General features: G+C 41.8%; 3 protein-coding genes across 6 annotated transcripts; 1 reads left to right on the top strand and 2 right to left on the bottom strand.

The window, feature by feature from the left end:
- The first annotated feature begins 5,007 nt into the window (after positions 1 to 5,007).
- On the top strand, positions 5,008 to 58,224 carry mob2a (MOB kinase activator 2a). 4 transcript variants are annotated; one of them, XM_072385525.1, is made up of 5 exons: positions 5,008 to 5,536; positions 51,359 to 51,519; positions 53,034 to 53,127; positions 55,602 to 55,726; positions 56,402 to 58,224. In XM_072385525.1, exons 1-5 carry the CDS (start codon positions 5,520 to 5,522, stop codon positions 56,713 to 56,715), a joined length of 711 nt encoding a protein of 236 aa, XP_072241626.1. In that variant the 5' UTR covers positions 5,008 to 5,519; the 3' UTR covers positions 56,716 to 58,224. The 4 variants fall into 4 exon arrangements, with proteins under 4 accessions (XP_072241626.1, XP_072241627.1, XP_072241625.1 ...); XM_072385526.1 differs by lacking the exon at positions 5,008 to 5,536 and adding an exon at positions 25,034 to 25,319; XM_072385524.1 differs by lacking the exon at positions 5,008 to 5,536 and adding an exon at positions 28,868 to 29,187.
- Positions 58,225 to 59,222: 998 nt separating this feature from the next.
- kcnj11 (potassium inwardly rectifying channel subfamily J member 11) lies at positions 59,223 to 61,249 on the bottom strand. The gene has a single exon (XM_072385520.1). The coding sequence runs from the start codon at positions 60,692 to 60,694 to the stop codon at positions 59,534 to 59,536; it is 1,161 nt and encodes a 386-aa protein (XP_072241621.1). The 5' UTR covers positions 60,695 to 61,249; the 3' UTR covers positions 59,223 to 59,533.
- A 657-nt stretch (positions 61,250 to 61,906) lies between these two features.
- Positions 61,907 to 117,944, bottom strand: abcc8 (ATP-binding cassette, sub-family C (CFTR/MRP), member 8). Its single transcript, XM_072385497.1, has 39 exons — positions 117,587 to 117,944; positions 114,957 to 115,119; positions 111,830 to 111,971; positions 109,311 to 109,432; positions 106,751 to 106,917; positions 104,587 to 104,829; positions 100,884 to 101,072; positions 99,926 to 100,090; positions 99,095 to 99,250; positions 94,782 to 94,916; positions 94,310 to 94,472; positions 92,638 to 92,678; positions 92,060 to 92,205; positions 90,515 to 90,629; positions 90,142 to 90,261; positions 88,642 to 88,714; positions 88,438 to 88,543; positions 84,364 to 84,396; positions 81,035 to 81,073; positions 80,569 to 80,667; positions 78,148 to 78,232; positions 77,730 to 77,810; positions 75,984 to 76,121; positions 75,681 to 75,806; positions 75,361 to 75,457; positions 73,823 to 74,070; positions 71,459 to 71,625; positions 70,613 to 70,840; positions 70,199 to 70,291; positions 69,163 to 69,265; positions 68,745 to 68,858; positions 66,910 to 67,030; positions 66,275 to 66,405; positions 66,112 to 66,190; positions 65,806 to 65,914; positions 65,009 to 65,112; positions 63,568 to 63,701; positions 62,720 to 62,782; positions 61,907 to 62,193 (listed from the first exon to the last, which is right to left on the bottom strand). The coding sequence occupies exons 1-39, from the start codon at positions 117,605 to 117,607 to the stop codon at positions 62,056 to 62,058; spliced, it is 4,797 nt and encodes a 1,598-aa protein (XP_072241598.1). The 5' UTR covers positions 117,608 to 117,944; the 3' UTR covers positions 61,907 to 62,055.
- Positions 117,945 to 118,196: the final 252 nt, after the last annotated feature.

Here is a 118,196-nt window from a genome sequence, read left to right as displayed (position 1 = left end):
CATATACTATGTGATCACTATTGAGAAATTGAAAATGAATCCAACAGTGGTGAGATCAGACAGCTAACAGTAAACGCGCCTTCTACACACACCTATTTGCCTAAAGGAATGTTGATGGCTTTGTATCCTATATTTGAATATTCTACAGTATTGCTGCTGTATAGACTAATTATTTAGCATCTGCTTAATTTACACATCAGTTTTCAATCATAACATACTTTCTTCTTCTTGTAGAAAAAAACAAAAACAACATCCTATCCAAACAAATGTCTCATCTACTGTGTAATTTATGTAAACACTCAAATGTGCACACGCCCCCCATTGCATCTATTAAACATTTATTATTCATGCAAGAGTAATGTGAGGTGTCTCAGTTTTAATGCCTCCTAATGGCTTTTTGAGTTACCGCTGCCTATTATGAATAAATCATATCAGTCATGGTGCAGCCAAAGCATCTCTCTACCAGCAGCACTCTGAAGGTATTTGGTGTGTGTCTGAGTAAGCTTGCTTGACTTTAACAATAAGTATCATCTTTTTTAGATGGAAGAAAAAGCCACAAAAGGTTTAGAGACACATGCAGGATCTCAGCTGCTTTAACTAAGAAACTAAGACATTCCTAAGTCATTCCCTGAAAACTACATCACCTGGATGGCAGAATATTGCTGTATACATCATTAAAAACTGATATTGCCCTCACAGATTGGTGCGTTACCCATATATGAGCTTTAATGCAACACCCATACTGCGAGGAGAGGAGTCAAAAAGAGAAGCTCTGGATGTGCCAATTAGGAAATGAGATAAAGAGTTTTTCTCCTCCTTTGTTAATCCATCTGTTCTCTTTCTCTGTGTTGTCCTGCAGTGCCACCAGATGTGTTTCTTCTGTTAGTTTTAGTTTGAACTTGAGACTGAGTTTTTTCCCTCTATTTGTAATGTAATGTCTTTATAATGTTGGATTTAGTTGTGGACTGTGGCTTTTTTATCTATTCATCTATTTTGTGCATTCTGGAATTTGATTAAAGCTCACTTTTGTTTGCTTTGCCTGCCTTTTCTTTTAGGTTCTCATCACATGTAACATTTTCATTTAGCATTACACAGCTTTTCATTTTTTTCAGCTTTTTTTTTTTTTAAAGTGTTTACTGATCTCAAATTCTTAATGAGCGCACGTTCTTGAAGAAACAAAGTTTGATGTGTCGTCTTTGAGCTATTTGAATATAATTTGTGAATAATTACAATAACTTCTCATTTATCTCATGAACAGAGTCCCAACCTTTTTGGTGAAATGCGGCCTGTCTCAGTAAAGATACAGCAATGGCACCTTTGTGAGTGACTAAGTGACTAAGTTTTGTTCAAAGACGTTTTTCACTGAGGTATTTTGGTGTCTCAGCAGGAAAACAGCAGTTGTGTATGACTGTATATGATGAACAAATCCAGGTCTGTGGTTCCTTGATTTGGCCATAATCAAAATGAATCCCTACAGTGTATAAAGATAAAGATTCCCTTATTGTTGCTAGACCCAGGCATTGTGCAGTGAAATTGATGTATGTTATGTTAGAAAAAGATTTGCTATTTGTTCCAGATGAATTACAGATTGTATTGTCTTCTCCGTTTCTTGTGCGGTAATAGATGCACAAAACAACAAGGTCAAGGAAAGACTACAGTTTATATGGGTCTGGTCTAAAATTGAACATGACAAGCTTAAAAACAGAAGTATTGAATGAAAGACATTTGGACTGCATTACAGTGTGTGTCTTCCTGATGCACTCACTGTTCGTGTCTCTCAGATTTGGCACGATGCAGGGGAAATTGATGCAGATTTTTCTCATTTACTGTGCTGGCTGGGGTGGCGTGGAATGGGAACATATCGACCCCTGGGTGGCTAAGTATCGACGAGTGGATGGATTTCAGGAAGTGACCTTGACCAACTCAGACGAGCACCTGACCAATGCTCAGCTCATTTTCCCACAGAGCTCCTCTCTGGCACCAGCCACCTCTCTGAAGTCACGCTGCAGGTTATATGCTCGTGAGAGGTAAACACTGGTTCACTGGAGTTCATCTGGAGTCACAGTAGTCATGTTTAACCATCATGAATTTGGTGTAATATAAGTAGATTTAGGATTTTGAAATTCTTCACTGTCAATTAAAAGTTGTTATTTTCCTACCCAAGACACATTGACCCTAATATTCTGAAGAATCCACATATTAAAGTTGGAGAATGTTTCTCTCTGATCATTTATTCAGCAGAGGGATGAAAACTAGCGGAACTATAACTTTCTTTTTAGATATTTTACTGCTATTTGTACTGTGTAATTTTTAAAATGCGTTGCCATCACGAGCAAAACTCATGAAAATGTCTGAGAAGAAAAGAACAGAATAGGAAATACATTTTATCCTGAAATAAAAGACTACTTCTGCCGCTCATCGTAGACCAGCTGATTGTTATGGTGATGAAGCTAACTCTCATCCCACACCGCCCTCGTGTGGTCATTGGCAAGAATACAATGACGCTGCAGGCTCCCTTTGACGTTCTGTCAATCATCATGGTAGCCCCGCCCTCTGCTAATTTGATTGGTGACCCGCAGAACGTTTCAGCCTCAACGAGCCAATCACGCGGCTCTGCCTCCTGTTAACAGGGCTCCTGTTCTCAATGGACTCCCTTCAGACTCCTGTGTGATTCTGTTATTTATAGATTCGCGACGATGTATAGTGGAGCGCGTGAAAGGAGAGGAGGGAGGAGGAAGAGCAGAAGGAGACAGAGAAGAAGGAAAAGTTTCACGGTTGATGATGCAATCTGTCTTGCTCTAAAGATCGTTCAGATACGGAGAGACAGGGTAAAAGACGTATTGATCCCATCTTTTCAAACTGTATTTGTCTGATTGGTGCATTTCCCGAAAAGAGGAAAATGGGGCTGAAGGAGAAAAGTCAATTGAAGAAGAAGACGCTACTGAAAGCTATAAATCCTGGCAAGGGTTGAATGTAATACTTAAATTATGTAATGAATAAATACCTCACTTTGAATCCAAATGGGATCCACAAAAAAATATCATCGAAAAACGTGTAAATAGGACATGGAAATCACATTTAGCATTTTGTAACATGCAGGTATAATGCGAAAACCAATAAATGTCTTTTCTTTTCATTCCTTTGACTAATCTCTTATGTGAAAATGGAAACTAAATGTTAGAAAACAGCATTAAAATATTGTTCAATTGCATCTTATTGCATCTTTAAATATCTTTTTCCGTTTAACAAACTGTTCAGAAAAGCTGAAACTTTGACAGTCGATTCTGAAAATTCACTTTCCAATAAGATTTGTTTCAGCACAACTTTTGATGACTGACTGATGAGCAACAATTATGAGACAAAAAATAAGCTAAGATAGATCTGATACATGACGATCTTTCTTTTTCATTTTCTGTCCTTCAGGAGCTCACCTCTTCTCATTAAAAGTAATGTGGATATATGGATAAATATCAGACCTTTTGACCAGATTTGAAGATTTTTAGAGTCCTGGAGAGGTGAAGGTAACCAAAAACTCTTTATCCCTTGAACGTGCCATCAGATTTACCCCAATCACCAAGTCCAGACTGACAAGTAATTCTCTCTTTTCATGGAATTAGAAAGTATTTTAACTCTGTTATGTTGTGGTGCTTGAAACTTTCTGAACCCTTCAGAATTTTCTGTATTTCAGCACATATATTTGACCTTAAACATTGATGGATTTTCAAATACTATAAGAAGAACCAAATTAGATCCAATATTGTTCTTTATTATCCATTCATGAAGAAAAATTAGGACATATTACATACCTGTGAGTGGCAAAATCATATGACGGTGGATCAATCCTGCACATCAGCTTGGACTAATTCCATTTAATTCAAGTCAATTCAATTTTATTTCTGTAGCGCCAAATTACTAGAAATGCCATCTCAAGGCACTTCAAAGATATAATCCAATTCATTGTATTACAATCACAATCCAATCAAATCCAGTTAATTAAATTCCAAATTAGTCCAGTTCATACAAAACCAATATAAAAAAAAGTAGCCCAGCTAAGGAAACCAACAGATTTCACTGAAACTTCTCTTTGATCCAATCGTACACCTCGTACAGGACAGGACAGGGGGTCCTGAGCATGTACGAGGTGTACGATGGAAGAATTCATTGTCCCATCAGATGTGGAAGAGTCACGAGCATTAAGATGCAAGACAGGATTTTATTTGCTCAGAAGTTACACCGTGTTTCTTTATAATGTTGTACATTGCTCTTTGACATTCCTTGGTTGACCCCCACGGAGAGGGTTACAGTGGCTTTAAATTCCTCCCATTGGCACACAATCTGTCTGTGAATAAGTGCAGTCATAACAAACTATTTTATAACCTTTCCCACCCCAGTGAGCATCAATCAGAGACTTCTCTGAAGTCTTTAGAAGTCTCCTTTGTTCTGAGCCATAATACACTTCCACATGTGTGTCATTATGATAAGACTTTGACAGATATCTGTTCTTTAAATATACCAGAGCGCTCACTCACACCTGCTTGACTCACACGTTTTATTGATTTTAAACACCTGACTGTGTTCTCACTTTCCAACTAATTGCTAATCCTGGGAGGGGGAGGGGGTCACAAACATATGGCATTCCCAGACCTGTAATACTGATCATTCTCCTCAATAAATTAAAGAGCAGTCATCATTGTTTCAGCCCATTTCTTCAATGTTGCTCCCTTTATTTGCCTTTGGGATCTGTGTAGGAATAAAAAACACATAAACAATAGTTTTAAGCTGATTTACCAACAGCAGAAGTAATGGTTTTCTCATTTGAACGTTAAAATGTTTGTGGATGTCTAACATGGTTCTGGCAGCCAAAACGAACTGACTCTATCTTGTCTTTCCTTCTTTTTTTAAAAAACGTGTTAACTACAAATCCCATTGCAGCTATGACCAAACGCATTTTACGCACAGGAGAGGCGGTGGGTCGGGTCTGTGTTTACTTCCGGACTCCGGTTTAGACTTCGCTCAGAAAGCAGCAGCTCCAGTGGAGGTTCAGGCTGGCAGCTAGTACGGTAGCCATACAAAGCTTCATGACAGAGGTTACCGGATTGACCAGCGGCATCCCAGCACTCAAGCCTCCCTCGGCGCCACATCACACTGGACATCGCGACTCCAGGCGGACCCACACCGCTGCCCTGCTCGTCTCCACCCGCCTTCCTATTCAAAGTCACTCAATGCTGCACTCCCGCTACCAGCTAACGGACTGATCTGACTGCCACTCTATGATCCGAGCTAGTTGGGGATCAAAACAAGGACAATCGCTCAAAGTTTAAGCGACGTTTGTGTTTGACCACCCAGAAGATCCAGCAGCCAGAAGAGACACAGGCACCGGGAAGAGAGCGACAAGACTCGGGAGCCAGACAGCCAGGCTAGCGAGGGTGGTGGCTGGTTAAACTAGGGGGTTGCCTCCAGCTCCTGGTGGATTTATCCCCTGCCAGCTAACGTTAGCTAAGCTAGCTCCAAGCAGCACCATGGATTGGTTAATGGGGTAAGTACACACAGCTAACTTGCTGAGCTAACTGCGCAGTCCCCCCGATGCTGGCTCCAAACTCTTGTCTTGGTTGCTGTCACCACAAGAGTCGGTGTTGGACAGGTGCACTGTTGTGTTGAGTACTGTTAAATTTCCGTTGTAACGCATAAACCTGACTGGAGGCAGGTAGCATGTTTCTTAGCTTAGCCTCGCTCTGAGGGCTAGCTTGGTAGCTAAGCTGGTAACCGTGTCATCCCGCAACGGTTAACCAGCCTCATGACAACGTTACCAAGGGCCAGGCGGTGTTTTTTGGCGTCTCCGAGGCCTGTAGATAACTCGTCAATGATGGCAGCACTCCGACTAGGTCGTGACAGTACCGCCGTGGCGGCTAGTTTACTGTACGTGGTGCTCATGATAGGAATGATAAACACGGGAATGGGCTAGCGTTAGCTTGACAGTCCTGTTAACGTGACTATGACCGGTTTTTTTTTTTTTAGTTTATTTCAAATGCAAGGTGCGCTGGCCGCTTGTTAGCAATCAGGGTAGCTTATCAACTGTGCAACCCATGGGGTACAGAACAGAAGTTCTGGTCTCTGATGGAGACCAGATAAAAATCCCACACTTACAGGATAAACAAACATTTAAACGGTGAATAATTGAACTGATGCGCACCAGATTGTTTTCCACTAACGCGAGGTTCAGCGGTGGTTTCAGCTCTTTAATAAGCTTCGTGTCATTTTTGGGGTTATGTAGCAAGTGACACCTGACAGAAGTTGATGCTGATATGTCATTTTATTTTTAGCTCGGGGCTGTCCAAGTCATGAGTTCGAGTTGGAGCTCGTGATCAGTCCTGGGTGCATCTGTCTCCATGTGGCACCTGCAGCCAATGTTCAAAGTCATGATCAGTGCATTCAGGATTAACCTCTGACATGAGTGCAAGTAACACAGTAACTTTTCAAAGACGTCAAGCCCAGAGTCAGTGAGCTCAGATGTGTTGTCTTGCATTTACGTGTGCATTTGTTATGCCAACTCTAAAGCCCTGGTCTGCCTGTCTCATCATGTATGCCTGCAAGTGAAGGAGGCTTCCTGTGAGCTCAAGGTGTGTTGGAGCTTCCTTTTGTAAGCTTTAATTTCTCTCTTCTTGAAGTCCCATCACACTGTTTCGGACTGACACGATAAGGTGTGTGGCCACGTCCTGCTTTCAGCTGACAGGTTATCAGGTTGGCTGGCTGCTGCAATTTTTAAGCAGATCGTGGGTTGAGGAAGGGCGGAGGCCTGCTGTCAGGGGTGTTTCTGCGTGTTGTGACAGTTTGGCTGTGAGATAACAACGCTGTCTGCCGATACCTTGACTAGAACGTCATGGTTGTGAGAAGCGTTTGTTCAGAATGTGTCCAGAATGAGTTATTTTTGCCTTTTTGAGCTATTATGAGTGATAAACCGGTTTCCTTTCAGATATCTCAAGTCATGATAAGTTCACATTGGAATGATGCTGAGAAGGGTTAGCGTATGTTCCCTGCCTCTTTTTGTGCACGCCATCGGTGGCAAACTCAGAGGATTGTGCTGCTTTGGTAGAAGTGTTGCTGTCGTTATGATTTACTTGACTTTGCTAAGACTCCAGTTCTCCTGGTTTACCTATTCTGTGTCAATCTAATAGAAAACTTTCTGCCTTAAACTCTTTTCCCCTTTGTGTCCTGGGTCAGTGGCAGGAAACAGACATTTCATGCTCAGCTGGTGCTGAACTGGTTTGATTATTGGTGTATTGGATGTGTCGGAGACGCACAGATGCAGACTGATCTAAGAGGAGGTGAGGATGCTTCAGAACTAATTACGAGTAAACGAGGTGGCCTGTTGTCTCAGGATTCTCATAGGAGTGATTGAGCTTAATTACTATTAATTTACATTCTCCATCCTTGGTTTTCTTTGCAGTGTTACTCCCTTTGAATAAGTCAGTGTCATTTCCTGAATATTCTCAGAGAAAAATGAGTCATGCTTGTTTGACAAGTGTAGCAGGGAGCCCACTGTGAGACCTTTCAAACCGTCATGCCGCACCCCCCCGATCGCTGAGATACCTCCATGTTAAAGCAGCACTTTGTCTACGGTGTGTGTGCAGGGCTGAGGTGTGCACATGAGCTGCCTGCATTAGAGATGAGCAGTAATGCACCCAGAGTGCGTCGAACAGAACAAGTGGAGGCCATGAATGAGTTAACCAAGCATGTAATCGCCCCGAATGCAGACCCGTGCTGAAGGACACCTCGACGAATGGAGGCAGGAAGTGAGGACACAGTGAGCTCAAGGATGGTGGAAGAAAGAGTGACGTGAGAGTGGCTGGCTTGCTGATAAAAGTGCAGATTAGGAGAGAGGATGATAAGTGACGGGGAAAGGATGGATGAGGGAAAAGCTCGGTTTATCTACAGGGATAAAAGGAAGGGGAGAGGTGCAATTATTTTTTCTTTTTGACCGATGGATGGGAAAGGAAGCAAGGCGAGAGGAAGGAGATATTAGTGCTTCTGATTGAGTGGTTGATTAAGGGAGAACAATGGATGAGATTACCAGGGGGGGGGTTGTAGTCTGTAGGAAAGATGAAGCTCCTTGGGGAATCCAATGGAAGCCTACAAACGGTGAATAGGCAGCGAGAAGCAGAGCTACAGATAACAGAAGTCAAAAAGCAGGTGTTTTTTTTCCTTCCCTTCAGCTGGAGCCTACAAATAACACCTCCTTTATTTCTCTCTGCACACGCATTCTTGTTTATCGCCTGCGTTTTGGCCTCGGCGTGTTTATGAACGCGGTGTGCCATATTATTTTGGAGAGAGAGCCATATTTAACAGCTAAATGACCTCATCTGTCTGGATTCGGAGTCAGATGGGACGTTAAATCAGCAGCGGAGATGCGCGGCGTCTAAATGTGTCTTTTCCTGCTGGGTGAAGTGGGCAGGCTTTGACAGATGTTTAATCCCCTTGCTTTTGAGTGATGGGTCTGTAATGCTGAATGAAGAGCGAGAGACTGCAGGCGAAAGCGGCTAAGTAGAGCGCTGCTTTAGGCTGTCTGATCTGAACACGAGTCAAATTTAATGTGCACTTAGCTCAAACTGCATCACCTGTGACTTAATGGTGTATTAAGCACGATGCTGTACGTCTTACTCTGTAGGGAGTAAATGATGTTAGGGATTCCAGTCATAAAGGCCTTGATTGCTGTATTCTTTGTATGTGCTGGATGTCGAACTTGAGGCTTGATGCTCTCAAAGCATTTTGGAAGGAGATTTTCATCACAGCTTCACGCTTTATTTTGGAAGGTGTACTGTAAGATGATGTTGAACTCTTAACATATTGAGCTGCATTCTTTGGTGACATTGGATTTGTATTTCAGCAGAAATATGGAGTGTCTTCTGGAAAATGTGTCTTTTCAGTCACAGTCTGTGAAAATTGTTAAACAATTAAAACATTTAAAAAAAAAAAAAACTGCTGTCTGGTGATGATGGAGAAGGGGATTTCACACAAACCTCTTAAAGGCTGATTCAGCTTCCTCCGCTGTGGGGAAACGTCTGCTTGTGATGTTCTGTCGTACCACCAAACGTAGACATTTACTGATAATCACAACATTTTTCCTTATTATTTCTTGTTCCTTCAGCTGTATAGTCAGTAATAAGATAAAATGTTTAAAGTAACCACTGGTCAGCTCCTAAGCCGGTGTACCATTAGATTATACAATAGGGCACTGTACTGCAACACTGTGTTTGCACAGAGCTGCGAGGAAGATACCCTGCAAATATAATCTGAATAAATGTATTTATCACTATGCATATTTCTTTATATTGTTTGAAAATGTAATACAACATCTTTTAGAGCTCCCTCATTACCACGTTTGGGTCCAAAACTCTTAACGTGTCGTAATGAACCCAGGCTTGATTGTGGTACCGCATTGTGAGATGATCCCTTTCACGCTTCTCACTCCCTGTGTTTATATATGCACAAAGCTTACTCCTGATGGGGATTTTGCACACTGCTCTCCCTGTTTCCTCATGTAACCTCGCTGCCTTATTTCCATCTCCACCACTCAGACTGGAACCCATGCACGCAGTCTCAGCCAAGCTGGCTGTTTCCGCTGCTCGCACCTCAGAAGCAGCGCTGATAAAAAGCTGCGGCAGATGAGCAGAGGTGGTCTTAAAGCACAGTCACCTGCTCAAGAATAGAAACTCTGCAGCGCTCTCAGCGTGCAGCTTGGTCTAGAGTAGTCTGACGCTGCTGTTTATTTTTAGCTTTAAGATCATCCGCAGCGGTTCTCTCGCACCCTGTTTTGTTCATAGGTCTGATACCAGAGCTGTTTTACGGTCTCGAACTTTGGATCCTCCTGGGAAAGAGCTGTTCGCCGTCGTGTTACTCTCTCAGCAAGGAGGGCCTGGCTCTCTATATGTCAGAGCAGAGAATACTGCTCTCTATCAAGATTCAATTTACTGTGCCTGGCAGTAAAGTAGCTTGAAAAGCTACAGGAATTTTAAGACTACAATCTGCAATAACGACCAGGCAGCGCTGTTTTATAAACTCAGTTCCTGGCCAGACGACGGCTTCTCCCAGCACTGAACTAAATGACACCACGGTTCACATCAGTTGCTTTGCAGCATCACTTGTTTTCCTTTGACTGACAGTGTTAGGAGCATGACTTATTCATGAACTGTTTTAAGTTTCCAGTCGTTCAGCCCTTTCAGTGAAGGACCTGTCTGCCCGGGAAGCCACTCGGGTGTGGAGGCCTGAGCTCTTTCGTTTTCATTAGTTTTTTGAAAATTGGTTTCCCATTAAAAACAATTATTGGCAACAAATGAATAATCTTTAGCTGTCATGCAATGGACTGTTTCCTTTTTTTTCAGCATGTGCCCCAGAATGACATGCCAAAAGTTTCTCTTTTCACAGCGTTTGATAAGAGTTAGGCCAGCTATACTTAGATTCTGTTGACTTGCACAGTGAAACGAGATATTTTCTTCCCACTTTCATTTATCTGCATGTGTAGAAAATGTGAGAAATGGCTCCTAACGTCTCAAGCTTCCTGTGTAGTCAGCCGAGACCTTCCTTCTCTCAGAATCAAAAGCAAACAGGTTTCAGACTGTATGCATTGCACAGCATTTCCACTGAATTAAACTGAATTAAACTCTACATTAATTATTTTTTTGAAATCATTGTGCCTTCAGTTTTTAACTGAAGCGTAGTTAAAAACTTGGCCCTTGTTTGGGGTTCAGCATCAGGTCTCTGAAGTTTGTTTACTCCCCAGAAAGGACATTTTAGTCGGTGCCAACCCTTCGACACGCTCTCCCTTGCTGCCTGTCTTCCTCTCCCTTTAATTCTAACCCTCTCTCGGGACACTGATGTGCAGAGACGTTTGCGTGCATTGCTGCAGCCGAAGAGAGCGAAAGAACGTTGAACAGGCCCAGGGCAGCCACAGCCCTCTATGAGAAATCTTGAAAAACAAAAGCTGGCACATAGGAAGAAAAGCTTTATGCTGAGCAATACCGTACAAGCTCCATCATGCTGGTTTTTGTGCGTTTGCATCTTGAATCTCTGGGGAGTGACGGAGGAAAGCAAAGCAAAGCTGGAGGGTAGAGCCTAAACAAACGAGTCCTCATGTCTCTGACATCAGCCTCCTTGTTTGACCCTTGGTGTTGTTCTCTGCTTGTCAAGGCTGCGTCATTATTTTGGGACAACAGTAGCAGCTTTTTTTCCCTTTTCTTTTTGCAGCGGAGTGCAAATGGAGCCACACCATAAAAAGCTTTGCTGTCATAGTTCAGAGGTGTCGATGACTTCAGGCTTCACAGGAAGGTGACGCACAGAGCGAGTTACCTGACCTGGTAACAGCGACGACTAGCAGTCCCTGCACAGCTGTGAGCATTTGCAGCCAATACAAAGAACTATTTTATTAAGATACGGAGCAGTCATGTTGCGGTGCTGCCTTAAACCAGCTGGTGTCTCAAGAAAAGTCTGAGGGACTCTTAAGTGAGCTTTTCTCAGGCTTGAGGACACAATAGTGTATTATAGTTTATAATTTTGGTAGCTATAAAGGCTCCTTTGAGCGTTTTGAGGAGGTAAGCAGCGGGTAAGTACCGCTGCACTCTCTGGCTTGTCTCATACGACGCCACTCTTCTCGTCCTCTGAGGCAGGGACAGGGAGAGGCTCGGGAGTGAATGTGATACCAGAATGACTCTGCAGTTTGCCTTTCACTGAATATGCATAAGTGGATAAGTGAAGAATCCAAATGCACGCACGTCCGCATTAAGCACTTTGGCTCCCACTTTAGATAGAATCTTTTGCAAGGTGGGGTGTCGTCGTCTTCCCCCCCCCCCCCCCCCCCTCTTTGCTGATTTGTTCAGAACAGTGCGTGCTGTGTGAATACGGTGCAACTAAATACAGCGATGGCTCAAGATGCTGCAAATGAAACCAAACACAATGCCTGGAGCAGGCCGTTCTCAAATGAGTCCTGACCTGCTCCAGAGCTCTAACAGGCTATGTTTCACCATGTCAGCTGCGCTGATTTGACAGTGAAGCAGCAGCCTCTGATACGTGGGGTGTGGTAACCACTCGCACATATTAGACCTTTGTATATGGAGTAACCGTATCTTAGAGGGAGAGCATTTTGTTGCTGCTTTATTCTGAAGATGATCTGCTCAGATCACATTGTTCTGATGAGCTCCTGGCATGGTCTGGTGCTTTTGTGTGTGTGTCATTATTTCACTTGGCAGGAGAGTGGCACCACGCTGTGACTGTGTTTACTCTTTCGTAACGCCCCGGGCGCCCTTGCCCAGCCCGCACAACCTGCCCCTGCCAACAAACTGAAACAAAAGAAATGGCCGACGGAGAGCAAGGACAGCCATGACGGGACATCTTCCCCCAAACCCACATTAGTTTGATTTCAGGCCAACTTTACCACACAGGCTTCACTGGCTCTTCGAGTGGCATGACAGGCTGATCCAGGCCCGGGAGCCGTCACTGTTCTGTCAGAGAGTCGCAGCCAGGGTCCCCTGTCGGCTGAAGCTGTCTTTAGATGAGCTGAAATAAATTGACCCCCTCGTCTGAAGCAGGATTTGTGTTGTTTCCTGGAGATGGTTTTAAATAAAGTGGCACATTTGTAAAAGCGACACACATTTCTGTGTCTAGTAAAGGCATTAATTGCACCGCAGTGGGCTGTCCAACATATTGATCGACCTCAGATTGTGGTTGATGAAGGGAGTATGAGCAACTAAATCACTTCAACTAAATCATTAAGCTCACTGGCTAACTAGTTTTCCTTGAAATCCCCAAAGCTGAACTTGAATTTTCACTGGAAATTAAACCTTGTAGTGTCGTCTGCATTCACGTCACACGTCTGCTTTCCAAGATGTAGAAAAGAAAATGAGGAGAGGCGATAAAAGAGCATCGAGAATTGAATATGTGAGAGGAAAACAGGAGCTGATGAGGAGAGCAGCGAGAGAAAGGGTGGAGGAAGAAGAGAAATGATATTGGAGCAGATGCAGTAGGTGAGATATTGAGATAAATGGGAAGCAGCAGCATGGGTCAGGCAGTTAGATTAGAAACAGAAGAGGTCTGCAGAGAAGGAGAGATTTAACAGCAGGGGCCCAGACTGCTGGTGACACGTAGAGAAATGCAGTTTGGAGGTTTGTGCAGGTCAGAGATGGAGGCAGATTCAGCAAAGGGATTCAGAAATAAATGCACTGGAAACCATCTGCAGAACTTAAAACCAAGGGTTTCTCCAGCAGAACAGGCCCTTATTCAGCCAGTGAGACTGAAAGAGAAAGCCTGTAATTGTAAGTCATAGCGTTCCTTTTTCTTTTCTTCACCAAGATGTGGTGGGCACCCTGTGGCGAGGTTTGAGCTGAGCGATGAGCTGCTAAATCTGAGCAGAGCCGGTGGGCTGCTGCTGCTGTTGGTGTAAGCTAGCTGCGTTTGTCCTTGGTGGCTGAGGCTAGGCTGCTAGGCTCGTCTGAACTATAATTGGATTAGAGATCTCTATGTTGCATGAGGCAAGGCGAGCTGAGTGCACACACACACACAGACTGTTTAAAAGCGCACATGCCCCAGGGAGCCAAGTTCGTCTAAGTACTCCAGGCTGCACTTCTCCACCGCCTCAGATTTTATCTCGCTTTCTTCTTTCTTCAGCATCCTGTTGTTTTCTTTATCCTCCTCTAATCAGTGATTCACCCCTTCCCATTGGCTGTTAGCACATATGTAGGTGTCTAAATGAGCTTTTTCTGTGCGTATCGGTGTGTATTAGCAGGTTAATGTTTGTGTGGATCATCTCGGTGCCGTCTCTCAATGTGATTACAGGCCTAAACTGAACCTAAACTGACAGTGGGGGGAAATTATTGAGACACTGATGTGAGTCTTCATACTGAACATGATAGATGTGACTGTGAAGCTGTCCTGTCTGGAGAAAGACGTGAGAGAGCTGCTCTTGACCCTTTTCAATTGTGGTCTTCCTGTTGGGGAGCTTTGGACAGGAAGTAGAAGCTGATGTAATGTGTGTTGTGCATCCTGATTGCCTACATAACCCATTTTAACTCATTTATTCTTAGAAGAATGTGTTCTGCTACTAATGCAACTCATAGAAGTGTACTGTAAATGCATAGAGGAAGATTTAATTCCAAGGCCATCTACATGATGAATAAACATCACATCGCTGGCAAAGATCTCGCCTGGCAGTGTTGTAACAGGAAGCAAATTAAGAAAAATGCCCTGACAATAAAGAAATACCTCCATGCAAAATGTTTCAGGTGTTATTTGCATATGTAATATGTGAGCAGACTGTGTGAAGTATGTTGCTTTTATGAGGTTAGTTGTTTAAGAGAGAGCACAAAGCAAGGCAATAGACCAAAGCAGTTAGAAGAGGGAGGATTTCCCCTCAACCGAGCGGCTCTGCCTTTTATCTGTATCTGTACATGTGTTTTTCATGTGCGTTGACACTCATGCCGGCACATGCGTATGGGGTTGTGGTGAGAAATTAAACAACGGCAAGGCAGTCGAGGAGACTGTGATGGAACAGGCTTAATGGTTGACAGGCCAGCACCGGCAGCCATATGTTTCATATGCGTTTGCTGACGACCCTGCCGCACGGCTCTGATCTGCCCAGATGGCGTGGACATCTCCTCAGCTTGTGAAGGGAGGGATGGGACAGCATGTGGGCAGAGATAGAGGGAGGGAAGAAGGGCGTTGGCTGATGTAGGGTGATCTTAAAACAAGCACACAGTGTAATTGATGCAAAACAGCCAAATCCGCACCTGGCTTATCCAGTCACGTTAAGCCTGAATCATCTACGATCAAAGAAAATGCAGTTGGCATTGGTTAATCAAAATCTCAGTCTCACAGCTATTGCTTTTTAGCTTATGGGTTTTAACATCTGCTAATTCTGTCATGGCTAAGTTGTGGAGAGACGGCTAAATATGAGGCTGTGAGTGTGTTGGAAGCCAGCTCCATGAAGTGCTTCACATCTAAAAAAGGATGTGGAGGAGGGGAAAGTTTGATTTGGAATGAAGGCAAAGGGAGAGAACCGAGAGGGAGCTGGTGTTCGGGGTCGTCAGATTTCCGCTGCCGGGTCGGGGTCACTGCAGGGGAGCTGCTGACCGGGCCTCCCAGGGGCGGCGCGGCCCGGCCCGGCCCGGCCCAACCCTGCACACAAAACATGACACAACAAGACACTCAGCAGAGCATTTGACCCCTATCGGGCCCCCGATGTCCCGTTGAGGAAGTGTGCATGTGTAAACACAGATAAGTCTGATCAAGTGAGAGCTTACTGTGGGCCACGCTTGGGAACGCGTTCTCATGCACGCACATTAGAACAAATCGTGGTGGCACTGCATGCACACAGCTGTCTGACACAGTGCCACAATGCTGGCCTTTTCTCCTCCGTTGTTATGCGGTCTCAGATTTGTTGAACAGGACTGTGCTAAAAGCCTCCTTAATCACCAGTGGCCTCTGAGCTGGGTGGCACGTGATAAATGGTCACACTAAGCCATCGTTAGGTTAGCAAAGAGAGGTTACAAGCTCGCCAGGCTAACGGCTGCCTGTGAGCACAGCATTATGGGAAGTTTGGCTGTGTGGGGGGGGGTTGCCAGCCGTTCACTTTGCTACTGTTTAATTGAGGAAGCGGGGCAAAGGAAGGATAGACCATTACAAGTTCTGTTGTGGTCGACTTTGATTTCTTTGTTTTTGCCGCCCATACAAGGTTATTTATAACTGATTACTTTGGTTATAGATGGAAAACTAGCTTAATCGCTCAGTTATGTGGTGTTTTGGGTCTTTTTAATGTTTGGTTTTCTATGTCCGGTCTTAAGTCTGTTTGCGAGGCTGAAATACCACAAAATAAAATAAAAAAAAAGAGTTGATTTAGAGCCAGTGTTTGGTTTCTGCTGTGGGAAACATGGTGGACTGCAAGGTGTTGACTGTGGACAAAACTCGACTCGTATGTTTCTGTTTCTATAAATCTATAATCTCAAGAATATTAAACATTTCTAACTGAATGAAAAAGGATTAATTTCAGTTTATCTGACTTCTATCCCCATTTTTATCAATACTTTCCTGTTTTCCTCATGCTGTGGAACGCATTCTTCCAGCTGTAGTTTTCCACCTACTGTAACAGCCTCGCACTGGAAGACCGAGTGGACTGAGTCATACATCAGGGGGAGTGCACACAGCACGACAGGCTACCAGAGATTAGAGGTGAGAGGAGTTTGTTTCTGATTTATTACCAGTCGTTAGATGGTTAAATGAAGCTAAGTGAGCCAGCCAGTTCAGGGAGGTGAGATGGAAGAGATTAGCCTACATAAAGAGCAATGAAGAGGGACGATCTTTGAAGCGCGCCGGTGACTCCTGACCTTCGATCTTTTGCACGCCATTTCTCTTTATCTTCACTCTTGTTCCTCCTCTGCTACTTTTCATCGTACTCGTTCTGGCATCCTCCTGTCTTGCACTGTTTTCTATGTCCAACGATGTTCTGTGCTGTCAACTTATTATGCAACACGTTGGCTCGTCATTGTCTGCAGCACGGCAGCTCTGAGCCTGGCTTGATGACACCGACTAACCACAAGCTAACGCGTCTATTTTTTAAATAGTAAACTTACTTTTTACCTGCTGCTGAGATCATTTACACCAGCAGTTTGATGTGGTAAATATAAAATAAATTGCACTTTTTTTGAGACAATATTTGTTCATTTTGCTGTATATGCTAGTAAACTTAACATTTCTGGCCCTTGGACTGTTGCTTGAACACATTGGGGGAGCCTAGTATTACCTGGCAGCATGGGACATTTTATGCTTAATTTTATTGAGAGCTGCATCAACATTTTCACTCAGAGCTCCAGAAACTCTTTCTTTAACCATTAGTGTTGTCGTTCTAGTTATTTTAATAGACTGTGTGTGTTTAATGATGATGTTTATATGAAAATAAAGCTTTAAAGCACACATTCTGAAGTTTAGTTCAGAAAATATGGACGGTGTGTTCATCTCGCTGTGTGGATTTAGTCCTTTTATAAGATGAAGTGAGATGAATACATAACATTGCTGGCTAACAGTGACTTCATTCAAACATACACAGCAGTAACAGAGAGAGTCATGCTACAGGCTCAATATTTGCTATTTGTGTGAGAGTGGATATTGGATCAAGTGACTCGCATCTCTCCTCACCGATCACTGAGTTCATGAGAATGAACTCTTCTTTTAAGTGGCGACATTTGTGGGTAAAAAATTCAGAAAATGCTGCCGGACGTTATTGGATTACAGTGATGAAATGTGCAGCCTTCATTAACCTAACAAAGGCGGCAGTGATAGCTGAAGCACAAAGCTCATTTTTGAAGTGTAGCGGGGCGCTCTGGAAAATATTACTCCTCTGCTAATTTAAGCTTGTTTAACCGTTGGTGCGATTTTTAAATATTCTAACTGGCTCCTGTGGGCGAAGGCTTTGCCTTAAAGTAACTCTTACAGTAACAAGAGTAGATGTTTTCAGTTGCTGCTTCTTTGCTTTCCACACCAGGTGTTTGACAGAGATTTGAGGCTGCAGTGACACCAGGAATAACACGATAATGTGCTAGATAACATTCATTGTAGCATTTTTCCCCATTAATTTTACCTGGGTGCTGTGGGGGGGGGCCTTCAGTTGCTGCCTCCGTAATAATTGTGAAGAAAAGCACGGAGAAGGAGGAATGGGGACGTGTTATTTATTTGATGCAATCTGTAAGATTCCCCTGAAAGGCTGATCGTATGTCAAACTGAGACACACCCTTACCTGTTAATGTGACTGTTCAGACTTGCATGTCAGACGTGTTTTTATGGCGCTTCCTCACACCATGGCCACTTATGAGTGGTATTACACAAGAGGAGAAAGGGGGTCTGAATCTAAGCATTTTGATTGAACTTATTTGCAACTTTGTGCAAAACCTCAAAACCTAAATCAAGGCAGATCTAAAGCCACGATATCACTCCAGATGCAGTCAGTGCAGTGCTATTGAACCTGCTGACTCGACTTCAAAAGGTAGGATGTGACTGGAGCTACAGATGGAGACGGAGAAGCCTGGCTCTGTAAAAGGCTGTATGTGTAGGAAGTCTTCTGAGCTGGATATCCGCTCTGTAAGCCGTTTCTGTATGTGTCAGTTTGCACGTTTTGTTTTATGCGTGCATGAGAGAAATAAAGAGTGAGAGACATTCCCCACATCCGTTTCCTCCCACAGAGGAACAGTAGGTCAGGGGTTTGGTCCGCTCTGCTGAGTTCATGTGTCGCTCAGGGCTGAAGGAATGGGAGGGAGGGCAGAAACACGGGGGGAGCAGATGAGGCATTTCTCACCAACACTGGGGACTTGAAGTAACCTTGATGAGGTGGTGGTTGCTCCTCTCACTGATAAGATGTTTTTTAAGGAAATGTGTCTAACTGTATGCTGCAGTTCTATTCATTTACAACATTTAACATATTTTTTCTTGGTCTAAGGTTTCCCTGCATCTCTTTCTGTTTTTGGCGTCTTTGCTTCTCCTATTTCATGTTTTACTTGGCGTCATTGCTGTTATCTGTGCTCTGCCTGCTTGTTTAACCAGGGTGTGTGTGTGTGTGTGTGTGTGTGTGTGTGTGTATCCCCATGTACACCTGTATCCGTGCCTGTGTTTGCATATGGCCTCATGCCGGGCTGAGTGTGAGATACTGCTTTATCTCCTCCGCCTTCCCCCTCAGGTACTGTAACATGTTCTCCTTTCCTCCTCATTGTTCAGCCTGGACAGGGAGTCTGAAGAAGAAGAAGCTCGCAGGAAACGTTGTTTGTTGTGTTGAAGTAAAAGGAGACAGTGAGACGCACAAACACAGGAAGTGCTACTTCCCTCATGCGGTCTCCAGTTAATCGTCTGTTGCTCTGAAATCCTAAAGCAGCATTGTGAGCGTGTTTTTCACTGCACATGTCTGTGGTAGTCGAGCTGTGCAGCTGAACTCCAAGCTTAAGTGCAAACGCTGAGGAAGGGTGAGCAAATTTAGAAAGAGTCTCTGAAAGCTCTTAAGAGTGATGATTGGTTGGAATAATGTTTAAAGTTGTGTGAAATAATCATTTCATCGGCCTGGTTGCAAGGAGCAGCTGAACTCGCCATGTTCCTTTATCTCTTACCTTATTTTCACATTCCAGATATCATTTATAAAGGCTCAAAAGTGAGCAGTTGCTGTCAAAGATGGTAGCTGGTCAGTAATCTCCTCCCAGGACCACAGAAGATGCAAACAGACATGCAAATGTGTGGGGAGCTGCTCTCATAACTCAGCAGTGGGAGCCCTGGCACCGAAGCCTGGGGCCTGTGCATGATCACAGTCATTATTAGGAAAGGCCAGCTGATGGAGATGTCATTGATTTATCAATACTTAACAATCTAAGCCAATAGGTTTGTCAAAAGCACAGACTGGTACTCTGAAAATGTAAATGTTTGCCCAGAAAGCGGGAGAAGGCTGTGAGAACATAGCAAAGCATTTAGCCGTTTCCTTGGCTTGTAATGTGGTTTCAGAAACGTTTGAGTTCAAGCTGGAGGACCTCACATGTGTGTAAGAAGCCTCAAAATGACTGCAAAAGACTTTCAGGCAGATTTAGTACAGTGTTCTCTGCAGCCACACCTGCATAAACACGACCTTTATGGAACAACCACCATAAGAAAACCTTTCCTGTGTCTTCACCACAAAATTCAGCATCAGAAGTTTGCATAATAACAACTTAAAAAAAAAAATTTAAAAAAAGCCTGCTGCGTTTCTGAGGCAAAGACCAGTTGGTTGATGAAGTTGAAATAGGACTTTCTGGCAGAAGTTGTTTGGAGAGAAAAAAGGATGCTTAATTTAATGAAAAGCATGAGGTTGGTTTGATCATACTTTGGTTCTGAGCTGTGGTCCTGCAGCACAAGAAACATTTCAGTCGTAGTGGTGGGGTGTGGATTAACTTAAATGAAAGCAAATTCAAGAAGCATCACACCACAAACAAACAGGTGGATGAGTGGCTGTTTGTCTAAAAAATGCAACCCCCAAAAGCCACACTTAATTACCTCAAACGGCACAAGCTGACTTTTGCATGCCGCTGTACATATCTGCAGCTGTTGCATAACAACCGGCAGGTTTTCAGAGTATGGGTGTTTCTATGGCAATGAGAAGCCGTTTTCTGTGTTTGGATTAGATACCTGGGCTCAAAGCTGGCCAAGGCCGAGCTAGAGATGCTCCAGCCGAGAGCCTGGAGCTTTGAAGAGGTTTATTTTGTAATTAGATCTGAGATATGGGAACCCAAGATGTCCAGCATTTATTGGATCACAATTTAAACATCGGGTTCAGCAGGCATAGTTTTTTTTTTTTAACCTTTCTTCTGCTCAACACCGCTGTGACAGCTCGGTCACAGGAAGTAGTCTGAAGCCACCACCACGAGATGATTGGTGACAGAACACGGGTCTAATGTCTCTTTCTGCCACAAGAGGGCAGCACATCTCCAGCAGACGTTGTTGTTGAGCTCCAAGAACGTGCTCCTGGGTAAGATTAACCACCACCAACTGGGAAGCTTTGTTTGCTCCATTTTTACACTTCAGATGAGTCTAATAATTTCAAAGGGAGAGTGACGTATATTCTGCTGTTTTCCCTGAATCTCTGTGGTTGAGTGACGAGACAGAGGAAGCAACAGAAAGAAGAAAAGCATGTTGAAGACACTGTTGGCAGGTGAAATGCAGACAAAAGTAGAAAGAGAAGAGAGGGCAAAAACAGAAGGGAGAGGTCCAGTGGGCATGAAATCAGATCTTGTTGCATAATCATGGCTTGCGGGCGTTCCCAGCATGCACTGGGCTCTGTCAGCCCTTGTATCACATGACCGTATCAAGCAGCTACAGTATTAAACCAGCAGTACCAGTTTACCACCAGTCAGAGGCAGACTGACCAATAGCTCTGTTCTTTTTGCGCTGAGGCTTGCCCTTTTTTGTTTTCTTCTAAGAATATAGATCATTTAAACTGGAATTGAAGGAATATGTCCTTAAGGTTGCCCCATTCAAGTGAAACACTTGTCTCTACGGTGGAGAAAGTTGCACAGAAGCTTCCAGATGCATTCTTAGCATTCTCCATTTTTACCACAAAACATGCTGTGGGCACTCAGAGAGCTAATTTTAAACAGGCATTTGCTCTCCTTTTATTTATGTTTACAATGTGTCACAGAGCTATTAGTTCTGCCTCGCATCTCCTTCCTGCCTCATCATTTTCATCACGTTAATTATTTATTTCCTTCTGTCTGGGCCTTATTCTCTCATCACCGGTGCAAAGTCTTTGTTCGCATGCCAGCAGCAGCAGACTGCATACCAGCCAACAGGGTGTCAGGGTGGCACACACCTCTGCCTGCAGGGTTTCTGCCCACCTCTTTCATCCTCTCATCAGTCCTTCTCACCACCAACACGAATTCTTCTGGAGCCTTGCATTATTCCTGAATAACAGTAGGTGGCATCATAACCTCATCAGTCCTTGAACAAAGCTGTGGTTAATCATTAATAATCAGGCTTCTAAATTCTCTTAATCAGCCTGTGTTCAGTTTTAAATGTAGATCCTTGAATGAAACTTGCATCAAACTGTGTATCATTTCTTTTTATTGTTGTTAGGGAGTTGAATAATGAATTGTTTCAGAAATGTGTCTTAATTACTTTTAGGAATACTGATTTAACTGTCAGTTTAATGAAGGTGCTTCATTTTACTTGATTAAATGAGTTGTTGAGAGTCAGATTGAGAGAAGGTAAATGTATTCTTAGGGTTGCAGCCCCCCCCACACACATCAGGTTTAATTTTAATTGAAACCAAACCGGTCTTGATATTCAGAAATAAGCGTAAACGGGTGCAGAGTCTGTCCGTTTTCAGACATAACATTTACCTTTCGAGGTGCAGGGGACATCTGAGAAGAAGTCCACATCGCTGTCATTTTGCATATTCTTTCACACTCGTGCACTCGTGCACCTGCACACTGACGGACCGGTATCGGACCATTTCATTGGCCTCCCCATCCGTGCCATTAAGCCTTTAAGACCTGACGGGCTGTAAAAGCTGCATTGTAGTGGTGTCCTCGGTTTACTGTACATGTTTGGCTGTATGTGACGGATGCTTCCTGGCGTCTCCCAGCCTGGTCGTATATATCTGTGGGCCTTTTTATACTGCACCTCCTGGCTTGGCCCCAGCTCACATATACCTCTCACTGTACTCTATTTGCGTGTGCTGAAACATATTTAGAGTGTACCCACTTCTGTAAGAGAGAGAAACAGTATGCGCTTGGTTGTTGGCAGCGGCACCAAATGTACATTAAGTTGTATAATATACTCCTGTCAGTCGTTTTCATAAGATGTGTGTGTTCTGTCAATATCACCTCTGTCTATGCAGGAGAACTTGGCTCATGCTGCGGCCTGGCTCTCTTTAGCTGGCCTCTCTGCTCACACATGCACGCAGGTTGTGTGTGTTTGTGCACTGCGGTCCTGCATTTGCCTTGCAATGTATTCCTGGAAAGCCTGAGTAGGAGCGGAGGGGCCAGGGCTATTTCACAGCCGCTCTGCAGCCAGTGATGACTGTTTTCTGGAAGCTTCCCGGCCTTTTGGAACGAGGAATAGAAACGAGCGAAAACAGTTTATGGGCGTTTTATTGTATCCCCCGTATTAAGAGTCTGGCCGCCTCTACTTTGGAACAACAAAAGGGGCAGACTTCGCACACTGACTGACATCTTTAATGTCATTACTATGCACAGACACTCGTGAGCTTCACAACTTTCTTGCACAAGACACCGTAGGAATAGAAGTGTAGGGAGAAATAGGCGAGATGGACAAAATGTGAGGTATGTGAGAAATAGGAGGCTTGGACAGAAGTACGAATTGTGAAAGCAGTAATAAAAAAAGAGACTGGATAGAAAGGGAGGAAGTGATTGAGAATGAATTAGAGGGGGATGAAGTGCACCAATAGAATTAATTATACCTCCTGTAGTCCAGTTTTCTGCCTCCTTCCCCTCCACTGGCAGCTGGGACTGGCGGTTGTCCACCAGGCGGCTGGTTGGAGGTTCAAACTTTGGCTTTTTCCCAATCCATATGTCAAAGTGTCAAGTACTATAAAAATTTAACTAAGTACTACTGTTCCAAAGCTATCTGCACCATATTTCTGCGTCTCGCTTCAACCCTCATTCCTCCTCTTATCTGTGCCTCCCCTCTTCTTCTTCCTCCTCCTCCCAGCTGTTGTGTAACTCTGCAGTGACTGACGACCAGCAGCAGCAGCAGTGCAGCCGATCAGCACTTTTGGTGCCAGGCTGCTTTTATTGTAACGAGCTTGGAGCCATGAAACCGACGCTGAATATTTTGTGGGAGTCGAGGAGTCACTCACGCAAACAGATGCTGCACCGCACTCCCATGATGTAATGCTGTACAACTCCCAGACTTCACCGCTTGTCTGGATTCATCATTTTGTGTCGCTTATTGCTTTAAGCCCTCCTGACCTTAGCACACAAAAGTTAATGAGACGTTTCATTTTCCCGTTAATAAACTGTCCATCACGCATAGCGCTCAGGAGTCTGAGCTGGAGGTTCGCTCTCGGGGTCGGGGCTTGCCCACTAATTTATCTGTCATCAGCTTCAAAGAGAAGAATGTGTTCGGTTGCAGCCAGTTTCCTGGCACACGTCTTCATTAAGATTCTAAAAACTAAATGCCGTCGAGTGCAGGTTACCAAAATACTTTCCTCACTTGTGGACGCACATGATCCAGGTTTGTTGTCTGTTGTTTCCCTCCCGAGCCTCGGATGGCTGCGTAAAAAGAGCACATCTGATCTCTCATAACTCAGTCTTTGTGGTCTGGCCCTCTGTTAAATATACTTTCACCCACCACCCTCCCCCCTTTTTTTCTTCTCTCCATCCAGTCTCTACACAACCAGAGCTTTGACTCACCTTTCGGCTGCAGTTGGTGTAAATATCTAGCAGGGAGCAGCAGGCTTTCCTCCCAGAGGACACATGCATGACGAACCCGAGGCCTTAGGGAGGCAGATTGTCATGGTGACAAAGTTCCCATGTTAGAGATTTAAAGTCATTTCTGTGTCTTTGCATATTCACCCCATCGATTCTCCACTCTTTCACATTCCTGCGGCTCTTTTCAGTGTTACTTCTGGCGTTTTTGTCAGAGAAAATGCAGAAAGTGCTCCATAGTGTAAATATTTTAGTATGTTAGTGATGATGGTTTTTTGTTAATAGTGAGCAGCAGTCCCTGATGTGGGGTCAAAGACTTCTTTGGTGCAGTAGCTATGCCTCCAGTTTTACCACCAAGTTTGTTATATTAATATACATCCTCTTAAAATGACTCCTAATCATTTAGTCTATCTGTGCCAGTACTTTTTCAATAAAAGCTGCTGTGCTTAATTGAAATTGAGAGCTTATTGTGTCCAAGGTAAAGTTGTTGGCTGCTTTACAAAGAGGCTCAAAGAACGGGAAGCGCTACTTCGGATTTAAATGGCATTAATGAGTCCTCAGCCCTATTCTTAGCCTCAAATCTGTCTCAACCTACAGGCGTTGATAAGACCTGTGCTGGGGTGGTGGCGTCTGGTTTGTGTTCAGTCTGTGGAGGGATAGAAAAGTGTATATATAGCCCCTCAGATAGGAAACGCGGCTGCAACATGAGAGCCTCCGCGGGACCATGAATGGAGAGTAGGAAGCCGGCGCGCATCGACATAAAGCGGCCTGCTGCCTTTTTCCTTTGACGTGTTTTTTGTGTTGAGTCGTGACTTTTTTTACGGATTTAATGTCGCGAGATGGAGCCGGGGGAGGGGGTGCAGACTGAGGCACACTGACAGAAAGATCAAGTTTACTTGGGGTGTTTTTCATCTGGAGTTAGTGTGCCGTGTTTTGCGTCAGCGAGATAGCAGACAGAAAAGCTGAGCAGCCGCAACCAGACTCCGTTCATTTCTCTCGATTTTCCCCAACTTGCCGGGCTCCGGTCGGCGCACATGTCCCCCGGTGCGGTCTCTCTCTCTCCCTGCTTTAATCGGATCGCCCGCAAGATGTGCGCTCAGTAACCCTGCCCCACGGAAACCAAACCGAGGGGGGAACCATAGGAGGAGGAGGAGAGGGTGGAGGTCTGGGGAGCGACGACAGAATCGGAGAAAGGAGTGAGAGAGATCTGCGAAGAAAGCAACTCCGTATTGTTCCCCGATCGTCCTGCAGCCGTCCACAGAAAGACGCGGCGGGGCTCGTTTCTTCCGAGGCGCGACGAAAAAACCCCGAAACACCGTCAATTCTGGATTTCTTTATCCGCTTCCTGTCGTCCAGGATGAGGTTCAAAAGGAACGGGTCGTATACATTAAATAGGTAAGCGTGTGATGTAATGTGCGCAGCGGTAAGTTGTTCATGGAAATGTGTGTGGAGAGGAGGAGGAAGAGAGGCGCGTTTTGTCATGTCCTAAGCTCGTAAATCAGTTCACTTTCTTTGTGCTGTTTCCATAATGCTTCTCATAACGACACGGTGGTCTCTTCATGGCACGTTAGTGGCACACCTTTTAATATAAAAAGAGACTTTTTATTGCAACATTTACTTTATTATTTCTACATTTCAGTGTTGCTCCTCTTCAAGCCTCCTGATGTCAAATCAATGAAAACTGAGCTTCTTCATAATGCAGATATGAATGCACGTTTGTCTTTTTCTACTTTTTGCCAGGCTTGAATACCCTTAAAAGTTGCTTACATCTGATCAGTGATGGAAACTCTGATGTGAATCCCTTTCATGGGCTTCTCACCAATGCGTTACCCTTTTGTAATTCAATCTGTGGCTGCCTGGGAGAAACCTGTCTGTCTTGCTTTAAGGGGTTGGGCTCATTCTTTTGTTTTCCCTCTTCCATTTTGGGGGGAAAAAGAGCTAAATTGCTCCTACCCTTCTCCTTTTTCTCGTCTCCCCCCCTTCTTATAACTTCTCGACGGGATATGCTCCTCATCTGTATTCCTCATCAAAATCAGTGTTCATGAATCAGAACATTGGACTTGTGTGGTCCTTGCACAAGAATTTGGAGCTGAGTTGATGTATTTTGGGTTTTCTGAAAGTACTTTGCCAAAGTCTAAAGCCACCAGTAATTCTTTTCACGTTTTAACTGGAAAGTGCAAATGGGGTGCGACGGTAAAGTAAATGAGTGAAAAAGCAACCAAAGTGCAATATATGGCTGTATAGTCATATTTTGTTGGGCTTTACTTGGCGAGGAGCCAGAGGCCTTCAGTGGTCGTTGTCCTTGTCCCAGTATACATGCAGGGGATCGGAATCAAGTTACTAACCAAAGTATGTCTGACGCCACAGCGCTGTGGACTGTGTGAAAAAGGACTCGTGGCATTCTCCCGCTTTCTTTCTCTGTGGGAGATCATCGTGCATTTAAGTGTGGCCTGATTCCCAGCACAGCTGTTAAGACGAATGTTGTTAGATGCAGTAATAAAAGCAGGATATTTTTTCTTGTTTCGGAGCACAGCGACAGTCTGGAAATGCTTTAAGTGGCCCCGACTTGACATTTAATGCGCTGATAGCTGTCTTGGGAATGAGCGGCTTAAATGGGAGTTTGGCTTTATGGTTGTAGTCTTTAATGCTCTGTTTCTACAAAAACTTGCTAAAAGATTCGGGATTCAGAGCCTGCGCCCATTTGAGTCCAGCTGAGCGTATACATGCAGGATTCAAGCCCCAGCCATCATCTGGGTGTGTTAGTCCAGTTTTGAAAAGCTCGTTTTTTTCATTTTTTTATTGTCTTCTTTCTCAGATGTGCACGAGTTCTGTGGTCCTGTCCCATTTGCCAAAAACACTTTTTTTTTTTTAAATCTTTTTTTTATTTTTATATTCGCACATTAAGCAAATGCCGACATTTTGAAACTTTTCTTAACGGGAGCCCGTGATGAGTGTGTGTAGCGTCTGTGTTTTTGTGCATGTGCAGCACGATGAAGGCTGTGCTCGGCATCCTCTGCCTCACTTTCTGGTGAAATGATGGCTTTGGCCTCCATTCATGTCACAGTGTTTCTAAATGCTGCCACGAGTTGGGTCTTTCCCCAGCTCAGTGCTTCAGTCTCTGTCTCTTCCCTCACTGCGTCAGCCGTCCAGGTCACAAGTTTAAAAGAAAAATACCTTCTTTGTCTTTCTGCTTTCCACCAACCGAGTCACTTTGCGCTTTTTGTTTTTCTGCTTTGTACTGTTCACCTCATGTAAACTGTATCTCCGGATGTCTTGCTTTTGTTAATTGTCTGGATTTCACGATAAGGCCGACAGGTTTGAGGAAGCGCAGACAAAAAACACGCTGACGTCGACCCTCAACGACTTGGGCATATTGTTGAAAGTGACAGTTGATTTAATGGCGGTTTAATTTCTTGCACTTCTCCCTCGGCCCTCCTCTTCCCTTTCGCCTTGTTGCTGGGCACATTGCTTTCCGCCGCACTTGACACACACAACACCCACATCCTGATTCTCAGGTGCTGAAACACAAAGGGAGCTAACGAGTGCCAAGCTCGGAGGCTGACTTCTCCACACAGCTCAAAGTGTGAGAGTGATGTTGTCGCTGTAAACCACCTCACCCCCTTTCTGTTTTCAGTTGGGAAAGTGCGTGCAGTAAATGTGTTTTCGCCCCCACCCCCGACATCACTGTGTGGAAGTGACGGAGTCGTGTGTGTTTGCTTTCACGTCTGTGTATGGGCAGGTGGGAGAGACGAGGTAATTAAACAGTAAAAGAAGAGGATTGTTAGCTGGAGCTTGATTGGGCTCCTGGGAGCAGGGGGAGGAAGAGGAGGCGATGGCGTGGGAGGGGGCGGGATGACATCATTAGATGAAGAAGAGCCTCTCTGGGCTGCTGCAGTTCTTTGCTCCTGATGACCAAGTAAATTAGCATAGAGCTCAGTTCTGCCTTGTGGTGCTATCTAAAGCGTAGAGCAGCAGTGTTGGGGGGGCTCTGGTTGCTTTAAAATCCATCTCATGGTTCAGAGCGTCTTTGATAACTCAGTGACGGAGCAGAACCACCCCCCTGCAGTTGTTGCGTAACTGCCACCGTCACCATCTGAAGGTGACTCCTGCCTCTGTGTTTTTGTCTTTTTTTCGAGGCAAGCTGCATTTGGCATTGAGCTTTAGCATTCAGCTCCATCGTTCCCCTTTGTCATGGTCAGTTAACCCAGTGTTTGTGTCAGGTCCAGCATTGTCTGCCGTCTTCTATTACAGCAGCACACACTGATCCGTGCACTGCAGTCTCTTAAAGGGTTTGTGTGTGTCTTTGTTCTGGAAGGAGAGGGGAAGTAAACGGCATAAAGCAAAAGCAGGTGATTGCCTTTACCCTAACGATGCAGGGATGTCGCAAGGCCCATAATTCACTCTGTGTCCTTCAGCTTATTTGAGTTCTCTGCAGTGATTGGCTTGCTTCTCGGGAGGCTTGTCTCCACACCAGCTCCTCCCATTCTGCACCTCTGCATCAGCTGTGTGAATGAAGAGTCATGGTTATTGTATACATGCAAGAATGAGCGTACTTTCTGTGCCGCATGGTCATTTAATCCCTCCTCAATTATATGTCACTGTCAGTTTGCACTGATTTTGCAAGTCTCTGCAGTGGTTTGACCGGATTTGACTCAGACTTTAATTTAGCGAGTAGTGTGTGTGTGTGTGTGTGTGTGTGTGTGTGCGAGCGATGGGTGGAGATGGGATGTTTAGCGCTTGTTTGGGATGTATACAGATGGTAGATATCGCTGCCCTCCCCTGCAGTCCACCCTGTGCTGCCGAACAGTCAGCAGTTTGTTTATGGGACTCTGTTTGCCAAGCTAATCTTCCCGCCTTTCAAGTGGGAGCCGACATATGAAAGAGAGGCAGCGAGGGAGGGAGGGAGCGAGAGAAAGAGCAAGAGTGTGAAAGTGAGGCAGGCAGTTGCAGTAGTTGGAGGGAGGGAGAAACACACTCAGAAGTGCGTCTGCTTTTGTGAATGATAGTTCCAAAGTGTTTTTCTGCCGGTGTGCGACGCTCCATCCGCCTACGTGACCTGTGTTTACATCCAAGGCTGTTTCAGCAGCCGTGTGATTACAGTGCTGCGCTGACGGCTGTGATCCTGGTGCACCTGTAGCCAAGTTTTTAACAGAGGAGCAGAGACAGGGAGCCGAAAAGGAGGAAAGGGTGCAGCGTTACCTCGGCTCTGCTTTATCACCTGCTGGATGGGGGTTCTTGTATGCTGCGACTGCTTCTTCTATAGGTATTTCTCCCGTCTCACCTCCTGACCTTTCCTTCCTTTTTAATGTTGTTGTTACACTGCGCTCGACTTTATGGCAATCGCCACCTTCCAATTTTCATACTTTATTTACTTCTCCATCCTCCCCCTCCTCCCTTTTCCTGTGCTGCTCTCTCTGTTATTGGGCTGCGGTTTGGAGGAGACATTTAAGGACAGTGCTGCTGTAGCAGTCGAGATTCTGCTGTAGTCAGACTCGGGAGGTATCTTGAACTGTGGGAGGAGAGGAGGAGAAAAGGTGGTAGGGAGGGAGGCAGGGAGGGCGGGCGTGAGTTGCGGACGCAGGGGCAGCGATGGCACACAGCCAGCTTTCTATAGCTGACCAAGGAGGAGTGTTAGACGCTGCTGGTTACAGGGTTTGTTTATGGGGAAGGTTTTGGGCTAATTGGAATGAAACAGATTGCAGCCCAAAGGCAGATAGTCGGTTAAGCTCGCCCAACTTTTCCTCTTGTCCTCCTCTGTGCCCCTTTTGGCAGTGCAGTGCTGTTTGTTTGGGACACAGTGTTCCCTTATAAGGGGATGGGAAAGTGTTTTTCCCTTCACCCCTGTTTTTTTTTTTTGTTTTGTTTGCAGAGCATTGGATTTTACCGATTTTGCACTTTTTCTTTTTTTTTAACCATTACTTTCCATTTGGTCAACTACACGTAGACCTGACTCAGCCGTGATTTTTTTTTTTTTTTTTTTGCAGAGCTTATGCGTTCAATTTAAACTTTAACTGAGTTACTGGCATCCATATAGCCATTTCTTGTGCTTAAGAAAAGGCTGAAATGATTTAGGTTGGACTCTCTGGCAGTCGGAGCAGAAAGGATCTGGTTCTCCTCTTTTGTGGTCGTGGGGTTAGCCAGCCTGATCGTGCCTTAACTGCTGTATAAAGTCTAAATATAACTTTCCAGCTCTAAAGGAGGGTTTTGATGGTGAGGGTAAAATTGTAGCTTTAACACACACGGCACAGCTGGATTACATTATCCCTAGATGTGATTCAAACTTTGTTTACACTTCATTGCAACTCTTAACGTGAATAACAGAGTACCCATATGTGTGTGTGTCGTGTAAATCTGAGGCTCCATAAGTGTTAAACACTGTAGGCTTCACTGAAATGCACACAGGAGCCTTGTGAAGGCAGGGCATGAGCCAGATGTAATAATATTCCTCAATCCCCCAGTCAGAATCAAGGCAAGGGTGGGACACGGACAACACACTGATGTCACAGGAACTTATTAAGCCAAAATGGACTGTCAAGCCTATTTTTAGCGTTTCCCGTCCCCTGCCATGTAGCCATTCACAGTGCTTGGAAGTGATGCTATATGTTTTGATTGATGTGTCTTTTTGGAGGCACACCCATCTGAGTAGGTCCTTGATGACCCCGGCTCCAGCCAACCCTCCGTCCCCTGGGCCCCTGGTGTTTCAGCTTTCAACAGTAGCATTGTATGGAAATGAAACTGTCTGCCAGCGCCCCTTCAAACTCTGTCAGTTCTGATTTCGATCATTCTTTTAAGAGTAGTGCTATTGAACAGCCTGTCATCGTTGGACTTTAAGTCAATTGAAATGGAACTGGCCTCTTTTTTTGCGCTCTCTCCTATTGTATTAACTTTTCGCTGAGCCAGGAGCAGTGGTTTCTTTTTAATATGGTAAACATTGGAAGAAGCTGGACCACTTTGCCAAGTACAGAGTGAACAAATGGATTAGTTGACGATAGCCTTCTACCACTTAAAGCCACAGAGATACTCAAACCACATGCATGGAATACAGCAGGGCTTTCAGAATTGGTCGGACATGGTTTAAACCAATAGAATAAGTAACATCACCACTTCCAGGAGTGTTTTTTTTGTTTCTACATTTATCAAATAGACATGCTCTCAGGTTGTTTGCAGAGGAATGCTAAGCTAACTGTGTGCACACTACTCTCTTTGTTGCCTTGTTGGGTTATGAATCCTGTTCTCACCCATAGGCACCGGAGAATGAGTGGAAAATTAGGTCCCGGCTGTCTCCACATTTGCTGTTTATAGGCACACCTCACAGCTGGAGCTTCTCATCAGCTGGAGAGTCATACTCACAGCTGGAAATACTATGCAGAGTTTTCAAGGTAGAACACAAATGACGCTGCATGTGATGGTCAAAGTATGCTGAAGATGAGTCCACACATAACGCATAAAAAACTGTATTACAGCGAGTGGAAAGCAACAAACGTGTCAACAGAACTCCTAACAACACGCGCTTTCTGAATAAAATAAACTATCTGGATCATTTTGGGTTGTGTTCACACATGAGAATGCTTTCTGATACTCTGGACTTCCTACTGTGTAACTTGGGCTGGTAAACCTCGCAAGAAGTCAGAAGCAAACGTTTCAGGCATTGGTTTCTCTCTGCTACGTGTCTGGAAATGTTCTGCAGTAGTTGAGTGAGAACAGTTTCTGTCACCACTACCACACGGTTGGTGTTGAGCTTTTGCATGCTTCACCCTGAGCTACATTTCATGTTCAGTCTGAGAAAGGGACACTGTGTCACATGCAGTTTCCTCACTTCAGCTACCCAGGCCAGCATGAGAAGATGCTGCAGCAGGAAAGCTCCTCCCATCCCTAAATTAGAAAAATTATTCCCATAACTGAATGCCCCCCCCCCCCCCCCCCAGCATTTTCATCTTTAAAATAGAATCTATGTGACTCCCTTCACAGACAGTCTTATCACTTACATTTTTTCTGCTTTATCTTAAACTAATGTTTGGTCATTTTAGAAATGAGCTCTTTAGCATTCTTGAAGATGAAGAAGTCAACAGGAGGGTGTTTTAGAAGGCAGATGGAAGAGGAAACCGAAAATAGACAATGCTCTCTTCTGGGGGGCTGTTTGGATCACTTTGTATCGATAAATAATAGAAGCAGCAAAGTAGTTCAACTTTATAATTTGACTCATTTAGAATGACCTTATTGTCTCCTTACTTTAATCTCCTCATAGGGGTTTCTGGTCCAACACAACAGTCCTGATGCAGCTGTGACAAGTTAAGTTAAGTCATGGGTCAGATTTTCATCCAGCTAAAATCTGAAATGATATCAAAGCTTTAACATGAGGTCATCGCTTCTTCATACACAGATGTTGCATGAAACGACTCAGAGTTTAGTAGTTTAACGTTTCTGTACCTCAAATACGAATCATTCAGTCCCTACTGGAGAGCACATTTAGGCCTCGAGGCTCCAGCACATGATATCAGCTTGTGTGTGTGTGTGTGTGTGTGCCTGTGGCGGATCAGTTGGTAAATTTTATAATATGTGGTGTGGAACAATAGCTGTGAGTGTATCATCACACTGTGTTGTATTAACGGAGCAGACTCTACTGGCTGCCATGTGTCTCTCATTAGGCTCTTTGGCAGACCCGGCTGCTTCCACGGAGCTGAGACGTGCAGCTCAACAAGAGCGCCATTCTCCACCAACAAACCCTGCACTCCTTCCCCTCAGCCCAGAAGACTCCCCTCGTCCTGTGGGCCTGAATGCGGTGAAATGCTCGATTGGTTTAGTAAAGGAAAAGTAGCCAGGATCACTGGATAGAAGTCTCATGAAATCATTGTCTATTAAAAAAAGCTTTGCCTGGAGGAGTCGGATGACATTATTTCCTGTAGCCTTTGCACTTTACAAAAAAAGCTGATTTGTTATTGTGGCTGCAAATAAATTCTCAGGCATTTGGCTAAACAGCAAGATCAGCCTTTATGCTTTAAAAAAGTTTGATGGTCTGTTGAGGATGCAATTTTATGGAAAAATGGAATATTTACTGATATTAATTTGAGTCTCTGCTGACTCTGTGACCCAACTAGTGTTTATCAGACGCTACTCCGCCCAAACAATCAACCAGTCGTATTAAGTAAAGGTTTTTTTCTTACATGTAGACGTCATCATTAAACTAATGGTTGCACATTAAGCCTGATAAACTTGTACCATGTTTCTTTACCACCGTTTTCTCTCTCTTCAGATTTAACCAACTGTTTTTCCAAAGATAACCGTGAGATTACAGATCTGAAAACGCTGCCTTGTGCTGGTCACAGGAAAAACTTAGTTATACAGTCAGTGTTCTATTGTTTCTTAAACTGAACGGGTGGGAATTGGCAAAAGTTTTTTGACTCCATGATCTTTCATGACAAAACCATAACTCAAGACTTCCTCCCGGTGAAATTGCTATAATTTGCTTGTGATTAACAATGCATTGAAAAAGTATGCAGAAACATCCATTTTGGCATTATAATTTGAAGTTATTTTCCCAAATTAGCTGAAGTTCCAGCTGTGGACCTGGCTTTTTGTAGATAGTCTTTAATTGGATCTTTTCCTTTGGATTTCCTCCCCCAGTTTTCCCAAATAATTATTTCTTCTTCGGCTGTGGAGATGCCCTGAAAGAAGTTCTTGATTTTCTTAACTTCTACTTTTGTGACTCTGTACTCTGATCTGATAAACCTTTCCTGATGTGTTGTGAGTAAACGCAACTGTTTGGTGAACATTTAGGAGGATAGACGGCCTCGACCTGCACGACTGTCCCTCTCGACTTTCATCTGCCCTACAGTCTCTGCAGAGGGCAGGCCTCACACGAACAACACCAATTGCATAACAAGGAAACTGTGTGTGTGTGTTTTCAGACGAAGCCTTGTTCTGCTGGCTCAGGAGGAGGTGAAAGAGATGGCCTTGCACGAACCTCACCTCCACATTTAGATCCTCACAGTCAGCACACACAGTTGTGGGACCTCTTCTGTTACTGCAACACCTAAATCCCACTTTTCATGCGCTGAGATCATTAAAAGGTTAACGAACTCGGCAAGGAACCCTGTAACCCTCGGCATGCTGAACATGCCTAATTTGTAGCAGGCACATATTGCATGAAAAGTTGTCTGTGTGTGGCAGCAGGTGCCTTGTAGGCATGGAAAACTTTGTAACAGCTGCAAGGTGGCCCGTTTGGCAAGTCGATAATGGTTTCGTTGTGTTTGGCTCAGTTTGTTGGTTGGTCAGATGACAGGAAAAGGATAAGACCGAATTCACTACCAAAACAGCGTGCCAGCAGACTTTGTATAGCCTCGAAAGGTGGTGTGGAAATTGGTCATAGCAGTTATTGTAGCAGCTTGTGGCTTGTCCATTTAGCCTCTGGAAACAAGAGGCCCATTTGAAGGGAGACGGGAAGGGCCTGGGCGCCTCACTTCCTGTTTATTGGGTTTGTCCCCGGCAAGGGTAAGGGGTGGGGGGGGTCGTCTGGTGGAGCCTAATTGAATGGAGAAGATGGTGTTGAGTAGGTAAGACTTCCTTATTCTTGTTGTGCTCCAAACTAAAACACACTGTACGCTCTCTCACTCTCATTCTCTTGGCTGTGTAATTGCTCTGTGCCTCTGGAAGCTGTGACCTCTGATTTGCTTCAGTTCCCTTCCACCTGACATGAGGGTGTTACAGATAACAGACCCAAAAGGAAACCACGACATTTTAGCCATATTGTTATAATCCACATCAGAGCTGGATCACACATCGCAGGTTTGTGATACCGACACATGCATTGAATGCCTTCCTTGTAAGAGTTTAATTAACCAGAGAATAGCTTTGTTAAAGGGATGCTGCGCAGTGCTGACTCGACCTTTTTCTGAGCTGGCATTCATAAAAGTCCCTATGTTCACTTCAGGAACTTTAAAAGCTGTAGATACTGACTTTAATACCAGCGGAGTTCCTCTGCCGGCCTGTTGTGAGCTCACTGGTGCCGAAGCCTTTTGTGTTGCAGACAGATGTGCACACTGCACTGGCAGCTCTCCCATCCCCCCACTTGTAGAGATGATGTCACTGCATAAGCCCATCTTCCCAGGTGGGATTCAGGTACTTTTCAGCCAATCAGAGGATTGTTTACACCTGAATCTGATGGCGTAGCCACACCAGCACGCACAACTTAATAGCAGCTGATCTCATTGTCTCATAAGGATCAGATTATATTGGTCTCACAACGGCTCATCCTTTCACGTAATGAAGGGCGGTGGAAAATGTGAACAGAAGTGCTTGTCAGAGAAGTGGGGAGCGCGCTCGTCCCTGCTGTCGGCTGCTGGGGACATGTATTGATTTGACCTCTCGCTGTCTTTTTCTGGAGCTTTCTTAAAGGGCAGCAGCTGCCTCCGCCCTCTTTCTTCCCTTTTTGCTCACTCAGCACCATCTGAGAGCATCAGGCTTGCTTTTTGTTTGGCACCAATGTGTGTTGGGGAGAATATTCTTTTTATTTTCTTTAAATATGAGTTGCCCCAACCTGTGTGTACAGTTAGTTTGTGTTGTACAGTAGGATTTTGATAGCAATTTTGCCGGCAGAGGAGGGCTTCGCTGTAGTTTCACTCTCATGCCATCTATCCCCCCCAAGGAGCAAAACACGTGTGTCTTTGTCTTGGAATTTTCTTTGTCTGCAAACACACTCAGCTCCACGTGACTCAGTCCCTGTGTTACACCTAACAACAACTTCCTGACAAGCATGTGCTCACTGTTTGTTTTCACCTGATTAACCTCCAGAGACTCGCGGACATCCCTAATTACATGAAGTTTAAACCTTGGAGTAGAACAGATCTTCTGCCTGACAAAAAGTTCATTCAAGTCTTTGTTTTGCTCTGTGATTTGGGGCTTGCTGTAGACTAACCGTCACGGCCTCTCTCTTTTTAATCCGTTGTGGATGTCCATGAGTGATGCTGCAGGCGGGTTGGAACAAGCCTGCCTCTCCATCCAGGGATCTTCCTCAGATAGACCAGACTTCCTTTCTGGGCAGGGGAGCTGTTGCACAAACATTGACTTGAATTAACTTCTCTAAGCCGATTAGAGGTTAAAATGCACTCGCTTGACTAGAAGTTCCTACAAGGCGCACGGACTCGCTCGGGTTTTCCACCAGCTTGGTTTTGGTTTGGTCAGCTGTTGGCCTCCCTCAGTCGCATGTTTCTCCTCACCTCTTTGGAAGCTCTTTGGGTGTGACCGCTTCCTAAGCTTTCATCACTGTTAGTGTTAATCAAACCCACACAATGGGCCGCAGTTTCCTCTGCTATCAGATTGTGGAGAGATCTTGTCGAGTCATCAGGGAGGTGGATTTTGTTTTCTTTGTCCGTTTTTTCTTCTTCTTCTTCTATTTTTGCTCGCCTTGCAGGATTTTTGGGTAAACAATAAACTCTTGGGAATGTTTTTATTTGAGGTATTCTTTGTTTTTGCTGGCTGTGCTTCCATCTTTGGGTTTTTGTACAGACCAGCTGCGGACGTGTGTTTTTACATCGGGTTACGGATAATATTGTGTGTATTTGATGAAGGTTTTTAATCTGGCATCTTGTGAACTCAGTTCACAGCGCTGATGAATAGCTTTTTGGTATTTTGTTTTATTTTTTGCACAAATCAGAGGGGTTGTGTGTGTTTGTGTGGACAGAGCAGCACCGGCTGTACTGTTATCTGGAAATTGTCCTTGTCCTCCCCGTTTGACCGGGCGGTTGTTGTGATAAGCGGAGCAGCAGATGTGAGTCGGCTGTTTTTCTTAAAGCAAAGCACTCTGAGGCTGCGGCGACAACTCGAGAGATGCTCTTCACAGATAGCTACTGCACAGGGCACGCTCGAGCTGATGGACGCATTATGTTCTTACAGTTCTTACATGTTCTTTCTCACGTTAGAAGCATGGTGTGAGAAACGGCATCCATCAGTACTGAAATGGAACGAACCACAGCAAACTTTTAGGGGAAATATTCGAACAGAGCTAGCTGTTAAATTTCCCTTAAAAGTTATACTTTAACTAATCCAGCTATCATTTTTGACTAATTGAGAAAACTATTGAGACGCCCCTGAACAGTTAATGAACCTCACAAGAAGCTTGTGTGACTTTTTAACAACTTCGTCAGCAGCCCCAGTCGAGCAGGTTTAGCTCGGGTCAGTTAGCCTCATGCTCTTTGGGTTACAGAGCAGCAGGCCATTGGCTGGGGTGAAATAACAAATCAAACGCCAACATGCCAGACAGTCTGATTGGGTTGAACTCTCTGTCCTGTCTGTGCAGGAAATGGAGCCTTTTCCTCTGGGAAAAGGGTCCCCTGAACCACCACATTCATCTCTCATGTCTGCTTGTTGCTTATCTCGCAGGCAAAGAGAACGCAGAGTTATGTCATATACCTAGAAACCAGCTGGTGTAAGATAAGAAGCAGACTAATGCAATTTCGCGTCTGCTCTTAAGGCAACCTGTGTACATAATAAATCATGATCTTTTGGTTTGGCTCCGGGTGACACTGAGTCATACCCGTCTTTATGTAGTTCAGATTCTACACATTTTTCACATGGATGTCGATTTTTACACGCTGTACCGGATGTGTGTTCAGGGCAGTTACTTCAGTGGTGATGAATAGACTGCTCAGCATCATCCCCGGCCCATGTATAGTTTGGCTCAGTTTCCACGTTAAAGGAACATTCTGTGCCTTTTACAGTGCGTGTTTTCTTGGAAATGCCACAGGTTAAATGCATCCACATTCCCCTCTATAGGAGATCTGTGACTAAACGCCCTCACTTTGGAGTTAATGAGCTGGATCAGGGCAAGGCAACCCTGGAGCTGAACACAGAGCACCACCCAAACTGCAAGAACCCCCACACCCTTCTCTTTACCTCTTCCCCAAGTTGCTTTTAAGTTTACCCAACAGTCCATTCAGTGCTTTGTGGGCTTAATTTCTGTTTCACCTTTCCCAAACACATCAGGAGTCCCAGCTTGACTGCACTGTCATCTTTTCTGCAGCCCCGTCATTTTTGGGCTCTCTTTATTCTAACTTAGTTTTTTCCGTGTCAGATAAAGCTGAAGGAGACCCCTCTAGTTTTGTCATGATCTGTGAAAAGAGAGCTCTGTTCACCCTGAAGCTACGAGCTCAAACCTATCCTGCTCCATCCCCATGTAAAAAATATGGGTGCAAACCTAATCCTTTATCCACCATCTCGTCTTTCCATGGCACTCCTTCTTCTCCGTCCTCCATCTTTTTCTATACTGCTTTCACACTCGCACATACCCAAATCTGCATACACACACACACACAGACTGCCTCTTGTGCTTCTGAGCAGAAATTAGACCCTGTCTGACCACAGCTGCCCACATTTTCTCTCGATGCACCTCTTTCTTACGTCAGACAACCCCCCCCCCCCCCTCCCAACTCCTTCCTTCTAACCTCACCTTTCATTACTCAGTGGTTTTATTGAGGATTCATTACACCATTGCTCCCTGTGTCTTTTTGATTATGCTCATCTTACTCACCCACAACACCAGTAGTGGAAAGTATTACAATCTTCAAAGGATGTTGGCGTCTTTACAGTCTGCACAGTCCTGGTTCTGTTCCAAATGTCACAAAAAGCCCACAAAATACACGCAGAAGCTCACATCTGAGCATCCACACCCTTATTATAAAACCTTGAATGGAAAATTTAGTCTAGCTGTGCGAGGCTAGGTACGTTTCAGAGAATGTCTGCACTGAGAGGCCTCTTCCATCGGTGGGAGGACTCCTCTCTCACTTTTCCTCTTATTCGGATGCAAAAGTTAAACCTTTATTTCCTCTCCAGTCAAGTTGCTGCTGTGCAAGTCACCAAAAGGTTTGACTTACCTGATATGAAATCCTCTACACACCTGCAGTTTATGCCAGAAGATGGCAGTGTTGAGCCAACATCAGAGTCATAGCTCTGCGTATGAGACGTGGAATGTTCCTCTCCCACAATCTGGACTCTCGTGCCAAACCACCCTGCACTGTTGTTTCATTGGAGCTGTAATCTGCAGGTAATGTTTTGGTTTGGTTCAGAAATGTACTGAATTTTATCTGCAGTTGGGAAAACGGCAAGTTTGTGTGTCCAAGCCTCTTGGCCAAGGTTATGATACACGTCCCAGGAAGCGAGGCATTCTTTACTCTTTTTATTACAGTTTTGGGAAGGCTTTGAGCTTTGAAGGAAGCTTATCAGTTTCCTCCACCAGTGCATAGTTGAAGCATACTGCGCATAACCAGACTATCAGTACTCACATCTTGGGAACTGTACGTTACAGACAGTAGGGTACGAGCTGTATTCATTTTCATTCGAGTTCTTTGGCTCACTCCTGCATTACGAAGAAGAGCAGCCCACCTGTCTTTATGCATGAGTTCCTGCTGTCATGTGATCAATCTCATGACACAGAAAGAGTGACCTTTACCACAGAGCTGTAGCCATTCACAGGACTAAGCCTCATTACTCTTCCCCTTATGGCTTCAGGCCTGAGTACAGTCACATTCTCACCGTGCTATGAACACCTTTGATTCAGCAGCTTTTCACAGGTTATCCTACCTGTTTATCACCAAACTAATCTCTCCTGTGCCTTCCTGGCTTTTCTCTTGTTGAGCATTTATCATAGCTGACCTTGCACTTGAGTCGCAGTACTCGGAGTAGGTAAATACCTACGCTGTTTGTGCACAGACTTTTGCAATTGACAGACAGGTGTTTGGCTGCCCAAATGGCAAAGTATTAGATGGATAGAGACTCTTCTGCAAAGGAATGTGGGGAGGAGGAGTGCAGCAGGCGCCCAGGGCATGCTGTGACAGCCTCCCACCCTGATACAAACTCTTATAATCCAAAGTTCTCTTTTTTTTCTCTTTTTTTTTCAGTTTCCTGAACCTCAGTTGCTCTCTTCACCCCCCCTTCACTTAACTAATCTCAACTCCGTCGTTCTCACCTCCTGCCTCGTTGTTCTTTTCCCTCTCCTATTTCATCCAGTTCATATTCCATTCCGGTTCATTCCTGCTGACTTGAATGTATGAAGTATCCATGGTGCTGGTGATTTATAAACGTCTGGACACGTCTGGTATTTCTCATCTCCTTCCTTTTTTACTGAAGCCCTCCTTTCCCTCACTCAGCCATGAACCGATGAAACGATGGCCTCCCGTTTTATACCAGCTCAAGGGTCCACAAACAGTTGGATTTTTTTAACTTTTAATTGGAAGAAGTATGCAGCCATTCTGCAGTACAGTTGCAGAAACATTTGGGCAGACAGGTACTTGTTCTTTGTCATTACAGATGCTAAATTGAGCATGAATTTAAACTCTCTGGCCATTGCTCATAAAAAAGCGCAGATCCACACCCCTTCGAACTAGAGAAAAGCCAAGTTCAACCAAAGTGATAGTTTTTTTAGCTCTCTTGCTCTTGACCTCCTTGAGTTTACTCTTCATGTCGCCTTTGCTTCTCTTCACTCCTTTGTTCAGCCAGCTTGTGTGTGCAGAGGGCGATGACATGTCTTCGCATGCAGCCCATCCCTTTCAGGAATGCAGAGCAACAAAGTGATGAAGCCAAGGAGAAGGAGTCAAAAAGAAAAAGCTGGAAGAGGGAGAATAGGTAAACAGACATGATGCGCTGATATCTCTGGAATTCCAACAAATACTCCATTACAAACATTGCAACGCAGTAAAGTAAAAGCATGAGATGTGCTGCATAAATTCCTGCATTGGCCTGAAGAAAAGTGCAAAAAGTGCAAGGGTTCATTAAGTTTAAGTAGGCAGCTGTTACTTTGGCAAGTTGGAAGCTGCCTTCTCTGGCTCTGGTTTTGTTTGCATGTCTACAAACACTCCACAGGTGCTTGATACAGGCCACACATGCTCAGGGTTTTTCACAGCATACAGACCATTTACCTGCAGACTTTTGCACAAGTAAAACATGAAGAGGTGAATTGTTTCTGGGTTCCAAATAAACTGAGTTGGCTTTTCTTGAATCAGTTCTTGTTTGCCTTTTAGAGGTGGAGGGTAGCAGCATCTGATGCATTTATTATATTTTACAAGCTGTGACAAGCAAACAAGTGTTTCAATCGTTTGAAAGTTGGGAATTGCAGTGCAGGTCAGTGGGTTCAGTGTCTCTTGGCCCTGTTGACCCGTATCTGGGTCTATAGACCTTCAGTCTTCAGTGTTTTCACTGGCTAAGACCTTACCTAAACACACTCCCACATCCCCAGAACGTAACATCAACAGGTCTTAAAGAGCAGTGCGGACCTGGACTCCGTTTTATTCATTCATTTTGGTTTTTAGTGTTGTTGGGCTCGTGTCCCATCTATCTTCTTTTTTTTATCGCAGCAATCATTTGCTGGAGGTTTGCTTCTGCTAGGCTGTTTTCAGCTAACAAGTCACATCTGCCATGGCTGTGACTCATCTGCTGCTTGCCTCGAGTCACTGTTTTTCTTTGTCTCTGATAGGTGGAATTTGTCGGCTGACTTTCAAACCCAACCTGTTTGGCCAGCCATCCTTTTCTAGTCAGTGCCGATCCATACCCTTTATCTAAAGTGCTCCCCTCGATTGAACAATTCTTCTAATGATTTCTAATGATCAGTTTTGTGGCGGTTTGACTGTTAACGGGCACACTTTTATTTCTATTTGTTTAAAAACTAAAGTGCTCACTCTGACAAACTAACGCCTCCAAACATTTCCTGGTGCGTTCTGACGTAAATCCTGTGATTACTTGAATTTCTTAAATTTTTCCTCCACCACAACCTTTACTTTCCTGGTCTTATCTTTTGGTATGATCAGCATGTGTTTTTTTTTCTTGTTTAAACTGTCAGATAAAGGTTTTACACATCATGAAACACATTGGCCAGTGACGTCTGTGTTTCCATCACCTGACTTTATTTCTTCTTCCCTCCTCCTTTTCTTGTAAGTGGCCTGATTTCTTAGTTAATCCAAAACTTTATCTATACTATCTCTTTTTTTATACATTTTCCTTTATTTAATGGCCATGTAAACCCGCCGCATGACCTGTGTACTTCATAAAGTTAGAATTTAGATGTACAAATATGATTATTTTTTTGCAGATAAGCCTTTTACAGTCAACGAGCTAAATGCCAGCTGTTACATATGCTGGACTAATATAATATGTGCATCGTAAGCATGTTTCACGCCTCAACAACAAACAAATCAGTGTGCAATCAAAGGAACGCACTTTCAACATGCATCTGCATGTCGCACTCGCAGTTAAAGGCTCTGTTCGCATAACTAAGTCTACCCTTTGAAATGCAGTCGCTTGTTTATCGTAAGTTTGGTGCTTTAAGATATTGGGTCGCGCCGACCTTTAAGTGCCAGTTAACCATAGTAGTATAAACAGTGTTTTAGCGAGTAGAGACGATTATGAATGAAATGATTTGTCTCAGATAGTTGTGATCAGGCAGATTACATAAATCTGCCACTAATCAGTTCTTTGCAGCAATGTCTGGTTTAGTAAGAGCTGGTAGCAGACGAGTGATGCCATGTTGAGTCTGTGTAGCTGGAGGGAAGGTGGCAGTCAGACAATGGTTTACTCTTTCTCTTCTGCTTCAGCGTCACAGACGATGGAATGTGACCGTTGGTTTCCATCCACGTCAGACATTGTGTAAGGAAGGTCCAGCATGTGCAGCTTACTGGCATCTCTGTCTCCACCTGCTTATATAGCAGCACATACAGCTTTGCAGGTGGGACTTCATACTGCCTGGTTAATAAAAGAAAGGGCCGCTCCAGGTTTAATCGCCCCTGCTCTTTAATTTTCATGCCAGATCCTCTGAAGCTGCGATTGTGGAGGCCCAGGCCAAGCCCCAGTGATCTTGAATGGATGTCTCCTATTTTAAGTAACCTCACAGATCCAATAGTTAGGGGTAAATTAATGGAAAGTTCCCTTCCAGCATGGGATTTCCATTAGAGCAACACGCCGTTTTCTCATGATTCCTTGTGACAACATAAAGAGGAAAATTACACTGTAAGAATTCTTACAAAAAAACCCTCTTCAGATGCACTATATTTACTTTACACTGGAAATGAATGTCCTGCTCACCTTTCTCCTCTCTGCAAAACTCATTTTTAAATCTCAAACTGAGCATTGAATTGTTCAATGTTCTGCTTCCACGAGTGAAAATTCTGATCAAAAAAGATAAATAAGCACAGGTACAAAGTAAGTTTATGTACGTTTGCGATGCTGCTTCCCATATCTGTTGCTGTGGGCTCATTTTTATTGGCAGTAAAAAGAATATTGACTTTTGATAATTGGCCGTAATTGACGTAACAACCCCTCCGTAAACCCCCCACATCTGGTTATGGGTCCTTACATCCCCTCGACAGCTCAGTCTCTTGTCTGCTTACACAGTCACTGCTTTGATTAAGCTGCTTTGTGCATACCCAGGCGCACACATGGCATGCCCCCCCCCACACCACCACCTTCTATGTGCGCAGTTTTCTGTATTCTTTATGGGCCTGGCCAAGTAGACTGGTGCTATAATTAGCACCAGGGAAAGAGTCGGCGCCCTGTTCTGGCCTCTGTCCCGTTGCTCATACTTCTCACAACTTCTACCACAGCAGAAGTCACTTTTTGGGCCTTTGGATCACCCATCTCCTGCCTCTAAAGTCGGTGTGTAGCCCTTGTGCAGCATAAAGGAAGACAGTCAGTCATGCAGAATGAGGCGCTCATCAGACCATCATTCCCTTGAATTCTTTCAGATTGTCTCTTTGGGTCACATGGGGCAGGGGGGTGCTTTTAAACATAAAGAAGTGATGTCTCAGATGGTCCAGCATTCCACCGTAAACATGCTTCTTTGGCATGGCACTTCATACATCTTTACATTCACTAATTAAACCCTGTCATGTGCACACAAAACCCTCACAGTCTCTTATCTGCACCTCGTGTGTCTGCTGGCTTTAGCCCACATACTCTGTTCACATGGCTCCACAAATTTCACAGATTGCTGTGTTTTTATGTGCATCTATGCTGCTGTAAACTGTCGCGCCAGTTCCTGCCACATCTGCAGCAGCAACATCAACCCAAATAGTTTTGTCTTAGCAAAAATCCGACTTGTTGTAGACCACGGGAGACAATTATATAGAGAGGGGCGACAAAAACAAAACGAATAAGGGTGGAGAAATGTGTGAACAGAGCAACAGAGGAGACAATAAGAGGGGATGTCTGTTGTGAGGCAGTAATTAGAGGGATGAACTGTGAGGGAATGATAGTTTGGCAACACTACTTATAATCTTCCCATGAGTGGAACGTCTTCCGAAAGTCGGTGTTCGTATATTCTTGTTCATTATGCGCTTTGTGCTCGTTCATTATGTGATGTTGTCGTCTCTTGGTGACAATTTGATGAGAATTTATCGTGCTCAAATCATATCCATGTTTCAAACCATGTCCCTAACATGAAACATCTGAACGATTCCTAGCTTTAGCTTTGTTTGATTCCTCACTGGTTCATCAGCTCATGTCTGAACACGCCTAACCGCTGTCATAACTGGACTCCAGGTGAAGAGCAGAATCAAAAGGAGGAATGTTGCCCTGCATGCACGCTGCACTGGTACTGCTTCTCAATTTGACACTGGCAGTTTCCTCTGTTAAATTTAGCCGTAAACACAGCTGTAATTTTAATGTTTAGCAGCTTTTTTGTACGTATATTAATGCACAAAAGAGTGAAGAGGAAATTTAAGGAGTGACCACTGCTCTTCCATGAAAGCAGCTCGCTTTAGGTCACATTTTAATTGATTCACAGGTTTATCACGTGTGTGTGTGTGAATCATTAGCAGAGGTAGTTTATTTACTTTTTATTGTCTTTACTGGAAAGGTCGTGCTCGTGTAAACGTGTTTACACTATAGCAGGCATGTAAAACGCAGCTACACCTTTTACCTCGTTGTAGTCGACAGTTACTAGCTGACCACCTGTTGCTGCATTTAACTGCACTTCAGGGAAAAGGACGAACCACGTCCACATGGGCAGACGTTGACGTCACCACGGCCCGCCCACTCGTTCCGTTCCTCTGCTCTGATTGGACCACATCGGCAGGGAGGAGGGCTTTCTGTAAAGTCTCCTCAGTAAAGTTTTTCTTGCTCGTGCACATTGACTTATATGTCTCACTTAGATCAAACCGTGGTGTAGGCTAGGCCGCATCTTTAGGGGAGACTTTCTGCAATATTTTCTTCATGTTTTAAGCTATGGTCGGAGATTATTCCTCCTACTCCAGAGATAAGACGGATATGCACCCTCAAAAAAACTCTAAAAACGGACTAAGTTGCAAAATGGTGCTTCAGGCAGTCGGGAAAGTCCTGAGGTAAAACTTTTCTTTTCTTTTTTTGATTATATAAATTATATATCGTAATAACACGTAGTTACCTGTAGACACCCAAACCGTAATCTACTGATAATTTATGTTTGAACGGATGTGATATCATTCTCTCCGACATCCTGTTAAATGATCTCGGCTTTTATTACGCTCACGCCTTGTCCCTTCATCTAAACATGAACGCATCCGTGGTCTCGGTAGCTCGAGACGATGGACAAAGTAGCCGTCTCTTCTCTCTTGTAATTACACAAGAATTAAGACCCTCTGATTCCGGGGTCACTGCAAATTACCAGCCGGCGATGAAGGGAGACTGTAGCCTGAGAGGCTCTTTAAGCTGTTGCAGACAAGCCTCAACAAGAGCTTGCGTAATGTGACACCATCTCCTCATGTCGTCTAATGAATTGTTTAAGACTCCTCCAAAAATATTCTTTTAGAATGAATTATTTTCATTAACATGTATATAATTGGATCAAACGTAAATAGTCATAAAGTTCTTACAGCATGACATCTGCACTCTAAGCTTAATTACAACTCAGGACTGGATGAAAGTACATGAATCCATCTTGTCCTGTTTACGCCTCTTTCTTTCAGTCACAGAGTTGGTGTTGTGTCCTCAAACTGTAAACACACTGACCCATATTTGATGTGTAAATGCGTTATTTCCACTCCCATCTAAAGGTCATAATATGCTAGATTAATGCTCAAAAGAATGCATGACCCAAATAGACGGGTTAACTGTGTTTGCGTGTCATGCAAAGTGAGCCAAACAACTACCCCGGTCAGTATTTTAATCCCTGTGGAAAAGTGCAGTAAGTGAGTAAAAGTACAAGCTGCTTGCATGGCACTTCCTAGTAAGGGAAAACCGGTTTACATTCATCCATCCTCTGTGTTATCATCGATGTGAGTGAGTTCCTCCAGGCGACAGACCATCCTGCTAATGCTTAGATTGGGTTTCTTTTTACCTTTCAGCTCCAGGAACTGGTGTCTTTTTCCTAAAGGCTCGAGCTTTAAAACTCATTGTATTTCATGACAGTGGCGACTGAGACGGTGGGGAGAATATCCACCATCTTAAGCTCTCTCAACGGTGTGTTCGGATGTAATGGGCAGAGCAGAAACTGTTCGTGTCTGTTGCAAAACCTTCGACGGGTAGAGACAAGTCTTGCTGCACCTTTTTTATCGAGAAGTTAGACGATCACCACAGAAGTGCTCTGTGGATGCCCGGGAGGGACAAAAGGGGATTTTGGCTAATTTGCCACCTTAAGGAAAAAACACTTCATCTAAGTTAACAACGATGCATATTTTTGGGATTTTATGAGGAGGTGGGAAGGGCTGTTGAACTGTTTATGGCCCCACTTTTCGACTTGGAGGCAGGTATAAATAGTTACCTTTAAGCGGTTTGGAGTGAACATGCAGCGTTGTATAATCTCAATTTTGAAAGCTTGAAAAAAATCAGTATTCCTTTCCTTCATATACCCTCTTTATTAAACTATTTGATGAAGAAACCATTCAAATTGATCGGCTCTAGTTCAGATTTTCAGTGATACCATCTCTGCCAAATGTTCGTTATCCTGTCCAATCAATATCAGAGTTTACATTCTTCCAGAAAGGTTCCTTGTGCAGAGTGCTTAAGCAGCAGCATTGTGTTACCTTTTCCCAGACCCCCCCTCCTGTCTCACATGTGTGTTGTGATGTTGATGAGGTTCCATCATGGTGCTGGTAGGGGGTCCTTATAGTTCTGAAAGCCCTTACAGCCACTCAATGGGATTTAGCACAGGATGACTAGGGGAAGATGGGTTGGTCAGTATCCACTTATTCGTTTTTTTTTTTCTTCACACGGGCTAAAATCTTCATTTACTGCGTTGCTTTCAACCCAAAGGTGCTCACGATTAGGTGGTGGCAGCTCCACCTCCTTTGTTTTTGTTCCTTATCTCTTTACTCCAGAATGAAAAGTATTTGTGTCAGCACTCTTTTGAAATGACAGATAAACTTGGTAGAGTTGAGCAACACAGGGCTGAAGGTTTATTCGGTCCTTCGCTGCGTCTCCTTTTAGCTCCGTAATGGCTGCTGCGGTTTAGCTTTGGTGTGCTTAGACTGCCTGCATTTCCTCTGTTTGTGGCTTTTTTTTTTTTTTTTTTTAAGAGAAAAGAGCCATTGAGTTTGGATCCCGAAATAGATCCGCAGGCTTGGAGACAACTTATCCTCCTAAAACTGCTCTTTTTGGAAAATGGTAGACTTCATTCACTCAGTTCTTGCCTTATAATCGAACACCAGAGCAATGCTACTTGTTCTATCTCCTTCCCTTTTTTAATAGACCACAGTTTACAGCTTCCAGACATCTCCTGGGTTGGAGGTTCTGTGATTGTATCGTAAACTCTGAGACTGGTGCTGATATATTCTGTACTTCAGAGATTTTATCCTCTGAGTCTTGAAAGTTATTGTTTTCTGCCTCCAGTCTTACTGTATTTCCGTTGGACTCACTTTGCCTAACTGGTTCATTTTTAATAGTTTAAATACTTAACAGTTGCCGCAAAATCCTTTCAATCTCTGCACGTACCAGCAGTCTGAGAGAAGACGATAGTTGTGTTTGTCAGTGTTGCTCTTGTTATTCACCCTTGCAGATTGCATTGATTGCATCCATGTGTCAATAGTTATACTTCCCTGCAATCCAGAGGTTCTATCCGGGCAAACAGTTGCGCAATATCTACGTTGGCAGGAGCCTCTGGCTTCAGGGGAAAAGTCATTACGTGGGGTTTTTAAAAGTCAGAATTTAGTTGCATTCACACCACAGCAAGAACCAGTAAGATTAAAAATATCATTATTTTATGTTGAGCAGTGAAGGATCGGTCGATATGTATGGGGGTGGTGAAAGGAGAGCTATTTAGAAGCAAATTGTGCTGCTCTCAAGAAAGCACTTAAGCTAATTCTTCAGCATAACTCTGTAATGTGGTCCCATGTGATTCCAGGATTAATTGGATCCAGGTTCTGGTAATGAGACTGGATTGTGGTGTACCTGCCAGAGGGCTTCTCGTCTTTAGTCGAAGCTTATTTTAGAACCAAGTGTAGTCGGTACTCATTTGGCACACAGTCAGCTAGCATACAGCAGCTAATATTTGCACCAGTCCGAGGGCAAGCACATGTATGTTTGAACAGGCTTGGTGCACGCACACGTGCTTGGACAAACAGTGTCTGAGACCAGACAGCACTTGCTTCTTGTGGATTTTCTCGGGATCTCTGGTGGGATCAGGCTTGTGATGCAGCTGTTGGGGCCAGCTGGGTCAGCCATGAAAAGGGAAAGGAGGCTACAGCCAGAACTGCCTTTGTGTATGAGACACAGGTGTGTGTGTGTGTGTGTGTCACAAAGTGGGTTTGCTGTGTGTACTTGTGGCGTTGTACGAGAGAAAAGGTAGTGTGCGTGAGGATGGCTGGATGGTGGGGGATGTGGTATTTCTGGTAAAAGTGAAAGGCTAAGAGTGGCAAATGGACAGAGTTGAACAGCTGTCGAGTCAGTCACTCCACAGCTATGCTGCACTGACCTCCCTGTCACCCGACTATACAACCCTATTTCATTGTATTTACTACAGATAAATGCCTTCTTACTTCCCACCTCTACTTAAAATCTAAATAAGACAAGTTTACCCGTTTGACAATCGAAAAGCTGATCAGCCGTGAGAAAATGAAGGATCTGTTCCTGCTGGTGCCAGGCAGGCTGGACTTCTCCCCCAAGTCAGGAGACATGTGCCTGGCCTCAGTTCCCCTTCACTCCTTCCTTCTGGACTGCCCTGATCTGGTGAGGAGAAAGAGGCATCTGCTGCCTTTTATGGCAAAGGCTTTGCTTGGAGAACTTTACCAAGAAAAGACCAACCTTTGTGTGTATTTGTGGCAGGAAAGTCAGACTACGTATGCATGTATGTCTGTGGGGAGGAGTGCTGGCACGGAGGAAGTTTTCTTTATCCTAAAATAAAGCCTGACTTTCACCTCCACTTACGACACAAATGTGCACTAGAAGTGGAGGAGGCGTTTTGTGTGGAAAATGACGGAATTACACAGAGAGAGGGGCAGGAAATGGCTCAGTCAAACAGAATGTTTTCAAAAGGATCCTTTCACAGGAGTCGGCCAGTTTTTTCCGAGAGGTTTAACTTAGCCTTTGAAATGTTGTTAGAGCTGACGGTATCAGTAGCTGAAGCTCTTTCCTTGGGAAAAGCCCCTTCACATGATGGAACATGTAGCTCAGCGCAAAACCACAGAGGCCACATGAATCTGTCTGTGTCCTCATGAGCAGGAAGACTTTTTTCAATTAATTTTTTATTTTTTGGAAAGAGAGGAAGCAGATAGAGATAAGGAGAAATGAAAGACATTATAAAGTAAGCATTTACAGGAGCTTTAAAGGAGCATGACAGTTTGGGGGATGGTTAGTTGATAGGGAAAGAAAGATGAAGAGAAAGGCCACAAAGAGATGAAAAGAAAAGGTGAAGATGGGACTCTGAGGCTTTTGACCCTGAACAAAAGAGTGTTTGGACAGGTGAGCCTCCAGCCAGTCTCATAAAGAAAGGCAGAGCAGCAGGGAAAATGAGGTGAAACAGAAAGTGGTCAGTCATTAATAATTAGCCAGCAGTGTTATCGCAGATGTCCTTGGATTTTAGATGAGGCCACAGCGAGCTCAGGTTTTACAGGATTGAAGGAGCAGAATAGCTTCCTGTGCTTCCTGGGGAAGGGACTTGAACTGCTGTGTTTTTGAACACTCTGCTCTGGCCAAAGAGGCCTCGTGCCTCTCAGTCCTGTCATGTTTGGAAAGTGTTTATTAGTTCCCATGGATATCAGCTGGGCCTGCGTCAATCTAACTCCCCTCTCCGTTCGCCTCCCCCTCTGATCTTCCCTTACCTCCGTTTCTGCTTGCTGAACTGATTTCTAATAATCTCAAGCCACACGTGGACCATGAATGTAACACCATTTTTCATGCAGAAAACCAACTCTCCGGTAAACTTGTGTTTTATTGCAGTCGAGCTTGAGTGAAAATGAGAAGGGATTTTACTGCTGCTTGAACATGGTGGATACAATCCTTTGTCATTTGTGCCGTAAGAACAGCCCACCATGATTCAGGAGCCAGAAAAGCTATTTTTCTGTCATGGTGATGGACCTGAGAGAGCAAATCGGAAAGAAAGAAAAGAAGCGAGAGCCAAGAGCACATAGCTGGATCGCTGTGTTAAGACAGAGGGTGTGGATGGAGGAGGATGAGAACTAGAGATGGAGTGGGTGAGTGCACTAAGGCTGGAAATGAGGGTCAACAAGAGCACAATAAATCCAGGGAGGAAAATCAAATTCCCCTGTCCTCAAGCAAACCCAAGCAACCAAACAGTGGCTGGTTCAGTTTGCAACAAAATACAGATGGAGGGCCAATTCGAAGCTGGAATACAGTCGTTAATCAGTCGAGATGGATCCCAACTCCTAAAGTTACAAAAAAAGGTGTGGTCGCCGATTGCGTTAGTCTGTTTTTGTGTCAAGCTCCTCAACCTTTGACCCCAGACTGCTCTGCCTCCACTAATACAGACCCAGGAGCTGGGGGAGGAGAGGTTACAGCCCTGGAAGTGAAGAAAGGGTGTGACATGACATCCTCATGCTAAAACTAGCAGTGGAAGCACAACGCTGGGGACAAGTGTCTGTGTTGAGAGCCTGGCGTAAGGTCGGAGGTCAGAGATCAGACGCAGCAACAGAGGGTCTGTGAGTGATCTGTGAAGGCTGCCGTGAATCTAGTTTTTTACTGTTCAGTCCAACGTTTTTCTTTCAAAGTTCTGTGTGTTTTAGTTCAGGTCGACAAGCAATTTGTTTTGATTTCCTCTTTCATCTGTGGAATGTTTCTGCAGAACTCTAACATGTCCCGGTTCCTCCTCCTCTTCACTGCCCCACACTACTTGAAAATCTGGTTGGATGCTTCTTTTTTTTTTTTAAAAAACAAAACAACATGTCGTAGAGCCGTTTGGAAAATTCCCGCTCTGGTTGTCCAGCAAGTTGCCTCTCGCTCTTTGCACTTTGCACAGTTTTAAAAATCAAACCGCGCCGCTCACTTCCTCATCAGCAGATCCTTAACCTGTCCTCGTTTTCTCTGTGTTGCAGGAAGTCGAAGACGAAGCCAAATGGAAAGAAACCACCGGCAGAAGAGAAGAAGCAGTACTTGGAGCCAGAGTTCACAAAAATCCGTGTGGTGGATTTTGACCTTAAGGAGCTGGTGGTGCTGCCCAGAGAGATAGACCTCAATGAATGGCTAGCGAGCAACAGTGAGTGACTTTCACTGTGAAGTTAATGATAGACCTGAACACTAGATGTTGCAGCCCAAAGAGTTTAACACGACTGCGGAGGAGGAGGAGGAGTTCTTGTACAGTAAATAGAGCTTTTTATATGTTATGTAACTCAGCACCATCGTTGTTCAGATGAGAAGTGTGCATATGATCTCATTTGAGATGTAATTCCCCCCTAAAGCTCTGCGCTGGCTCCAACTTGTAACATTTTCCTCGGGGGTATGGAGTCGTTTTTCCAGATCCGTAGGCACTTGTCATGCGGAGATAACAAGAAGTTCTTGCAGTGCAAGCGATCCAAGCCCTTAATACGATCCAGGCCTGGCGCTGCATTGAGACTATTTCCAGTAACACCACACACTATCTTCTAAAAAAAACAATTATTTACAGCCACTCCCTGCACTTTTACTGACGGTTTCCATTAAGAGCATAATTTGTTGACTTTCGTCAGCTCATCAGCGCCTGGCTGCTGGATCGGGCTGCTGAGGCTCTTTATTTTGTCTTTGTCCTTGACTTTGTTTAGGTTGCATATCCAATCCTGCCACTTCCTTGCAGGGGTAAAAGGGAAATGTTCTTTTTGTTTTAGGCTGATAAGAATAAAAAACAGATGGGGGGGGTGGGATGAGTTCATGAAGTTGGATGTTGTGTAAGCTGCCTTGTATGAATGTGTATCCACCACTAATTGGATTTTAGCTGAAAGGCAAACAATGGGGATGAGTGACGTTTTGATTATGTTGTTTTTTACCGAATCTTTAATGAGATGAGTAATTAAATTCTGCAGCACTTTAGCTCAAAATGTTTTGGCCACTACTTTGTCAAGCAAAATAAATTAGTTGTCGGCCATTGTTTTGGTTTTTTTAAAGCAGAACTTTGGATGAAACTAAATGAGACAGATTTCAGAGGTCATAACCTTTTTCTGCCTTTAGAAGAAGTGGAAATGGGATGAAAAGTGTCACAGAATCATAACCTACAGGTTAAACATTTGTCTTGTTGTTCCCACTGTGCTTTTTTTAATGAATGAACCTGTGAAAGATCACATGGAATAGCTCCCCGGTAGCTGATATCACAGACGACCCATTTATCTTTCATTTATTTTCACTATTTGGAGATTATTGTATTTTGAAACGTTTCTCAGGGTAGTTTCCATTCTAGTTGCAAGCTTTGAATAAATGGGTCAGTTAAAGAAGGAATGTCACCTGACCAGAAAAATACAAGTTTGCATACATCGAACATGCAAATGTTTTGGACCATTGCAACACCCTGAATAGCCCCCATGTTTGCTTTGCTGTGCAGCAGATTGTGAAACCTGTTTAAATTGCTTGTGACTACCTTCCACTGTGACTTGATGAGGTGACAACAGATTGCTTTTTCATGCTCAGGGGCAGTGTTTAAGACGCTCATTGTTATCTCTGTGACATAGAAATGATTAGCTCCTCTGTGGCAGGCGACACATGATATATAACATTTGGGATTTCTGTCTCTTGTGTCTTTCGCAGCAACGACATTCTTTAATCTTATCAACCTGCAGTACAGCACCATTTCAGAGTTCTGCACTGGGGACACCTGTCAGGCCATGACAGCCTGCAACACGTAAGTCATCTCCCACGCTTATGGTTCATTTATAGCTCACCTGCAGAGCCACATTGGTTTATTCATCAGAAATCTAGTGTCCCGTTGGTTAATTCATTAAGGGTTCACTCACAACCCCGATGGAGCACTCAAGCTACATTTGGTCTTTTAACATCCCCCACAGTCCAACTGTGCACAACTTGTGGTCCTCACTATGTTTTAACTTAATGTTTATCCCACAGTCTTCAGCAGTTTCATGATCAATGATGATTTGCAACATTTTTCGTATCACTTCAGCTCGATTTTCTTAAATATTCCAGCCCAGTGCATCTATTATAATCCTATATATGCAAAAGTGGAGTCCGTGTGCTAATAATTAACCCGGGATAACGGGTTAAATAAAAGTCCCCTGGAGTCCAGTCTGTGTGCTTGCTTCTTCTGTCTAAAGTCTGCTGATGTCATTATGTTTAAATCTCACACACTTTCTTGATGCCTTGATCAAACTGTTGCCTTCTGGACTTTGGCCACTTGCTCCAGAGATTAAAGTTAACTTTGGGGCTAAAACTACTGAATCACTCTGAAGTCAACTCACAGATTCTTTTAAAAGGAAGTGAACCGTTGGGGGTGGAGGTGATTTAGTCAGGTAGATGTAGTTTTCTCTGTAGGTAGTTGGTAGCCACTGTATGCAGCAAAGCAAACATATCTTTGCTTTAGGGTGTTTAACGAAACTTTGAATTGTATTCATGACCTGTTAACACAGGGGAGTTGACCAACTGTAGGTATTTATCCAACAGGTTTGCTCTGTCAGGGTGTGGTGCCGTCTTTATTTATGAGTCTTTGACTCGAAAGAGAGCCCTTCATTTCCTCTGTGTGTACTGAATGGTGGTAAAACCTGATTAGCCACACTTAACAGTACTCTTTAAACAGCTCCTAACACATTTCATGTAGACTGCCAGCACACACGCCCACCCACGCGCTCACATGGGAGAAATACTATGACGATGACAAACAACACGGCCGTTGACGAATGACGACTTTATCAAAGATTTGCTGTGAGAAAGAAGCTTGACAAGTTAACCTCTCTGTCAGGGGTGGATTTTTCCGCTGCCGTCACCTTAAGCTGCTCTTACGAACCCGCGCCCAGAGACATGAAACGGGCTTCGCCTGCAGTCTGCATGCAGAGGAGGCAGCAGAGCAGATTAGCATGTTTTTGTTGCCTGCATAGTGTTGAGTTGAATCTGTTTTGAATACAGTTAATCTCCTCTCTGGATTGAGAGGTCCATATTGGAACGTAGCGCTCTACCTTCCTCCACCGCCTGCCGTGCAGCACCCCGCCCTTTCCTGTCTGAGCAGAACCTGGCACCCGCACCCCTCTGTGGTGAAAACTGAGCGAGCTACAGTCGCAGCAGCGTCATTGCCCCTGCCCACGGGCACAGCTCAGCGCTATTTTTAGAGGAAAATGTTTCCATGAGTTTGAGAGAACGGAACCATTTAGTCGCTATTTAGACCCATTTTGTACGGGTGGGTGGAGAGATGTCGTGTTCATTAGTGTTGGCTTCTTATAGCTGGTTCCACTTTGGATTCTGCTGATTTAGAACATTTAGCAAAGTAAGGAACTGCTGTTAAACTTTGATTTAACCTCCATGTGGATGCATATTATGCTCTCCGTGTGCAGTTGAGTCAGAGCCCCTACCTCAGTGGGATGAAGTGTATTGTAAGAAGCCTGTGGTCAGAGTGTCTCCTCCTGTGGGGTCAGCTATGTGGACTCTTTACATTCCTCAGGATTTGTAATGTCTGGCCTAAGCTACACCTGCACTCACTTTTTCTGCGATTTTTATCCGCCTGCTAACCAACCAGGTCCAGCTCGATGAGCTGGTCTGCTGTGGTTGCTTCTCTTGTCTCGTATCGCTGTCTGATTCATGGCTGGCACAACAAAAGGCGCCTGCTGTGAATTCATCAACCTCTAAGGTGTCTGATGACTGAGCTGCTGGCATGACCAGCTCAGTACCGCCAACCTCCTTTTTGACCTTTAGTTAATTATGTTCCCAGCCATCCAATTTCTAACTAAGCTGACCGGGTTCGCCCATACGGAAATGTTTGGCCGGCAGCAGGACGGGTCCTGAGGACGGCCCGGGGCTTGGCCCAATCAGGAAATTAAAGCCCGGGGGTACCACAGCAGGGAAAATCCAAGCCGAGTTTAGACCGTTTGTTACAAAAATAGTCATTTAATTCAGAAAGTCATGTAGGGTTTTTCCTGAATGAGGAAACAGAGCAGATGTTGCAAGGAGTTACTCAGGTCTCATACGTCACGTGTAATTTATCCTGTTTACTGATTGATTACTCAAGGAAATACTCTTGTTTTTTTTGCCACACGCATTCTTTTGTATAATTGTTTGAAGATTAGTGGTTTAGTTAACTGTTCATAGGTAATTTGTTATTGAATCCCTGTAGTCTGGTATCTGTTTAACATGATCTCTTTGACACTGTCTCTCCAGAATATACTACTGGTATGACGAGAGGGGGAAGAAGACGAAGTGCACTGCTCCACAGTATGTCGATTTTGTTATGAGTCTCTGTCAGAAACTGGTCACAGATGAGGAAATCTTTCCCACAAAATACGGTGAGTATCCCTCTGCTTCCAGGCCTGCGTAATGTTAAAGTGTTAGACTCTAAAGTAACTGATGCTGCGCTGCCCCCTGGTGCTTTGGGTGTAGAACTGCAGACATACAGTTGGGCTCAATGAGAAACGTCAGGGAGAAAGTTGAGACTGTGTTCAAGAGATTTGATGTCGGATCTGTTTCAAGGGGTTAGGATGAGGGGATAACAACGGAGAAAAGAAAAGAAGAAATAAACCAATACGCACCGGGCAGGTTGGTCTGCAGTATGATGCAAAGAGGATGAGAACAAAAAGGCTGCAGCTTCACGTTCCACCTTTTTCAGTCCGTAGAAAATCTTTATGCTATTTTCGTTGACATTTAAAAAAAAAAGAAGAAAGAAAGAAGTTATTGAAAATATCTTCTGGTCAGTGACCTGTGACCGAGACAGAAAACAGACCAGAGCAAATATTTATTGTCATTTGATAGAATTGTAGCGCCCAGTTGTCAAAGGAAATTAGAATCTACTGAAAGTTAAATGTTTTTCTCTTTCTTTGGCCTGAAGCTTAGACAGGTTTGGTTTGGTCTTCTCACACGATGTGTCAACAGCAGATTTGACCTTTAATCTTTTCTCCCTCGTGGTGATTCGTCATAAACCAGTTTCTCTTGTCTGCTTTTATTTGCCTCCCTTCTTCCTTTAGGCAAAGAGTTCCCCAACTCGTTCGAGTCCTTGGTAAAGAAGATCTGCCGGTACCTATTCCACGTGCTGGCTCACCTCTACTGGGCGCACTTTAAAGAGACGGTGGCTATGGACCTGCAGGGCCACTTGAACACTCTGTATGCACATTTCATCGTTTTCGTAAGGGAATTCAACCTGGTCGACCCCAAGGAGACCTGTATCATGGACGACCTCTCCGAAATCCTCTGCATCCCCGCGCCGCTGCCCGCCCCGGCCTCCTCCGCCCCAGCCTCAGCACCCTCCCCCTCTTCACAAAACCATGTGACGGAAAGATGAGCGGGGAGATGGCGGCGAGACAGCGGCCCCGAGGGTGATAGAAGATAAGATAGAGGCGAGAAGGAAAAACAGCCTGGCCCCCTTCCTCGGTGCAAGCAGGACTTAAGAGACCTTCCACTACCCTTATATTTCGCTACGACACCAACCAAGCAGCCGGAGGGAAAGAGGGGGAGGGTTTTCTGGGGGTTTGGGGTGGCGGGGAGGGGTTTGTCACGCCAGCAGGAATTGGCGTGAGCGTTCCTCCCAGGGACAAATCCCTCCCATCTTCTCTGCAATTTAAACTAGGAACAAAAAGTATGTGTATATTTTATTTTTGGTTTTTATTTTCCTTTTATTTTTTGTTGGAAGTTTTATTCAGTTTTATTTTTCGTTGCTGGAGGGTTGTGCAGTGTGTCTGTCCGCCTCCCTCCATCCTCTACCTAGCATACAGTACAGGGGGTGGGGGGGCTCTGCTTTGCTTCGACCTACTATTGTACAGTGTTGTAATGTGTGGAGAAAAGGCGTCTCTGCTCGCCTGCAGGCTCGTTCTTCCCTCCTCCGGCAGCGGGAGGCCGCCTGCAGGCGCACGGCCACTACGCTGGCCAGTAGGGAGCCACGTTACCGCCCGACGGGGCGACACTAGCCAATCACTGTTTGGGTTGTTTATGTGGGGGATGATTAAAGCGCTTCCTACTCAGGACTCGACAGAATAAGTCACTGCTGCCAGAGAGGAGTTCCTCTCATTTTCATTCTGTCCCTTGTTCATCAGACTGCTCAGTCCTCCGTATGACAAACGCTGATCGAGTTTAACCGCAGAATACTCGCATAATGACCGCATAACAAACATGTCCTACAGCCTACCTGCAAGGGGCAGCAAACGTGTCGAGGACGCCACAGAAAGAGGGAGACCAAGAAGAAAAGACTGTATGCTAGACATTTAATCACATCAGTGAAGTGATACTTTGAGTCAGACTGGTGCCCATTTAAGGTTTATGACGGCTGTGTGCTGGTGTTCAGCACAACGGCAACACCACCACCCACTCCAGCAGCACAGAAGGACAAAGACATGAGGTCATGTCTGCAGGCCGGAGAGACGGATGGAGACAGATAGGAGGGGTGGGAAAAGGTGCAAAGCTGCTCTGCTGTATGACAGTCACCAGTACTCCCAGCGCAAGACTAAACACTTTTACGTTTACCAGCCCCTTTAAATTTACTTTTTAAAAAGATTATCAGAGAAATATTAGTTTGGAAGTGATAACAGTGATATTGTCACACATGTATAGAAAATGCACAGTCTGCTTGGACTTTACTGTACAAAGAATCACGAGTGGGTTCTGTCAGATATAGCCTCTGTATGGAGGAGGATTGGATTTATAATTCTCCTTTTTAATTTATTTTAATTCTTTCTTTTTTTTTGCAGGGTTCCTCAGTTCTGGCTCGTTTTTATGTATTTTAATTATTAACTAAGTTAAAAGCAATTTAATATTTTAAGCTCTGCGGATTATAATCTAATAAAAGAGATAAATGCCACCCTGTCTCTGTCTCTTATTAAGCTTGTGTCAAACGATGGCGTTGTGTTTGCAAACTGTTTTCAGGCAGTTTTCTATGGAGCAGCTTTGAGTTTATGGTTAAAAAAAAAAAAAAACTGGCTGCATGTTGGAAAACTTCAGATATATTTGCTTATTTGTTTGTGAATTTTGCTCCAAACTAAGGTGATGTGCCTAACTTTAAGTTAAGGCACATCACCTTAAATGTTCCCTTGTGGATGGAAATTATGTAGCTTATAGCAGATGTATAGTTTTCAGAACAAATTATGAGAAACTCTTGTTAAATGCCTCATAAATTCCATTTAAACTGTGTCCCCAGAGATGGAGGAAGTACTTAAGTAAAAGTAGTAATCCCACTGTTAAGAAGTAGTGTTGGATCTAGAAAAGCTGACGCCAAAATAAATCTTTTAGAAAAATGTGTATATGTAAGATAGTGGAAACAAAATTTCATCAGGTGCTGCTCTTAAATACAGTTAAATGTACTCAAACTTTACTTTTCCATTTTATGCCACAGAATACTTCAACACTGCTACATTTCGGAGGGAATTATGATTTTTTTATTCAACCATATTTATTAAAGAACTTATTTCAAGAAGAATTTGCACAAAGGTTGAAATACAGCACAAAGTTTAAGACTAAACCAGTACTTTCCTATCTTTTGTCTTATCTCAGTGTGTAATCAAGGTGACATTTCAAGTAACTTGATGGTTTAGAGCTCCACCAAAATCCACCTAAAAATAAATCAAATTTACGTTGATCTATAAAATATGTATTTGTAGACTGGGCTCTATTCTCATTTCACTAACTTGTTTTATTAAATAGATCTATTGTGGAACAAAAACTACAATATATGCCTTTGAACTGTATATAAGTACAAAGAAGCACAAAATAGAGTAAATGAGTAAATTTACTTTTCATCATCGTCAATTTTTAAATTTTATACACCCAATCGTCCTTTATGGCCCGTAAACCCACAACACATTTGACATTGAACATTTCCTTTACTACTATCAAATCCATGCAGTCACTCATAATTATAAAAGAGCAAACTATTCACTCTGGATACCAGGGCTCATATCTTACACTCATAATCATCTCATAACCATCAGTGCATTATCACTCTGACCCTGAGTTAAAGAAGTCTCGTGCATACATTCGTGCTCGTGGACAGATCTATTGTAGACATTGTGGATTGTTGACTGCCAATCCATAATATTCTTATTATAAAATAAATATAACCCTAACCAACAGTCCGTTGTCATACAAAATGCAGACAAACACTGACCATCACCTCACTGGCTCTCCATTCTGGACCTGCGGACCACCGCCGTGGCCCGCCGCCTTCTTACGGAGGCCCGCAAGGTGACGCCCTCGTTCAGCTTAAACCGGGCGATGCCACCTGCTTCGTCCAGCTTCTTCGCGCTACAACACGGTGTCGGGACTTTTACTGTGTTGCCGAACTTGGAATAGTCCACCGCGTACATGCCGTCTTCCTCGGAGACTGTTGGCACGAAGCGCTGCCCCCACAGGATCTCCTCCGACACGTAGGAAGTCCTGGCCTGCGTGGTGATGCCGGTGGTCTCGACCACCCCCTCCAGCACTACGATTACCTCCACGTCCTGGTACTGCAGGTCATTCGGTGACAGTTCGTACAGGGGGCTGGCCTTGTCGATCACGTGGGAGATGATGAGGGGAGACACCAGGAAGATCCCGTTGGTGCCCACCGGGTTATCCATGTGGATGTCGATTTGGTCTAGCGGCACCATCTCTCCCTCTTCGGTGGTGGTTCGCTTGACCACCTGCATCCGCACGGTGGCGCTGATTATCATGCTTTTCCTCAGGTCTCCTATGCGGATCATGAAGCATAGCTTGTTGTTTCGGACGCAGATGACAGCGTGTTTGCTGAAAATGAGCGTCTCTGCGCGCCGGTTGGCCTGGGCAGTTTTCATGAAGATGCAGCCGAGCATGATGGCGTTGATCACCAGTCCTACGATGTTCTGCACTATGAGGATGATTATGGCGGAGACGCATTCTTCTGTGATCATCCGACCCCCGAAACCTATGGTCACCTGGACTTCTATGGAGAACAGGAAAGCAGAGGAGAAGGAGCGAATGTCCGTTACGCACGGAACAAAGCCGTCTTCTCTCTGGTCCAGGTCACCGTGCGCAAAAGCAACGAGCCACCAGATCATCCCGAACAGAAGCCAGCTGCACAGGAAAGACATGGTGAAAATGATGAGCGTGTGGAGCCATTTCAAATCCACCAGGGTCGTAAAGACGTCCTGCAAGAATCGACCCTGTTCTCTGATGTTGGTGTGCGCTACATTGCAGGCGCCGTTCTTTGCGACGAATCGAGCCTTCCCTTGTTTACACTTGAACTTGGGCTGCAGCACATCCTCAGCTAAACGTGTCAACAAGTAATCCTCAGGAATAATTCCTTTCCTGGACAACATTGCGCTCCCATACTATGTACTCACAGCCTCCAGGCTTCGAATTGACTGTATGTCTGAATGAAAGACGGATTCTTCTCCTCTCTTAGTGCCTCCTCTTGGCCCTGGCCGGGGTCTGGTCCTCGGCAGCTATCAGGTGCAGGAGGGAGAGTCTTGTTTTCCTCCGTGTTCTGGAGATATGCGCGCCCCTCACGTTCCGGATCAGGCGCTTCAGGATTGTAAAGTCCCATCAGGGGAATCTTCTTCCAGCTCCACAGCTGCCACCGTCACTCACAACACCAACCGATATGGCATAGCCGCGCCGCCCAGCCACACCGTGCGCACTCGTCGCCGCCTTACGCGTAAAGAAGATTGGGTGATAGGTAAAACGTTGATGCTGGAGCGTAATTGGCCTGTGAGTGGAGTTTTATGACATTTAGATGAGGAGGCAGGCTCATGTTGCGTATTTGGTTCTCTGCTGACTTCGACACTCCACTGTAGCTCGGTAACATGAGATGGAGACGTGAGGTGGAGACGCAGTCCCTCCCCCAACATCCGCTCCGTGCCCTTCCTGTGATTTTCAGTTGCCGTTTTGAACACAACTATCGCGCTATTATGTCTCTATAAAGACCCCACATGGCGCTGCAGTTCATTTACTCACCCTGATCAAGCCCAACAGGCAAGACTCAAGAAAGTGTGTCAAGACTCAACCTTTCCCTCTCCTCATACATCAGCTGCTGTCTCAAAGGAGCAGCAAAAAAAATGGCTCCTCCATTTCTTTCACCCACAAAGAATCGACGTGCAACAAAGGCTCACCATTCTTGCGTGAAAGGGTTTAATGGGGATGAGTGAATGGCCTCTCACAGAAAAACCGCTCAGTTGCACTGCCTAAACCCTCAGGCAGCTCATATTCTGAATATGTAATGGTTGGAATATAGGCCACTCAACTGTAAGTCTATCTCAGGCTACTTTACCTCAGGGACCACACACACGAACATCCCAGGAACCAGATATAGGTCTTTTTTGACATCCAGTTCTTAAATTTAAAAGTTTCCTGCCCCTTTTATTCTTTCATCCATGCAAAGGCACAGTGTTATGCAATTGTCAGCTTGGCTCCAGGTCGTTTCTAACCTGAAATCCTGTGAAGTCTCACACAAACAAAACACACTGATTACCTCAGTCATCACCCCACTGTTTTCCCCACACAACCGTAAAAACAAACTGATGATAATTTATGTTTTATTAACAAAGAATTAATATATGTCTATGTACAAATATAATACAACATGATTAAAAAATAAAAGGAATATATATATATATATTCCATGGTACAATTGCACTTTGAATGTCTTCCTTTAACACTTCCATGCTTTCCTCTTCTTGTGCTACTTGTCTGCCCGCACGAAGGAGGCGAAGACGCTGTCCTCCCTGTCCAGCAGGGCCTGGGGAGTGTCGTACTCCAGGATGATCCCCCGCTTCATCACAATCACCAGGTCTGCATTGAGGATGGTGTGGACGCGATGCTGTGTGGTGGAGGGGAAGAGACTCATTACTGCACTGCGCAGCACCCAGAGAGACTCCAACAAGCACTACCAGGAAATCAAACTGTTCAGAGCTGAGATGCTGTGATTTGATGTTTCACAATTCAGTGAGTTTGGAATTTAAATTGGCCGCTTGTTACATTTAAGTAGGAGATTAGAAGGGAAGTCGGGGTTTCTCAGCAGTTAATACTGAGGGTTACAGTGGGTTCCAGGTCACCTTTTTCTTCTCCAAATCATTTCATAAGAATGATCCAAAGCTCTTAACAGTTTTGTAAAATATTTTCGCTTTGAATAACAGTAAGGATAACTCATGCATCTGCTCTGATTCCCTTGTTTTCTGCCTTTTTCATTTGTAGCTCAGTATCTGCAGCCAAGCATTCATTTTCAGGTAATTCATTAGCAGTGCAGGAGGAAGGTCATTTCTCTCAGAGGGGGAAAATGCTGAGCTGTGCGTATTACTGTAAATACCTATGTAAGAAACTGGTGCAGTGTGGGAGGAAGGACTCACCGCTATAATTACGACTGTTCGGTCAGCAAAAGCAGTCATCACCACTTTCTGCAGGATGCTCTCCTGAGGGATGAAGAGAGAGAGGAGGATGGTTCAAATGGGCACACTTTCATCTAGACTTTGAATCAAAGTCAATGTAAAGAACCTTTTAATCATAATCTCACTTGCTTCATGTTGGTGAAAAATGATCACAGTTTCCACAATTTTTTTTAAAACTGTCCCCTCTCCTGTTCCTCATCTTGTTCCGGGATGAAAGCAGTACTGTGTTTCTTTGAGGGCCGTGCTGTTACAGAAGATCCAACCGACTCTCTTTGTGTCCGAACATGTGTGTGTGGCTCTTAACTGAGATGCAGCTATTCACTGACACTGCCCTCAGGTTCTTAGTTTTTAACTTTGATTCTATATTTTTCTCTTTCTCCTTCATGCCTAACTTTTCTTTCACTCTACACTCATTTTACTTTCTGTGATACTAATTTAATATTTAAATTCTTTTCACTAATGTTTTCTGTCGTCATCAACAGCTTGGATTTTAATTTAAGATAAGTTGAGGGTCACAGAAACGGATTTCTTCAATTCTTGTCACATGATTACAGCTTTGAACTTAGAATGTCAGTACGCATATATATATATATATATATATATATATATATATATATATATATATATATATATATACCTCCATCTTTCTTGTTTTTCATTGCTGTGGCGACGGGTACAAATGACCCAGTGAACTGTAGTTCTTTTGCTTTCTCTATCTCTGCTTTTTTAATTTCCTGCTCCTGCCCTTCCATCACGCCTCCTCTCCACCTACAGCCTTAAAGGTGCTCTGTTGTGAGTTGCTCACTGACCGTCGCCATGTCGAGGGACGCTGTGGCCTCATCCATGATGAGGATGCTGCTCTTCCTCACGAAGGCTCTGGCCAGACAGAACAGCTGTCGCTGGCCCTGACTGAAGTTTTCTCCTCCCTCTGTCACAATGGCATCTGAGGGCACAATCAAACTTTAATACACAAAATATAACAAAAAAACATTTATTATTGTATTAATGTACTTTAGTAACAAATCTAAATATTTATGCCACTGTTTTCAGTTTATCTGTGCACCAGATTGAATTCCATATAGGAGATAGGTGACTTGTTAAAGGCCAGTTTCTGTCACAATAAGCCATCTGTGGCTTTAAAGCAGCACAGATTCATATAAAATGTTTTTGATCCATTTTTTATGCAAGATTTGGACAAAAATCCCAAAGAAATGTGTCAAACAGATCAGAGCGCCGTGGACAACATACAAATCTGTCCTCATGAGCATAATGATAGGTCACAACAGTTAGACTTTTTTAACCCCTAAGATTGCTCAATAATTAAAGTGAAATTATTAATCTGACCCATTCTGCGTAAAAGTACCTCTTACTTGATGAATAATTCCCAAGTGGCTAGAATAAATGGCTCTTCCACCAGAAAAATCAATGAAAAAAAAAAATTCTAGAAAATCAATGAGATAAGTTTATAATGAGGTCTCAGTTGGTCTGACTGTATATTCACCCTCATGACTCCTCTTTCACTGCAGTACCAAAGAGTTCTCCTCATTAATGATAACTTTACACTTTAAAGTGCTTCGTATGCAACTTCAGTACCGCTCTGTAATTTTTAACAATGAAAAGACAAACTTACTTTACCATTAACTCCTTGGTCACAGATGATTAGCTTATTTCAGATCTGGCACCCCTGAACGAAATCTAAATCCATGAGTAGCTATAGCTACAACATGCTACACCCTAACACACACACATTTGTTAGTGTCACATACAATAAGACAGGTGAAAGCAGGTTTCTGTCTGTGTGGCGGAAAGACACCAAGATGAGAAGCAGTTCAAGAGCAGCTGATGGCTCCTTTCTTTTTTTATGACAAATTGCAGAGGACAAAAACGGAGCGATAAATTGTGAATGAGTAAGAGCTAAACTAGTGCTTGGAGCAGAGACGAGGTCCCTATGTACCAGCATACCAAGTGTTCATGTGTTTGAGGAGTGGAAGAGGTTCATGGCTCTTGGCCAATATCTGATCCGACTCTGAGGCTGACTCTGCAGCAGCCTGCAGCTGTCAGATCTGCTGCATCAGAACCTGTTAAAAATTGATGCTCATTTAACCTGATGCAGGACATTGATCCCTGAGCTGTGACACTTGATGACCACAATGTGTATTTTATCACAGAGAAGGAATTACTGCATGCAGCATGTCTCTTTTGGAATGAATATGAACATGTGTGTTTGTGTTTGAACACAGACACACTCACCCAAGCCTCCTGGCAGGGTTTTAACAACAGGCTTCAGTTGAGCAATCTCCAGTGCTTCCCACAGCATCTCATCAGTCGCCTTCATCTCAGGGTCCAAATTGAACCTGCAAACATGCACATGTACATGCACAAGCTGCATTTAGGGTTGAAGTCATGTTCATTTAAGCCTTCAGGTAATTTCTGATTAAGCCAACTACATTTGGTCCCAAAGAACCATTGAAAAACTGACAAATATCAGTTGTTATGTTGTCTGATGAATAATCCAAAACATAAAGGTGTTCAGTTTGCGATGTAAAAGTAATACAGTGATTTTTCACATTTGATAATCTGAAACTAGAGAGAGTTTAAATATTTTATTTATAACCACTGTTTGTACATTTATCCTCAGTGTTAAGCATCAACAAACCCCTGCATGGCCAGCTATCATTACCAGACTGACACAAAGCATGTAAAGAAAAAATAAACTTTATGATGAGCTGTTTGTAATTTGAGTGACTGAAATAACTGCGGTCATACAGCATCATGCAGCATTTCTAAATTCTTCTTCATCTGTTCTCCAGCATGACAAGACTTTTTATGGTCAGTGTCGCTGAGGTCTAAAAATAAACTGCTCCACTGGAGTATTCAGAGGAATGGTCTCTTATCTAAAACCAGCTCTCCTCATGTTTTAGAAAAGTGTCATTGAAGTGTGGCTCAGTGTGCCAACTGGAAATGTTCTGCGTGTCCCTCCACTTCCTTAAAAGTGTTGTCAGTATGGTCAAATCTAAACTGTGGTTCTTATTGATAGTTCACTGTACCGGATGGTGCCACTGAACAGGATGGGGTCTTGGAGGATGATGGATAGCCGAGACCTGAGGGTCTGCAGAGGCAGCTTGGAGATGTCAATGTTGTCAATCACAATCCTCCCTGTGGGAGAAAGAAGAAGACAATTATACGAGGCATTGGAAAAATAAGTAGATTTCAGCCTTTTCTTCACCGATAAACACATTTTTCTTGTTTCGTCTTACATTCAGATCCTTTAATAGTATCTGAATTGTTGTAAAATCTTGTTACTTTTCTTTCAGTATCTCTGAGCTGGTGTGAGACTGAAGTTCATATTTTACCCTCAAACATGTCAACCATACGAAAGAATGCCAAGGAGAAAGAAGATTTGCCGCTGCCAGTCCTGCCACAGATCCCCACCTGAAAACAAACAAAGTCACCATGATCGTGTTTTATCACCAATTTGCCTTTAGACAAACACACTGGTGTCCTTGGTCTGGTTACCTTCTGACCGGGGCTAACGTCTGCGTTGACATTTTTGAGCACAGGCTTCAGCGTGGCGTCGTAGCGTACACTCAGGTTCTGGATCTTGATTTCTCCCTGCCGGGGCCATCCGTCAGGGACCTGAGACACAGCTGAGACACACGGAAACGTTACGGGAGGATTCTTAAGCTCTTATATATCGAGAATCAGAAAAACTGAAGTTACAACTGTTTCTACTGTCCTATTGGTACCACAAGTGTTTTGGCTCTTATCGCTGCATTTGTAAGAAGATGTCCTCACAGTCATTTAATAAAGTGATTAAATATCATAAAACAACGAAATAAAAGGCACGGAGCACTTTGGGAAACTCATGAAAAGAAAAATACATGTATTCAAAACAAATTATTGGTGGAAAATTTAAACAAACCGCTTTAAAAAAAAAAGAAAGAAAGAAATCTGATGAGGAATATAGACAGAATCCTCATGAGATTTATGATATCCAACATGGCTTGACTGTAATTAAAAGTTGGGCTGAGTTTGAACCTCACCGTGACTGAGGAAGAAATCACAAAAAACATCTAAAAAAAGAGCAAAGGTGTGCTTAAAGAAAGAAGGTTTTATTTGAAGGCAAAGTGTGACTGGATTGCTGCACTCACTGAGGAGTCCCTCGTAATTCTCCGGTTCAGTTTTGAGCAGGCCATTAATCCTCTTGACCGAGCCAAGCTGCACTTCCATGTCTGCCAAATTACGCACCATCCAGTTCATGTAGTTGGACACCTGATACACGAGAGGAGAGAGGAGGAGGGAGAGCTGGGTTGGGTAAATGTCAGCGTTCGGTGCTTTCAGTCTGGACACTGCTGTACGATTGTACTGGAGACTGTAAGAGACTCACGTTCCTGTATGTTTTGGCCTGAACACACAGTGTGAGTCAAGTTATAACATGCACAAAATCTGTGTCTCCACAAAGTCAAATTGGCATCCCTTCGAGGAGGTGATTCATTAGATAGTTTGTTTTGGAAATAGTTGAAAGATTTAGGATAAATGTTTAATTATCTATTTGACTCAAATGAGGATCCCGTAACAACAAAATACTATGAAACAGAAACAAGCCTGAACTGACTGAGAATTTTGATTTCAAAATGATTTCCAGAACTTCATTAACTACAAAGAGTCATGCAGTTAACTGGGATTAAAAACTGAATTACTTAACAGCATAATTAGTTCTGTCAAGTGATTAATCGCAGCACAGCTTCCATATTTCTTATTATAATTTATTTTAATATCAGATTAGAAAAAGTTTTATGCAAAGGTTTTGGCATCTTGCAGGTCAGTTATTAGCAACACCCACCAAAGCAACTGTTGAAGCTTGTGAATGTATTTGGTAGCCAGTGTTTTTGGGGTTTTTTCATAGAGAAGTCGATGCAGACATTTTTCTGATGTTTAGGTTGAGGTACTATGAGAGTCACACCAAAGCTGCCAGCTTGCACCTTTTCAGGTAGTCCATCGTGGATTTTCAAGAGTGTTTAGGATCATTATCCTGTCATAAAAGTCAACCTCTTTTCATCTTTATCTTTTTAACAGATGGTGTGATGTTTGCCTCCACAGTTTTACTCCTCCCAGTGACATCATCCGTATGCAGCTGGCAGCAAAACGAGCCCAAGCCATCATCAATCCAGGGCTGAACAGCTGGAGAGGTGCATTCTACAATCCTTTCTTTGCACATTTACCTCTGCTCATTGGAGCCAATTTATTCTATTTTAGCTTCATCATACGCCAGGCCTTTGTTTTTTAATGCTTCAGGCTTCTTTGGATTTTTTTTTTTGCAAACCTAAAATGAAAGGTTTTCTTCCACTGACCTTCATTGGGCAGGTGCAGCTACAGAGTCTGAAAATCTTCCAGCAGGTCTCCAAGTGTGATAGGATTCAGCTCTTAGGAAGCCGTCTTGGTCTTCCAAACTTAAAATTGACCTAAACAGTTCCTGTTTACTGTAGTTTCTTCATTACACTGCAAATTGAGGAAACAGCAATTTCCTGCTTTGTGTCCAATTGTATTAGTTTTGAGAATGTGAGGCTTTGAAATTTGCATCAGCTGGTATTTCCTAACAAACACTGTGAGCAAACCTTTTCCTTAACTCACGATCTCAATGAGTGTCCAAACTTTTGCAAAGTGCTCCTTTCCACTTTTGCAATAGAAAAGTATTCAAAACATAGATAATACATTAATCTTGATTAAAATGGTGAAAACAGTGGTCTTTAAACCTTCTGTCTTTCGGAGATGATTACATTTTCAACATGTTTAACTCCTCACAGTAACTTTTTGTTTTGTTTATCATCAGTGTTATACAGAAAAAAGGGATGTGTGCTGATTAATATTTGGTACGATTATTATTAATCTAAATGAAGAAGAGCTCCTTTAATATGTTTGGTATGGATGCACAAAGTTCAGATAAACCTAAAAACTTTGATAAGCAATAAAACACGTCTACACTCACCATGAGAGCATACGTAAGTCCGAGCCCCACCAGACCAGGTGACAGCTGGTTATAGAGAGAGTTTGTGATGGAGGCCACAGCTGCCACCAACACCACACAGGCTCCGACGTACTCCTGCAAGATTTCACCATTACAGCAAATAGATAAGAACACGTCTCTATCCATTCACAAACAGCTCAAGGTTTGTAACCTTGCTGATGTGTAACCCAAGGAGGAGTGAGCAGCAGCCGATACATAAAACATGACATGAAGCCTGCAGATTGTGTCAATAAGAGAATCTGATATTCAATATTTCAATAACCCAACAGAGGGAGCAGTTACCCAACAACGTCTACATGAATGTGAACCAGACATGTGTCACACAGTGAAGCAGAACTGAGCTGAATTTGATAGATCTGAACAGCAGATGGGGCATTACCATACGGACTTCCAGCCAACGGTTGGCTGCCGTGAGGAACAGTGAGGCGATGTTGTTGGCATCAGTGAACTGGAGCAGCCTCTGCCTGAATCTCGGCTCGTACCTGCCAAGGGAGAGAAATTAGATTAAAATGTACTGCTTGTGTGTTTACTGTTCACCTGACAGCAACTTTTCCCTTCTGCCCGACTCAATGTCAATGACAAAAATAGAAATCTCATCAGGAGGATGATTGAGTTTCAGGACTGAGCCTCTGAAAGTAAAATCCAATATTTGAAAAAGTGCTCTTAAACTTAAACTACTCGTATATCAAGAGCAAAAAAAAGATCTGTAAGAAGGACAAGCATATATCTAAACTAATCTGAAAGTCAAACATATGTACCAGAGGCTTTGCTTGTTTGTGTTTGAAAGTGCATTACAGACTTGAATCTCTCCCTCAGTCATAATTTTTACTTTCCTTGAAATTAACTCAAAGAGGTGCCTTTCTAAAAGAGAGAGAACTCAGTTGCTGCAGCAGACCATATTTTTACAGCAAAAATCCAGGGTCCTACACAATGGAGTCGTGTTTTTCTTAGACACATTGCCTTCCTGTTAAAAGTTTGTATAAGTTTGACTGTATGAAAAAAAAGGATGTCACAAGTTCTGTTAAATGAAGCCAATGGGAAAATCCCCAGGTCCAGTACAACTGATGGTTTTTGGACAGTGGCCCTAAAACCTCTGTGGTTCAACAGATTTCAAATGTATCAAGTTCTTTCATGAAAAAGTCAGCATCCTCTATATGTCGGCAATGTGTCATCAGCTTAATTTACTGATTATTTTGAGAGCAATTCTATAATCCACAATACATCCTTTGTATGCATAAATACCACATTATCAGATAAAGCTGACTCATGGTACAGCTGCTCCAACAGATAGACCAAAAAACACAGACAAACAATTTATGGAGAACAAAAAATAAATAAATCTGGTTCTGGTCATTCAGCCTTACGTGTACTGCTTACAACTTCCCTTTACAAGCCAAAAATGTGTCAGTTATTACCTGAGGGCTCTTATAGTGGTGAGACCCTCCACTGTCTCAGAGAAGTGTGAAAGTAAAGGGAGTTGGGTGCCGTCCTCCAACTGCTGCAGGTCCCTGAAACAGAAAAATATCACCTGAAGCAATGCTCAAATCACACCCAGTATAAGATTGGGGGAATAGGGACTTTAATCTATAAGAAAACAAAATAAGATCAGGGTCTGACAATATACCGTGTCACACAACAGGAAGATGTAAAAATGCATTCTTATATCAGTCTTTCAGGACATCTTTTAAGAACAGTAAACACAATTTTGTTGATTCAATTTGAACCAAGTAAGAATTCTCCGTCCCACTGGGCCCAGTTCATGATCTTATAAAAGCAACAAACCCATCAGTATGTCTGAAATAGTCATGCCTCTGTCCTGCCCAACTCACCTGGAGGCCATTCGGAAGTATTTCTGGATGAAGTAGCAGGCGACAGCCAGTGGAAGGAGGGCGATGAGAAAGACGGGTGTCACGTAGGTGATGACACCCAAAGCAGACACGCACAGCAGTGTGGAGCGGGAGAGGCACTCCAAGGTGGTGGGGATGTGCTGGTCGATGGTGTTTGTATCTGTGGAAAACCTGTTCAGGATGCTGCCGAGAGGGGTCGTCTCAAACAGCCTGGAGCAGCGAAGAAAAAAAAGGCAAATCTAAAACTGTTAACTTCATTTAAAAGAAGCACAACATGCTCAACTGTAACTGCAAATCAAATTAATTACTATGATGAACATTCGTCACTAATTAGTTTTATTCTAGTTTTATTCTAGTTTGTAATTCAAGGTTTATTCAATCTATTCTTTGGTTATATGATGAATCTTAATCTGATCAATTATTTCATTTAAAGATTTATTTATCTTCTGGATTATATTCTCTGTGCATTTGTACATTTCAGAGATTTACTTTACACAATGAAACAACGATATTAAACTAATTCTGAACGCAAACTCTTTGGAAGCAGCTGGTTCAGTTAGAATTTTTTCATCTGAAATATATCTGTTTATTTTCATGATAATCTGTTATGTGCTTGTTCAGGCAAGTGTTGCCTCGTGGGTTTGTGTGAGGAAAGCAGATGGTGCTGTGAGTAATGAAGCTAAAGCACGCTGCTTTTAACTGTGTCCTCATGTAAATTATGTATTTAAGCTCTCGCACTCAGAGAGAACATCAGCCAGCTAGCTTCTTTCTCACTTCCTGTTTTCACCTGTCATGAGGCAGCACACACTCTCAAACTGAGCGACGTACCTCATGGGGGCCAGTATGATCTTATTGAGCAGGTTGTGGTGGAGCCCTTTGGCCACTCTGAGGCCTGTCCACTCCACAGCCACGGAGGTGGCGAGGCAGAGGACGATGCCCAGGCAGCACAGCATGCTGAACACAGAGAGATACCACGAGTGACTGAATCCACAGTCCTACAGCACACAGAGAAACAGGGTTTTTTAAGGACATGGCTGCAACACTTTGTGTGTGTGTGTTTCAGGAGGTACCACTTAGTTTGCTTGTACTGTAATTATAAGCATAATTACTCTGAGGCTGGTTAAAGATTAGCTGTCGGACTTGTTTAAAGCCAGTGAAGCTCTCAAAGCTGAGCTGGCAACTTTAGAACAAACACAAAAAGGCAGCGCTCATGATGTTCTGCTGGTGTCCAGTTTTCAAGTTTAACTCATCACTCTTTTCACTTTGCTTCATGTGTTTCTGTTTCAAGCTTTTTTTTGTCGGCATAAATTTGTCCATAATGTCTGTAATGTTCTAATTCAATCATGGCACTTCAGCAAGAAATTCTTTAGATCACATTACATTTTAGACATCAGGCAAAGTAATCAGGTAAAAAATAGAAAGATGACAGGTCTTCTTGCACGTGGATTACAGTAAAAGGATAATAATAACAATATTAAGGACTGAACCATTCTTACATGTAGTAATGGAGTAACATTTGAGAGAAATTTAACTCTTTTAAGGGACTATCAAAGCCAAGCCAGCAGTAGCAAGAATTACCTTTTTATTACCCATTTTAAATAAAATATCAGTTAAATCAATAAAAAAAAAAGACCTCCTTGTTGTTCATCACAATTGAAGAAAATCCTGCGATCTGGTTCTTTGCTTTTCAGTATCAGATAACATAAAACTAATTAATGGTCCATTGTAAGTGTGTTAACAGTGAAGTGATTCAGCAGTTTTACCTTGTCCGGCTGTGCTGTCACACAGTTGTGTGACATTTATATGAAGTGTGTGTTTGATGACCAAACAGGACTTCTGAGTGTCCCCACATGGATTTGTCCACAGCACAGATAAGATAAACCTGATGGAAGGACTCTGAAGCTCAGCCAAACAAGATGAGCGACAATCTATGCACACTTAGTTGTGTTTGCAGTGTGTGTGTAAAATATGACCGCTGTGCTTGTGTTCTGCAGTGCCTTTCAGACTGCTGCCCTCATCTCCAGCTGACTTTATGGCTTTCACATGACCGCATGAAATATGATCTCGCATTTCACTTTACAGAACAAACACACACACACACAGGGCAAAGACACACACATAAATTACTATTGATAAATGCGTTGCTTTACTGGCCCCGGAGCGCGAAATCCTACCAACAGCCGGTGTGACCTATGACTATAAATGACGGTGCCCTGTGTACTGTACCATATTTATACTGAAGCATATGTGTTTATCAGCTTTCTCTGAATGTGCATCTGTTTTCTATGTATGTGCTTAGCAACCATATCAAAGATGAGGGCACCGAGTGAGTCCTGTTTATAGCAGAATATAGTTCAAGGAAATATATATAAATAGCAAATCTCATGCACATCAGCTTTAAGTCGTATCAGCTGTGATGTTTTACTCTCATTTAAGAAATTCTGAGTTTACTCCTGTTGTTCAATTGTGCATCCACATAGATTTAAGCACTGCACTTTTACATTTATCCTTAAGCTCAGTCCTCTTTTGTGCTCTTGTCCAAACATCCTTTTATAAAATGCATCTGTTTTAAATGCTGCTTTCTACAGATAAGCTGTGGTAGCTGCTGCTTTAGGATGAGGGTGAACGCTCCACCTGGAGTTGACATGCCGGTGTTTGTGGTTTAGGTCAGTTCTGCTGAACTGAGATTCATCAGTTAAAGAAAAAATTTAAAAGAACAAAAGAAGAGAAAGAAAGGTTGAGATGATTTCCCTAAAAGAAGATCTGCTATCTTTACACTTCCTAAGCAGTCAGTAGTGACAAAAATGTTTGGAATGGTTCGACATTGAATGGTTGCAAAAAATCCAAATGGGAGCTGTTCTCCTCTTGTTTTTACAACATACAAGCTCATATTGTTAAATCTGACAACATTGTGGATTCCTATTCAGATAGATGTGCATCTAACATGTAACAGAAGTCTTGCTGAATGACTGAAGTGTAAAATTCTCGAAATCTTGCGAGAGATGAGTTGTTGCATGAAGACAACAGTGTGAACTCACACTCACACGTCAGTCCTCACAACTGGGATGAGTTAAGCAGTCGTTTGGTATTTGGCTGAAAAAACTATTGATTGATGGAAACAGGAACAAAAGAGCTGTTTGGACAGAAAATCATGAATCATCTCGTTAAAAAAAAAGCCGTTAAGCCTCTCACCTTTACAAGGGTACAGTTGTGAGCCGTTGCATCTAACTTGGCCGCAATGACGTGCGACGTCCAGTGCGCCAGCCAGTAGTCGATGGCAACCATGAGGGAGTGCTTAAGGAGCTGTGAGAGGAGGAGCAGGGTGAGGAGGAGGAGCCCGGCAGAGGACAGGTAGGTGCTGCAGGAACGCCAGGGGATGGTGGCTCGCTGACGCATCACCTGTGACATGTTGTCATCGTCTTCGCTTTCCACTGATTCCTCTGAGATCAAAACATGGATGAGACTAAATGTTAAACAGGGTGAGATTTGCTTCACCTTGACCCTGAAGTGTTTATTTCTGTATTTACCTGAGCTGTCAGCTGATATAACTCACTGCTTACACACTCTCTGACAGATCTCTTCAGATGTTTCTACTCTTACTTTTCCTTGTTATAATCAAATTTTTCTTTATCCTTTTTGGTCACATCTCTAAGATATTTTCCTCCTCATCAGTCTGACAAACTATTACAAGTACTGGACAGAGAAGAAGAAAACAAGTGTTCCAAAGAAGACAATTATACAGACTACAATAGCTCGGCTGTACAACTCAAAGCAGACGCTCATTCTCGTGAGGGGTGGGAAGTTAATGTGAATGACCTCTGACCTCCTCCCCATGCCTGATCTCCGGGAAATATAACACATTGCATCATGCAGCAAGCTTTGGCGTGTGAGGCTGCATGTGAGCGTCTGGTAGGCTCAGACATGCTGGAGGCAGAGAAGAAGCAGGAGGATAGAGGAGGAAAAGAAAAGGAGTTAATGACTGGCGGGGCTAAAAAGTCAACTACAACCATCACCTACAATCATGCTTGCATCAGGTAGCCTTTCAGAAGCAGGAGCGAGAAATGTTCAGGGGAAAAAGTGATGGAAACAAGTGACTAAATGGGTGATGAGATTTACTGCAATTTACTAGCAGCGTCACAATGCCACAAAGACATTTATTCTGCTTTTTCTTTTCTTTTCACACCATGCTGTCTGACCACACCTGTTCGAGTGAACACGAGGGCAGCACCTGGTGCTGGAGCCATCTCATAAGACCACCCCGGGGTGCCACCAGCACACGGGAGACAACACAGAGCACAGGTAAAACTATGATTTCATTTCACATAAAAAAGGATCATATTAGGTGTATAACCACGGCAGGAGGCTGCTGGATGGAGTGTGGTGATGAGTCTGATCGCTTAGAAAGTCAAAAGAGAAAAGACCGAAAAGAGCAAGCAGGACGGTGCAGGGTACTTAACCACCTTCCAACGTTTGCATAAATAGGCAAGTTGAAACAAAGTCAAGAGTATCTGGACTCACTGAAATCCCTGCAGTCATTACACAGAGTGGAAACACTAAAAATAAGCTTGACGAGTTTAAGCTTTAATGTAACAGATGCTGCTTCTCCAGAAACGCAGCAGGTGAAGGGGAAATGACATCCTGTGTGCGTGTCACCCATACTGAAATCAGAGAAGCAGCGACCGTGGTAATGCACACATTTAGACCAAATTTTCAGCCCTGTCTACTCTCACCTTCCTCATCCTCCTCAGTTCTCACTGCCTCTCTGGAGTACATGGTCCTCCGCAGGTTTTTCCTTTCCAGATCAGTCATACTCGCTTCCACCTTCTCCTGGAGAGGGATGAAGGAATGATCAGTGAGATTAGTTTTTTTCCAAAATAGTAAAGATTACAATCTATTAAGCAAGCACTCATGTAATTTAACTCTCAAACAGAACTGTGCTGGATCATGCACGCCTAACATGAATCCAAAAACTAAAGTTAAGCAAAGCAAACTCTGATCAGATGTACCATTAAAAGCTCATTAACACTTTGCATGAGTGTTCATTAATCACCGTCTCAAACTCTTGGTCCTCTCTGTGCATCAGGGTTTTCCACTGCTCGAAGAGTTGAGGGTCAGAGTTCTGGATGTCCTTCAGAGTCCCTTCAGCCTGAATGGTGCCATCTTTCATGGCAATAATCTGATAACGAACACACAAGTGGAGGAAAGAGATGCAGTCTGTGCTTAGCCGAGACAGAAAAGAAAACGAGCCGAGAATAGGCAGTAACAAAATGTTTTAATTCTAAATGATGAAGCAGCATTACGAAAAAAAGACTCCCTGCTGCGACTGTTAAAGTGTTACACATTTAGATCTTACCCAGTCTGCGTGTGGTAGATACTGAAGTTTGTGTGTGACCAACACCACCATCCTCTTTTCCTCTCTCAGCAGCTTCAGGATGCCGTCCTGCATCAGATGGTCACTCAGGTGGATGTCTAAGGCAGAAAAGGGGTCATCCTAAAAGTATATAAATAGACATTTAAAAACACAAGAAAACAAAAGAAAAACAGAACAAGTTTGAAGTTTGTAATGTCTTCATATATTCACTGCTTCAAAAAGTTCTATCTTGGAGAAAAACACCTTCTTAACCCAAAGGACTCTCCTGATAATACACAGAAAGAGTGATAACTCTAAATCATAACCATCAAACGTGACCGTTTCACCTCTGCCCTAAAGTCCTGGTCAGGATCATCCTTTTAATCAATTCTGTAAAAATCTGAATATTTTGAGACAATATCTAAGTTATAGAACCCCACAAAAAAGGCTTTTATTCACATAAGTGCACTCCAGAGACAACTGATCCTTGAAAGTTAGGCAACAATAGCAGCTTCTTGCACCTCTTTGCTGGTATGTGTTTATTACTATGTGTTGAATCACTTTAAAGTTTGCAGGAAGAATCCTTTTTGCAAAAGCAGATCATAGCACTTCACAAATGTTGGATCTGTGCCTCAGGCTGAAAGACCTTCACCTCAAACTGAGGTTTTTTCCTGCAGGGATCAGATTTCACTCTAATAATGCCTCGGTAATCCTCTAATTTCATTAGTTCTTTGATACTTTCACCACCACCCTTTATTTCCCCATTTTTGCATGTATCCTTTAAATATAAACTACTGTGCTTTATATTTAGACACTAATGTTAGAACCTCCACCATGTTTTACTACAGCAAGCAGCTGAATTTGTTCCCTTTGCCCATAAAATGTTACTTCAGGAAGACTTTGGTTTATCTGTAAAGTCTTTGCAAAGCAAACTTGCATTTTTGAGCATTTTTGTCCTCAGTCTGGTCCTCCCTGGACTTCACTGGAGCTCTGCTGGACTCAGTGAAAGCAGCATGTGTTTTGGACTAACATCTATCACTCGACACTGCTCAATATAAATATATAAATAAACATAAGTTTGATTTACTTTAAGATATTCCAAATTATTTGCTTACAAATGAGAAGCTCCAATAATTCAACAACATTAATCAATCTACTGCTGGTTTCTGAGTCAGTTCAAAGCGTTTTTATACTCGTGTAAAGAGAATAAATAACATATAAGGCTTTCAAACTGGGTGACAAATTAAAGGGAAAACCAACATAAAATGTAAAATGGACCCGAGCGAGCTTTCAGAACAACTTCAATGAACCTCAGCATTGATTTCCAGGAAGACTACTGTGAAGAAATCTACTCTATTGTTCTGAAATATGTTGTCTCATTTGGTGTTTTTAGCACGAAATCAGAAATCTCTCTTCTCCTATTAATGGAGGCATTGCTATCCTCCAATCAGAGTAGAAGTGCTCTGGCCCATTTTCTCTGTCTAGACATCTTATGTATCAGTTTCAACCATTTATTACAGAATTGTTGTTATTCAATGACAGGCAGTACAATCTGTCCGGGTCTGACAGTTTCAATGTGTTCTGCTTGAAGTTTAAGAAGCATGTTGCTATTATTGTCATGCAGGGGAATCAGAAATATAAACTGTCTTTGGTTTACAGTGAATACTGAAAAATCAAAGTTACTACTTAATAAATTAATTAGATTTATTGGGTTTTGATAAATACTTGTAAATGTATTTGTGGACTCACCAGAAAGACCACGTTGGTCTGCTGATACAATGCTCTGGCCACACTGATTCGCTGTTTCTGGCCCCCTGATAGGATGATGCCCTGCACCAGGGGACAGGAAAGTATGTAAACGACAAGATCTCACGACAAAGAAGAATGAGCAGCACAATGGCCCTAGCAAACACTGCCCGTGTGGCACTCGCTCCTTGAGAAATTAAGTGGGTCATGGTTTGTTTCCTGCTTTAGTGGTGAATGAAGAAATCCAACATGACTGTCCTTTGGCGGAGCAAAGACACTCCAGTTCCCGGCACGCAGGAAAATCAAATCCTCGCTTCACAGTAATGATGACAGATGATCCTGAATTATAGTGAACCACCATGGGAAGGACAGCCAGATAAGGAGGATAAATAGGGGGAAAAAACATTGCTGTGATACTGACCCGCTCCCCAATTTCTGTCTGGTCCCCCTGTGGAAGGATGTCGATATCAGGCTGAAGGGAACAGGCTTCGATGACAGCTTTGTATCTAGCAGGCACAAACAGACACAGAATACAGATGAAGACAGTGGCGCCGCTTACTGTTTTCTTGCCAGCCATTAACCAAGAATAACGCAATTATTCAAATGATCTCTCATGTCCCCTGCTGTTATGCATCAAAAATGCAATTTTGTGAAAGTCTCTGAATAAAACCAAAATGAAAGCATTGAAAGGTTTTGCCCAGGGAGGTCAATCTAGTTCACTTCAACATCACAGACCGAATGAAAAAGAAGAGAAATGTAGGAACATATTTGAGATCTCTATCAGTCATCCATTCATGTTATTTTAATCATATTTTATGATTAAATAACATATTTTAACTGCTGGAGTCTTGAGATGTATATAACCCAGAAATATGGTTTGTATATACATGAATAGTTTAGATCAGTAGTGTATTAAGAAATAACTGAGGGTGTGGCCCATGCTTTAAGTGCACAGTCATAGCTTTGCTTCAAATGTAACAACCAGCTAAATCTGTTGCAGCACAGTGTTTAAGCAAAGACTGTCATCTATGACCCCCAGAAAGCTACACTTTAAATCAACAGTCTGTACTGGAAAATAACGTGCCAACAGAAACTGCAGCATGCTAATGTGTTAAGTAATTTAATCAATTCAAATATATTCAGTTCAGTTTTATTAATTTAGTGTCAAACCACAACAAGTGACATTGTGATGCACTTCAAATTATACAACCTAGTTTAAGACCATCCTCGTCCAGTTCTTTGCAACCCATTCATAATCCAATAAAATCTCATCAATTATGATATGTGATACTATTTCTTAAATAAAATCAGTTGCTAGTTGGTTAAGGAATTAGGACTTAACCAACTGGAAAGTTGAGCAGTTGAAGAATATGTTTTAAACTTTTTTAAAATTAAGTATAATTGAACCTCTTGCTGCAAACATTTCAGACATAAAAGCTTTGGGTGCAGTGAACAGGGCAGGTTATGGAAACACCTGCTGCAGCCAAAAGGAAACATGGGCCATCTGGATTTTGCCAGATAAACAGCATGACAGGAGGAAGGAGGTAAGGAGACAGTGGGCTCTATTTTAAAGAACATTTCCACAGCAATAAGGCACAGCGGCACATTAATATTTCATAAATAAAAAAAGAAAGGAAAGAAAAAAAAAGAAAGGAAAAAAATGGTCATTAGTCCTGCAGAAAACTTGCTTTTTGCAGTAATGAAAATTGTGAGTGTGTGTTTCGGTGTGTGATAATAATGATGTTTAGTTTGAATCTTGCTATACAGGCGAGCGCATCGTGTGCTGTGGACTGAGTTAAAGTGGAACTGCTCACCTTAGGTTAAAAACACAATCTGGCTTGAAGGGTTTTTGCTGTCAAGTTAACAACTACCTTCTTTAACTTGATTAACACAGATGCAGTGAAGTGACCACAGGGACAGGGAAGGCTGTTTTTTTCTGTTTTGGTTTAACAACTTGACTCCACGGTAAATAGATTATAATAATTACTTAGCAATAATTAAAAGGGCCTGTCACGGTCACAGGTGTCAAGAAGAAAACACCAAGACAAACAAACAACATTAAATTCACTAATTAATAAACCGAGCCTCCACACATCGGTTTTTATGGTTCTCTCCTAATTTGCACAACCACAAAATGAAGAGATAAGATGAATATTTGCAGTTAAAATATCCTGTTATCCTGTCAACTTATTGAATACACTGTTAAACCAATTTAGTCTCATACAAAAGACTTACAATAGCTAATCTTTTTTGGTGAAAGGGAGGATTCTTTTGAAGCTCACTAAAAAGTATAATTGTTAGCTAGTTTACCACACTCACATCAATAAGAAAATGGACCCAACACAATAGAAAATAAGACAAAAATAAGAAGAAGAATGTCAGTTTTCTCCGCTCTCAGTCCTTGTCTTTATCAGCTTTTTGCATATTTTTGCATGTGCATAGGAGGTCTGAGGTCATATTATGCTTGTTTTGGGGTTTTTCTTCAGTGACTTATACAATAATTTTGTTTATATAAGATGTGCAACGTTAGAAAGCCCCTGAAGAAGTCAGGAAAGACCTGAGTCCTAAACAGCTTGAAATACAAAAAATGGCGATGGATCAGGCTCTTTAAATGTATTCTTGGTTGTGGAGCCTGAGGGTGTTTTTAAACAGACAACCTACACGAGTTTGAATAAGCCGTAGACTGTTGATGTGTGCCACTTTCTATCTAGGTCTAATTTTCTGTCATCTCACTGCTGTTAACGCAGACAATAAAGACCCAGCCTCTCGATGAGTCTGTGTGCAACACTCAACAGCTCGGCGAGGTTTAAACCAGAACAGATATGAGATTATGAGGTCTTACCTTGATTTGATCATTGGCATCTCAAAGGTGATGTTCTCCACTAAAGTGGCGTTCAACAGCCAGGGTTTCTGGGAAGCGTAGGCCACAGCGCCTCTCTTCCTGCCAGATTTTTACAACACACACAGAGTTGTCAAACAGGATGATCTCGCCATGTTTGAATGTTACTGCTTTATGTGTCTTTTGTTTCACACATGGGTTGAATTCAATGAGCTGTTTAATCTCTGAGACACAGGGACTCCACGACCTCAGAAGGTGGAGTTGCATTAAGACGACTCAAGTCCTTTAACAAATGATCTGGGGATCATTAGAGACTGTGTGTATTTGTAAAGTCAATATGTAGCCAAGGGTCAGGGGCAAGTATGTGAGAAGAGGGAATAGATAGTGGATAACAGCGAGCACTGCTGCTCGGCTGTGCTCTAAATGGTGATGTGTATCCATGGAGACGGGCTAGCATGTCTGAGCTCACCTGATGTCTCCGTCACTGGCTGCATCTCTGTCTGTGGGACTGCAGGGGAGATAAAAATACACAAGACACATTAGAGACACAGCTGAAACATTTGGTGGACATTAGATTGTTGGCTTCACAGTACTCCTGAAATGATTAACAAAGAGCAAACACACACACAGCCCAATATCCTCCGTCCTCACTATGGCAATCATGCCAGTGCTCAACAGCCCAAATGCAAACAGGCCAAACACTGCCTTACATGGACAAATCTATCATTAGCTGGGAGCTTATTCTTCCTAAAAATAACACCCACATCTCCCCCTACCCAGTTTGTCTCCATATAGTTTGCTGATACGGAAAGTTGCTTCGGCCCGTTTGACGCATTAAGTTCTGTGATGATCTGAGATCAGTATATCAACACCAGGTCGGAGGGTGTTTGTTGCTGTTTTCTGATGTTCTGCTTGTCCTGTATATGAGTAGCTGCCCACTAACTGTACAGAGAGGCAGACTGCTTGAGATTTCACAGGTTAATTTATGTGTGCATGTACACAAATAATGAAAATGTATAAGAAATGCTGTAAAATGAATGAATATAGTTCTGAAGATGGTGAAAAAAACATGCAGATGAATAATTAAAGGATGAGCTGAAGCCATTAAATACTTTTCTGTTCATCTGATTGACAGATCAGATGAAAAAGTAAATATTTATTAGCTGATCGATTTTAGATTAAAACAATTTCAGCCAAGTTTTGACCCTAATATACCTCAACTTTTAAAGTATCTTAGCTAAAGTTTCAAATAAAATTTTACTTACTATACATAAACACAGCTGCATTTTTTCTTATTAAAATTCTTCTTGCTAAATGTCATCAACTGACACAACTCATAATGCATTTAATATCAATCAGCTTAAGCTAGTAGATGATAAATACAGTTTGTTGCAAAGGAGAATAGACTATTATCAATATGAGATGAATTTGCTGTGGGAGACCAGTTTCCTTTTTCTACTGAAATAACTCACTCTGCTCAACCTGGAGCCTACTGATATGTGAACATTGTTATTAAATAATGAAGATGAGATTAAATGGCTAAAAAGGGTAAATTAAGTTAGACACAATATGACATTATCTGTGTTGAGCAATCAGATCATTTAAAACTGGCTTTATAACTTGTTTTGTGTATCTTTTATAACAACAGTTTGAAATAGTTTTACTCTAATTCGCTGACAAGACATGGAAATACACTTATGTGCGCTCCTGTAATGGTTTTTATCTGACAGCTCTTATTTCTGTGGACACTCAAACAAATCATTATGCTATGAATAGACCATACAAAACAAAGAGCTTCAAGTTGCAAACAAACGTCTGGAACACCAAAAGGACCAAAGTGAGTAGATCCAAGCAAAATGTGAAACATTCGCATTGGACATGAAGACAACTCCATAAAGGAACATAACAACATTACATTTCAGGATATAGTCATGAAATGACTGTTTGACCTTTAAGAGGCAACAATTTCTGCATTTAGAAGTCAGAGGTGATGAATAATGGAGCCACAAAGATGATGACAGTCCATGGTTGAGTCTCAGCCACTGACATTCTCACATAACTTTACTTTTACATAATTTAAGGATTCAGTATTGATTCCCTTGTGCTTTTGGTTACTATGTTGTTGCTGTTTTACACATTACAAACTACTTTGTTAAGATCAGGCATTCAAACTGAAAAGTTAATAACATATAGTGTAAAATATCATTTTCATGACACATGATCCATGATTTTCCGGCACCAATTCAAAGTTTTTTTTCCCTGACTATACAACTTTTTATTACTTTCTCTTCTGATAATGAGCTTCTAAAAGTGGAATAGGAGGAAGAACCTGTCATAATCACACTATTGTCCTTGGTTTCCAGAGGTTAACCAAAGGTCACATCCAGTCTAACGCAAAAAAAGGGCTTAAATCTTCCTTTTTTGTATAAATTATTGTCAGTGACTGAACTATCCCTTAGTTATGCTGGTCTCAGGTTGCTAGGAGCTTGCCATTATGCACTGAGAACCTTGACTCTTCCCTACTAAACTGAAGTGGGAAACCTATGTTTATCACAGCTTTGCACTGTGCTGTAACAACGAAGAACCTGGGGTACCTTTTTTCTATATTTTCTAATGATATATGACACAGTTTGTATGTCCAGTAAGTATGATGATTGTCAAAAATGGTCAAATAATTCTTGATTTTAAGTAGTATTTTTATTTAAAATGCATAACCCTAATATTAATGCAGCAATTGTTCCCAATGAAGCTGCTCTCATTCACACATTTGTGTTCTATTCTTTTAATTGATGCTAAATGCATCAGAAATTGTAACTGAAAATCAGTCCATGAAGAGTATGTCTACCCACGGTCACAAGCACGCCACTCTGCTCTTATAAAATCATGATTTCATAGCCTTAAACCCTTAAATTAAAGACAACATCTGTGCTGGGATTTTGGTAATATTTACACGTACAACGTTCTACCCCAATGTCTTAAAAGTTTCTCACTAAGTCCACAGCATCAGGGCTCCAACATGCTTCAATCAATAACTTGATGCCTCTTAAGTGCGTGTATACTGGGAGAAGGATGGTGGCCAAATTAAATTGGCCAGGCCAAATTCTGATGCATGTAAGCATATCATTGTGAGGTTACAGTTTCAAAGTTACAGTTACCACATAAGCTGCAGCCATTACAATTCACACTGTTTACATACTGGTCTAAAAGTTGTCAATTCTGCATCAGATTTCAATCCGTTACTGCCCCAGAGCAGTTTAAGTGACCGTATCGGACTATTTACAGGCTTCTTTTTTTTTTTTCCGTCAGTTTCAAACTAGATTTCTTTTGGTTCAGTTGGTTCCCCATAGAACGGAGGCATTAGCAAGTGACACAACTCAAGCCAACAAATGTCTCATTGTGAGTGGCATGTAATTCAAGCATGGGTGACAAGTTGATTTTCAAATAGAAACAATGATCCACAGAGTGCTAGAATAGAATAACTTCTCTATATGCATTAGCTAAACTGGTGACAATAATAAACTGTCAACAGAGCTTTTTTAAAACACTGATTCATACCCTGCACTATTGTTTCTGTTCAACAACTCAGTCAAATATCTTCCCTCCCATTAAAAATAGAGCACAGTATACAGTGTGCCGTTTACAGAACAGCAGTGTTGCAGTAATTCAAAAAATATTTTTAGCAAATTTGAGTCAGTCTGAGAGCTCCAGTTGGAAAATGTTCTCTAAGGTCTGACTAAAAATACACGACAGCGTTGGTTCATGTGTTAAAGTGTGGATGTCTATATTTGCAGATCTCACCTTTCGTCCCCCTCAGATTCAAAGCTTGGCAGGCTGCAAAACAATTAAACAAAAAAAATTATATAACATGCATATCGTATTCATATGACACACACACATATATATAGACATATGTATATATATATACATACATATCCATATTATAGACTGGAAAAAGTAAAGAGAAATCTCCCAGAGGTCAAGGGGAATTAATGTAATTTGACACTCATAAACTCTGCTCTTGGTTAATAAATACCCCCCACATGGACAGTGCACACATAACCATTAACACAGCTTTAGGACATGCTCAATATAAGCTGTGGTGTATTTTTAGGTTTCAGTTGACACCTTCCTCAGTCGTCCGGAGAAGGTGACTTCTGTAACGTCAGAGTACAACTGGAAGCGAGGGCTCCAGTTTACCGTAGCAGCTATTAAAGCTCCAGAGAACACAGCTGCTCGGAGGGAAGTGGTGGCTGTCATCTAAGAAGCTCTGATATTTTGCACTTGAACATGTAAACACAGCTGTCACAGTGTAAAAAGAAAAAAATGGGAAACAGAACTTAGACATGTGTTCACATGTTCAGATGTGGAATTAATCCAGTCAGGATGTTTTGAACCAAAGTAGCAATTCAGTAATTTATGGAAATTGGACTTAATCATTCAAATCAATTTTGTGTCTCAGCTTTTCCTCAAAACTTTGCTGTATTAAGCTAAACTGAACTAAACAGCACATAGTTTGCCATAGCTGCATGTCGTGCATAGATTTATTTATTTCCCACAGGAAAATGAATTTAAACAAAAATAATAATATGTAATTAAACAACAATGTACTGGTAAAAAGGAAGAAACAATAAAAGTTAAATTATTTTTTATATTAGCATTCTGTACCATAAAGTTATTTTTAAGTATGACACAGTGATATTTTTAGATAACTGGAAGTGCACAAAGCAGCAATTCACGTACCTTAAGTATTACAATTTTAAATGGCTTTACAGTAACTTTAATGTTGACACAGAAATGTATTAAACACAAAAAGAAGACATGCAAAAACTAAACCAAACTCTCTTCTGAGTCAAACGTCTTTTTATAAATGCATGGCTCACATTTAATTAATTATTTTTCGTTTTTCTACTTTCCTTCCAAAAATAGTTTAGCATCATCGTGAGACATAAAACGGACAAATTCAAATGTCCCAGTTAAAGTATTTTAAACATACATTTGTCACATGTCATCCTAATTAAGCCCTGTGTACAAAAAAGGTGGTGCTGTCTTCAAAGATTGTTCACAAAAATGTGAACCTTGTCATCTGAGTCTGCAACAGTTCTCTGCACTATGTTACAATAACTGAGCTGAAATGAACACTTAGTTGCAGACATGCAGGGAAGACGAACAACCATTTGAATCACTCATCATCCACCTGGGAGAATTTTAGAAAGAGCTCCTACACTGACAAGAGTAGAAGGGGTAAACCAGAGACTCAGAAGTCCTGAAAAAGACTTTTGCACTCATGGGAACCTGCTAAGTTGTTTCTACAAGAGGGACAAAGTGGTAAAACCAGCAAAAAGAAAAGTGAGGAATTAAAGGGGGTTGAGGAGATGTTGCCTCTCTGCATTTTCTGATGTGACAAAGGAGGACTTTAATTTCTGTGAAGTATAAACTCCATCAGTGCAACGTAACAAACACACTGCAATCAACAATTCAGTTCAAGGTGGAGGATAAAGAGTGCGAGTTCACCACAGTACCAGGTGTGGATAGATATGTCATGAGAAACAACCCTTGTAAAGGTGCAGGTTGAAATGCGATAACATTTCTTTAAAACAGCCACAACAGGAAGGCGGGGTTGAGGTGGTTTGGACTGCAACCAACAAGAAGGGATTGTATAGAAGCAGAGTAGGCTCAGGGAGTGGGTTGTCCAGCAATGGTTTGATCCACACCGTCACAATCCCACATGTTGAAATCTAAGATACTGCATTCAACAAATGCTCGCATCTGTGTTGAAGTTTGTTAATAACAAAGAAACATATTGACTGCATAGATTGAAATTCACTGTATGAATGTGAATGACTGCATTACATTTGGCTTTTCAAGTCTACAAACAACATAACTCAATTTAACATTTAGGACAAGATCCTGATAAGAGGTCTGTGCTGGCACTCTGAAGGGGTGAGGGGGTTGTAACAAATGTAAACAAATGTTCTGTGCTTCCTCTCAGAAACAACTCCCCATCCAAATGTACTGTAGTTTTAATGTCCTTGACTGAAACACAGCACAAAAACAAACATGGTGGAAACATAGGGACAAACTCCACTGAATGTGTGTCTCAGTACGTCTGGAGGGTAAAGTTGAGACAACAGCTCCTTAGTCTTTCAGGAACATATGATAGGTGAGAGGCTCTGGCAGCCAGACGGTTATTTAATCCAACCTAAAATCGGAGGAAGTGGCAGCATGAACACAGGTGCAGAAACAGTGAGATTGGCTGCCAAGGACACAGTTGTGATCAACTTTAGAAGAGGCTAAACTTTGCAGACAAATGGAGACTGATAGCAGCAACACTATCCCGGGTTGGTGATGAGATATTCCAGTGCTGGAGTGACTCACCGAATTTATCTAGGAGACATGAGGACTTAATTTAAGCTGAGCTATTTAACATGTGCTCTGCTTCTCTATGGCCAGCAGATTTTGTTTCACTGAAACTTAGAGCAGGCAATTCACATCTGCAGCAAGATTAGGAACTTTTCAAAAACACCCGGCCATAAAAACAATGAAGTACAAGCAACCGAGTCTTCTGAGGCTTCAGCATCTGCTCAGCTGTGTGACATTAACACAAATCATTATAAAAAAGCCAAGGTCACATTTTACACTGTGGATCAACATAGATGTTGCACATCTTGAGCTGCTTGATAAATAGTATCTCCTTTACCTTATTCACAAACATCTGTGGTGAAATATTCTACATTACAATAGGGCTTGTATTTTCATGGACAGTACGACAGTTACCACTTGATGCCTTAATGAATACATTTATCATATATTGCTTTTTGAGATGCCAACAAAATACAAAAGGCTGCGGTAAATATAGCCTGAATCTGATGGAACAGGAACAATTGACAAGGAACAAGGTTCTTCATTGTCTTTTCCTGTGCACAATATGCAATAAACAAAATTAAATCATCAGGTCTCTGTGGTTATAGTGTTAATAAAGAATCATAGATAAGATAGACAGTGATAAAATGAATAAAATAGGTAACTCAAATCAGTAGTGCAGCATTTTGTCATTCCTGAAGCGGTATAAATATAATAAAAGACAGACCCATCCAAATCACAGGACTGACAAAACCATTAGAAAGCAGCACAGCTGCAGAGTAGATAAACTGTCGAAGTATGAGGCAGATGTGAAGAACTGCGGCAGAAATGAGATGATGAGTGGAAGAGAGCCCTTCCTAGGTGTGTTTCTAACTCGCAGCTACAGCAAATCATCTGAGAATTTTTACCAGCAGCAGCTTGGTGAATCTGGGTCAGTGGTGCATAAAAAGATCCCCACATTCTTCTACTCTGCATCTTCCAAGCACAAAAAAATGAGAGCTGCTATCAGCTATATTTAACAACCTACAAATCCATTTATTTTCTTTTGCTGCATCATGGTGCCTGCAAAATGGGTTTTGCCACTAATTGCTCTATCAGGCACTCGGAATTCACCGATGCACAAAAAAAAAAGTATAAATTTCGTATCTGTCACAGACAAATCAATTAGTAGACAAGCTTGAAAAAGCACAAGTCAGAGGACAAGACAAGTTATTCTGGAACAGGAGACACACAAAACATCACATGTTCCTCCAGCATAAGCAATGTAAACTCAATCATTTGAATAAAAAATGGAAGATTCTGAATCAGATATCTGAAATGCTATTCATGCAGCAAATAATCAAGGGTGGGTGTCACAGTAGGCCTGTTTGTGTCCCAATCAGTGATCCTTTGCTGCATGTCAGCCATCTCTTTTTCTGCCTGCTTTTTTGTCCTCTGACAACTGCAAAGAAAGACCACTACAGTCCATAAAAAGATTTATTTTTAAAGAAATTCATATAATGTAAAACTGACTTGTTCCAGGTCACAGTTCCCGACACTCTCTGCATCTCTCCAAGTGCTGCCAGCAGCAGAGAGGACTTTCCGCTGCCCACCTGGCCCACAATCATGGTCAGCTTACCTGAGACATTTGAAGAGAGGGAGGCAATGATATTGTAAGGAAAAACAGGAATAATGTGACAGAGAGGACGCACAGAGGAGAGATTTGCTGATGCTCACCAAATGGAATCTTTATATCCACATTAGAAAGAGTTGGTGGTCCATCTGTCCAGGTGAAATAACCACCAGTTATCTGAAAACATGTCACAGTCTCAGCCACTAGATATGTCAAACAATTATCAACTTCACTCTTTAACAAACACAGTAAACATGTTATTCTTCCAGAGATTAGAGAAAACTGTTGAGTCATTCTTATTCAGGCCATACAGGGGAGGAAGGATATCAAGTGCTGTTAATTTGCACCAGGAATATTCTGAGTGACTTAGTGCAAGTTCACTAAGCAGGCGAAGGACTGCAGGGGATCACGTAAGTCTCGTCTACACCATTTCTGAGTTTATAAGAAATGTGGTAGAGCTGCTCCTCGGCTAATCATTGCAAACTTCTGAATCATGAGAGAGACTCATCACTCCAAGTTAATCAGAGTTGTCTCTGCAGTGTTTAAATGTTGTGTATAATGTTCAGAGCTTTGATGATGACATTTCAAGCCAATTAGTTTAACTTTGAAAATGCTGTAGAAGGGCGGTCATGTTCCACTCAGAGGACATTAAGATCATGCTGTTAAGGAAGATGAAAAAGAGAAAAATACTCCTGCTCTCTGGGGCACTACTTAGGGACTTAAGTGGATAGATAAAGAAGATAAGTAGGGAAGAACAATGATTTGCAAATAATTTAAAACCTATGTTTGGATAATATAATACACAGAGATGATATCACAACTGGGTTGTAGCATCTTGGCTCTGGAGGAGCTTTGAAGGTTCTGAAAAAATTAATTTGCACAAATATAGACACAGAATCAACAAAGTCTGGACAAACTGTATAATATATAAGAATTAGGGCCGGGACTCGATAAAAAAAAAAAATCCAATTAATTAGAGGCTTTGTAATTAATTAATCGAAATTAATCGCATTTTAATCGCATATAAATATTTGACCTGAGAACGGTGAGAAGCAATTTTTTTCACATGGATTTTAGTATAGCGTTGAATAATGACCGAATACATAAGCTTACTGTGCTCTTATCAACTCTTCCATCCATAAGTCCTTCTATTTCTTTATTATTTATTATTCATTTTTATGCCTTTTAATGGACAGGACAGATGAAAAGAGTTAAGTTTTTTAACGCGTTAATTTTGCGTAACTAATTAATCTTAATTAATGCATCAAAGTCCTGGCCCTAATAAGAACATAATAATATCATGCAGTCCAGTTGCAAAATACAACTCAGCATCATTGTTTTTTAAAGATTATTGTCAAACAAAAATATTTAAAGATGGTCAGTGGGACTGATCAAAAACCTGAAGAAAAAATGTGTTTTTCTCCCATCAGGTCATTAAATGTTTTTCTTCTGTCATCTGACATTCCACAAAAGTCACGTTTGAAGCTGCTAAATGCTAAAGCTGCTTCAGTGCTACAGCTTTTATGAAACTATTACCAAGACCAGCTGATACCCGCATCGCTTGAAGACTATTGTGAAGCATAACAGTGGTTTAACGAGTTTACTTTTATACAGATGTTTTGGTCCAGATCGTGGGACGGTCCATCGCCCTCCTTGTCCCCTTGTGAGCTGTAGTTGTTCCAGTCGTCCCTTGGAGGGCGCTTCCGGTTCACCACCTTCAAGGGCTGAAGGAGTCGGGCCAAAGAGGGAAAGGAGGATGAAGGGACAGGTTTAGAGGACGACTGGAGGAGGGTAAAAAAACACCCAACAAAAGGTAAGGATTTATGGTATTAACAGGAAGAGAGTAGGATGGCGGAACGTGACAGCATTGAAAGCTCAATGAGACAGCCTGGACACATCAGAACAGAAGTTATAGTGAATCAGGTGTTTGCCACTCTTGTTGCTACAGTCAATCCAAACAGGTGTGTATGCACTCACCACAGCCTGGTACCTATTTTGGTTGTGATTGCTACTGCCAGAAGTTAATGTTGCTCTGGGCTCCTGCTCATCTCCAATCTCATCGCTTGAGAAAAACTCACTGAGTTTCTGAACACTGCAGAATAAACAGAGAAATCCAAGTTAAAGCTGTATAAAAACTATGTTAACACGACGCAAATACTTTTACTAGTATGAGTGATACTTAATACTGGACTTGATTATACAAAGAGATGTACATGAATCTCAAATGAAGATCACAACATGCTACATCTTCCATTCATGGATTCAGACTGCCTTTCACACAGTCACATATCTCTACATCTATGGATGATTAACTTATCTTTTATTCCCTAATGAGCATCCTTGCTTCTCTTCTGATACATGCCAACTAAATCTGATAACTTAATCTATGCTGAATAGCAAATATCAGCCCAGTCTCAACTGGCTCTGATTTCACAAAGCAAACATTAAATAAGTACAGTAACATTCATCAGGATCCAAACGACTTCAATAGTAACATCCATATGGGGATTGTTGCACAGATCACAAGAACAATCAGCAGCATTTTGTTATGATACTACCTTAAACAGCACAGTTTATTTATTTTGCTAACATCTAATCCTTTTTACTCTTCAAAGATTTTTTTTTACCAAGGTAAAGATAAGCTATAATTATAAATCCATGTTTTTTAAATCATAAAAGCCCAAATTAGGCACCTCTGAGGATCTGAGGCAGCGTGTTAAAACAAGCATGTTCACTACTCCCGACATCAACACGTGGCTTCTTAAAACTGAAGAAAATGATTGAAGACAATCCTGTTGCAATGTTAACAACCAGTTATGTATACTCCAACCTGTGACCATAGCCTAGAGCCACAGCCAAAGAAGATTAGATTTGAAGTGACATCCCCGTCTCACCCGAGCAGCGTTAAGAAGAAACTGAGTTATGTGACATCCTTAGAGAGACTGTTTTATCTGGTAATTGACTTGCTTTTGCTAAAGCTTGTCTATCTTCAATGCATGACTAGTCCCTTCAATTGAAACTGCAAGTGCAAAAATATTGCTAATTCTATAGTTTGTCAGTTTACTTTTGTGTTTTTCTATTTGAAGTGTTTGAAAAAGTGTCTATTAAATTGATGCTGGACTCCCTCAATAAGTGCACATTTGGTGATCTGCACAAACAAATACGCGCCAATATCAAATATATGACTCAGTACAAAGAAAAGCTGTGGAAGAGGTTAAACAGATGAGCAAATTGACAAGATCGGCACTTGATGGAAACCCATCTGGAACTCTTCAGCAGCTGAATCACAATAGATGTGGTTTCCAGAGTTATTGTAAAGCTCGTGGCAGTAACTAATAATTGTTAGCATTAGAGAGAAGTTTACGGAACTGCAGAGAAGTGATGATGTTGGCACATGATTCAATAACACAGCTGATCCATTTGTTGCAGAAAAAGGTCAAGTGCTCCATCTAATTGTGCTTCTTCTTGTCACAACTCTGCTCATTCTCAATAGTTTTTTCTGGGGTTCTGTCAGTTTCTCACCTTACAAGAGCCTTGACAGTGGAGCGCACCACACTGGAGAGGAGGAAGAGGGGGGTAACCAGGATGTGAAAGAGGGACAGAGAGGCAAAGGCCACAGCTGGGGACAGATCAGCATCCTCAGAAATATGGACATGTACCAAAAACGTCTGTGGGATCACAACAACACCCAAAAAAGAACAGCAAAAAAAGCACAATGGACAAGGTTAATTTGAAATACATGAATTTATCTCCTTAGACTGTTAAGTTTTGACTGTCCGACAAGCACTTGTAGGCCAGTTCAAGGTAAAACCTTATTGTCTGTCTGTCATTTCTAATTTTTCATTCCTCAAGTAAACAGTCTTGAAGGACTTCTATTAATACAGGCAGGATTTAGTGTGGTGCTGTCAGAAAGTCTTCTCCTCTGTCGCTGTGAAGCGTCGTCGAACAGTCAGACTGCCTGGCAGTGTCTGCACTGTCCTTTGCACAGTGTAAGAGACAACAGGATGTACTTTCATCTACAATTATAACAAGTTCACGGCTATCCAGCTACCCTGAGGATATGGATGCTTACTTTAAAGGGAATTATTAGAGGAACTCACCGTCAGCACAGCTGCAATAGGAATAGCTGCATTCATGAAAACTGGAAGGAGAAAACACAAACCACAAGAATATGTTAAGGCTTTTCCAGGATTATTCAGTTAGGAGGAAAACAAACGGCATGAAATGAAAAAAGTAAATGTTAACAAAAGAAACTGAAGTTTATATATGTAAACTGACAACTAGATGTAAATAGGATAGCAGATTTACATATTTCCCTGGTTTCAGGCTGTTTGGATTTCAAAAGAATATTTGTTATTCCCTATAATTTATCATTTTTTCTTCCATGTTGGGAATTATGTAGCAGACTGCAAACAATCTGATGTGGCTTGTTGATTTGAATAAGGAAGTGTTCAGGCGATGCAATGTGAGCCTGTAACTATATGTTGATTCATATCAAAACCTAATCATATATCTTTTTATGCCTAACAGAAAACAATTGTGACCAACGGCAAGGTTTAAAGGTACTTGGTTGGATGGGACACAAACTTGGTTCTCTGGCGTGATAAATCTCTGTGTAATACCACCACCCTTCTCCTCCTACCTCCTCATATTTGCTTCCAAACCACTAATATATTTATAATATCACAAAAGTAAGCATGTACTGTTTGCAAAGGAAAAGAGGTGTGTGTTTATGAAACCGTAAGAATTCAGTCATTTCGCGATTTTTGAAGATAAGAAATTACAACCAAGAGATTGTAACAATTTTAGGATTTTTAAAGTCTTTATTAGAAAACTGCTGGGTTTTTCTTTGTGGGTCAACTTAGTTATTCTCATTCTGTGAAACTGCTTTGATCCACAGCTATAAATGTTGATATTTTACAATTTAGGATCAAAATTGTGCCAACATTTTCCTTTGCACTACAAACACCACCAACCTGTTCCTCATCCAACCCACTATTTAAAAAAAAAAATGTGACTTTTAAACCTAATTATATTTTGTTGGCGATGACAAATGAATGGTCAGGGTTAAGAATGAAATAACTCATGTTTGGCTTCAACATTAATAAATATACAGTAACAGGTTGGCATCACCCATGAAGTATTCATGGGATATACAAAGCAACACTTAAAATGAATTATCACCATCTCACAATATTTATGACTTTTTTATTATTATACTGCAATATTTTGGACAAACCCATTAATTTTTTATCTTCTGAGCTTGAAAACAGAAGTTAGGACAAAAACAATGCTATTAAAGGGAAGTAGATAAAATGCTGTGTCCAGGTAATCTTGTAAAATTGTGGAAATTTTTATTGAACTGTCTTAGTTCTTCTTAGTTTGCAGCTATTGATTTCAGATCGTACACAGTCTATATCAGGACCGGAGCCATGCAGACTGTAGCTGCTGTTCATCTAAGATAAAAGTGAAGAAGAAGAAGACAAGCAGAACAGACTGTGGGAAATATATCAGTACTGACTGGCAGTATTGTGATCTGGTGTCTTTGATCATTGGAAATAAATGGAGATGTAATAATTCATTGTAGTAATGCCTGTAAAATGTTAGTTATTGTTGTTATTTTCATTGTTACCTGGAAATGGTGGAGTTAAACTAAACTGTACCTACAGTTGAAAATGTGTTATTGTGATGTGATCTGTTATCTTCTTGTTCGTTGTCATTTTTCATGGACAAATGTAAATTTTCAATCCCAAAAGGATCAAAGTGACATACTGGATATGGATGTGTAAAGAGCAAAGGCCTGCAGGCTGGTGAGCTCTTTACACCGGGTCTCCTCCACACTCTCACGGAAGATATGCTCCCAGGCGTACAGCTTCAGCAACTTGATGCCCCTCAGCAGCTCATTGGTCTTCTTCAGACGCTCACTGGAGTATTCCTGAAAGAAGAAACCGTAATCTGACACTTCAAGGGCACATACCCTACACGAGGGGGATTGCAAGAGAAATCACAAGAGTAATCAAACGAACAGATAGACTCGAAGTAAGTGGATTGGCTATCCCTCTTGGATAAAACCTCTGTCCCTATATTGAAGGGCGTATGGTCATGAAATGGATTTACTGGCTATTCATCCCTCACTTGTTGAACTATTTCAATCTGGAGGACAAACTGTGCAATCTACAGTCAAAAGTATAACTAAGAATAGCTAAAGACAGTCATAAACACTACTGCCAATGACAATACTCACCAGAGTGCTCTTTTGTGTTTGGGACAGCTTTGTGGCCACAAAGTATTGTACAGGAGCTAACAGAGCGATGACAGACGCTCCAATCAAGGCACTGATTCCCAAGAGGTAGTAGAGCAGGATCACTCCCACGATTATCTGAGAGACAAAGACGCACACACATACACACAAAAAAGAAATGTACTGTGTGATGAGAGTAATAAGACTTTTCCAAAGAGGTGTCTTGCATTTACACAACAAATCCCTCTGACCCTTTAGCAACCATATTAATGCACAATGCCCTCTGGGCTCGTGAGATGCTGTGACATCCAGCATGATAAAGCAGCAGCATGCAGGAAAAGAGATGGCATTAAAGCCGTTTGTTCCATGCAGGATACGTGTTTGACAAAGTCAATACAAAGTGAATGTTTACAGCATCTGAAATGAGTTTTCTGTTGACCTGGAATACTGAGCACACAAAGACAGGTTTGCAAGTGAAGAAACACACGCAGTATTGTGGTGATTGTGCAGCTTCCTAAACTCCCTTCAAATGTGAAGGGATGAACCATATTTCAAGTTGTCCATGGCACCTCTTCAACCACTGTAATTGGCATTGCACTGATTGTTTACCAGCTTTAGAAATGAGACAGGAAGCCAGATGAAGATGGATTTGACATGTCATCCTCCATTTCTCAGTCACAGAATAACGTGTGCCGCTGCAGTCAAAGTGTAAGCAGATGGATAAGATTCCCCCCCTCACAAGATACTCTACCAACCCCCACACAGGTTCAGTCAGGTCCTCACATTATAAAAAGCTAATCATAAAAGGTTCACACCACACACACGACCATCTGCTCCTTTACAACTGAAACAATGCTCTCTGACTGCAGCCTTTCGAACCCCACTGACCAGTAAGGAGCCAGATTAGAACTAAGAGGCTCACCAAAGTGAATATCCTGAGGGGAACATGCATGTCTACAAGACATTTTATGGTAATTCAGCCATGATTCTTTCAGATATTTCTCTAAAATTTAAAATGGTAAAGCAAAGGTACAAAAGTTGTTATTTTTTTACAGTTAGGTATATACCTAAAACAGCATATTCTTTAATATTCTGACACTGAATGTATTTATAGCACTCAATTCTAAGGAAATGTTATTTATTTACACAAAGACATGAACTGAATTACGTAGCAGCTCACAAGAACATCTTCACAAGGTTCTTCTCATTTCTCTTATTTTGACTTCCTCCATTCTACAGCATTTAACCCTGATGTCAATCTCAGAAAATTTCTTGAAAGATGTTTCAACCCTGAAATGCACCCACAGGAGAGAAGGGTGAGAAGAAGGGAGGCTTGTGGCATCTCAGATGGGAGGGGCTAAAATTTGAGGAGAGGACTCGAGGATGTACACACTGGGAAAAGAGAGGAGGGGATAGATTGTTGTAAAGCAAACATGTACCTGAAGACAATGAACATAATTGGATTTCTTTTAAATTCTTGTCATTTCACTTGTTGGTTCAGTGTCATGGCTGATGGGGGCGGTTACATGTCAAAACGTGATAAAAGAAGATCATATTATCGGTTTTTCCTACCTGCTTATAAAAAAAAAACCCACATGACTGGTCATATGGTCAGAAATCAAATAAATTGAATTGCACTTAGCAGCCACTGCTCCAGGGTCCTGATATTAATGGGACAGTAACTGTTACACTTTTTCTCCTACGACAAGTCAAAAATATTGCTTCTTCTGGTTCTTAAGACAAAACATACCGAAAGATAAAGAGCCACAGAAGATTTCTGACACATCAGAAACAACAGCTCACTGACACGTCCTAAGAATACAGTAAAGATTGAACACAACAGCTTTATTTGTGGTTTGAGGCAGACAGGTGTGTACAGACGGTGAATACTAATGCTGCTTGACCAGCTGAGATCTCAGCAGTCAAGGCACAGTGTCCTCGAAGGATGTAACCATCCTTTTTCTGAGAATATTCTTTTTAAGATGAGTTTGATTTGCTGCAGTCATAGAAAATGTAGAGAAAAGTCAAATATGGAAGCATTGCTGGCAGTGAGTCTGTTTTTAAACCATTGCCAGATAAAATGTGTCTGAAAATACAAGCTGTCAAAAATGAACATGAAGTTTGTGTTGTTGATCTTTGATCTAAAATGTCAATGGGTTACATCAGACATGAAAACTTTATGTGCTATATGTGTCATTTTGTGCTACAAAAACCCTCCTGGTTGTGTTTTATGCTCATGGACTAATTTCTTTAATCTTTTAGCACTTAAAAAAAGGAAATCTGCACATAAGCCTTTTGATTTAAGAGATAAACATGTCCAAGGTGCAGTGTTCTGTCCATAAGGAGATAAACGTGTTTTTTCTCTAAACAAATTACAAGGTGCCAACAAAAGCCCAAATAAGTCAAGATTGTGTTAAGAATTATGATAATAGATCATTTCTGTAAGATGTAAAGGAAAGATGCTGAAAATGTGTTTGTTCTGCATCAGTTTCACTTTGTCTTAGAGTTCCCCATTTGTTTGTCCACATTTTTAAGGGATAATCATTGTTTGTGCTTGAATTTCAAGCATCTAAAGGGTACCAAAATCATAAAATAGTGTGAATATGTTGCCAGCATCCAACAAATCAAAGCTCCTCACATTTTCCAGCCATCATAGTCACTCTTTCTCAGATTTTATTTCTATTTGCGTTTGCTCGCTCGTTTGTCTGGTATTGTTATTTCTGGTTTTCCAGAACATTCATCTCCACATAAATCTTTTCTTGCACCGAAAATTAACAAATGGAAAAATATGAAGTCACAGCAGGATACACAAATGAGCACTGATTGTAACCGTTTCTATCTCAAGCCAAATTGGATAGAAGAAAAGAGGGAAAAAGACTCAGCAGATAAGTACGACATGAAAAATGAGCTTGTGTAGAGCTTTAAAAGGAATAATGAGAGATAATAACACATATACCAGGTTCCGAGACAGATATTAATTCAGCAGTTTTCCTTTCATGATTCATTTTCAAGAGGAAATACTCGACCTCCAGGTTTGCTGAAATAGTCTTTTCGTTAAATACGACAGTGGTTGTTTTCAGCTCTGATTTGTAGTGTGACATTTCAAAGGGAGACTATCACGTGTTTGCAATCGCTCTGCTGAGTCTTATGGGATTGAACAATCACAGTGCACAGAAAGATGTAAATAATAGAGGGGGCATGCGGGAACAACACAGCTGGCTACAATCCGGTATAAAAACAAATGCTTTCTAACACCTCTGAAACAAAGCAGTGTGCAGTCCAACACATTGGGATGTAATGAGAACAGCCCGAATGAGCAAATGAGAGGATAAATACGATGGCAAAAAGACAGCAAAACAACACATTATTACACCATGCAATGCCTTCATTTATACATTTGCATTAAGAAATGACAAAGTACCAGCCTACATTTGTTAACAGTTATAGATATAACACATAGGGACCATCAAAACTGTGTGAGCTGGGACTGCTTTGTTTCCACCAGCAGCTTTTTGTGCCAATGAATTGTCAAAGGTTCTGAGCCAAATGGCAACAGTTGCTGACACTTAGTCCTACCTTCTGTGTCCTGATTGGTTTTAAATCTGTATGTTGAGGCTCAGCTTTATTCATGACATCAATTATTACAATTTTTGACCAACTAAGAGAAGATTAGACGTGGAAAAGATTTTACTGGGAGGTCGATAATATGTAAGTAATTCTTGGGGTTTTGTCTGTGTTCACAGGACAAAAACATCACCATCAAAATCTTAAAAAGTATACATTTATCCATCCAGTTTTTAGACGAATCAACTATGAAATTGGTACGTTAAGTGAGTTATGCTGAAACTTCGGATTCTCAGTGATACTTGACTCTTTATGTTCATTGCCAGGAGATGTCAAAGAAATAAAAAACAACAAGATATTTTGGCACTTCAAAAATTGTTCTTGGTCTTGAAGAGTTAAAGGTTCAGTTTAGAAGTTTAGGCTCCTTGTCTGTGTTTTGTTTGTGGATGATGCGACACACTGTCCTCCTGAATATTTAACTTGGTTTAATCTCCTTTTCAATAAAACAAACCATGCACAGTCTTCTCTGCTGCAATCTCATATTCCAGCCGCTCTGTAGTGCAGAGACAGCAGATGATGTCAAGAATCTATCAAATCAAAAAGCTTCAAAGCTATCAAAAGCTTTCAAAAGCTTGAAACAACCCAACAATGTGTGAGATGTCAACGCAATCATCCGCTGATGCTGTGCTGCTGCCTGTGGATGATTTATGGATGCATCTACACACAAAGCTGAGCAGACATATGTTTCTTACCTGTACTGGCATGGCCCACAGGTTAGGACAGAGGAAAAAGAACCACATGAGCTGGTTGGTATCTATGGCAACCAGGTTGCAGATTTGAGCGACAGTCAGCTCTCCCATGGACATGTTGGACGTGCACAGGCGCATGATCTTGTTGTAGATCTTTGTCTTAAGAAAGAAAAAAGGGCAAACACACCCAGATTAAATGATAAATCAGCATCTCATTTCTTAAAACTGACAAAGATGAGGACAGCAGAAAAAGAACAGGTTCTTCAATAGTTATTGTGGTTTTGTGGAGTCCCTTTAGATTTTAAATGAGCGTTGGATTAATTTATTATCAGCATCCTCAGATTTTCCTTGCTGAAAACAATAAGATTGAACACAGCTCTGCAGAGAAATTCTCTCACTTAAATACAATTCATCCATGTCAGGGACTAATTTAGTTTGAATGTGAGGAATATGAATAATTCACAACTATAATGAACAAGAAAAATTATATACAGGCTGAATTTATAATAATATCGGACCTAAATTAACATTTTTGTACCTTTCAACACAAGTTCTTTCATGGCACACAAGCAAATATTGATAAACATAGAGTCACAGTTGATAATTTCCAATGGAAGTTAAAGGCTTAACCTCTAAAATGGTTTTCATTTAATGTTTTAAATGCTTTTTTTCTGAGGGTGAGAAAAATTAAGGTTTTAATGGACAGTTGGGAGTTTTCCAGAAAACCCTCAGGTTTAAGAATTCTTTCTTTAAAAAATGTTTTTCTTCTACAAAGCGTTACGGTCTCAATGTGTTAATTATCATGCGGAAAGTCACAGATAACAGACGGCACACCTGTATGGCCCCACGTAGGTTGATGCCTGTTTCAATGGCCACGTAGTAGGACGCCTGGAGGAAGGTCCTCTGCAGGAGCAAGGCAAAGAAGAGCAGCACTGCCAGCACATACGCATTCTCCAGGAACTCTTTGGAGGAAATGAAATAGATACCAAGCAGCTTCATCTGGAGGCACAGGAAGGCAGGCAGGGGAGGAGATGGTGATTTATCATTGTTAGTCAGGCAGAAACCTGACGGTCAGTAAGATGGAATAAATCTCTCAGGACTGAAATTGAGCTGAAGAGGTTCTGTCAAGTTCAACAGAACCAAGGATACTAGCATCCATAAATAATGTATGATTTCCATTTTACACCAGAATTCAATATCTGTGTACCACAGTTAATGTGAATTGAAGTCTGAAGCCTCCACATCTGATATGTAGATGTGAGCTGGAGACCCAAGACGAATATAATTGAGTGATAACAGATGGACACAGGATATCCCCCAACAATTCATTAATGCTGTGTTAGGCAGATTATTCATGAAGGAGGAATTACAAATTATTGATTGTAAGTGTGCCTCAAGCTCACAACAACTCATCCTTGAAACATTTCAGTCTTTTTCTTTCTTTGGGACTCTGAGATACAAATTCATTATCCTGCAACTGAGCCGCTGGCGACCATAGTCACTATCTACAAAGCAGCCTATTTCCTCTCCTCTCCAAGCTGACTCTGCCTTAGAAAATGTAATTTGAGTGGCTCACAAGTCTTTTATGATCCAGTATATTCTCTTTTACAGATATATGAATAAAACTCCTAATCTAAAAATGTTCCAACTTAATTTTTAAGATGGGACATAATACGCATGTTGTCAGAAATTGCCTGCAAAAAACATCCTATTGATATACAGATTTTTCCTGGAAAAATATCTTTATTCTGTTATGTTATTTTGTCCTATTATATGCATGTCAGTGCCTCACCGGTTGCTGAATGGTACGATTGTCTTTGCTGATATGGTGAACGATGCCAGAGATGCAGAGGGGTCCGACAAAGCCCAGCAGATCAGCCAGGAACCGGAAAGTGATACTGAGGATGAGACGTCTGCCGAAAGCTTTCCTCAAGGCCAACCAGATCCACTTTGGACCTTGGGGTGCTGTGCCCTGAGGACTCTAAAGAGAGGTGAAATAAATAGAAAAGGGGTGACATTAGCATGCTGAATACATTAAGGGGAAAGGAGTCAAAGTCAGATGCAGAATGCAGCTCATCTGCAGCTGATAAATACAATTTTTGGCTTCTTTAAATTCTAAATTGCAAACATTAATCACCATCTGTCAATGAGTCTATACTTCATTAGTGTAATGACAAAATCTTCTGGTAAAGATAGGAGTTAATTATGCACAATTATGTCTTCGTGGAGAGCCTGCTATTTCTATAAGGACTTAAACTGGCAGCGCAATAAAAGGAACTAGGTTTTACAACTAGGTTTTACAGTAAATGAATGGTAACAGATTAAGGACATAATTGCCTGAACACAAAAGCTGAATCAACACCCTCAGCTGATGAGTTGTTCCACCACTGCAGCAGAAACTCATGAAATCAGGCCAAGATCATGGCTCCCATCCCCCTGCTGCTGCTGCATCAGAGGATGTGAGGATTAATGATAAGTTTCACACTGCACTTCAGTCCATCACACACTGTATGCTGCTGCTGCTGCGTAGGTAACAACCACATCAGTGATGCAGAGGATAAAACAGCAAGGGAAATCAGTTTCGGATTTTGTCAAATGTCAGAATATTTCAAGACATTAAAAATCCCTTTGAGGTCCTAATATATTTACAACACTGACGGCTCGGGTTAGTGAGACACTTAGGGATGATCAGAGGAAAACATCTGGACTGTGACGGTGCTGTAAACAGTCCCACAACATTTTGAGTGAGTGTGTGAGTGAGTGTGTGTGTGTGTGTGTGTGTGTGTGTGTGCAGCCCCGTGAGTATGACTGAGTCACTCCCAGAACTGTGAGAGCAGACGTGACTGTTGTCTTGTGTCCCTATCTTTCCATTTGAGTTCATACTGAATCTCTTCTCTCATACGTAACACATGTCAGTGCACGCATCACACTTACGCACATGGACACACATCCTCTCTTTCTACCTCAGGTTCAAACGACTAGAAAGGAGGCTATTTCATTCTCACACACTGAGTGAAAGTTGCTTCCCATGAAGTGCAGTGCTTTAACCCCCGCAGGGGTCGGGATGTCGCCTCGTTCACAGTAAAACGAGAATGACCCCACATTTCCAGTCCTCCTCTAAATTGCATACCACCGTCACCGCCCTTCCCCACAGCTCCACTGGGATCCCTCAGTCTCTCTCATCCCTCGCTCCTGCCGGAAGGAAGCAGGGTTACGTTCACACCGGACGCACAGCAGTGACGAATCTCGAGTGACCTTCCAAACACTGGAAAACAACGACCCTATGGAGGAGGCCCTTTACCTCTGACCCCTAACACGTGCTTCAAAAGTAATACGAAGGGAGGCACAAAGAGGAAAAAAGGAAGAATAACAAATATTGAGGAGTTATCCTCACTTTGGACTTGCATTAATATAACTGGAAGACCACTGGCTCAGAGAAAGAGCAAGAGCACAAAAACAGTTTATTAACCGTTTAATTCTCAGCCAAATGTCCCACTATCTATATCAATGTATTAAACTTTAAGTTTTCTACAAGAGAAGGAAGGGCTGAAAAAAGACAAATATTACTTTAAGAGGAAAAATATTTTTAGAATGAAATATTTTGATAGAACTTTTATTGATTTTTATCCTTTTAAAGCCCTTATCAGAGACAATGTGCATCACAACATGTTACACATAATACTTCAGTCAATAGATAAATGTTTTCTTTTAAATAGAGAGCTGGGGCATATCATAGCAAAAAGTTACACTGTTGCTGCAAATAAGGTGAAAGAAGAAGATTTTTCTTATCCTGTAAAGGATCCGCTCAGTGCAGTTAATAATTTCAGTTTATTTCTGAAGCCGTGGCTGAACATCAGAGCTCTTTAATATTTAGGATACATTTCAACATCATGTTTAAAAAAGAGCATTTAGGTCTCGACATCTTCCTTTAATAAGGAAATGTGGAAATCCTGTATTCATTTAGACAAATTTCTCTATGCTAAATACATGTTTACTATTCTCTAATCTGTCTTTATTTGCTGCAGTACCAACAGACTAAAACACGCATAGACTGTGATAAATCCAAACTTATCTATATCTTTTCTGCATTTCCAATTGAATTCAGCAGATCCCTGAGGCGCCTGAATGAACGAATCCCTTCAGTTTAGGCTCTACATCGTTCGCATAGAATATAATCAGCAAGAAAGTTGGCAAAAAGCATCCAAATCCAAACCTTTAACCATTAACTCATTAACTTAGACATGCAGCATAGCCAGATTAAAAAACAAAGACAAGAAAAGGAATCACCTTTGTGATACTGAAAACTCACTAACCCATTTATCTTGTTTTGTTGAACATCTCTTTTTAAGAAATCTTCAAAGACACAGGATGCAAAGCATTTAGTGACCACTGCATCACCAGGCCAATTTTATTTCAAAAACATAAATAAGGAAAATGCTGCAAACACCTCACTGTAGTCAATGCATTAATCCAATCCAATGAAACAAAAGCAAAATAAACCCTTACAGAAATGACCTCGTGGTCAAATAACAACTGAAGCAGTATCAAGTAGTACCAAAGGTATGTCTTGTAACTAGAAAACTTGATGATATTGTGATGGCATTTCACTAAATGCATTGACAGCAATAGAAAAAAAAGGATCTACAATACATGCTGGCTTTTGGCAGTGAGATACTTTCCTGTTTACACTATTGAAGAATCCACTGTGTCATGTCTAAATAAAGTTCAACTGTCCCAGTTCAGTCTTGGCTGAATCATCACAGGAACTGCTTATATGAGAACAGCAAATTAGGAAAAAGAGTAGCATTGAAAAATTATATTTCCAGGATTCTCAGCTCACTAAAGTACATGTCAGACTAATCACGGCAAAGTTATTGAACACAGACATGCAAGACACACGATTTACTACATAAAACTCACAAATAGGATATAATAGACTCAAGTAGTGGCCATCAGGAGCCAAACAAGCTGCACAGAGTGCACAGAACTACTTGAGACTTTATTTATGCCTTTGAGAGGAAGATCCAATTTAATCCCATGATAATTTCTTTTGAAAAAGGATTTTATTCTACTTTGTATTATTGTTCTCAGAGAACACTCTGAGAACAGTAAAAACAACCCTTAAAGAATCCAACATCCTTAAGGATGTTGAAAATTGGTTTATTCTAAAAGTACAAAGCACTGAAATTCACTTAGACAATGGTGGAAGATTACAGGCATTTGGGAAATAAATAGCTTGATATTTCCACCCATTCATAGCAATCTGTGTAAGATATACACATAATAAGATGTTGCTTTCTATTGAAATCTGCAGGACATGTACACATTTAGTGATTTAGACACAAACACAGAGGTCCTCATGACCGAAGTAAATTCACACATATAAACATTATAAACATTTTTCATTTAGCTACGTGTTTGAAGCCTTTCCACTGTGGTTTGTGTGTTAAGATGACTCACTTACTTCACAGCAACAATAATCCCATACTGCTCACCTTCTGGTCTTCAAATTCCTTGCGAAGCTTTATGTAGTTTGTGAGCGCTCTCATTGCGATGGGCAGTTTGCCAATAACTTTTAGGTCAATGGGCCGCCTGTGAGCGGAGGTAATGAAGGTGTTCATCCACCAGTATGTGGCTTTGGACAACAAGTTGACAAAGGGCTGCAGGAAACGAACACCGAGGTCCTGAAGGTCTTCCGGAGGCTTCACCTCTGTGGGATTGGCGAAACACATGTAGCGCTGTGACAGAAATAAGAGGTTGCTTATTGTTGGACCTTTGACCAGAAAAAAACAGGCAGCAAGGTAAATGTTAAAAACTCTCCATTAAATAGCCAGCAAAACAGAAAAATCAACTTATCTTTCTAGGTAATAACTGTGATTTCACATATCTTCCCAAGAGAGCTAAAACATAATGGATGTGCCAGCTGAACACACTGTTATTAGTGGGGTTAATTATAGCCACTGAAAGACAATTTGTCTTCATTTTGTATTTGATTTGATTTCAAGTTATATTATATCACTATGGCAACTTGGCAAATATAAACGGTGCATACAAAGTCAACGACAGACTAAAGTTTTAGACTAAAGAATAATTAATAGAGCAGAATGACTGTAACTGAATAGATATGATACGGTTTCACAATTTTCTGCATGATGACAAAACACTGCACATACTACACACCCACATAAGTACAGCAAACCTATTATAGTTTTATTTAAAAATGGGTCGAGATAAAGGAGCAATATTCAGCAATAATGTTGGATTTTGTTTTAAATGTTGAAAGACAAATGAGGTTTTATGATGGCAGCCAAACTGAACAAAGTCCTGTGGAGATTACTGACAATGTGACGCAAACATTTAATCAGTCGAGTAATATTCAATTTTGATAAATGCACTACAATTACTGATCACACAAAGAACATTTAAATCCTTAGGACAGAGTCGATAAATGTACTCTAATAGATGCAGTTCCAACAGGCTGAGTGCAGGGCATGATGGGAGAATCACAGGGTAATGCTGAGGCTGTAACAGCTCTCAGTGCAGAGGTTAACATAGATAAACAGAGAAGTGTACACTGCTCTGGCATTTTCTGCCTCGTGTTCAGAAAGGGTTAGATGGTGGTAAATGTCAAAAAATGAATACATTTAGGATCAGAACATGAGAACTTTTACAGATATTGTTGACAATATTTCAGTCACATTTTGGTCTGGCACACATTTGAACTGAATATGAGCCAGTGGTTGCCCCCAGGCTCTTTTTTATAGCTCATAAAGCTGTGAAAAAGTGCCCTTTGCCTTCATTCCTTAAACTTTTAGTTTTTGCTTTCAAAACTTCTGGTTTTTCATATGCTTATAACATTTTTCTCTCCTTCATTTGATGCATTTCCCTTTAGGGGCATTTCTAGTTTCTGTCAATAAGAATATTTTCATTTCTTAATTCAGTGACAGTGATGAGAATGTTTTGATCATGACCATCTGGTTTATGATCAAATACTAATCCTCAGACTAATGAACAATCAGGCTCAAAGATATCAATCAGTCCTCTGGCTCACGCAGCAGATAACCTTTGTTTACACTTTTGAGCAAGTGACATCATTAATTTTAGTTTCAAGGAGACCAGATTTTAAGATGATTCCTGCTTACTTGAATGAAAGTTGTTATCTGATTCAAGAGCCTCCAGGTTTCTCACCAGCCCAATTTGTGGCCCCCTGTTGATACTGTAGTTCAAACTGTGGCAATGAGTCATGAGTAAAAGACTCTGATGGCGGTGAGGTCTCACAAATAAAAACCTTGCAGAAATTAAGAAATTATCCGATAGAAAAGGAAAAAGAGAGAGCGATTGTTCAATAGGTTTTATGTTGTTGGTCAGGGAGGAAAAAGGCTGTGTTCGGGTGCTAGGTCTGTGTGACAAAACCAGTAGTATGTCGTCTGATATAAAAACTAAAATGACAACAAACATTTTAGTCTTTGCTCCTTTATAAATGTATAATTTAGTGACTGCATTTCAGCATTCAAATGACAGCAGTGACGGCTATATGAGTAGCAACAGCACTGTCAGTCCAAATATAGATAAAATCCCTCTACACAAGCAGCAGAACTGTATCCAAATTATTTTTAACTCTCATAGAACATCTCTCACTTAAAGAAGCCACACACTCACCCTGCCCAGGATGACATTGATCTCCACAGCCAGTAGAAGTCCATACAGCAGCACCAACAGTCCCGTGATGCAGTAGCGTAGCTGCCTGGGGCCGATGCCATGTTCGGTGTACTTGGCAAACTTAATGGTCTTCATGATGAAGGCCAGAACCCAGTAGATCAACAGGGCTGAGGGGATTTAGAAGGGATCAGAGACACATAACAACTCCCCAACCAAGGAGAAAAGATAAATAACAGGACAAAAGAGTAAAGTTCTAAATTGAAAGTCATCATGTCGCCTCAAATTTCGTGGTACCACCCCGTATAATGACAATAAAGACTACTCTATTCTATTGTTTATGAGCAATTTGCTTTTTCACAGTCCGATACACATTCCATATTAAAGATAGCCATGACTCAACTGATGGTGCAATTTCTTTACTTTGTGTGTGCATGACATAGTTTGACTTTTCAGGCTGAAAACCTTCATATAATAGCTTGGATGTGAGATATAAATCTCCCTGTTTCCCTCACACCTCTCTCCCTTCTTTCCACTTCCCCCAGTATGCCGACAACAAAGCTTCAGCAAAGTGATTCCAGCAGCTATCAGGGTCAACACATTTAATTCAGAAGATAAGAGAATGTTTTGATAGAGTCACATAATGTCTGGCCAACAGGTTTAGTGTAAACACTGAGAAGCTTATTGTGAAAACAAGGACTAAAAGAAGGAAGATTTCTACAGGCCGGGCTGCTGGATGATGGGAGAACGAGATCAGAGGATAGAGCCCATCTCTGCAGAAGACTCATACAAACATGTTTACAAGGCATGGCTTTATCAGGACGAGGGTCAGTACCAGAGTCTCAATTCAGAAGATTAATATCTGTCTGGCTGTGATAAAAAGAACCAAAAGCCGTAGATCGCTTGGTGACCTGATGGGAGTAAAACATTAAGGGCTAATCACTGATGAATTAATGAAGCATGAGAAGTAAAGGTAAACGGTTGAGGACAAGCACCCGGGTGACTGCTTCATGATGGCGAAGAACTAATGGACAAAGGTGAAAGGTCGAGATCGAGTTCATTACCTGGGGGATGACAATAAATCACAATATTGAATATGCAAACTGGGAAATTCTCATTACCTCACTGAACAAAAGCAAATGTTTTAATATTGATATCGACCCAAAGCAGAGAAATTCAACCGGATATGTTTTCACTGATTTGCCCTCAATCATGTTAAATCTTATCTGAATGTAATGGACCATCAATGAGTACATGTCAAAACAAGGCTCAGAAATATGTTACACAACTTGGTTTATCCAGCTTAACAAACCGTTGGGATTTATCCACAAAGCAAGTTCAACATACCTAGAATACCCTTTAATTCTCTGACTTCATTTACCCAAACATCCACCGTCCTAAACGGCCACATGACTACTAACTGGGTTTAGATAAAAGGGGCCTTTTGGTACCAGACAACACATAACACACATGGGCATGTCACAAGTAGAACAAATAAATCCTTATAAATGCATGATCCCCTTTGAATGGAATTCTTTTGTTTTTAATTAACTAATGTATTGCTTGTATTTTAAATAGTGGGGTTTTTTATGAGAGGGGGGGATGGAGGTGTAACATCAGACCCAGCTTAAGTTTCAGCAAGTCAGTTCGAGTTACTGCTAATTTAAAAAAGGTGTCAGAGTAAGAAGTGTGTTTTCCCTGCAGTAGATTTGAAGGCATCTACTTTTCTCAGATTATTATGATGGAAAGTCACAGGGGTGTCTGTTCCAAATGGTGCCTCCTAACAGACTCCCTCATCTAAATTCTTTATGAATGTTCATAACTCTTTCTCAGAGAAATGCTGGGGTGCTTTCATACTATATTATGTTTTTTTTGGAATGATTTTATTTGCTTTCTTGTGATTTTATGTAGCTGTAAAACACTTTGAATTGCCTTGTGTACGAATTGTGTTCTACAAATAAACTTGCCTTGCCTAAATTATATGTTAATATGTTGGAGCTGGGTAGGTGAATTGGCTTGAAAATGTAGCCCAAAAAGAAGTGAAACCATCCTCATAACCTTGAAAAAAACCAAAATGTTCATAAATAAAAGTTCTAATGGTGATGCCCAAGGACACAGCAGACCTTAGCTCTCCCTGAAATGCTGCTACTTTTATATTTTTCAGTTGTATACCTAATCATTCTTGTCTTGTTTTTATTACATTTTCTGCTCTATGCTGCTTGGATGGCGTTCTCTCATATCATATTTGAACATTCACAGTAAAACTTTAATTTAATTAGATTTGATTTGATATGATCTGGCTGAATTTACCTTTGAATCCTGGTTTTCTAGAACAAGCCCTAAGTCATGGCTATTTGATGTTTTTCACATGATATGATCAAAATGTTATGGTACAAAATGCTCTTGGATCTTATTTGAAATCCTCAAGAGTGTTTCAGTGAAAACACCCAGAGGTCCACAGTACAGATCACAAAGGGGGTTGGGTGCTACTATATTACATTGTGTTCAGTGAGTAAAGGTAAATGAAAAAAAAAATCATTTGAAGGATTTCAGATTACCGTACCTAATAGCAGTTTTGGAAAATTGGAGGTCTCGATGTTGTGATAATAGACAATAGAAGTGATGCCAGCCATGAAGGCCAGAGCTGCAGGCATGTACAAATGAAGATGGAGGGATTGGCTGAACCTGAAAGAAGAGAGAGAAACTGGTTTGAGTAAATACAAAATTATTAGTAAGCACTGTTTAGGTTGAAACCAGTGATGTTTTATGAACTATAATGTGCTGGAAAGAGGCTGTAGAGGTGATAAACTCTTATAAAATTCACACTGAAGTTGGTGTAAAAAGCATATTGTTGGCCCTTCTGCTCAAAAGGTCTGCTGTAAAATACTGATTAACAATGATCCAGGAACACATGGACTCATTATATTAGAACAACAGAAGGGTCCAAACAGAGGGTGAATTCAGAGAAGAATTCTCCATCCAGCAACGACCTCGTGGGGGCTGTTCATGTGGTTAAAATATAACAAATCGAGTTTGCGGTAATGCATTGTGTCGTATGTTTCCTTTTTGTTTTTCTACTTTTGGATGGAGCATGTGTTCAGAGCAATCTATGCTCTGTTGTCAGCAGAGTAGATTAAACTCACTCCAGTTCATCGATTTGTTTTCTTTGGCAACCGTGAGAAATGGGGCACAAACACTGACACTTGATGGCTTTGCCTATATTGTGCTGACTGGTGGTGGACCTGCTGGATGACCAGTCAGCAACTAATAAATACTGTTAAGTATGTACTTGGACTTTGCTTTGGGTTCAGTAGAAATATGAGTCTTTATTGTTTTGTGCTATTTACTTTTTCTATAAAACCTAAAAACGTCCCGCTTATAATTGCTCTCCTTTTGGTTATACTGGTTATACTTGGTTTAAAAACGTTGTTGCTGGATTTAATTTGTTGGATCGACTCTATGTTATAGTTAGAAGTATTATCTTGTGATTGGCACAGCCAGGAGGTCAACAATTCAATAGAACAGCTTCAAAAACACTTCTACTATCATTTCCTTCTACTACCAAGAAAAATGCAGCACTCTTCACCTCATTACATTTATCTGACAACTTCCATTACAATTTACAGAGACACGAAGCTGTCAAAATGTTTTCCAAGCTTTACCTTTAACTAGATTTGCTTGTTTAAAGGTTGAGGGGCTCTGGCAGGGCACAATCTAACCTCAATTGCATGTGTCCCTCACTCTGTTCCCCACACAGATGCAGCTTCAGTTTCGATTAATCTGCACATGAGTTTTCTTTGATGGTAATCACATATCTCTCCTGACACCACTCACGATCGCAATAAGGGATTGAACATTTTTGTTCTGATGTTTGAAAAAGGTTACCAGTCAGCAACATCAGTTTCTTGCCTCTGCCTTAGTTCAGTTTGGTTTTATTAGAGAAAAGCCTTCTCAAGGCAATTTACATACAGAGACCCAACAATTCAGCAACTCCCACAGCAAAACACCCACAGTGCATTGGTGCGTGTGTGTCCTTGGTGGTCAGAAGGAACAGATAACAAATAGTACTGTACCTGAATTGAATTTAGCCTTCAAGTCTGAAAAGTGAAGCCAATGACGTCATGGCTTAAACCTGGATTTTTTTTCTAACTGCCGGCAGTAGGCAGCCGTTTTATGAAGCTGGAGTTTCAGAAAGAAGCCTGAGTAAATAAAGGTTTATGGTTTTTGCTGCCTGAATGAACATTTTCTTCCTGAGATTTTGGTCTCCCTAATTTGTGCCCATTTTGTAAACTGCAGCCCCTTATATATACTTCAAGTTCAGTTTACTGTAATTGTACATACAATAATTGTTTTTACACAACATATAATGTAAATAAAACATTATCTACCCATCTACTAAAAAATGTTAAAATTTCCCAGACAATATATAAATAAATAAATCAGGACAAATAAGATTTCTGGTCAAATTCTGGATTAAATGAATGAATAAGTGAAAATACAAGTGTATATGCACTTTCATTAGACATTAATGCAGGACATGCTTTGGAGTACTTCTAAATAAAATCCATTCCACTCTAGTAATCATTGAATGCTCGCAATTTTAAATGGTAGCTATTCTCAAGTGAACACTGTTGAGCAAGTTCAATCAGGAGATTGATGCTGATGACGAATAACTGTTATGTCAATTGCACTTAATTGGGTCTACTCTTTAAAAGAGCTGAGTAACAGTGTTTGATGAGATGACAAAATCACTGAGAGGGACCTATGACACACAGTAATCAAGAAGAATCAAAGAAAAAAAGTATTTTATGTGACACACGACAAAATATAGAACAGATGTGTAGTCCTCCACCGAGGTGAGAGTTGAATTATCGATCTGTCAGCACAATCATACAAAAACTACAGTCTCACCAGGAATTTTACTAAACTTGGTTGATATCTCTTACTTTCCTAAAATCCTGAGATAGAGTATTGGAATTGGTGGAGAGTGTACTCTCCCAGTCTCAGTATACATGTAACAAATGTCTCATGCACTTGACTTAAAACAGGCTGCTAGGGTGAGATTATTGGTATGAAACATACCCATCAGAGACAATGCCCTCAGCAATCTCACAAACGAGGATGAAGAGCAGGACAAAAGTCAGGAGCCAGCGCAAGTTGTGTCCGGGAAAGTGAAGCCAGGTGCTGTGGTGGATGTGGACCTTTGAACTCTGGCTGCCCCAACCTCAAACAGGAAAAAAAAAGCTTGAATTAGGGATGTTTCATGTTAAATACATTCATGAGATTCTCATCAAAGGTTATGCACAAAGGCTGAGTAATTTGTGACTGAGAGTGAGACAACACACGTCTTTTATCTTGACTTGTGCCTATGTGAGTAGTTAAATATGCATTTTGAAATACTGTCTTGTGATAATCCTTGAATGGTTGCTGCATGGCAAAGTGATTTAATGCACAGATTAAGGTGGATAATTTGCAGAAGATAAACTACAAAGATGGCAGCCTGCCAAGGTCGGTGTTGGAGATCAATGGGGTTGTTTTATTCTCACTTTAATTAAAATGCATGGATCTTGGCAGAAAGGTGGCTGTCAGCCTGAGTCTAAGGTAGTATTCAATCTCTTCTCTTGGCTGGGGCTTCTTTATCCTTTATTATTTCAACTTAAACAGATGCTGGCCTCAGTACATGCTATGAAATAGCAATGACTGAATCATCAAAGTGCAATTTATATAATAAATTTTTGCCTTTGCTGTCAAAATAAATCTCTCCAAATGAAGTTATGTAAGGGACTCTTGTGTCTTTGGCACCTTTCACAGTTGTTGTCACTGAGAGGTGTTTGCACGGGCTGATAAGAACATCATAGCTTCCTCTTCAGCTCTTTTTCACACATGCAAACACTGCTCAAACATTATTTATTATGATTCAAATCAGAATCTCAAACTATATATTATTATAAATGTATATGAGTCACTTGAAAATGTATTGTAGTGTATGTAATAACTACATTTACATCAGACAAAATGTGTAAAATAAAACAAAACATATACCATGTAATTTTGTAAAATCAACTTTGGCCAGCTTGGGTAACTAGAACTCACTCAGGGTTGTTATCTGACCTTATAGAAGACTGAGGTAGAATACTCTTCCTCTCTGAATGCTGCAGTAATGTGAACAGTCTTTCACATGCTCATTCAACCGTTGTTTGAAGTGTTTTCTCTTATGTTAGCAGCTTTGATGCAACTCTGAACTCCTGACCACCAGCTGAGTAACACTTTTCATCACCAAAGGGCTCAACTGAGAGCAGCATTCAGTATATGAACGGGACACTAGCTTAAAAGGTTTTGTCAGATGTACAGAAATAATTCCAAATCCCCTGAGGTTTGTATTTAGTGCCAAAGTTGTTAGTGAAAGCACATCAGCTCGGGATGGCAGGGGCTAAAAAGGATCTCCATAGCTTACAGCGAAACAAATCTCTCTGGCAAAGGTCGTGTACCATCCTGTTAAAGCAGGTTTTACACCTCAAGCCCTCATTTCTGTCCAATGGTCAGAGTTTATTGCACAAAATTCAAAAATGAAAGTGAAGAAGAAACATTGAGAGGCAAGAATTCAAATAAGAATTCAAATAAGTCATGATATTGTAACTACATATCCACATAAAAGTAATAATGATCAAATATGAAAATAATAATAGATACGAATGAATGTCAGTAACAATGTCAATAAAAACTGTAAAAATGAGCCATAATTCTCCAATATCCCAGATTTTAAGAGTAGAGTGGTGGTTTTGTCTGATAGATATAAAAAAAAACCCTAAGATTACGAACTTAAAGTTGACATGAAGAAAATCTGATTTGAGCTGACTCCAAATAACTGAACCAGTGGAGGAAAAAGCACCGCATAACCACAGTAAGCTCTGTTCTCATGAATATTGGAGAAAGTGTTGCCTCTTCTTGATGTTCTCACTGCAGGAACTACCGATGATCACTGTTAACAGAGCTCCGTTTCTCGAGGTGCTCTCGAGAGTTAAGTATGAGTTAACTTCTCTGCCATTACTGAGCAGTGATTGGTTGAACACATTAATTCACCAGTATAATTGTAAATAACATTAACATTAGTATTGTTAATTAACATTAACAAATGTAAATAGAAGTGAAACTTGATCCATAAAAATAACAATTCTTAAAGTTCTTTAAATAATGTACCAAGACAAAGATTAATTGAGCAACAATGAGGCAAAGGGTTTGTTAAGCCATGTTTTAAGTCTTACTTTTATCAACTGCTGTTTGAATGTAATATCCCTTCAGTGTTTCTATCTGCATTTACATTCAATGATTTTTTTTATCCAAATAATCGTCCAATCCTTTTCCAGAGTAATGTGGGGTTCAGTATCTTGCTGGTTCCAAAATCCTTATTTTTCTGCAGAATTGTGGATATGCCAAGACCTTTTTTTCCAGAGACACCATCTATCTGCTATTTGCTTAATCTCAGCCTAAACCAAGCCGACCCATAACTTCATATTTAGCTTGAAATCGACTGATTTACATAACGAGGACTTGCTTGTTGTCCTCATAAGGAGGACACATCCCAATGATGTGGCTGGATTAGGAAATGAAGTTCCCGAACCACACTCTAATACACTTTTTACACACAAGCTTCAGTGAAAGGGCAGATGATGAGGCCAGAGCACATGTGTCTGTGGCAGCAAAGTGTGGGCAGTGATGCAGAGCTGGTCTGTTACACACTGGTGATGACACTCATAGAATGGCCAGCAGCCAGGACAGTGAGCAAAAGAGGTGAAACCTAATGCAGCATGGTTTTGCCTCTGTGCATAACAGTGCAAATCATCAGAGGTGTCACATTCGCTTGCAGATCTGCAGCTCTGTTAAGTCACTTTGTCACAAGACTCAAAATGCTTTTTCCACTATTTTTCCATTAATTTCACCTGCAGGCATCTGTACTGTGCTTTAACTCAGAAAATGAAACACACAGTCAGAAAGTATCATTGATCAAATATAGGTTAAGTGTATGAAATTCTATAGACTCTAAAATTATAGAATATATAATACAAAGGGAAACAAGTAGAGAGAAAATTGCAAGGGCAGTTAGAGAACATGTACTTGTGATGACACACCATTTCTATGTCCTGAGTGTGTGACCTATGCAGGATAGTGTGCTGTGTAAAGGATGAGGAGTTCACCTCCCAGCAAGACTCACCGATGAAGAGGATGGGAAAGGTGATGAAGAGGAGAAAAACATGCGGGACCACGTTGAGAGCATCCAGGAAACAGCCGTTATTCAGAACACCCCCGTCTACATTGTAGGCTGATGAGTTGTTCTCGTTCCCACAGAACGCCAAAGACATGGTGGAACCGGGACTCTGCAGGGAACCAGCCGAGGAAGAAGAAGAGGACCAGAGACAGAGGAGAGACAGGCAGATTTAAACGATGTTTTCAGAGCATGTTCTCTTTTCAAAGGCAGCGCGGGCTGTGTCCTCGGTACATCCCGATATTCCCCAAAGTGCCCTCCTTCCTCTATAATCCAGCTTCCAAATATCAGCTCCAGTGACAGAGAGGAGACAAAGGGAAGGAGGGAAGGGTCAGATGTAGTTAAAGTCTGGTGCAGCAGCAACTCCCTCTCCTCTCTGATAGTCTAAACTGCTTTCCCCATGCTGGTGAGAAACATCTGCATCCCGTCCGCATGCAGTCTGCAGGCATCCTCTAAGGTTGAAGCTTCACTTGCACATAGCTCTGCACAGCTCAGACACGCTCACATCCCTCACGCACACAAACAAGCACACATACAAAGCAACAACGGCATTCTGCTGTACACATACTATTCCTGTCTCTTTGCAATTGAGAGTTCAAAGTCGACCTTGAAAGAAGAAAGCAAAAGGGGGGCAGAGCGTGCTGGAGGTCTGGAAGTGTAAGCCGGTAAAGGTAGGGGGTGAAGGCAGAGAGGAAGTGTGAATGATTAGCAGAGAGAGGGGAGAAGAAAGAGGCACAGGGAGGGGGTCAGCTGCTGGTTGAACGTCATACAGAGGTACGTGAGAAGCATGAATACGATCTTATTATGTGAATCCCAGCACATATCAGGAGTTACAGTATTCTACTGCTCTACTATCTGTCAACATCTCAGCCAATTATTCCAATTTCAATAACAGACTGTATCATTATGTTCATAAATGAGAATGGTCAATACATTGCTTTACAGTTTTAATAGTGCCCTTCAGGCTCCCAAATGTTAATTTATCTAATTTAGACAGAAATGTTTTGATTAGATCACAGAAATAATCATAATAAAAGAGAATATAATTGATTAACAAGGAAAATGTCACCGTTGTAGTATATACAGTAAACTATTATGCTGTATATACTTTTATTAGTTATGAAATAATATTGACATATATATATATATGGAGAGAGAGAGAGACAGACAGAGAGATAGAGGGAGCAGTAGCTTTTAACAACAAATGTCTCCAAATAGGACTCCAGAAGTCATTAAATAGTAATAATTTAAGGTGTGTTGCAGAAAAATAGACAGTTTATTTGCATGCTCTGTAATGGTCAGCAGTTATTTTTGAAGCGGTGAAATGTGTATGAAATGGTAAAGTGACGCCAGGTTCAACTTAAAGTGAAGAAATTCAGTCGGTGTTTAATTTCATCACCCATGACGTGAAGCTCACAACAACAGCAGCCCTGTACATCCACTTCCTGTGCTGAATTATTCAGGGTAGTATATTAAATGTGGTTTAAAAAAGAAAAAAAGCAGCCCTTGCACTTTAAAAGATAACAAATTATTTAGGGGGTTCAATAAAATCGAAACAATATTTTTGTTAAACAAGCATATCGCTGCCATCAGAAAGGAAGGAAGAAAGTAGTTGCAGTGTTTTTTAGAAATATATATTTAACTATTACATTATTAGAGCTTTAAAAATAAATCAAATCCCCTGGTTGTGTGAACACGGTATGGCCCATTTGACCCATTGGCTCTCTAGAAATATAAATCGCCTATATCCGTCCTACAAGTAAAGATTTTAATCGTGAACTGACTGTATCACTATACCTGACAGGGTCGCAGTTTATGGCCTAAGGAGGATTTAAAGTGACAGAGGCAGAAATTAATAAAGATAATAAAAGGAGCCGCAGCCTTAAGAATGCAACGTTATCCTTATACCTTCAGATTACGTGGTAGCTCATATTGCGAGACTCATGATAAGAACAATGCATTCAACAATCCTTAACTGTCAAAGCAGCTCCAAAATAGCAACGATGTTTATGTGGTCCTAATACCTCAGATACGCACAAATGCTAACCACATATAACTGAGCAGGAAAGAGCATCTGAGTGCGCGAGCTGGAAAAAGTAATGTGATAACTGTGATAATGAGAGGTGAGCGATTAAGCATTCATTGTTGACTGACATGGGAATGGATCTTGGAGAGGGACAGAAGGCGGAGTTACATGTATCAAAATGCTTTCCATCTGCTGTGAAAATTTCTCAGGCTACCACACTGTAACAGCCCTGCAGAAAGAAAGAAATACACTCCTTGTTTCCCACTCTCTTAATCCACCTCCAGAATCCCAGTGATGTATGATCCCATTACAAACCACACACAAGGATTTATTAACTAAAAATGACCACAAACGACTTGTGACATCATTAAGAAGGACTCGAATTCTGGTCTCTAAAATTGAGGGGGCTATGCAATTAAATGAGAAGATCCATAACCCACGACCGCTGTGTGACGTTGGGCTGTGAAAGCAGTCTGAACGCAGCCAAACAGACATCAACAAAGAAGGTGTCGCTCCAAGTGACCAGCCAGGTGATACGTCCTCCAGCACTTACCGATTTGTATCGTGAGATCATCGTTTCAGCCTCGTTTTTCTCTGACTTCAGAAGCACTTCTCAGTTCTGTCACATCCGTCGGTTGGATGTTAAAAAAAAGAAAAGCGGCCAAATCTCCCAGACTGCAGTTTCTCATGTGTTCGGAGTGCGGCTGACCTCCCGCTGTCCTACTTTCACGTTTTAACCACCCAACCGCAGACGGCGGTTTACGTACGGAGGCTGAGAGCTGTCCACGGTGCTGAACCCGGGTACCACGGAGGAGGCGGGGGAGGACAAGGCAAACGGGTGGAGGAGGGGGAGGAGGAGTTGAGAGGCAGATCTTGTAGGGCCACCTTTGGATTCTGTCATGAATAGTAGTAGGAGGTCACAAATCCAAATCCAAACACACAGCCACGACGCCGGTTACATAAGAGTGAAGGCTGATGTTGTCCACTAAACCCACACACGTAACATTACATGTTACACGCTAAGCTGCACGCACGCACTTCTACTCTTTTCATTTTTTTCCCTCTGAGAAATGTGTCAAAATAAATCACCTCAAACTCCTGCACACCATATACGAATCCTATCCTGGCCTATTTAATGACGTCAAGCTTGACCTAAAGCAAAA

Source organism: Leuresthes tenuis, unplaced genomic scaffold (assembly GCF_036924035.1).
Source record: "Leuresthes tenuis unplaced genomic scaffold, fLeuTen1.0.hap1 SCAF_5, whole genome shotgun sequence".
Classification (NCBI taxonomy): domain Eukaryota; kingdom Metazoa; phylum Chordata; class Actinopteri; order Atheriniformes; family Atherinopsidae; genus Leuresthes; species Leuresthes tenuis.
This window is presented reverse-complemented; position numbering and strand designations above follow the sequence as displayed.

Excerpts from the sequence above, each read along its gene's own strand:
- kcnj11 (XM_072385520.1), bottom strand. The coding sequence starts at position 60,694 with ATGTTGTCCAGGAAAGGAATTATTCCTGAGGATTACTTGTTGACACGT.
- abcc8 (XM_072385497.1), bottom strand. The coding sequence starts at position 117,607 with ATGATCTCACGATACAAATCG. Across the intron at positions 111,972-114,956 it reads CTTTCCCATCCTCTTCATCG|GTTGGGGCAGCCAGAGTTCA; the intron begins GTGAGTCTTGCT and ends TTCCTGTTTGAG. Across the intron at positions 101,073-104,586 it reads AGGAATTTGAAGACCAGAAG|AGTCCTCAGGGCACAGCACC; the intron begins GTGAGCAGTATG and ends ACCTCTCTTTAG.
- mob2a (XM_072385523.1), top strand. The coding sequence starts at position 45,123 with ATGGTCGGAGATTATTCCTCCTACTCCAGAGATAAGACGGATATGCAC. Across the intron at positions 45,239-51,358 it reads GCAGTCGGGAAAGTCCTGAG|GAAGTCGAAGACGAAGCCAA; the intron begins GTAAAACTTTTC and ends TCTGTGTTGCAG. Across the intron at positions 55,727-56,401 it reads AATCTTTCCCACAAAATACG|GCAAAGAGTTCCCCAACTCG; the intron begins GTGAGTATCCCT and ends TTCTTCCTTTAG.